This window comes from Ascaphus truei, chromosome 2 (assembly GCF_040206685.1).
Source record: "Ascaphus truei isolate aAscTru1 chromosome 2, aAscTru1.hap1, whole genome shotgun sequence".
Lineage (NCBI taxonomy): Eukaryota > Metazoa > Chordata > Amphibia > Anura > Ascaphidae > Ascaphus > Ascaphus truei.
Window position 1 is genome coordinate 220,654,876 of NC_134484.1, and position 144,179 is coordinate 220,799,054.

Genomic DNA, 144,179 nt, shown 5'->3' on the forward strand with positions numbered 1-144,179 from the left:
TTTTGTACGCTCTAGTAATAATTGTATTGTCATAACCCTTTTGTTGAAAACGTTCAAAGAGTATCTGAGATTCAAGAGTACCTTGAACGTTTCTAGATCGGCGCAATTACGCCTAATGCGCAGAAATTGAAACAAAAAATATGGAATATTATTAATGCATCTCCTTTCATGTCTACTTGTTGGATGTAGGAAGGAGTTTACATTCGTACTTTTGAAATGGGTTTTGGTATATAATTCATTGTTAGCAATGTATATTTCTAAATCCAAAAAAGTGATATTGGTTGGATTTAACTCACTGGTGAAAATAAGGTTAAACTGATTGTCATTTAACTCAGCAACAAAGCTATCAAATGAGATGCTGTCACCGTCCCAAATTACAATCATATCATCGATGTATCTCCGCCACATGATCAACTGTGGCAGGGATACATCGACACCCCATATGTGTGACGATTCCCACCATCCCATGTATAAATTTGCAAAAGTTTGTGCAAAACGTGTCCCCATAGCAGTGCCACACAGTTGTAAATAAAACTCGTGTTTGAAAAGAAAATAATTGTGTTTCAAAATAAATGTTATTGAATTGTGAATAAACCTACGTTGAAGAAGTGGTAAAGTACCGTGTAGTGCTAGAAAGTGATCAATAGCATCTAAACCCCCTTTGTGTGGAATAGAGGTATATAATGTTTGAATATCCAAAGTGGCTAAGTGGTAAGATGATTTCTAAGTGAAACCTGAAAGAATAGTGAGGAGGGATGTAGTGTCAAGTAAATGTGATGGTAACAGTGGTACTAGTGGTTTTAGAAAGAAATCTACATAAGAAGAAAGATTAGCAGTAAGTTAATTAATCCCTGAAATAATAGGTCGCCCGGAGGATTGGTGAGTGATTTGTGAATCTTAGACAAATGGTACATAATAGGGATGGTGGGAGCCGTACAACACAGATAGTCGAATGATGATCGGGACCTTTAAATGCAGAGGGATACCGGCACCCCATAAAGGGGCCTGTATCCTGTATCTCGGGAAGCAGGGGGTCCCCAGACCTAAAACCAAAGCGGTTCAGCTCCGGAGACCCCCTCCACATCTACACTATGAATAAAAATGTATTTTAAATGTATTTATTTATATTCATGTATTTATTTATTTATTTAGATTTATTTAATAATTGTGCTGCTGCTGTGTGTGATTTTTTTTTATTGTGGGTAGCGGGGGTGGGTGAAGGGGGTATTAGCCCCAACAATCCCTATATCCCCAACAATCCCCAACAACCCATATATATATATATATATATATATATATATATATATATATATATATATATATATATATATATATATATATATATATATATATATGTAGTTATAGGGGTATATATATATACAGTATATACACAAACATGATGAACCAATATACACATAAATGTAGAAGGGTTATCAAAATCATACGGTACTACAAATAACACTTCTCCATACAGGCACACTACATTAAAATGAATTTCCTTTAATAATCCTAACTGATCTTAAAATCTAAATCATCAAATGCCAATGAAAAACCTCACATTCCAATCAATACATTGCATTTACATTGTATTTATGATGCATCAAATCTATGCACCATATACATTCTGCAAATGAATGTGAACAATATCATTGCAAGCAAAATACAAATACTGTACCTCCAAACAAATAAACTATTTTAACCAATCAAGTAAACAAAAATCAATATATAAGTACCAACCAGAATACAAAATTTAAAAGCAAGACTAACCCTTACAATACCAAGGATTACATCTATCTAATTGTAAAAAACATGGCTGTTCCCATGTGCCCTCATGGTCTTTAAAAACGGAGTGGCACATATCCTCAAAAATATGGAAGACACTGAGGGATTCCTTAGGAGGGTCCTAGGATCAACTCAGAGTTCCCCTCGCCATGCGGCGGCTAAAGATGGCGCCCCGCGCAGCCATGAGCTAACCCACGACGGATACACTGAGCCCTGCATGAAAAACCCTCCACTAGCCACAACCGCCAGAATCTACGGTATGGACCAACCCCAACACTGCCCCTCATGCCCTCGGGACCGTTTGGGACCCCTTCCGCAGCCCTCACCAGTCCCTGGAGAGGGGAATCAGCGCCCTACAACGCAGCAGGTCCTACTCACATTTTTTGCCGGCAGCCATCTTCCCCTGCTTCTTCCCTTGCTCCTTCCCCGAGGCGCGCGGGAACTTCACTGATCTTCGCGGGCTTGTCCAGTGACGTCATCACCCCGCACCGTCTTCCCGCAAGAGCTGGATCCCGGGCGCCTGCGCAGTAGAGGGAGGAAGCGGAGGCACCTGCTGCCCCTACCAAGATGGCCGCCGAGGAGCGCTGCCACACGCGGGATCCCGGCGCCTGCGCGGAAGAGAGAGGAAGCGGAGGGGCTTGCTGCCCTCACCAAGATGGCCGTCAAGGAGCGCTGCCACACAGAATGAGGAGGCTGACGGGGACGCAGGCATAGAGGAGCTCTAGGCGCGCTGCAGGGAAGTGTGCATAGCAGCCTCCGCCTGTGCCCCAGAACTGTGGTCTCCCATATGCACATATCCATATACATGCATATAAAACATATTCAAACAATAAAAAGGATCTAAGGGAGGGAGGGGGGAGGGGGGGAAGGAAGAGAGGGGGGAGGGGGAAAAGGAGGAGAGGGGGGAGAGGAGAAGGGGGGATGGGGGAGGAAGGAGGAGAGGGGATGCAGATGTACACACAATAAAAAGGATCTAAGGGAAAGGGGGGTGGGGGAGGAAGGAGGAGAGGGGGATGGAGGAGGAGGAGAAGAAGGGGGGTGGGAGAGAGGAAGAGAGAGAGATGGGAGGAAGAGGTGGAGTGAGGGGGGAGGGAGAAGAGGTGGAAGAAAGAGGAGGAGAGGGGAGGAAGGAGAAGAAGAAGGGGGGGAGGAAGAAAAAGGGCGACTGGTTGGGTAAACAAAAAACAAGCCAATCCCACCACAGGGTTCATAATATAAGGTTTAAAAAAAAAAAAAAAAAAAAATTACTTAAATCCCTCAACCACGGTCTAGAGAGACTAAACCCTATCACTCCCTATAAAGCGCTATCTGGGAAGCTAGACTCCCGACCTGAGATACCTTGGTGATGAGTACAGGAGCCGCTAAGATGCTGAACAACGTAGCCTCTGGAGGTATATAGATAGCGCAGACATAAGTGGGCAGGGAGACAGGTTATTTCCGCTACGTCTGTGGCACATGCACAGAGGGATCTCTGCATAGGGCTACTAGAAGACATGCAACTCACAATCTAAGAGGGGATAGGCTCTTTGGAGGGTATAGACAGACTGACGAGGATTAATCACTTGATAGGTTAGGCTCGGACTCACAGAGGGCAGGGTACATCTGTTCATCAGTGTAGATATCCTCATACATGGTAGAGTTACCCAGAAGAAAAGGGCTGCTATGGACATGATCATCTCAGACTGGAGGTATATGAGTTAACATTCTCCAAGGAACTAAGTAGATGAGCTCCAAATTGGTAACGTGGTTCAGGGAGGGTGACAGAAGGTTAGACACAGGGCAAAGTTTTTCGTTATGTTTGGGAGGTGTTTATTGATATGCAGTTTCTGTTCCAGTTTCCATCGTTGAAGAGTTTAACGGAGTTACATATAGTAGCTGATTATGAAAAACACGCCGGCGGGATCCCCCGTATTGGCGTGCATGCATTTCCACTTTCGATCCCTGAGAAAGAGGGATCGCACACAAGTCCCAGGGAGGTCGGGTCCCAGCAAGACGGAGAGATCCCTCTATAAGACTGGACCAGGAGACCAACCCCATGGGCGCAAGAGACACACTCGGGGGCTCCCGAGGTGGATTCTTGTTTTTTTATTATTTGATGTCTCTGCCATATTGACGTTATAAAAGCATGTTATTTTCTGTTTCCTCCCTAATGTTTTTACCTGCATGTGGTCCCCCATCCCCCGCCTTCCCACCCTCCCTTCCCCCCCTCCCCCTCCCACCTCCCACCCTCCCACCTCTCCCTCCCTTCACCTCTCAGGGGAACATCGTCCACACCGTCAAAACACACAACAGATGGTACAGATGCGTCTCAGCACTACGGACCGGACATGCTCCAGGGATGGAATCTTGGGTGAGTCCAAAGATTTCACGAAGCTATCACACACACACTTTAATAAATGGCGTTGATACTTATTTCCCATAACGTACAGGGCTTTAACAACCCAACCAAACGGAAGTTGGCCTTTACAGACTATAAAAGGAAACATGCTGAAATCCTTTTTTTACAGGAGACACACTTTAGTAAATCAAGTGCCCCTAAATATCTTGACAAAGATTTCACCCAGGTTTTCACATCAGCAGCAGCAGTCAAAAAACGGGGGGTAGCTATACTATTCCGGAACAGCATTCCGTTCGAGGTGCAGTTAACTAAACGTGATACGGATGGTAGATACATCATTGTTGTAGGAACAATTAGGGGGCAGAGAATCACGTTGGCCTGCTTATACGCTCCCAGCGAGAAGAACACGATCTTTTTCGATAAGTTTTTCAGAACCCTGAACTCAGTAGCCCAAGGGAGCGTCGTGCTTGCGGGTGACTTTAACATAGTCATGCAACCGCACATGGATAGGCCAGGGGTCGTAGGTCAGTACAACAAAGGAGCGGGTGTATCTTTGCGCCGGGGCCTCAAGACCAACCAGTTGTCAGATATATGGAGGGAACTACATCCGGCAGACAGGGATTACACTTTCTTCTCTCACCCACACGGCTCGTACAGCAGAATTGATTACTTTTTTGTGTCCTGTCAACTGGTTCCTAAGGTTACCCGAGCAGGGATCCATGATATTTCATGGTCAGACCATGCACCAATAGAGCTAAGGTGCAATAATATCCGAACTGATAGACCTGGGACGAACTGGAAACTTAATGAATCAATCTTAAAAATACCGGAAATATGTGATGTTATTGGCAACGAGATTGACCAATTCTTCAATATCAATACGGGCTCTGTTGACTCACAGCTTGTCCTATGGGAAGCCCATAAAGCAACGTTACGCGGCACGTTAATAAATATCACAGCCAGACGAAAGAGAGAAAGAGAGTCCAAAATTATCAATCTCCAAAACAAATTACAGACTTTCTCCTCTAACCATAAAAAGAATTTAGACCCCAAAACCTTACAAGAGGTAAAAGATGTCAAAATTGAACTTAACATGCTACTAGCTTCCAGAGCTGACAATTCACTGAGTTGGTCAAAGAGAAAATTTTACGAGAAAGCGAACAGGCCGGATACAATGCTGGCCCGCATGCTAAAGGACAGGCAAGCTAAGTATTACATCCAAGCTATACGCTTAAAATCTGGTACCCCCACGTCTAATCCTCAGAAAATTGTAAACGAATTCGGCTCCTTCTATGAAACACTGTATAACGGTGAAAAAGTGGCACATAACTCTACAACGAGCGATGCCCTAAGAGATTTCTTAGCCAGCTCGGAACTAGGGAGATTGACGGACACTGATAGAGCAGTTCTGAATGCTGACTTCACTATGGAAGAACTATCTCAGGCCATTAAAGAACTGAAGCCATCAAAGGCCCCTGGGCCTGATGGATTCTCAGGGCTTTACTATAAGAAATTTATAAAGCTGCTCGCCCCAAGGTTGCTCCGCATGTTTAACGCTATTTTAGCGGGAGCCCCCATCCCCAAGGAGATGTTAAAGGCGTCAATATCACTAATTCATAAAACTGGGAAAGACCCGCTAGACTGCAAAAGTTACCGGCCTATATCATTAATTAACACTGATGTTAAATTATACGCTAAATTATTGGCCAATAGACTTAGTCTCATCCTACCCAGACTTATACACCCAGATCAAGTCGGATTTATCAAGGGCCGGCAAGCAGCGGATAATACACGACGATTTATTGATCTGTTGGATTTGGCAAATAGTAAGGCAACTCAAAGCATGTTGTTAAGTCTGGATGCAGAAAAAGCTTTCGATAGGATAGACTGGCCATATTTAAAAGAGACGCTTGCGACATTTGGCTTTGGAGATCGGGTGAGTGAGGCGATTCTATCGCTGTACTCTGGCCCCACCACCAGGGTCATACACCAAGGCTACCCCTCTCTGCCATTCCAAATAAAGAGTGGCACGAGACAGGGCTGCCCATTATCCCCGCTTTTATTTGCCCTATATATCGAACCACTGGCGGCACAAATCAGAGGAAACCCAGACATCTCAGGGTTAAACGCATACTCCCAGACCCATAAAGCGGCCCTGTATGCGGATGACATCCTCTTGATTATCACAAAACCCCTTACATCCCTACCAAACCTCTTCGACCTACTAGATCGATTTTCTAAGGTCTCCGGCTTCAAAATCAATCAATCCAAATCGGAAGCCCTCAACATCAACCTCCCTAGACACATGGAGAAATTACTAAAATTAAATTTCAAATTTAATTGGCAACAAAACCACATAAAATACCTGGGTGTCCACATCACCAAAACTGTAAAAGACGTGTACAATGCAAATTACCCCAACCTGATTCGGACCTTAAAATCTGATTTACGGAAGTGGACATCCAAAAGTATATCCTGGATTGGACGTATCCATAGTTTCAAAATGAATTTACTCCCCCGTTTATTATACCTCTTCCAAACTCTCCCAGTGCCACTCAGTTGGAGGGACTTGCACTCACTTCAATCTGAAATATCCAAATTCATCTGGGGAGGTAAAAAACCGAGAGTAAGTAAATTAAATATGAAAAGATCTGTGGCGGCGGGCGGCCTAGCTGTACCCTGCCTGGTATCATATTACAAGGCGGCACAATTAAGTCAGATTGTACAATGGCATTCTAACCCAAAATTAAAGAGATGGGTGGAATTAGAAAATGCTGCATGTGCACCTCTGGAACTGAGCAGCTTAATTTGGTTACCTAAAACGGCGCGAAAATTTACCGCCATGCCGCTCTCCTCGATGACCAACTCAGTGTCAATTTGGGAGTCTACGAAATTTCGGCATTCCCTTACGACAAAAAATTATATGGCAACACCCATTTGGAATAACCCTGATTTCGCTCCAGGTCTATCAGTCAGTAATATCTCAATCTGGAGACAGAGGGGCTACAATCGGATTAGAGATCTGGAGGGTCACGACAGAAAAATCAAAACATTCGACCATATCAGGGAAGAAAAAGAGATCCCTCACTCAGAATTCTTTAGATACCTCCAGATCAGGGCATTTTATAACAAACTTGCCCCATACCCCCTATTAACATCTTTCGAAAAGCTCTGTCTGGCTGAGACCGACACGAAGGGACTTACATCTCAGCTATACGGAGAAGTGATCAGTTCTGGTGAACATAAGCAGCAGATACCCTCATTCCGTTCTCAATGGGAAACAGATCTGGGAGAAAACTTAGAAGATGAAGAATGGAGCGCCATATATATGGCCACAGCGAAGAGCTCCATATGCACCACGCTCAAGGAGAACGCATATAAAGTCCTAATGCGATGGTACCTCACCCCACTGAAATTATCAAGGTTTGTGCCGGGTTCCTCTCCCCTGTGCCCCCGCCAGTGCGGAGGAACAGCCGACCTGTTACATATGCTGTGGTCTTGTCCACGGATCTCTCCACTGTGGGAGGCGATTAGACATTGGATACAGAGACTGTTCGATCTCACCATTCCCCCAGACCTGTGGTTGTTCCTACTGAACAGGCCATTGACGGGCCTTTCCAAAACAAATAACAAACTAATTGCCCATTTTGCAATTGCAACGCGGTGCGAGATCGCAGCATTATGGAAACAATCTGATATTCCAACCATCCCAAAGATTCGGAATCGAATTTGGTTCATTTGCCAGATGGAAAAATTAACGAGTTTAGTTAATGATACTGGTGACAATTTTCTAAAAGTCTGGACGCCTTGGCTGGCACAGACAGATATCCCGGGGATTGAGAGGTCCTCAATATGGCTCTAATAACAGTAGGTGCGTTCTCCTTGGGAGGGGCTTACAGGAAGTATTCTATTCACCCAGGACCCCTTATAGCAGCATTATAACATAAGTAATAAGAGAGACGACTCAGCTTGCAAACATATGTGATGGTAACAGTGGTACTAGTGGTTTTAGAAAGAAATCTACATAAGAAGAAAGATTAGCAGTAAGTTAATTAATCCCTGAAATAATAGGTCGCCCGGAGGATTGGTGAGTGATTTGTGAATCTTAGGCAAATGGTACATAATAGGGATGGTGGGAGCCGTACAACACAGATAGTCGAATGATGATCGGGACCTTTAAATGCAGAGGGATACCGGCACCCCATAAAGGGGCCTGTATCCTGTATCTCGGGAAGCAGGGGGTCCCCAGACCTAAAACCAAAGCGGTTCAGCTCCGGAGACCCCCTCCACATCTACACTATGAATAAAAATGTATTTTAAATGTATTTATTTATATTCATGTATTTATTTATTTATTTAGATTTATTTAATAATTGTGCTGCTGCTGTGTGTGATTTTTTTTTATTGTGGGTAGCGGGGGTGGGTGAAGGGGGTATTAGCCCCAACAATCCCTATATCCCCAACAATCCCCAACAACCTATATATATATATATATATATATATATATATATATATATATATATATATATATATATATATATATATATATATATATATATATATATATGTATATATAGGGGTATATATATATACAGTATATACACAAACATGATGAACCAATATACACATAAATGTAGAAGGGTTATCAAAATCATACGGTACTACAAATAACACTTCTCCATACAGGCACACTACATTAAAATGAATTTCCTTTAATAATCCTAACTGATCTTAAAATCTAAATCATCAAATGCCAATGAAAAACCTCACATTCCAATCAATACATTGCATTTACATTGTATTTATGATGCATCAAATCTATGCACCATATACATTCTGCAAATGAATGTGAACAATATCATTGCAAGCAAAATACAAATACTGTACCTCCAAACAAATAAACTATTTTAACCAATCAAGTAAACAAAAATCAATATATAAGTACCAACCAGAATACAAAATTTAAAAGCAAGACTAACCCTTACAATACCAAGGATTACATCTATCTAATTGTAAAAAACATGGCTGTTCCCATGTGCCCTCATGGTCTTTAAAAACGGAGTGGCACATATCCTCAAAAATATGGAAGACACTGAGGGATTCCTTAGGAGGGTCCTAGGATCAACTCAGAGTTCCCCTCGCCATGCGGCGGCTAAAGATGGCGCCCCGCGCAGCCATGAGCTAACCCACGACGGATACACTGAGCCCTGCATGAAAGACCCTCCACTAGCCACAACCGCCAGAATCTACGGTATGGACCAACCCCAACACTGCCCCTCATGCCCTCGGGACCGTTTGGGACCCCTTCCGCAGCCCTCACCAGTCCCTGGAGAGGGGAATCAGCGCCCTACAACGCAGCAGGTCCTACTCACATTTTTTGCCGGCAGCCATCTTCCCCTGCTTCTTCCCTTGCTCCTTCCCCGAGGCGCGCGGGAACTTCACTGATCTTCGCGGGCTTGTCCAGTGACGTCATCACCCCGCACCGTCTTCCCGCAAGAGCTGGATCCCGGGCGCCTGCGCAGTAGAGGGAGGAAGTGGAGGCACCTGCTGCCTTCTCCAAGATGGCCGCCGAGGAGTGCTGCCACGAACGGGACCTCCGGCGCCTGCGCAGAAGAGGGAGGAGGCAAGGGCGCTTACTGCCCCTACCAAGATGGCCGCCGAGGAGCGCTGCCACACGCGGGATCCCGGCGCCTGCGCGGAAGAGAGAGGAAGCGGAGGGGCTTGCTGCCCTCACCAAGATGGCCGTCAAGGAGCGCTGCCACACAGAATGAGGAGGCTGACGGGGACGCAGGCATAGAGGAGCTCTAGGCGCGCTGCAGGGAAGTGTGCAGTGCAGCCTCCGCCTGTGCCTGTGCCCCAGAACTGTGGTCTCCCATATGCACATATCCATATACATGCATATAAAACATATTCAAACAATAAAAAGGATCTAAGGGAGGGAGGGGGGAGGGGGGGAAGGAAGAGAGGGGGGGAGGGGGAAAAGGAGGAGAGGGGGGAGAGGAGAAGGGGGGATGGGGGAGGAAGGAGGAGAGGGGATGCAGATGTACACACAATAAAAAGGATCTAAGGGAAAGGGGGGTGGGGGAGGAAGGAGGAGAGGGGGATGGAGGAGGAGGAGAAGAAGGGGGGTGGGAGAGAGGAAGAGAGAGAGATGGGAGGAAGAGGTGGAGTGAGGGGGGAGGGAGAAGAGGTGGAAGAAAGAGGAGGAGAGGGGAGGAAGGAGAAGAAGAAGGGGGGGAGGAAGAAAAAGGGCGACTGGTTGGGTAAACAAAAAACAAGCCAATCCCACCACAGGGTTCATAATATAAGGTTTAAAAAAAAAAAAAAAAAAAAATTACTTAAATCCCTCAACCACGGTCTAGAGAGACTAAACCCTATCACTCCCTATAAAGCGCTATCTGGGAAGCTAGACTCCCGACCTGAGATACCTTGGTGATGAGTACAGGAGCCGCTAAGATGCTGAACAACGTAGCCTCTGGAGGTATATAGATAGCGCAGACATAAGTGGGCAGGGAGACAGGTTATTTCCGCTACGTCTGTGGCACATGCACAGAGGGATCTCTGCATAGGGCTACTAGAAGACATGCAACTCACAATCTAAGAGGGGATAGGCTCTTTGGAGGGTATAGACAGACTGACGAGGATTAATCACTTGATAGGTTAGGCTCAGACTCACGGAGGGCAGGGTACATCTGTTCATCAGTGTAGATATCCTCATACATGGTAGAGTTACCCAGAAGAAAAGGGCTGCTATGGACATGATCATCTCAGACTGGAGGTATATGAGTTAACATTCTCCAAGGAACTAAGTAGATGAGCTCCAAATTGGTAACGTGGTTCAGGGAGGGTGACAGAAGGTTAGACACAGGGCAAAGTTTTTCGTTATGTTTGGGAGGTGTTTATTGATATGCAGTTTCTGTTCCAGTTTCCATCGTTGAAGAGTTTAACGGAGTTACATATAGTAGCTGATTATGAAAAACACGCCGGCGGGATCCCCCGTATTGGCGTGCATGCATTTCCACTTTCGATCCCTGAGAAAGAGGGATCGCACACAAGTCCCAGGGAGGTCGGGTCCCAGCAAGACGGAGAGATCCCTCTATAAGACTGGACCAGGAGACCAACCCCATGGGCGCAAGAGACACACTCGGGGGCTCCCGAGGTGGATTCTTGTTTTTTTATTATTTGATGTCTCTGCCATATTGACGTTATAAAAGCATGTTATTTTCTGTTTCCTCCCTAATGTTTTTACCTGCATGTGGTCCCCCATCCCCCGCCTTCCCACCCTCCCTTCCCCCCCTCCCCCTCCCACCTCCCACCCTCCCACCTCTCCCTCCCTTCACCTCTCAGGGGAACATCGTCCACACCGTCAAAACACACAACAGATGGTACAGATGCGTCTCAGCACTACGGACCGGACATGCTCCAGGGATGGAATCTTGGGTGAGTCCAAAGATTTCACGAAGCTATCACACACACACTTTAATAAATGGCGTTGATACTTATTTCCCATAACGTACAGGGCTTTAACAACCCAACCAAACGGAAGTTGGCCTTTACAGACTATAAAAGGAAACATGCTGAAATCCTTTTTTTACAGGAGACACACTTTAGTAAATCAAGTGCCCCTAAATATCTTGACAAAGATTTCACCCAGGTTTTCACATCAGCAGCAGCAGTCAAAAAACGGGGGGTAGCTATACTATTCCGGAACAGCATTCCGTTCGAGGTGCAGTTAACTAAACGTGATACGGATGGTAGATACATCATTGTTGTAGGAACAATTAGGGGGCAGAGAATCACGTTGGCCTGCTTATACGCTCCCAGCGAGAAGAACACAATCTTTTTCGATAAGTTTTTCAGAACCCTGAACTCAGTAGCCCAATGGAGCGTCGTGCTCGCGGGTGACTTTAACATAGTCATGCAACCGCACATGGATAGGCCAGGGGTCGTAGGTCAGTACAACAAAGGAGCGGGAGTATCTTTGCGCCGGGGCCTCAAGACCAACCAGTTGTCAGATATATGGAGGGAACTACATCCGGCAGACAGGGATTACACTTTCTTCTCTCACCCACACGGCTCGTACAGCAGAATTGATTACTTTTTTGTGTCCTGTCAACTGGTTCCTAAGGTTACCCGAGCAGGGATCCATGATATTTCATGGTCAGACCATGCACCAATAGAGCTAAGGTGCAATAATATCCGAACTGATAGACCTGGGACGAACTGGAAACTTAATGAATCAATCTTAAAAATACCGGAAATATGTGATGTTATTGGCAACGAGATTGACCAATTCTTCAATATCAATACGGGCTCTGTTGACTCACAGCTTGTCCTATGGGAAGCCCATAAAGCAACGTTACGCGGCACGTTAATAAATATCACAGCCAGACGAAAGAGAGAAAGAGAGTCCAAAATTATCAATCTCCAAAACAAATTACAGACTTTCTCCTCTAACCATAAAAAGAATTTAGACCCCAAAACCTTACAAGAGGTAAAAGATGTCAAAATTGAACTTAACATGCTACTAGCTTCCAGAGCTGACAATTCACTGAGTTGGTCAAAGAGAAAATTTTACGAGAAAGCAAACAGGCAGGATACAATGCTGGCCCGCATGCTAAAGGACAGGCAAGCTAAGTATAACATCCAAGCTATACGCTTAAAATCTGGTACCCCCACGTCTAATCCTCAGAAAATTGTAAACGAATTCGGCTCCTTCTATGAAACACTGTATAACGGTGAAAAAGTGGCACATAACTCTACAACGAGCGATGCCCTAAGAGATTTCTTAGCCAGCTCGGAACTAGGGAGATTGACGGACACTGATAGAGCAGTTCTGAATGCTGACTTCACTATGGAAGAACTATCTCAGGCCATTAAAGAACTGAAGCCATCAAAGGCCCCTGGGCCTGATGGATTCTCAGGGCTTTACTATAAGAAATTTATAAAGCTGCTCGCCCCAAGGTTGCTCCGCATGTTTAACGCTATTTTAGCGGGAGCCCCCATCCCCAAGGAGATGTTAAAGGCGTCAATATCACTAATTCATAAAACTGGGAAAGACCCGCTAGACTGCAAAAGTTACCGGCCTATATCATTAATTAACACTGATGTTAAATTATACGCTAAATTATTGGCCAATAGACTTAGTCTCATCCTACCCAGACTTATACACCCAGATCAAGTCGGATTTATCAAGGGCCGGCAAGCAGCGGATAATACACGACGATTTATTGATCTGTTGGATTTGGCAAATAGTAAGGCAACTCAAAGCATGTTGTTAAGTCTGGATGCAGAAAAAGCTTTCGATAGGATAGACTGGCCATATTTAAAAGAGACGCTTGCGACATTTGGCTTTGGAGATCGGGTGAGTGAGGCGATTCTATCGCTGTACTCTGGCCCCCCCACCAGGGTCATACACCAAGGCTACCCCTCTCTGCCATTCCAAATAAAGAGTGGCACGAGACAGGGCTGCCCATTATCCCCGCTTTTATTTGCCCTATATATCGAACCACTGGCGGCACAAATCAGAGGAAACCCAGACATCTCAGGGTTAAACGCATACTCCCAGACCCATAAAGCGGCCCTGTATGCGGATGACATCCTCTTGATTATCACAAAACCCCTTACATCCCTACCAAACCTCTTCGACCTACTAGATCGATTTTCTAAGGTCTCCGGCTTCAAAATCAATCAATCCAAATCGGAAGCCCTCAACATCAACCTCCCTAGACACATGGAGAAATTACTAAAATTAAATTTCAAATTTAATTGGCAACAAAACCACATAAAATACCTGGGTGTCCACATCACCAAAACTGTAAAAGACGTGTACAATGCAAATTACCCCAACCTGATTCGGACCTTAAAATCTGATTTACGGAAGTGGACATCCAAAAGTATATCCTGGATTGGACGTATCCATAGTTTCAAAATGAATTTACTCCCCCGTTTATTATACCTCTTCCAAACTCTCCCAGTGCCACTCAGTTGGAGGGACTTGCACTCACTTCAATCTGAAATATCCAAATTCATCTGGGGAGGTAAAAAACCGAGAGTAAGTAAATTAAATATGAAAAGATCTGTGGCGGCGGGCGGCCTAGCTGTACCCTGCCTGGTATCATATTACAAGGCGGCACAATTAAGTCAGATTGTACAATGGCATTCTAACCCAAAATTAAAGAGATGGGTGGAATTAGAAAATGCTGCATGTGCACCTCTGGAACTGAGCAGCTTAATTTGGTTACCTAAAACGGCGCGAAAATTTACCGCCATGCCGCTCTCCTCGATGACCAACTCAGTGTCAATTTGGGAGTCTACGAAATTTCGGCATTCCCTTACGACAAAAAATTCTATGGCAACACCCATTTGGAATAACCCTGATTTCGCTCCAGGTCTATCAGTCAGTAATATCTCAATCTGGAGACAGAGGGGCTACAATCGGATTAGAGATCTGGAGGGTCACGACAGAAAAATCAAAACATTCGACCATATCAGGGAAGAAAAAGAGATCCCTCACTCAGAATTCTTTAGATACCTCCAGATCAGGGCATTTTATAACAAACTTGCCCCATACCCCCTATTAACATCTTTCGAAAAGCTCTGTCTGGCTGAGACCGACACGAAGGGACTTACATCTCAGCTATACGGAGAAGTGATCAGTTCTGGTGAACATGAGCAGCAGATACCCTCATTCCGTTCTCAATGGGAAACAGATCTGGGAGAAAACTTAGAAGATGAAGAATGGAGCGCCATATATATGGCCACAGCGAAGAGCTCCATATGCACCACGCTCAAGGAGAACGCATATAAAGTCCTAATGCGATGGTACCTCACCCCACTGAAATTATCAAGGTTTGTGCCGGGTTCCTCTCCCCTGTGCCCCCGCCAGTGCGGAGGAACAGCCGACCTGTTACATATGCTGTGGTCTTGTCCACGGATCTCTCCACTGTGGGAGGCGATTAGACATTGGATACAGAGACTGTTCGATCTCACCATTCCCCCAGACCTGTGGTTGTTCCTACTGAACAGGCCATTGACGGGCCTTTCCAAAACAAATAACAAACTAATTGCCCATTTTGCAATTGCAACGCGGTGCGAGATCGCAGCATTATGGAAACAATCTGATATTCCAACCATCCCAAAGATTCGGAATCGAATTTGGTTCATTTGCCAGATGGAAAAATTAACGAGTTTAGTTAATGATACTGGTGACAATTTTCTAAAAGTCTGGACGCCTTGGCTGGAACAGACAGATATCCCGGGGATTGAGAGGTCCTCAATATGGCTCTAATAACAGTAGGTGCGTTCTCCTTGGGAGGGGCTTACAGGAAGTATTCTATTCACCCAGGACCCCTTATAGCAGCATTATAACATAAGTAATAAGAGAGACGACTCAGCTTGCAAACATATGTGATGCTTAGCACGGAGCCACGTGTCGCACCTACTACCAACGCACTCCCCCTACCTCACCCCCAACCTACCCCTTTCCCCTCCCCATCCCGCCTCAACCTTCCTTTTTTTTTTTTTTCTGTGAGTATGTATTGTCTCCTCTTTTAAGTTGAGTTATATGTGTCTGTTTGTCCATTTAAGTAGAGTCGGCTTGGACTATATAGTCCACACCAAAGTACCCAGAAGACCGGGTCCCGAAGCACAGCAGGGCCTCGTTGTTACTTATATAATTGTTAAAATATTGTTTGCATACAAGACAAAAGTATTCTGTAATGTATTTTATGCTGTCTTGATTCAATAAAATTTAAGATATAAAAAAAAAAAAAAAAAGGAAATTAATTTTAATGTAGTGTGCCTGTATGGAGAAGTGTTATTTGTAGTACAGTATGATTTTGATAACCCTTCTACATTTATTTGTATATTGGTTCATCATGTGTGTGTTTATACTGTATGTATATATATATATATATATATATATATATATATATATATATATATATATATATATATATACATACATATATATATATTTATATTCATGTATTTATTTATTTAGATTTATTTATTAATTGTGAGGCTGCTGTGCGTGAATTTTTTTATTGTTGGTAGCGGGGGTGGGTTAAGGGGGTATTTGGCCCTTGGTGTGAGTTTAGGACTTGCGGGGGGTTTGCGGGTGCACTTAAACCATTCACGACCGTAGCAGTTAATACCGCTACGGTCGTGAAGGGGTTAAGTATGCCCACTACCCCCCCGCAAGCCCTAAACAACCACCGTTGGGGCTAATACCCCCTTCACCCACCCCCGCTACCCACAATAAAAAAAATTCACACACAGCAGCCGCACAATTAATAAATAAATCTAAATAAATAAATAAATACATGAATATAAATAAATACATTTAAAATAAATTTTTATTCATAGTGTAGATGTGCAGGGGGTCTCCGGAGATGAACCGCTTTGGTTTTAGGTCTGGGGACCCCCTGCTTCCCTAGATACAGGCCCCTTTAAGGGGTGCCGGTATCCCTCTGCTTTGTTTACACACCGCGGTCACGTGATCGGGACCTTTAAATGCAGAGGGATACTGGCACCCCCTAAAGGGGCCTGTATCTCGGGAAGCAGGGGGTCCCTGGACCTAAAACCACAGCGGTTCAGCTCCAGAGACCCCCTGCACATCTACACTATGAATAAAAATGTATTTTAAATTTATTTATTTATATTCATGTATTTATTTATTTATTTATTTAGATTTATTTATTTTTTGGGTGGGCTGCTTTGTGTGAATTTTTTTTATTGTGGGTAGCGGGGGTGTGTGAAGGGGGTATTAGCCCCAACGATGGTTTTTTAGGGCTTGCGGGGGGGTAGCGGGAGGGGTTAACCCCTTCATGACCGTAGCGGTATTAACTGCTACGGCCGTGAAGGGGTTAAGTGCACCCGCAACCCCCCCGCAAGTCCTAAACGCACACCAAGGGCCAAATACCCACTTCACCCACCCCCGCTACCCACAATAAAGCGGGCACGGTGGGTTAACCCCTTCATTGCCTTAGCGGCTATCAGCTATGGTAATGAAGCAGCATTTTCTGTATTTTAATAATATTGTATGAGCTTTGATTTGTGGCTCAGGGAACCCCCTGCTCACTGTACAATATTATTAAAAATACTGTCATGCTGCTTCGTTACCGTAGCACATAGCCGCAAAGGTAAGGAATGAGTGTTTATTTATATATGTGTTTTATTCATACTGTAGATGTGCAGAGGGTCTCCGGAGCTGAACCACTGTGGTTTTAGGTCCGGAGACCCCCTGCTTCCCGAGATACAGGCCCTTTTAGGGGGTGCCGGTATCCCTCTGCTTGGTTTACATGCCGCGGTCACGTGATCGGGACCTTTAAATGCAGAGGGATACCGGCACCTCATAAAGGGGCCTGTATCTCGGGGAGCAGGGGGTCCCCGGACCTGAAACCAATGCGGTTCAGCTCCGGAGGCCCCCTGCACATCTACACTATGAATAAAAATGTATTTTAAATAATTTTTAATGTGCCAATGTTTGCGCAGAGAGAGCAGCGGATCTCTCTCTGCTGCAAACACATCTCGCCCCCGCCGGCCTATAGTATCATTGATGTGTATATACTGTACTGTATGTGTACAGTACTGTATGTTAGGGGTTATAGGGGTTGTTGTTATATATATATATATACTGCATTACAATTCATGAATTTATGCCATCTGGCGGACACGCGAAGCATTGCAGCCTATTAAATCCTGAACCATTATCAATTAACACATCAACCGCGCGTCAGCCGCGCATGACCCCTGGCTGGGAACGCGGCATGCTCCGGGTGAACAGCGTCGCATTCCAGGAACAAGCCAGGGACAAACCGGTGATTTGTTAGAATAAAGTCTGCCGCAACAGTAGCCTCCAAGCAGTAATCTACTCTATCTTGGAGTATGATTCCCCCACCTTTGTCTGCTTCACGTACAACTATATTTGGATCTAATTGTAATGTATTAAGTGTATGTCTTTCCTGAGCAGTTAAATTTGTATCCTGATTCATTCGAGTTATCTGCGATTGTCCAAGATTCTGAAATTCCTTTTCAACTAGTTTATTAAAAATGTCAATATACTGTCCCCTAGAGTGATAGGGATGAAAGATGGAATTAGGTTTGAACAATGAATGTTGCATAGACATATCATCCTTGGTACTAGTGGAACCATCGTCCATCAAGGACATCATGTCCACTAGATGAATTTGTTCACTAGTAGACAGTGTATTGACAATAGGGTTAATAGTATTAGGCATTGGTAATTGACCACCCTGATCTGAAATGAAATGTCTAGTCAGAGTTAGCTTACGGTTGAATTTCTGAAGATCTATATAAAGATCAAATTGTTAACTCTGCGTGTGGGGGCAAATGAAAGTCCTTTGCCCAATACATTCATAAGGGTATGGTCTATACGGAAGTGGGATACATTAAAGATGCCCTTTGATTTTAATGTTGGGTCATCTGGATAGGTTTGGAAGGGGAGGGTTGTTTTCCTACTCCTTGTTCCACTTCCTCTATGTCCTCTCCTGAATCTTGTCTCTTCCTTGTGATTTTTTGGGAGTCTCCCAAAAGAGACGGATGATTTGAGTCCCAGGTGGATATTGATTGTCTCATTATCTCCAACCTGTTTAAAAAATCCTCATTTTCTATTTCCTCTTTTTTATCTTTGAATACCTCAAATTTATTATGGAGAGGAATAATAGGTGTTCTGTGTTCTATGTTCCTGTTCTCCACGGGTGTTGGTATGTTTCCTAAGGGCACTATTGTCTTTCCTATTATGTGGAGTTTGTTGTTTATTATGCTTCCTATTCTGTTTGGAATAGTGAGGATTCCATTGTTGTGTTTATGGACATTAGTACCCCATCCAGAGTGGTCTGTGGTATCATTCCTTTGGTATTTGGATGGGAGTCGAGGATGTTTCTCATGAGTGGTTCAGTTCAAGAGAGCCCCTGCTCCTGTACACTATTATCAAAATCATAAGAACAATATCAATTATTTATTAACTGTAATGGGTATCTGATATGGTAATGAAGCAGCTTTAATTACATTCTGAATTACAGTGTACAAGAGCAGGGGGTCTCCTGAGCTGAGCCGCATTGGTTTCTGCTTCAGGGACCCCTTACTTCCCAAGATACAGGCCGCGTTATGGGGTGCCAGTATCCCAGTGCAGGATTTAAATCCCCCGGTCACATTATGCGGGAGATTTAAAAGCACAGGGGCTACTGGCAACCCATAAGAGGGCCTTATCTCAGAAATTAGGGGGTTCCTGAGCCTGAACTCAATTCTGTTAAGCTCAAGACAGCCCTGCTCACATATACTATTGTAACCATGCTGTAAAATGGATTACAGTCATCTCTCCTGCTGACAGTAAGGCCTGGTAAGTTATGGGCATGCCAGCAGTAAATATGGAGGTTTGCCCTCACACCCTGGTGAGGTGCCCTATGTATGGATGGGAGTGGTCACATGCTCTGAATCCATAATTAGTGATGTCAGAGTGGTGCCTGCCCCCAGAGTATACATAAGGCACAGCACTGCCAAAATTTAGTAGTTCAGAGTGGTTCAGAGGTTATGAAAGGAGTTGGTTGTAGATGTTGGAGTAAGGAGCAAGTCTGAGTACAGACTTGGGAGGAGACAGCTCATGAGACTGTGACCAGGGACCTGGAACAGGGAATATATCCCTGAGGGAAGATAGGGAATCCACCAATTTGGGAAAGGACAACTTTCAAAGGGAAGTGCGGTGAACATGAGCGGCTGAGTACAACAGCTGTGAGGGGCAGCTGGCCAGCCGCCCAGCAATAAAGCTGATCTTGTTAAATCATACCCTCGTGTGTAAGTGTGGAGTGATTACACAGAGGAGTGCACCACAGAGGAGTTCCTCACCAGGACCATCCACAAGCGGACGCTGGGATCCTGATGAGGTGGAGGCGCTGCACGGGATCTAGGTAGGACTCATGCACACTACCTCAGCTGCCTGTCTGGGTTGGCAATCCCCACACAACATCATGCAGGAGACTCAGGAGTCATGTTGCCAACAGGTGCACCACCAGACACTACACTGTAATGGGGACTGGTTAGACCACAGGGGCCAATATGAGATTGGGTGGGTCAGGCCAGGTCAGAAAACCCGTTACACTATTATCAAAATCATAAGACAATATCAATTATTTATTAACTGTACTGGGTATCTGCTATGGTAATGTACTGTAGCAGCTTTAATTACATTCTGTATAATAGTGTACATGAGCCGGGTGTCTCCTGAGATGAACTGCATTGGTTTCAGCCTCGGGGACCCCTACTTCCCGAAATACAGGCCCTGTTATGGAGTGCCGGTATCCAAGTGCAGGATTTATATCCCCCGGTCACGTTATGCGGGAGATTTTAAAGCACAGGGGATACTGGCACTCCATAACAGGGCCTGTATCTCGGTAAGTAGGGGTCCCCGAGGCTGAAACCAATGCGGTTCATCTCAGGAGACACCCTGCTCATGTACACTATTATACAGAATATAATTAAAGCTGCTACATTACCATAGCGGATAGCCAGTACAGTTAATCAATAATTGATATTGTTCTTATGATTTTGATAATAGTATACATGAGCAGGGGCTCTCTTGAGCTGAAAAGAATTGAGTAATGTACACTATTATTAAAATCTCTACTTTTATTGTACGAGATGCAGTGTCTCCATGAAGATCTTACAGGCTGCTTTTTGTTCTATCATTTATTGCGCTATAGAATATAGAGCATGACAGCAGTGAAAAAAAAAAAAAACAGGTCGCACGATTATGGTTTTTTTGATCGGACAAAAAAATGCCCTTCACTTCTTAGTGAATCCTGCGTTTGCCTTCATTTCTTATAACATGCAAAACAAATTCTCATTCGGACGCAACTGCAATAATTTTATTACTGCTTTGTGAATCACCCCCTCAGTCTTGTTCAATCAGATGTATAGCAAAATACATTTGAATATATGTAATTACAGTAACACTCCTATGTTATTTAGAAAGTAAATATCATATTCTCTTAAACAAACGGTTGCACTACAGACAATATCAAACTATCCCCAATCAAAACAATTGCATGTCTTTTTACTCTTAACTTGAGTGCATTAAAAGTATGTCATGTTAGATCTGGTTAAAAGCACATTGTTTTTGATATATATTCATTATGTTACTATGTTTTTTCATAATTTTATTAAAACATATTCCATTATATGGTCAAAGGGCGGTGCAATTCATTACAGTGCAGTAATTAATAGGAGTTACAACATAAATAGCTACAAGTATTAACCCCTTTGGTGTCAAAAGGTACAGTTACAAATATGTTTGTTACTGTATATGTTCTTATTATTACTAAAGGGTGATAAGCCATAAGACAATATATGGTCCATTCTCTTGAATCAGTAAATGGTCCTCATGTATCCTATTTAACCGCTTTGGGCACTAAGGGCCTCATGCAGTAAGCACCGAAAAGCTGTTTTTCACCATTTTCTTGCCAATATTGCCTCTCCGATTCAGTAAGCGCTGATAAGCTCCAAAAATCGGCATTTTTTATAGCCGAAATTTTTTTTTCGGCAGCCGGGTGCCGATACGCCACTTTTCGCCACTTATCGGCACTTTTTGAAACGCGCTCAATTCTAGTAGCCCCAATCAGCTTTTCGCTGATGATCGGCACTCTAGAATTGAGAATTTTACGGCAATCCAGCCCGCCGGTTGCGGGTGGACTTAACCCCTTCATGACCTTAGCGGTTAATACCGCTTCGGTCATGAAGGGGTTAAGCCCTCCCGCAACCCACCCGCAAGCCCTAAACAACAACCATTGGGGCTAATACCCACTTCGCCCACCCCGCTACCCACAATAAAAACAATACACACACAACAGCCCCACAATAAATATATATATATATATATATATATATATATATATATATATATATATATATTTATATATATGAAAAAGAAGGAAAAAAACAGGCGCAAACCTAGTGCATTAACGTTATAATATATGTATTATAGGAACATAAAATCAACAAAATGCCCACTCACAAGAGTACTGAAAAATAAAGCATTTATGAGATAGGCTCTCATGTGCCAACAACGCGGTCTCCGGCTCGAGGCAGCAGCGTCCTCCCGTGACCCTCCTTCGTGTAACCGGATAGCTGGAAATGTCCTTCCTATGGATGTTTCAACGAAAGGAGTCCCTCCGGAAACCAGCAGCTAGAAAATCTTTGTTCCGGTAGCAGGATCACAGGAAACACAGGAGCCAAACGTCTCGCATACAAAAGTACCAGTGTTCATGGGCAAATGGCGGCCTCAGTCAAACCACGCCCTACGCGTTTCGTCATCGATGATGACTTCATCAGGGGTTACCCACTAAACACCCCTTCACGGTATTTATAGGGACAAATTTGCATAAACTGATTGATTAATTACACACATAAATCTCAATTAACAATTTTAATATATATCATACAGTGTTTATGAGGACCCAACTGAGTTACTAGAGAATAAGTCCAAAACTGGGACACAAAGGGAGAATGCAATTCGAGTGGAAATAATATGTCAATAGTATGCAATAAACCATCAATTAATTTGACAATTGATATTATGGGGCCTATGCAGAGAGCAGCGCTATTTCGAAATTCGCCATTTTTTGGAGAAAATCGCGCAGAAAGCAGCAGAAAATGGCGAGTTTCGAAAAACGCGCCAATTTTTCTTTTCTATTTGTAAAACTCGCCTCGCGGCTGGCGAGAACCTCATTCTCGCCAGTTTTAAAAATATCCTAATGCAGAGAGGCGTGAACGGCATCTAGCGGATTGTCTCCTTTTTTGCCAGAAAAAATTGGCAAGAAGCTGCCGCTCGCGGCCATTGCAAAGGGAAAAAAAAGGCGCGAATTTGTTTTTACACGTTTCTGAAGCGCGCATCTCGCCAATTTAAACTCGCCACACGCATCCATGTTAAACATAGCAGAATTCGCACTTTTCTGCATATGGAGAATAAAACTCTCCAAAAAAGCTACTTTTTAATAAATTCGCCAATTTTAAAATTCGCTGCTCCCTGCATAGGCCCCTATATGTATTAAATGAGATAATATACATTTTGAAAGGAAAAAGAGTAAACAATATGTATATAACAAGTATATTTGTAATAGTTGTAATAATTATCATGTTGGTAACTTATACCGAAAGTTCAATATATATTATAGACCCAAATTACTATACCAGAGACTAAATAACACCAGTTTATGTTTTAAACTGGTACTTAAACACTGAATTAATTAAATTTTCAGGATCTGGAGAAGATTAGTATTTATAGTTAAGCAGACATTGTACCAATATATTTCAATCAATAATATTTGCCACAGCCCCTACATTATCTGTCTATTAATAGAATCAAAAAATTGAAACCAAACATTAGTAACCTACACAGTACACATTTTCAACATACCAAATGTCACATATCAAAACATTAATTTGAGTACCAGGTTTAACGATTCCAATGAGGAGCCAGAGGAGCAGCAACTGATGGATTTAAAGCAAGAACAGAAAGAGAACATGGCTTGCTTGATTATTCGTATTGAAGTGCTAAAAATTTGAATGTATTATGTGTATGATCATTACATTATGTAAACCTAACTATATATTCTTATGATTAAAACTATATATGATAGTATGTGATTAATAAAAGTGCTAATGTGATTGTGATGTGACCTATATGTGTGTATAAAATGTATGTGACTCTTAAATTGAAAATACTTATTATTAACTAAAATTGTATGAATCTCACTATATGTAATAAAAATGTATCTAAATATAAGTAATATAAAATATTATATTAGTGTGTGCTACTTTTGTAATGTGTTAATTTGATGTGTATAATAAGTGAAGTTATTATATGACCATTTGTGAATAAAAACTGGATACAACAATACAGATATTGATATACATCCTATAAACTGACCAACAATACCAATTCAAAATTACAATACTCTAATTATTTTGAAAGTGCATAAACACATAGTGTATATATACAAAAAGTGACCCTCAATGACCAGGCATATGACCATAGTCCGGAGGGAAGGCATAAGCATTCAACCCAGACCTCCGGAAGAACACCCAATTATTGAGTGACCAAACTATGGTACTTATGTCAATATGGTCATTGTGTCCCTTTGGGTGTGTAGTATCCAAAATGTACATCCAAAACATTTCTCTTGTACACAATCTTTGGAAACGATCCCCTCCCATATAGGAAGGGGGAATGAATTCAATGCCCATAACAGATAGGGATTTTGGATCCTTGTGATGGTTAGTACAAAAATGGCGGGAGAGGCTGTGTGTTTGGCACCCATGAATAACATTTCTTTGGTGCTCCAAGAACCGTGTACTTAGAGCCCTTGATGTACGGCCTACATATTGTAGGCCGCATTCACACGAAATAAGATAAACAACATAATCACTTAGGCAGTTGATATAATCTGTTATTTCATATGAGGTGCCATTTGAGTATGATGAAAATTTATTTGTTTTTATTATATGTCTACAAGTAAGACAGCGGCCTCTCCCGCATCCAAAGTTCCCAACTTTTTTGGTTGAATCGGAATTAACTATTCTCTTTGTTTTTAATTTACTTGGGGCTATCAAAGTTTTGATGCTCCTTGCTTTTCTAAATACTACGGGGCATATTTAGGTAATAAATTACCAATTACGGGATCGTTGCATATAATATTCCAGTGGCAGTTTAGAATATTTCTAATTTGGTGGGCGGATTGATTAAATTGAGTAATACATTTCGGTGTAATTCCCCCTTTTTTATCCTTATTCCTGGTTTTACGCAACAACTCTGATTTAGCTTTAGATTGTTCTAATAGTGTATCCCGATTTAGAAGACTGGCCTCTAAAAATGCTTTTTTAACAATAGACATGTCATAGCCCTTTTCCTGAAATTTATTTGACAGATCTTTGCCCTGTAACAAAAAATCAGTATCCATTCAGCAATTGCGCCGAATCCTGTGAAATTGACTTTTTGGTACATTGTTTAGCCATTTTTTATAATGGTTACTGCCATATTGTAAGTAACTATTGGTCGAAACAGATTTAAAGTGCGTCTTCGTCTGGATTTGCTGTTCACCACTAATAAATAACTCCAGGTCCAAAAAAATTATGGTATCTGGATGTATAGTGTGAGTGAATTTCAGACCCATCTGGTTATCGTTGAAAGATGTTAGAATCTCCTCCATGATCTCCCTCTCACCATCCCAAGTAATAATAATATCATCTATGAAACGGCCATAGAACACCAGACCCGCCCCAGATTAGCATTTTCCCAAACATGGATACTCTACCACAGTCCCATGTAGAGATTAGCATAACTGGGGGCGAATCTGGTTCTTATAGCCGTTCCACAGATTTGTAAATAATAAGTATCTTCAAACAAAAAATAATTGTGATTTAAAATAAATTTAATACATGCAAGAAGAAATAACCTCTGTGAAGGGTGCAAATTTAAATCTAATTCAAGATAGTGATTGATAGCCTGGATACCTTTTGTGTGATCTATACATGTGTACAGTGAAGATACATCACATGTTGCCCAGTGAAAGGTATCTTTCCAAATAATACCGGAGGTGGAATCAATGACATGCTAAGTGTCCCGTATGTATGAATGTAAATTGGTGACATACGGTTGTAAGTAATAGTCAACATATTGGGACACACTCAATGTCATCGACCCCACACCTGATATTATAGGCCTCCCTGGTGGATTTACTGTGTCTTTGTGCAGTTTTGGAATATAGTAAAATATAGGTGTTCTAGGGTGTTTAATAAATAAAAACTTTTGCTCTAATTTAGTAATAATCCCTTTAGTGAATGCATCCTGGAGGAGATTCTGAAATTCCAACTGATAACTCACAACTGGGTCCTCTTTTAGAACATCATAAGATATGGCATCATGCAGAAGACGATAAGCTTCACATAAATAGTCTGCACGGTCCTGTAGGACAATTGCCCCACCTTTGTCTGCTTGTCGAACAATGAGCTCATAATTATTTTTTATATTTGTCAGAGCTAGATTTTCTTCTTTGGTCAGATTTTTTTGTTTTGATTCCACATTATTTTGGCAAAACCGTTCAAGGTCCCTGAGAACTACTGTATAAAATGTATCGATAAAGTTCCCCTTTGACTGATAGGGAAAATATACCGATTTTGGAACGAATGGAGATGATCTATACTTTAATGTACTTTCAGGGTCAGTTATATTCAAATCTAGGTTAGGATCTGTCAGTGTATTAAACTCTTCTTCATGAGTTGTAAATTCTATTAAGGAGTTTCCCCTTAGTTCATAACCTTCAAATGCTGTTCTTTTCTTAAGAGAATCCATCAGTGTATCTGTCATATCCGATTTTTGTGTACTATTGCAGATAATATCAGTATTATCCGATTCAACCAAAAAAGAGGTAAGGGCATTGATACATTCTATTTCTTGATTATTGAAATTTAGTTCCAGATTTTGTTCCCATTTTAGAGAATAATGCCGCATTAGGGTCAGCTTACGGACATACCGGTTTAAATCCACAAATAAATCAAACCTACTGGGTACACTGGCGACACACTTTATTCGAGCTTGGCTAGTCCCACGAATTCGGGTATACCCGGGTGTATTGAGGTTTGTGACTGTTTTCTGCCCGAGTGCATTGGGTTATTTTCAAGGCAGGGATTGAAGCATTTTATTCCCGCTGGCTGCAATACTGCACAGTATATATATATACTGCATTACAATTCATGAATTTATGCCATCTGGTAGAAACGCGAAGCATTGCAGCCTATTAAATCCTAATCATTATCATTTAACAGATCAGCCGCCCGTCAGCCAGGCATGAACCCAGGCTGGGAAGGCAAACGCAATGGGGCTTGTCAGAGGTGAGGAGCGGCGCATTCCAGGTATCTGCCAGGTACATACTGGGTATTTGCTCGAATAAAGTGTGTCGGTGCAGTATACTATTTGGAGAAAATGATAATCCTTTAGCTAAAAGTGATATGTGATATGGAGTGAGTGTGTGTGATGAAAGATTATAAATACCATAATTGGTTGGCTTAGCTTCCATCGTTCTCATTTTCTTCTGTCCTTGCTTTTTTGCTCCTCCTCTGACTCCCCTGAATCTCGTTTTCTTCGGGGTTGTTGTTGAGACTGTTTCTCCCAAAGTGGATATTTCTTCTCCTTTTCTCTTTGCTCTAAAAAAGAGGTGGATTTATTGGTTCTATTTGGTGAAACAGTGTTTGTTTGATTACTTCAGTAAACAAACTTCAGATTAATTCAGTAAGCGCCGATAAGCTCCAAAAATCGGCGTTTTTTATAGCCGAAAAAAACTTTTCGGCAGCCGGGTGCCGATAAGCCACTTTTCGCCACTTATCGGCACTTTTTGAAACGCGCTCAATTCTTGTAGCCCCAATCAGCTTTTCGCTGCTGATCGTCACTCTAGAATTGAGAATTTTACGGCAATCCGGCCCGCCAGTTGCGGGTGGACTTAACCCCTTCATGACCTTAGCGGTTAATACCGCTTCGGTCATGAAGCGGTTAAGCCCTCCCGCTACCCACCCGCAAGCCCTAAACAACCACCGTTGGGGCTAATACCCACTTCGCCCACACCGCTACTCACAATAAAAACAATAAAGACACAACAGCCCCACAATATATATGTGTGTATATATATATGTGTATATATATATATATGTGTATATATATATATATATATATATATATAAAAGAAAAAAGCTGCGCCTCTGATAGAAGTGAACCAGTGTAGATAAAATAGTTCTAATAAATCCCAATAATTATGTACTATTGTGGGAGTATCCCTAAATAACATATGCAATTTACTATAAACACCTACGATCATATAATGGGCACATACCAATTATAAAACAACATATGATTGAAAATAACATATAGGGAAAAAAGCAAACAGGAAAGAAAAACCAGTCCTCAAAATGTTCCAATAAATAAGATGGATGCTGGTATGCATGGTCTCCGGCAGCTCTCAATGTGGACAAACCCCGTCCACAGGGTATCTAGAAGGAAAAAAAGAGGAGAGAGCGCACGCCCATAGCGTAAAATTGTAAATTTAATGAGGGGAAGGGGGTGAGGAGGGGTAAAAAATGCACTTACAAAAGTACAATAAAATCAGGCATATGTGATAATAATCACCACCATCCGGTTCAAACTGCAAGCTCTTTGGGACAGTCCCAGGCTCCGTTGGTGAAGGATCAGCGTCCCCGCAGGTTTCCAGGGCTGGTGTGCTCAATATCTATCGGGTCCTTGCTCAGCATGGGAGGGCCAAGGGGCACTATAAAAACAACATAATTCAACACCACACATTCCTGCCTGCCCTGCAGAACAGCGTAACAGCTGCACATGATTCAAGGTTCTTCCTAACCGCTGTATTACCAAGGAAAACTACTGAACAACATCATGGCTCGCATGCTGAGCAAGGACTCATACTCTATATATACACACACACACACACACACAGTGGTCGACAAATCACCCAAAAATCTACTCGCTGAACAAAAAATCTACTCGCCACCTAGCCCCGCCCCATTGTCCCGCCCCCAGCCCCGCCCCCAGACCCGCTTTAAAAAAAATAAATGAATAAATTCCTAGTAAGAACAACATTCGTTTTTGACATCAATTTATGTATATAATGTATTACATTATACTACAATTAGTCCTTGTTACGTGTGTGTGTAAATGTTGGATTTAGAAGAAAAAGCCATATGTGAATGACTAGTTTCCTGAACCCCATAACTAGTGCCTGGACGCCCCCACGTCACAATATCTAAAGCAGCAATCCCGCCTGGGATCTTACGTGATCCGCAGTCCCTCAATGTCCAGGTACCCTCATTCCCAATGTTATGTTATACATTGGAGGGGAGGTGTTCCTTACCTGTCTTCTGATTTAGGGGGGATTCCGATGTCTTCCGTGTGAAGCTCGAGAGTTAGATATGGAAGAAAGCAGTTTATCAAGAGCTAGCGCTCGAAACGCGTTGGTGGGGGGGGCTCAGCACCCCACAATGTTGTTGTATTCTTTTTGCAGTATCCATTAAACCTTTGTATGGGAACTAGCTCTCTTTATTAACCTTTATTTGCTGATCCTGTGTGGCTGCCGGTGCCTGCTTTTTCCTATCTGCAAACTTTCCTGACAGAGAGAGAGACACACACAGAGAGAGAGAGCGAGAGAGAGAGAGACACAGAGAGAGAGACACAGAGAGAGAGAGAGAGAGAGAGAGACACAGAGAAAGAGAGACAGAGAAAAAGAAACAGAGAAAGAGAGAGAATGAGAGAGACAGAGAGAGAGAGAGATCACACACAGAGAGAGAATGAGAGACAAAGACAGAGAGAGAGTGACAGAAAGAGTGCGACAGAGAGAGAGTGCGGCAGAGAGAGAGCGACAGAGAGAGAGGGCGACAGAGAGTGGGAGAGGGCGACAGAGAGAGGGAGAGGGCGACAGAGAGAGGGAGACAGGGAAAGGGTGAGGGTGACAGGGAAAGGGTGAGGGCGACAGGGAGAGGGTGAGGGCGACAGGGAGAGGGTAAGGGTGACAGGGAAAGGGGGAGGGTGACAGGGAAAGGGTAAGGGTGACAGGGAAAGGGTGATGGCGACAGGCAAAGGGTGAGGGCGACAGGGATGGGTGAGGGTGACAGGGAAAGGGTGAGGGCGACACGGATGGGTGAGGGTGACAGGGAGAGGGTGAGGGTGACAGGGAGAGTGTGACAGGGAAAGGGTGAGGGTGACACAGGGAGAGGGTGACGGTGACACAGGGAGTGGGTGACACAGGGAGAGGGTGACACAGGGAGAGGGTGAAACAGGGAGAGGGGGACACAGGGAGAGGGTGACACAGGGAGAGAGTGACACAGGGAGAGGGTGACACAGGGAGAGGGTGAGGTCGACAGGGAGAGGGTGAGGGCAACAGGGAGAGGGTGAGGGTGACAGGGAAAGGGTGAGGGTGATGCAGGGAGAGGGTGAGGGTGACACAGAGAGAGGGTGACAGAGGGCGAGGGTGACACAAGGAGAGAGTGACACAGGGAGAGGGTGACACAGGGAGAGGGTGACACAGCGAGAGGGTGACACAGGGAGAGGGTGACACAGTGAGAGGGTGACATAGGGAGAGGGTGACAGGGAGAGGGTGATGGCGACAGGGAAAGGGTGAGGGCGACAGAGGGATAGGGCAACACAGGGAGAGGGAGACACAGGGAGAGGGCAACACAGGGAGAGGGTGACACAGGGAGAGGGTGACACAGGAAGAGGGTGAAACAGGGAAAGGGTGACACAGGGAGAGGGTGAGGTTGACACAGGGAGATGGTGACAGGGAGAGGGTGAGGGTGACAGGGAGAGGGTGAGGGTGACAGGGAGAGGGTGAGGGTGACAGGGAGAGGGTGAAGGTGACAGGGAGAGGTTGAGGGCGACAGGGAGAGGGTGAGGGCGACAGGGAGAGGGTGACACAGGGAGAGGGTGACACAGGGAGAGGGTGACACAGGGAGAGGGTAACACAGGGAGAGGGTGACACAGGGAGAGGGTGAAACAGGAAGAGGGTGACACAGGGAGAGGGTGACACAGGAAGAGGGTGACACAAGGAGAGAGTGACACAGGGAGAGGTTGAGGGTAACAGGGAAAGGGTGAGGGAGACGCAGGGAGAGGGTGAGGGTGACACAGAGAGAGGGTGACAGAGGGAGAGGCTGACACAAGGAGAGAGTGACACAGGGAGAGGGTGACACAGGGAGAGGGTGACACAGGGAGAGGGTGACACAGGGAGAGGGTGACACAGTGAGAGGTGACATAGGGAGAGGGTGACAGGGAGAGGGTGAGGGTGAAAGGGAGAGGGTGATGGCGACAGGGAAAGGGTGAGGGCGACACAGGGAGAGGGCAACACAAAGAGAGGGCGACACAGGGAGAGGGCAACACAGGGAGAGGGTGACACAGGGAGAGGGTGACACAGGAAGAGGGTGAAACAGGGAGAGGGTGACACAGGGAGAGGGTGAGGTTGACAAAGGGAGATGGTGACAGGGAGAAGGTGAGGGCGACATTGAGAGAGTGAGGGCAACAGGGAGAGGGTGAGGGCGACAGGGAGAGGGTGAGGGCGACAGGGAGAGGGTGAGGGCGACAGGGAGAGGGTGAGGGTGACAGGGAACGGGTGAGGGTGACACAGGGAAAGGGTGAGGGTGACACAGGGAGAGGGTGAGGGTGACACAGAGAGAGGGTGACAGAGGGAGAGGGTGACACAGAGAGGGTGAAACAGGGAGAGGGTGACACAGGGAGAGGGTGACACAGAGAGGGTGAAACAGGGAGAGGGTGACACAGGGAGAGGGTGACACAGAGAGGGTGAAACAGGGAGAGGGTGACACAGGGAGAGGGTGACACAGGGAGAGGGTGACATAGGGAGAGGGTGACAGGGAGAGGGTGAGGGTGACAGGGAGAGGGTGAGGGCGACAGGGAGAGGGTGAGGGTGACAGGGAGAGGGTGAGGGCGACAGGGAAAGGGTGAGGGTGACACAGGGAGAGGGCGACACAGGGAGAGGGCGACACAGGGAGAGGGTGACACACGGAGAGGGTGACACAGGGAGAGGGTGAAACAGGGAGAGGGTGACACAGGGAGAGGGTGAGGTGGACACAGGGAGATGGTGACAGGGAGAGGGTGAGGGTGACAAGGAGAGGGTGAGGGCGACAGGGAGAGGGTGAGGGCGACAGGGAAAGTGTGATGGTGACAGGGAAATGGTGAGGGCGACAGGGAAAGGGTGATGGCGACAGGGAGAGGGTGAGGGTGACAGGGAAAGTGTGAGAGCGACAGGGAAAGGGTGAGGGTGACAGGGAGAGGGTGAGGGTGACAGGGAGATGGTGAGGGTGACAGGGAGAGGTTGAGGGCGACAGGGAGAGGGTGAGGGCGACAGGGAGAGGGTGACACAGGGAGAGGGTGACACAGGGAGAGGGTGACACAGGGAGAGGGTGACACAGGGAGAGGGTGACACAGGGAGAGGGTGAAACAGGAAGAGGGTGACACATGGAGAGGGTGACACAGGAAGAGGGTGACACAGGGAGAGGGGGACACAGGGAGAGGGTGACACAGGGAGAGAGTGACACAGGGAGAGGGTGAGGGTGACAGGGAGAGGGTGAGGGCGACAGGGATGGGTGAGGGTGACAGGGAGAGGGTGAGGGCGACAGGGAGAGGGTGAGGGCAACAGGGAGAGGTTGAGGGTAACAGGGAAAGGGTGAGGGAGACGCAGGGAGAGGGTGAGGGTGACACAGAGAGAGGGTGACAGAGGGAGAGGCTGACACAAGGAGAGAGTGACACAGGGAGAGGGTGACACAGGGAGAGGGTGACACAGGGAGAGGGTGACACAGTGAGAGGTGACATAGGGAGAGGGTGACAGGGAGAGGGTGAGGGTGAAAGGGAGAGGGTGATGGCAACAGGGAAAGGGTGAGGGCGACACAGGGAGAGGGCAACACAAAGAGAGGGCGACACAGGGAGAGGGCAACACAGGGAGAGGGTGACACAGGGAGAGGGTGACACAGGAAGAGGGTGAAACAGGGAGAGGGTGACACAGGGAGAGGGTGAGGTTGACAAAGGGAGATGGTGACAGGGAGAAGGTGAGGGCGACAGGGAGAGAGTGAGGGCAACAGGGAGAGGGTGAGGGCGACAGGGAGAGGGTGAGGGCGACAGGGAGAGGGTGAGGGCGACAGGGAGAGGGTGAGGGTGACAGGGAACGGGTGAGGGTGACACAGGGAAAGGGTGAGGGTGACACAGGGAGAGGGTGAGGGTGACACAGAGAGAGGGTGACAGAGGGAGAGGGTGACACAAGGAGAGAGTGACACAGGGAGAGGGTGACACAGAGAGGGTGAAACAGGGAGAGGGTGACACAGGGAGAGGGTGACACAGGGAGAGGCTGACATAGGGAGAGGGTGACAGGGAGAGGGTGAGGGTGACAGGGAGAGGGTGAGGGCGACAGGGAGAGGGTGAGGGTGACAGGGAGAGGGTGAGGGCGACAGGGAAAGGGTGAGGGTGACACAGGGAGAGGGCGACACAGGGAGAGGGTGACACACGGAGAGGGTGACACAGGGAGAGGGTGAAACAGGGAGAGGGTGACACAGAGAGAGGGTGAGGTGGACACAGGGAGATGGTGACAGGGAGAGGGTGAGGGTGACAAGGAGAGGGTGAGGGCGACAGGGAGAGGGTGAGGGCGACAGGGAGAGGGTGAGGGCGACAGGGAAAGTGTGATGGTGACAGGGAAATTTTGAGGGCGACAGGGAAAGGGTGATGGCGACAGGGAGAGGGTGAGGGTGACAGGGAAAGTGTGAGAGCGACAGGGAAAGGGTGAGGGCGACACAGATGGGTAATGGTGACAGGGAGAGGGTGAGGGTGACAGGGAAAGTGTGAGAGCGACAGGGAAAGGGTGAGGGTGACAGGGAGAGGGTGAGGGTGACAGGGAGATGGTGAGGGTGACAGGGAGAGGTTGAGGGCGACAGGGAGAGGGTGAGGGCGACAGGGAGAGGGTGACACAGGGAGAGGGTGACACAGGGAGAGGGTGACACAGGGAGAGGGTGACACAGGGAGAGGGTGACACAGGGAGAGGGTGAAACAGGAAGAGGGTGACACATGGAGAGGGTGACACAGGAAGAGGGTGACACAGGGAGAGGGGGACACAGGGAGAGGGTGACACAGGGAGAGAGTGACACAGGGAGAGGGTGAGGGTGACAGGGAGAGGGTGAGGGCGACAGGGATGGGTGAGGGTGACAGGGAGAGGGTGAGGGCGACAGGGAGAGGGTGAGGGCAACAGGGAGAGGTTGAGGGTAACAGGGAAAGGGTGAGGGAGACGCAGGGAGAGGGTGAGGGTGACACAGAGAGAGGGTGACAGAGGGAGAGGCTGACACAAGGAGAGAGTGACACAGGGAGAGGGTGACACAGGGAGAGGGTGACACAGGGAGAGGGTGACACAGTGAGAGGTGACATAGGGAGAGGGTGACAGGGAGAGGGTGAGGGTGAAAGGGAGAGGGTGATGGCAACAGGGAAAGGGTGAGGGCGACACAGGGAGAGGGCAACACAAAGAGAGGGCGACACAGGGAGAGGGCAACACAGGGAGAGGGTGACACAGGGAGAGGGTGACACAGGAAGAGGGTGAAACAGGGAGAGGGTGACACAGGGAGAGGGTGAGGTTGACAAAGGGAGATGGTGACAGGGAGAAGGTGAGGGCGACAGGGAGAGAGTGAGGGCAACAGGGAGAGGGTGAGGGCGACAGGGAGAGGGTGAGGGCGACAGGGAGAGGGTGAGGGCGACAGGGAGAGGGTGAGGGTGACAGGGAACGGGTGAGGGTGACACAGGGAAAGGGTGAGGGTGACACAGGGAGAGGGTGAGGGTGACACAGAGAGAGGGTGACAGAGGGAGAGGGTGACACAAGGAGAGAGTGACACAGGGAGAGGGTGACACAGAGAGGGTGAAACAGGGAGAGGGTGACACAGGGAGAGGGTGACACAGGGAGAGGCTGACATAGGGAGAGGGTGACAGGGAGAGGGTGAGGGTGACAGGGAGAGGGTGAGGGCGACAGGGAGAGGGTGAGGGTGACAGGGAGAGGGTGAGGGCGACAGGGAAAGGGTGAGGGTGACACAGGGAGAGGGCGACACAGGGAGAGGGCGACACAGGGAGAGGGTGACACACGGAGAGGGTGACACAGGGAGAGGGTGAAACAGGGAGAGGGTGACACAGAGAGAGGGTGAGGTGGACACAGGGAGATGGTGACAGGGAGAGGGTGAGGGTGACAAGGAGAGGGTGAGGGCGACAGGGAGAGGGTGAGGGCGACAGGGAAAGTGTGATGGTGACAGGGAAATGGTGAGGGCGACAGGGAAAGGGTGATGGTGACAGGGAGAGGGTGAGGGTGACAGGGAAAGTGTGAGAGCGACAGGGAAAGGGTGAGGGCGACACAGATGGGTAATGGTGACAGGGAGAGGGTGAGGGTGACAGGGAGAGGGCGACAGAGAGAGGGTGAGGGCGACAGGGAGAGGATGAGGGCAACAGGGAAAGGGTGAGGGTGACACAGGGAGAGTGTGAGGGTGGCACAGGAAGAGGGTGACACAGGGAGAGGGTGACACAGGGAGAGGGTGACACAGGGAGAGGGTGACACAGGGAGATGGTGACAGTGAGAGGGTGACACAGGGAGAGGCTGACACAGGGATAGCGTGACACAGGGAGAGGGCGACAGGGAAAGGGTGAGGGCGACAGGGAGAGGGTGAGGGCGACAGGGAAAGGGTTAGGGTGACAGGGAAAGGGTGAGGGCGACACAGGGAGAGGGTGACACAGGGAGAGGTTGACACAGGGAGAGGGTGACACAGGGAGAGGGTGACACAAGGAGAGAGTGACACAGGGAGAGGGTGAGGTTGACACAGGGAGAGGGTGACAGGTAGAGGGTGAGGGCAACAGGGAGATGGTGAGGGCGACAGGGAGATGGTGAGGGCGACAGGGAGAGGGTGAGGGCGACAGGGAAAGTGTGAGGGCGACAGGGAAAGGGTGAGGGTGACACAGGGAGAGGGTGACACAGGGAGAGGGTGACACAGGGAGAGTGTGAGGTTGACACAGGGAGAGGGTTAGGTTGACACAATGAGAGGGTGACAGCGAGAGGGTGACACAGGGAGAGTGTGAGGTTGACACAGGGAGAGTGTGAGTTTGACACAGGGAGAGGGTGACAGGGAGAGTGTGACAGGGAGAGTGTGACAGGGAGATGGTGACAGGGAGAGGGTGACAGGGAGAGGGTGACAGGGAGAGGGATAGAGGGTGACACACTCACAGACACACACACTCACTCACAGACACACACTCACAGACACACACACACACTCACAGATACACACACACAGAAACACACACTCACACACACTCACAGACAGACAGACACACACACACACACACACACACACACACACACACACACACACACACACACACACACACACACACACACACACACACACACACACACACACACACACACACACACACACACTCACACTCACAGACACCCACACACACAGACACACACTCACAGACACACACACACACACACACACACACACACACAGTCACTGTCTCACACTGTAACACACTGACCCACTGTCAATCTCACACTTTCACTCACACACACACTCACCCGCAAGGCAGGGGGTCGCACATGGCAGCAGTGGGGCCTCCGCACGGCAGTGGGCCCTCCACACGACAGGAGGGCCTCTGCGAGGCAGGGGGGGCACCCCCCCTACAGAGGCGGACATCGCCGCAGCACCCCCCCCCCCCCAGAGAAGGATGCTGCCGCAGCACTCCTCCCACCCCGGAAGCGGACACCGCCGCAGCACCCCTCCCCCCCGCCCTGGAAGCGGACACCGCTGCAGCACCCCTCCCCCCCACCCGGAAGCGGAAGCGGACGTCGCTACAGCACCCCCCCCCCCAAAACGGATGCCGCATCCCCGGACACCGCCGCTTCATACCTCCTGCCCCGGGCAACAAGCAGGGACACCCTCAGCCTACCTCCCGCCTCGGGCAGCAAACGGGGATCGGGGGTAGGGGGGGTAAGAGATCAGGGGCAGGAGGGGTAGGAGATCAGGGGCAGGAGGGGGAGGAGATCAGGGGCAGGGGGGGTTGGAGATCGGGGGAAGGGGCTAACCCAGAGCTGCCTGCCGGCCCTCTTCCCCGCATCAACCCAATCAGGGAGGGGGATTATTTATTTATTTTAAAAAAATTGGCGCGAGCAGGGGAATTCATAGAGCCGCAGCACGGCTCGCCAGCAGCCTAAATCCACTCACCACGGACGTGTGGTTATGCCTATTTGTCGAAAACTGTATATATATATATATATATATATATATATATATATATATATATATATATATATATATATATAAAGCAGAAAATAGCCGTGTTAGTCCAGTTGCAGAATAAATTAGTTCGTCAGTATTCGGTGATACCTTTTTTATTGGACTATTGGACTAAAAACATTTCAACTCAGAATGATAAGACTCTTTGACACAAAAACCAAAGGACTTAATGCGGACATGGGTTTTCTCACACCCTATTAAAATTGCTTGTAATTATCCTGCTTGCCTCTATTCTTATCCACACTTTCTCTCCCCCCCAGTATCCCTCCCCCTCCCCACCTTTCTTTGACACTGTCCCCTGGCTGCAAAAACTTAACACCCTACCTTATCTACAGTAAATATCTGTTGTTTTTCCTCGCTCTTTCCTCTATGTTTTAGCCATAGATTCCTTTGTATATCAGTATTGCTGACCTGAAGAAGAGACGATAACTCGCGAAAGCTTGTCCTATGATATATATATATATATATATATATATATATATATATATATATATATATATATATATATATATATATATATATATATATATATATATATATATACAGTGGTTGACAAATCACCAAAAAATCTACTCACCACACAAAAAAATCTACTCGCCACCTTGTACCAAACGTGTGCTGCTTGGGCCAATATTTACTCGCCCGGGGGTTAAATCCACTCGCCCAATATGGCCCAATATGATAAAGGACATTAGAGCTTTCACCTCCTCTTGCCCAGTCTGTGCACAAAATAAATCTGTCCGTCAAAAGCCTTCCGGCCTTCTACAACCCCTCCTGGTACCGGACCGTCCTGGGAGTCACATTGCTATGGACTTCTTCGTGGATCTTCCCCCATCTAATGGTATGACTACTATTCTTGTAATTGTTGACAGATTCTCCAAGCAAGCTCATTTTGTTCCCCTCAAGGTTCTACCCAATTCCAGTACTTTGGCGGATATTTTTGTAAAATAAATTTTCCGTATTCATGGCGTCCTGTGGTCCATTTTCTCAGATCAATTTTCTCAGATCGTGGTACTCAATTTGTTTCTAAATTCTGGCGTGCATTTTCCCAGAGGTTGGGCATTACCTATCCAGCACAACATTCCACTCTGGGAGAAGGCCTTTCCGGTCGGATTGGAGGCTATCGATGGTCGACCCCTTCAGCCAGCCTTTATTTCCTTGGAGACACTTCCCATTGAACTTTCTATGAATGATGGACATTTAGAACTCATTTCTTTTGATGTCATCCATTCCCCTTCGGTTCAAATCATCCTGGGCTTACCATGGCTGCAACTACTGCTGCGGCCGAGTTTATTCGAGCATTTGCCCGTTCTCGGCCGCAGCAGTAACCTGGCGCGCGCCGGAGGGTGCCGGGCACGCGCCGAAGCAGCGGAGGAGCTCCCTCCGATCGGGGCTTTCTTCCTCCCGCTGCCGGGTCCGCCGGGTCCCCCGGAACCCCCTGCCGCCGTCCCCCACATAGCGGGACACCAGGGCTCCCTCGGGGAGCCCTGGACGCGCGTGCAGGGGGTGCAGGCTCACGGTGCCAGTTAATGGAAGCCTGTGCCCGCGTGCGCCCGTAAGGGTGACGCGCGTGACCTGGAATTGCGGGAGCAGCCGTGGTGGGGACCGCGAGGAGTGAGGCACGCTACCGAGGAGCCTGGGCGACACGGAGACAAGGTAAGGAGGCACTGGAAGCGGGTGTACCCGCAGTGCGGATCCTTACAGTTTGTATATTTTATTGTTAATATTGATTGGCAAAGTGTACATGTTGCACAGATTTTATGCATCATGTATACAATGTAAATTCAATGTTTTGATTGGAATTTGATGATATTAATTGGAAGAAGAGAATGATTTTATTAGGAAATAGGATTTTGTTTTACTGTGGCTATATAATATTGTAATTTTCATATGCAAGGTGATGTATTGATATGGTGAAGTGGTATTTTTATTTGTGCATGTTTTTGTTAACCCTTAAACATTTCTTTGTATGTTGGTTAATCATGTGTATATATATGTATATATGTGTATATACACACACACACACACACACACACACACACACACACACACACACACACACACACACACACAGACACACACACACACACACACACACACACACACACAGACACACACACACATATATATATACAGAGTTGCATGTTGAAGCCACTGTACAAATGAATGGGTGAAGGGTGGGTATTGGGCCAGCGTGGCTTAACCCTTAATTACCTGTGCGGTTATTATCCGTTAAGGTGATTAAGGGGTTAATTGATATCAGAATGTAATTGCAATGTATTGGCTATGTATTTTGTTGGCAACGGAGGACAGGGAATTTGCTGGCGAATGAGCTTCATATTGATGAGGTTAGTAGAACTTTATTTATTTTATTATGTTATTTATTGTGTTTAATAATGGTCAAATAATCTATTTTCTGAAATACTACCAGTGCCATGCGCTACCGCAGGGAGACAGTCAGATCAGGGAGGTTAATGCATGGAGGTTAATGCAAGAAAGTGGTGCAAGAAGGAGGGGTTTGGGTTTTTAGAGCACTGGGAATCCTTTTCTGAGAGGTGCCATCTATATTCTAGGGATGGATTGCACCTCAATGAAGAGGGATATTGTGTGCTAGGGGGGAGAATGCTAAAAAGGATGGAGGAGATTTTAAACTAGGTTGGAGGGGGAAGGGGACTGAAACAGATAATGAACTAATTGGAATAGATGAGGATACAAGGTGGTATGGAAGTAGAATGGGGGAAAGTGCAAGTTTGACAAGCAGTGAGCCACCCATAGTAAAAACAGATAGTACTAGAAAACTTCTAAAGACTAAACCAAGTGGGAGCAGAAAGGAAGGAGCAGTTAAGATAATAGTACAGGCTGAAAAAAAACTTAAATGCATGCTTGCTAATGCAAGAAGCTTGACAGATAAAATGGGGGAGCTTGAATTAATAGCTGCAAGGGAGCAGTATGATATCATAGGCATTACTGAAACATGGTGGGATGAAACTCATGACTGGACAGTTAATTTAGAGGGTTATTTTCTTTTTCGGAAGGATCGAACAAAGATAAGGGGAGGTGGAGTATGTTTATATGTTAAACCGGATTTAAAACCTATTATAAGGGATGATGTCTATGAAGGGAATTATGAAAATGTAGAGACTTTGTGGATAGAAATTAGCAGTGGAGGTAAAAGTATAAAGAAAATGTTTGTGGGAATATGCTATAAACCACCAAATATCTATGAGATTGAGGAAGCTAAAATACTTTTGCAAATGGAGAAGGCATCAAAACTGGGTCATGTTTGCATGATGGGGGATTTTAATTATCCAGACATAGATTGGGGCAATGAGATTAGCATTACAACAAAAAGAAACAGGTTTTTGGGGGTGCTTAAAGACAATTATATGACCCAAATTATTGAGGAACCAACCAGGAGAGGGGCAGTTCTGTATTTGGTCATATCAAACAATGTAGAAGTAATAACAAATATTCAAGTCCTGGAACATTTGGGTAACAGTGATCATAACATGGTCTCATTTGAAATAAATTATCAAAAAACAGATTACTTGGGTTCAACAAAGACCTTAAACTTTAGAAAGGCAGATTTTAATAAACTGAGGTCTAATCTAGTAGTAATACAATGGGATGATGTTTTTGCAGGGAAAAATGTAGAAGATAAATTGGCAGTCTTTAAAACATTGTTAGAAAAGCACACTTATCAGTATATACCTTTGGGTAATATGTATAAAAGAAATAAGTCAAAACCAATGTGGCTAAATAAACAGGTAGGAGAGGAAATGGACAAGAAGAGGAAGGCGTTTAGATTCTTTAAGTCAAAAGGGACAGAGACATCGTATCAGAATTATGAGGAATGTAACAAAAATTGGAAAAGGGCAATCAAATTAGCACAAATGGATAATGAAAAAAGGATTGCAATAGAAAGTAAGGTCAACCCTAAAAAGTTCTTTAAGTACCTTAATAACAAAAAAATGAGAAAAGAAAATATAGGACCCTTTCAGTGTTAGATGGGTAGGCAGATTATTGGAGATAAGGAAAAAGTTGAGGTATTAAACAAATTCTTTGTCTCTGTGTTTACCAGGGAAGAATCAAGTTCAATAGTAGTGTCGCAGGAGGAAGCCACAACCTCCATAATAATGAACAATTGGTTAACTGAGGAAGAAGTTCATAAGCGACTTAAATTAAAGTAAATAAGGCACCTGGCCCCGATGGCATATATTCAAGAGTTCTCAAGGAGTTAAGCTCAGTAATAGCAAAACCATTATATTTAATATTCAAGAACTCCATTTCCGCAGGCTCAGTACCACAAGATTGGCGTAAAGCAGATGTGGTGCCTATATTTAAAAAGGGAGCTAGATCACAACCGGGAAATTACAGATCTGTAAGCCTGACTTCAATAGTAGGGAAACTACTTGAAGGTTTAATACGGGATACTATTCAGGAATACCTAATGGAAAACAAAATTATTAGTAATAGTCAGCATGGATTTATGAAGAATAGATCTTGCCAAACTAACCTTATTTGTTTCTTTGAGGAGGTAAGTAGGAATTTAGACCAGGGTAATGCAGTTGATGTGGTCTACTTAGATTTTGCAAAGGCTTTTGATACGGTTTCACACAAGAGGTTGGTGTACAAAATAAAGAAAATTGGACTCAGTAATAATATATGCACATGGATTGAAAATTGGTTAAAGGACAGACAACAGAGGGTTGTCATAAATGGAACTTTTTTGGGTTGGGCTAAAGTCGTGAGTGGAGTACCTCAGAGATCGGTAGTGGGACCCCTGTTTTTTTTTGTTTCAGTTTTTTTATTGTTTTTTGAGAGAATGATATCAAAACACAGGTTTTAACATACATCGGTTACAACTTCACAGTGTATAAAAAGAAAAAATATTAAACATTATATTACAACATAAATAATTCTCTTGTTGTCTTCTTTTCTTATAAATTAACTTACATCCGTTGACATCTACAAAACATTTGTTTTATATATATATATATATATATATATATATATATATATATATATATATATATAAAATTTTAACAACCTATTGAGGAAGCAACCGCTTCCGGGCATCTCTCTCGGAGAAAATCAAGGATAGTGGAGAAAAAAGCAAGGGAGAAGAGGTAGGGCGGGGGGTGGGGGGTTGGGGCTGGAGAAATGAGAGGAGGGAGAGGAGGGCGGGTGGCCTATTAACTCCAGTCTTGTATGTCACTATGTTTTATTATTAATTGTCTGGCCATACTGACCAAACCTTATGGAATTTATCAACCTTTTGACTCAGCTGTGCCGAGAGGAGTTCCATTAGTCTTATTTCCCTGACACGTCTCAGTACTGTCTGCTTGGAGGGGGTGTTTATTTTTTTCCATTCTGCGGCTACCGAGCAGCGAGCTGCATTGAGGACGTGGCTTATCATTTTGTTCCCTTGGGGTTGTAGATCCTCTATTGGTTTAGCCAGCACCAGGACCAGTGGGTCCACCTCTATCTCTAGCCCCAGGAGCTCTCGTATCATTGTTTGTATCATGATCCAGAACCCCTGAATTTTTGGTCAATTCCACCAGATATGAGCCATGCCACATCCTCTCCAACACAAATCTGAGGACCCGGTGAAAATCTAGCTCAACCTATTTGGGGTTAGGTACCAATGAAACAGAATTTTGTATATGTTTTCTTTTGTAGTTGAGGAAAAAAGAGAGATCCAGCGCTCCACGGATTTCAAGATAAATGAATTTATTGTGCCCTTTTACATTGGTTCTTTTGTAGTTGTGCATATTGGTGTTTTAGAGGCCGCTTCCCAGATATCTTCCCAGTCATCTCTGTCTAATTCTAGGTTTAAGTCTTCTGCCCATTTTAGCATGTTGCTATGCTTAGATTGTGCCGCAGTTGGCGCCAGGCCCAGAAATCAGACCTTTGCAGTAATAGCCTCTTCTGCATAATCTCTCAAGTTTTGTCATAGCAGCAAACGCTGTGTCTTTTGAGACTGTTTGTAGGTAATGTCGAATTTGTAAATAACCAAACACGGGTGAATTTGTAATTTTATGCTTTTTCTCCAACTCTGGGAGTGCAAGAATCTTATTTTTGGATACATAGTCATCAGCCATTACCAACCGTAGCTCTTTATATTTACTAAGTCCCTTTGGGAGGCAGCCTGGGATAAACTCAGGGTTGCTAAATATTGGGGTCATTAGAGTGGGGGACGATGCCAAATAATATTTCTCCTTATTTCTTGACCATATCCTCCATGTACACCTCATTGCTCCCAGTTTTAATTTATCTGCTAGGCTCTCCCTTCCTCCCCCGGTCCAAAGGGTTGCCGGCAGAGTTGGGGGTCCTGCATAGGTAGACAATCCCCAGCCAGCAACTTGTAGTTGGGTCGTTGTTCCACATTATTACTTGTTTTAGTTGGGCCGCCAAATAGTATTTAGTGATATCCGGGACTCCCAGACCTCCGCAATCTTTTGGAGCTAGCAAAATTGTTCTAGCAACCCTTGGTATTTTGTTTTTCCAGATGAATTGAAAAATTCTATTCTGGATATTTTTAAGTTCTGTTAATGGAATGTCTATTGGAAGCGTCTTGTAATAATATAGGAGTCTTGGCAGGATATTAATTTTAACTGTGGCTATTCTTCCTAGCCAAGAGATCTGATATTCGTTCCAGCTCTGAAGATCTGTTCTAATCTTTTTAAAGAGAGGGGGATAATTGTGTGGTATAGGGTCTTAAAAGAGCTCGTTATCTGTATTCTCATATATTTCATTTTTATCGAGCTCCATTTATAATTAAAGTTTGCCTGTAACAACTTAACTTCTGATGCTGTTAATGAAAGGTTCAGTGCCTCCGACTTGTCCGTGTTAATTTTATATCCAGAGATTTTACTAAATTGGTCAGTGGATTGTACAGGTTAGGATAATGTCGTCGGCAATCAGGGATATTTTGTAAATTGTCTCTCCAATTTCGATACCTTTGATATTCTATTCGTCCCTAATTGTCGCTGCCAGGGGTTCTATGGAGAGGGCGAATAGAAGCGGAGATAAGGGGCATCCTTGTCGGGTACATTAGTGATTTTTATGGGGCTTGAGTCTCCTAATGGGAGTTTCACGACTGCTGTGGGAGTTTTGTATAGGGCTCTGATCCCCTCTAAGTATTGGCCCCTAAATCCGAATTTGATCAAAGTTTGATTTTAAAAACCCCACCGTATCCTGTCAAATGCTTTCTCTGCATCTAGACTCAACAGGATAGCTTTCGTATTTGAGAGGTGTCCATGGTCTATAAGGTTGATAATTTTCCTAGTATTATCAGAGGCCTGTTTTCCCGAGACAAACCCGACTTGATCTATATGAATTAGACTGGGCAATATTGGGGTGAGTCGGTTTGCCAAGATTTTGCTAAAGAGTTTTAGATCCGAATTAAGGAGGGCTATGGGGCGATAGTTACTGCATTGTAATGGGTCTCCCCCTTCCTTGTGTATGATTGCTAGATTTGCTTTAGACATTGTTGTCGGAATATCTGCTCCCCCTAGAAACGAATTAAACATATCCAGCATATATGGGGCTAGTACCTTCTTAAATTTTTTGTAGAACTGGTTTGAAAAGCCATCTGGGCCCGGAGTTTAAATAGCTATTATTTGAGCAATGGCTTCTAGAAGTTCTTCCCGTGTTATATCCTTATTTAGTTCTAAATTATTTTCTTCTGTAAGTTCTGGAAGTTTACACTTCCCCAAGTACTCAGAGATACCGTAGCCTCCGATCCAGATGATCTATTTTTTGGGAAGTTTAAATTGTATAATTTAAGATAGAATTCCGAGAATTCTTTTGCTATTTGCTTCTCGTTGTATGTTTTTGTTCCTAAACTAGTTTGAATAGCTGAGATTTGCGTTTTCTTTCTCAGTCCTCTAAGTTTGGATGCCAATAGTCGATCGGCTTTGTTACCTTTATCATAATATTTTTGCTTGGTCCACCTTAACGCCCTCTCCACTTCATCTACTGTAGTTGTGTCTGCTTCAATTCAGATCTAGTTTTATTTAGTACTTTGAATAATTTTTTTGAGGGTTATTTTTATGTTTCTGTTCCAAAAGCTGCACTTTTTCCGTTAATTCATTGCATAATTTCTGCTTAGCTTTTTTCTTATACGATGCTATGGAAATAATAGTCCCTCTTATTGAAGCCTTAAGGGCTTCCCATAGCATTGCTGGTGATTCTATGGAGCCCTTATTCAGCGTAAAATATTCTCTGAGTTTTTGTTTAATGTCTATTTCTACATCCATTTGGTTCAACAGTGAATCGTTTAGTTTCCAATTATATTGAGTGCTTTTACTGAAGGGGAGAGAGAGTACTAGTGAGACTGGAGCGTGGTCCGACCATGATATTGACCCTATGTCTGACTGGCAGGATGCCTGGAGAACATCTTTGGTTCCCAGAAAATAATCAATCCTTGAATAGGTCTGGTGTGGGGGTGAATAGAACGTGTAGTCCCTCTGGCCGTGGTGCTGTGCCCTCCAAATATCTATAAGCGAGTATTCTTTTAAGATGTTTCTAAAGTCTTTCGCATTTTTGAAGTGAAACTTCCTTAGTGGCACGTCATTCGAACTGGGGCAAAAATGAATTGTGGAGACAGAAATGAAACGGATGTGACGTCAGTGCTGGCAGTTGAGGCCGGGCTGTGTTCTGGCTCAGCCCGACCCCAACACTGACATCACACCCGCTCCACAAATCAGATGCGGCGGCGGCGGCGATAGCCGCCGGCGCCGCTCCTAATGGCCCCCGCTCCCCCCACATGGCTGATATCGCCGACGCCGCCGCTCCTAACGCCGCCATTCCCTCCGCACATCCGCTGCCAAGCCGCGCATGCTCAGTAATGATGGGGACTGGAGGAAAGCCACGCATGCGTAGAAGCGGTTGGCAGCGGCGCCGTTCCCCGTCCGCTGCCACGGCTGTTGACATGTGTCCCCGTCTGCTGCCCGGGACAGCAGAGACCGCCCGACCGGGACAGCCCCCCACCCACCCTTTCCTTACCCGAATGGGACCTCCCTCCCAGCCCACACATGGGCCCGCCTAACTTCCACTACCGCTGCCATGCCACGCATGTGCAGAAGCGGCTGGCAGCGGCGCCATTCAGCCCTCCAGTGACGCGGGCGTTTGCGGGCCCCCCAGGAAGCGGTGGTACAAAAACCTGTGCGCAACCCGTGCGGACCCCCCCCCGGACCCCCCACACACTGATGGACCCCCCCGGACCCCCCACACACTGACGGACCCCCCCACACACTGACTGACCCCCCCACACACTGACAGACCCCCCCCCGGACCCCCCCACACACTGACAGACCCCCCCAGACCCCCACACACACTGACTGACCCCCCAGAGACCCACACACACTGACTGACCCCCCCAGACCCCCACACACACTGACTGACCCCCCCAGACCCCCACACACACTGACTGACCCCCCCAGACCCCCAAACACACTGACTGACCACCCCAGACCCCCACACACACTGACTGACCCCCCAGAGACCCACACACACTGACTGACCCCCCCAGACCCCCACACACACTAACTGAACCCCCCAGACCCCCACACACACTGACTGACCACCCCAGACCCCCACACACACTGACTGAACCCCCCAGACCCCCACACACACTGACTGAACCCCCCAGAACCCCACACACACTGACTGAACCCCCCAGACCCCCACACACACTGACAGACCCCCACACACACTGCCTGACCCCCCAGACCCCACACACACTGCCTGACCCCCCCAGACCCCCACACACACTGCCTGACCCCCCCAGACCCCCACACACACTGACCGCCCAGAGCCCCACACACACTGACTGACCCCCCCAGACCCTCACACACTGACCCCCCCAGACCCCCACACACACTCACAGTCACACGCACACTCAGTCACACACACTCAGTCACACTCACACGCACACTCACAGTCACACGTACACTCAGTCACACTCAGTCACACGCACACTCAGTCACACTCAGTCACACGCACACTCAGTCACACTCAGTCAGACGCACACTCAGTCACACTCACAGTCAGATGCACACGCAGTCACACGCACACGCATAGTCACACGCACAGTCAAACGCACACGCTCAGTCACACGCACACGCTCAGTCACACGCACACTCAGTCACACGCACACTCAGTCACACGCACACTCAGTCACATGCACACTCAGTCACACGCACACTCAGTCACACGCACACTCTCAGTCACACGCACACTCTCAGTCACACGCACACTCTCAGTCACACGCACACTCTCAGTCACACGCACACTCTCAGTCACACGCACACTCAGTCCCGCGCACACTCAGTCACATGCACACTCAGTCACACGCACACTCAGTCACATGCACACTCTCAGTCACACGCACACTCTCAGTCACACGCACACTCTCAGTCACACGCACACTCTCAGTCACACGCACATGCGCAGAAGCGGTTGGCAGCGGCGCCGTTCCCCGCCCGCTGCCACGGCTGTTGACATGTGTCCCCGTCTGCTGCCCGGGACAGCAGAGACTGCCCGACCGGGACAGCCCCCCACCCACCCTTTCCTTACCCGAATGGGACCTCCCTCCCAGCCCACACATGGGCCCGCCTAACTTCCACTACCGCTGCCATGCCACGCATGCGCAGAAGCGGCTGGCAGCGGCGCCATTCAGCCCTCCAGTGACGCGGGCGTTTGCGGGCCCCCAGGAAGCGGTGGTACAAAAACCCGTGCACAACCCGTGCGGACCCCCCCCCCGGACCCCCCACACACTGATGGACCCCCCCGGACCCCCCACACACTGACGGACCCCCCCACACACTGACTGACCCCCCCACACACTGACTGACCCCCCCCGGACCACCCCACAAACTGACAGACCCCCCCAGACCCCCACACACACTGACTGACCCCCCCAGACCCCCACACACACTGACTGACCCCCCCAGACCCCCACACATACTGACTGACCACCCCAGACCCCCACACACACTGACTGACCCCCCAGAGACCCACACACACTGACTGACCCCCCCAGACCCCCACACACACTGACTGACCCCCCCAGACCCCCACACACACTGACTGACCCCCCCAGACCCCCAAACACACTGACTGACCACCCCAGACCCCCACACACACTGACTGAACCCCCCAGAGACCCACACACACTGACTGACCCCCCCAGACCCCCACACACACTGACTGACCCCCCCAGACCCCCACACACACTGACTGAACCCCCCAGACCCCCACACACACTGACTGAACCCCCCAGACCCCCACACACACTGACAGACCCCCACACACACTGCCTGACCCCCCCAGACCCCCACACACACTGCCTGACCCCCCCAGACCCCCACACACACTGCCTGACCCCCCCAGACCCCCACACACACTGACCGCCCAGAGCCCCACACACACTGACTGACCCCCCCAGACCCTCACACACTGACCCCCCCAGACCCCCACACACACTCACAGTCACACGCACACTCAGTCACACACACTCAGTCACACTCACACGCACACTCACAGTCACACGTACACTCAGTCACACTCAGTCACATGCACACTCAGTCACACTCAGTCACACGCACACTCAGTCACACTCAGTCAGACGCACACTCAGTCACACTCACAGTCAGACGCACACGCAGTCACACGCACACGCATAGTCACATGCACAGTCAAACGCACACGCTCAGTCACACGCACACGCTCAGTCACACGCACACTCAGTCACACGCACACTCAGTCACACGCACACTCAGTCACACACACACTCAGTCACACGCACACTCAGTCACATGCACACTCTCAGTCACACGCACACTCTCAGTCACACGCACACTCTCAGTCACACGCACACTCTCAGTCACGCGCACACTCTCAGTCACGTGCACACTCTCAGTCACACGCACACTCAGTCACACGCACACTCAGTCACACGCACACTCTCAGTCACACACACACTCTCAGTCACACGCACACTCTCAGTCACACGCACACTCTCAGTCACACGCACACTCTCAGTCACACGCACACTCTCAGTCACAAGCACACTATCAGTCACATGCACACTATCAGTCACACGCACACTCTCACGCACACTCTCAGTCACACGCACACTCTTAGTCAAACGCACACTCTCAGTCACACACACACTCTCAGTCACACGCACACTGTCACACGCGGAATTCACACTGCCTGACCCCCCCAGACCCCCACACACACTGACCCCCCCAGAGCCCCACACACTCTGACTGACCCCCCCAGACCCCCACACACTGACCCCCCCAGACCCCCACACACAGTCACACACACACTCAGTCACACACACTCAGTCACACTCACACGCACACTCAGTCACATGTACACTCAGTCACACTCAGTCACACGCACACTCAGTCACACTCACAGTCAGACACACACTCAGTCACACTCACAGTCAGACGCACACGCAGTCACACGCATAGTCACACGCACAGTCAAACGCACACGCTCAGTCACACGCACACGCTCAGTCACACGCACGCTCAGTCACACGCACGCTCAGTCACACGCACGCTCAGTCACACGCACACTCAGTCACACGCACACTCAGTCACACGCACACTCAGTCACACGCACACTCTCAGTCACACGCACACTCTCAGTCACACGCACACTCAGTCACACTCAGTCACACGCACACTCAGTCACACTCACAGTCAGACGCACACTCAGTCACACGCACACTCAGTCACACGCACACTCAGTCACACGCACACTCTCAGTCACACGCACACTCTCAGTCACACGCACACTCAGTCACACTCAGTCACACGCACACTCAGTCACACTCACAGTCAGACGCACACGCAGTCACACGCATAGTCACACGCACAGTCAAACGCACACTCAGTCACACTCACAGTCAGACGCACACTCAGTCACACTCACAGTCAGACGCACACGCAGTCACACGCAGTCACACGCATAGTCACACGCACAGTCAAACGCACACGCTCAGTCACACACACACGCTCATTCACACGCACGCTCAGTCACACGCACGCTCAGTCACACGCACGCTCAGTCACACGCACACTCAGTCACACGCACACTCAGTCACACGCACACTCAGTCACACGCACACTCTCAGTCACACGCACACTCTCAGTCACACGCACACTCTCAGTCACATGCACACTCAGTCACACGCACACTCTCAGTCACACGCACACTCTGTCACACGCACACTCTGTCACACGCACACTCTCAGTCACACGCACACTCTCAGTAACATGCACACTCTCAGTCACACGCACACTCTCAGTCACACGCACACTCTCAGTATCACGCACACTCTCAGTCACACGCACAATCTCAGTCACACGCACACTCTCAGTCACACGCACACTCTCAGTCACACGCACACTCTCAGTCACACGCACACTCTCAGTCACACGCACACTCTCAGTCACACGCACACTGTCACACGCGGAATTCACACTTAGTGCAAATAGCTAATACAGGGGATGTGTGCCGAGCACGCGCATTCTAAGTCAAATTTATTTGCGTTTTGTCATTGAGATTGTATTTTGATTTTTAATTAAAACATCACCAACACCAACACAAATACAATTTCTGTGACAAAAGTCAAAGAAGTTTCACTTACTATGCGCGTGCACAGCACACACAGCTTTTTTTTTTCAGTGATGCGTGGGTGAGACGTTCCTTGTGCACTTGTTCTGTCTAGTTCTGGGGTGACTATCATATTCATATCTCCTCCTATCAGTAGTGTGTTTCTTGGCTGGGGGGATATGTTATCACATAAGACCCTTAAAAATTTCGCTTGCTTGTCATTTGGGGAGTATAAGTTCACTAAGACTATTTCTACCCAAGTGAGTGAGCCATATAAAATTAAGTATCTGCCTTCTGGGTCTGATACCGCTTTTTTTAGGGTGAATGGTGTATTATGTTTGAATAATATAGCTACACCTCGTTTTTTTTCTGTACAAGACGCGTAATATGCTTGGGGGTAGTCTTTTTTGAAGGTGTTTGGGGGAGATGTAGTGTTAAAATGGGTTTCCTGAAGGAATAGTATATCTCTTTTTGTTTTTTTGAGTTCCTGGAGGGCAAGTCTTCTCTTAATTACTGAATTTAGCCCCTTTACGTTAAGGGACACTATCTTTAGGGGTGTTTTACTAACCATTTTTCCTTTTTTAGTTGGGTAGGGTCTTGAGATCCCTCCACTTTCCCAGGGTGGTGGGGTGTCCTACCTTCTTCCTTTGCGTGCATGTCTAGGTGAAGTCCGTGTGTCTTTTTGGCGTCAGTAGTTTTGAGTCTTTTAATATCTGTGTGTTCTGTGCTGGGGAGGGTTGGCTTGGAGACGGGCTGATTGGACACCTGGGGAGGGGGAGACAGAGGGGCAGGAGAGAGGAAAAAGAAAAGAGAAGTGGGCGATAACAACGCCCTAACATAGTAACCCCCACCACGCTAAGGATGAGGGGGGCGGGCATATTGCCCTCTGGAGACTTCTCGATGAGTCGGGTTCTGGAATCCAACAAGGAGGTCCCGGAGCCCCTCCGGGGTATTCAGAGATCAATCGAGACCATGCATGGCACTGTAAATCAACAATTTAACACTTTATATAACCACTTGTCACCTGTGGAGGATATTGAAGGTTTAACATTACTTAACCGACTGAACAGTTTCTAGTCTTTCCCATTACTCTAGATTTGACATAGCTATCCTAATCTTTTCCCCCAGGAATCTTTTCCAAATTCTCTCCCTAGATAGCTTTAATATTTTATGGGTAGCTTAAACCTGTGACCTAGAGTTATGAAACACACCAATACGATTGTAACAAGGGTTAACATATTTTGGTATACCCAAGAGTTTGAATGTTCCCGGTCTTTTGCGAGCTCCTAAACATTGTTTACTCTGTTTTGTAGATCTTACTCTAAAGAGTAGACTCTTTACGAACATTTCTAGGTTTCCCAAAAAGGTGGAGCCAGAGGATTAATTCTAGACAACATCAATACCTGAGTTTTAACATTGACAGTGATCACAGTCTGCAAACAGTATAACAGAACATCCTATAGAGGAGTTATCCCAATGGCAACGCTCTAGGGATGATATTGTTCACATCTTCAGTTTGAGTCCGGTCTTGATCAGGAAAAGACCTCTGCGGGCCCTCACCCCCCCCCCACCCAAAACCCAAAATCCACCCCCCACCCCCAAAAACAAGTCGCGTCTGGGGCTGAGACTCATTATTCAGGTAACTTGGGGGTACTCTACCCGCCCTTTTGGTTCTGCAACAGGTCCGTAGGTTATACCTTTGGGGGAGAAGGAAGGGGGGGAGAAGGCAGGGGAGGGCGGGGGAAGGGGGGAGGGGAAAAAAGGGGGGGAGGGGAGGAAAGGGGGAGGGAGGGGGGGAAAGGGGGGGATGGGAGGAGGGGGCAACAACGACCGTCTCTCTGCAATTTCATTTTGTATTACACCTCCTGCGTCGGCTTTTTTTCTTTACTCGTCACGCGTCGGGTTCTTTTGCGACGCCAGGCGTTGGGATGTCCTTGGTGTTTTCGCCGTTCCTTTTCTGTGCTGCTCTTCCTCTGCTCTCTCAGATGTCGCATCCTCATCTGTATGTTGGAGACCCAGGGCCCTAAGGAATCTGGGGTCATCTTCCATGTAGGACACCGTGTGCATCTTCCCTCCAGCCTGCTCCATCAATTTAAAGGGGAATCCCCATCTGTATCTTACTTTGTGATCCCTTAATTTTTGTGTAAGGGGCCGCATTTCTCTTCTCCTGTCTACTGTTTCTTTAGATAGGTCGCTGTAGATTTGCAGGTGGGTAATGCGGAATTGAACCTCACCCTTTTCCCTGCTGGCTGTGAGCACCTTTTCCTTAGTTATAGGAATGGAAGCGTATGATGACGTCTCTGGCTCTCTTAGGGTCTTGTGACTTCAGGCCCAATGTCCTGTGCGCTCTATCCAGCTCTATTTGTTCCTGCTGCAGCTCACAGACCAGGAATATAAACAGGTCTTTCAGGTACGGCTGAAAGTGGGTAGCCTCTATCTCCTCTGGTATGTATCGCATGCGGAGGTTCTGACGTCGGTCTCTATTTTCCTGTTCCTCTGATTTCTTTTAAGGAGCGAATTTCGTAATTTAATCTGTTTATTTCATCCTCTGCTTGGGAATAGGAATGTTCTGTATCTTCCACTTTTTTTTGTATAGTGTCAGTTCTCTCTGACAGGGAATTCATGTCAGTTCTGAGCGAGTAGACGGCTTTATTAAGATCATCTTGGAATCCCTGTCTCATTCTCAGGAATAAAGCCTCTAGGTAGTCCCTGGTTACCTCTATCTGTTCTCCTCTGCTCCCCTGCTTAGGCATGCTGTCAGGCATTTCTATGGGGGGGGTCCGGCCACCCCCTTGGGTCGGGCTGTCTCTAGCTGGGGGTTTGAGCGTCGGCATGAAAAAGATTTTTAGACTTGTTTGCGCGGTCCCTTCGGCCTTACGCTCATCCCCTGGGAGTTGCGCCGTGCTTTGGTTAGTTTTTATTGATTTTTCGCCCCGATTGGCACTATTTTTAGGCCGCTAGTTATTTATTTATTTCAGTCCAGAATACTGTGGGGGAGTAGGGATATGTGACCCTGGGGCTCTGGCAGTAGGGTTAGGGACTTTTAACAGGCAGGATGTCCGCTCCTTAATCACTTTTGTGGGGTGTTGGTGCCTCTGCTTACCCTCTCAAAATGGCTGCCTCCTCCCTGCTAGCCACGTGCCACGAGTCCCTATGCCTCCCTTAATTAGGGGATATCGTCCCGATTTTTTCCCCTCTCAACAGGGTCCCATCTAAGGGCAGTACCTTATTCTTGTGCTTTTGCTTCCAGGGGGAGTCTTCTACTTTCCATTTCCCAGCCGCCGGGCCGTGGGAGGCCACCGCTTGCGCCTCTGCAACACCAGGGGGGTTGGTGGGGTCCGTCCCCGCTCGCCTCCGGCCCCCCTTCTATCCGTGCTCCACGTAGCACACGTGACCTCGCCGCCTCTCTCCTCCGCTCCCACAGCTGAGGCCGAGTCGCGTGGCCGTCTGAGGGGAAAGATCTGCAGCAGGGGGTTGGCACCCGCAATAGGCCCACCCTGATCACCGGCAAGCGCTTACCGGAGCCTCGAGCGGGCACACCGGAGCTCCGTGAGTCGCGGGGCTCAGTCCGGGAGGTTTTTTTTATTTATTTCAGGCTTTTTTCCTTTTTTTATCCCTATATATTCACTATTTGTATCTATTCTAATGGAGGGCCTCGGAAGCTAGCTCCTCACGCTGCCATCCTCCTTGACGTCACCGGAAGTCTCCTCGGGACCCCTGCTTTTTAACTTGTTTATTAATGACCTTGAGGTTGGGATCGAGAGCAAAGTCTCCATCTTTGCTGATGATACTAAATTGTGTAAGGTAATAGAATCAGAACAGGATGTAATTTCTCTTCAGAAGGACTTGGAGAGACTGGAAACGTGGGCAGGTAAATGGCAGATGAGGTTTAGTACAGATAAATGTAAGGTTATGCATTTGGGATGCAAGAATAAAAAGGTGACTTACAAATAAAATGGAGATATATTGGGGGAATCCTTGATGGAGAAGGATTTAGGAGTGCTTGTAGACAGCAGGCTTAGCAATAGTGCCCAATGTCATGCAGTAGCTGCAAAGGCAAACAAGATCTTATCTTGCATCAAACGGGAAATGGATGGAAGGGAAGTAAACATAATTATACCCCTTTACAAAGCATTAGTAAGAACACACCTTGAATATGGAGTCCAATTTTGGGCACCAATCCTAAGAAAATACATTATAGAACTACAGAGAGTGCAGAGAAGAGCCACCAAATTAATAAAGGGGATGGACATTCTAACTTATGAGGAGATGCTAGCTAAATTAGATTTATTTACATTAGAAAAGAGGCATCTAAGAGGGGATATGACAACTATATACAAATATATTCAGGGACAATACAAGGAGCTTTCAAAAGAACTATTCATCCCACGGGCAGTACAAAGGACTCAGGGCCATCCCTTAAGGTTGGAGGAAAGGAAATTTCACCAGCAACAAGGGAAAGGGTTCTTTACAGTAAGGGCAGTTAAAATGTGAAATTCATTACCCATGGAGACTGTGATGGCAGATACAATAGATTTGTTCAAAAAAAGGTTGGACATCTTTTTAGATGGGAAAGGTATACAGGGATATACCAAATAAGTATTCATGGGAAGGATGTTGATCCAGGGATTAATCCGATTGCCAATTCTTGAAGTCAGGAAGGAATTAATGTTTCCCCTTAATGGGGTTTGTGTTTGCCTTCCTCTGGATCAATAAGTAAGTATAGATATTGGATAACGTATCTGTTGTCTAAATTTAGCATAGGTTGAACTTGATGGACCTACGTCTTTTTTCAACCTCATCTACTATGTAACTATGTAACTATTATCCACTGGATAATAGTTATTTTGCACATTATTGTACTGTATGTGTTGGGGGGGGGGGGATTGATATATTTAATGTATAGGACAGGTTTATTTTTTTTACATACAGGGTGTTTCCTTAGGTCTGCAGGGACGTCTGGAGACCACCTGAGGTCTCCTCGGACTTATCACAGGTAAACGGCTTCCGGGTCCATGGGGGACACGTGCGGGGAAGAACCGGTGGCCCCACATCTTTGGGGGCATCGCGGATCCGTAGGGACCACATGAGGGCTCCCAGATCCCCGTGGGAAACACCCTAGGCCCCTCAGACACCTGTGGGTATGACCCGGGGCCCCCCAGACTGTTGCAGGCATACTAGTGGAGACCCCATTGTGGCCCACGGTGACCCGCGGAAAGCACCTGGTGGACCACGGCTCCTAGCGGGGACCACTCGTTGGCCTCTAGGCCCTGTTTGAAACCTTGTGCTGGGCTGCTGTAAGGTCTACGGACACCCGTCTAGCCCACCGGGGACCCCCGTGGGCCTGGGGTATTTACCCTGTATGTAAAATAATAAATCATGTATTTATGGGGGGGCCCAGGGGGTGGGTTATGTATTTAATAAATATAATGATGTTTATTGTGGGGCTGTGTATTGTTTTTATTGTGGGTACTGGGGGTGAGGGAAGGGGGTATTGGCCCCAAGGGTATGTGGGTAAGCCTTCCACCAGGGTAGTGTGTGAGGGTGGTTAGGCCTCACGGGGGGGGGAGTAGTGGGGAGGGTATTTAGGCCTCCCGAGTGGTGGGTGAGGGTTGGTTAACCCCTTAATGACTATAGCGGTTAATAACCGCTATGGTGATTAAGGGGTAAGGGGACATTTCATTGGCTGTTTTTATTCTTGTTTATATTTTGCAGAATCGTAGGGGCATGGACGGTGATGAAGATGACAGGCAAATATATCAAAAAGTGGCGCTCCAAAATTATAAACACAGATGTGAAAAAATGTGATACTTATACAAACATGAATTAATGCTGCTTAACCCAGTGTGGGGTCGTTCTCTCGATCCCGTGGACAGTGAAGAGGTGAAGATCATCAGGAAGCGCAATGTCATGTAAAAAACAGAAGAAAATTCCCTGATGGTGCAGTATTGTGATTGATATGTGATAAATATCAAGGTGCAGTGTGCTGGATACTCACAAGTGTAGAGTGAGCAATGTTCCCATAAAGGTTTCTTTATGTGTGTCAGCCCGTTGGACCGTCAGACAGGTAAGTGGAATGGTAAGTGCTGGAGACCTTAAGTGAATAATAAAATGGACATAGTGCAGACTGTACAAAATATCTTTAAAAGTAAGTATATGTGCAATACACTCACATGGTTTTAAAAGGTAACAAGCGTTTAGATCACACAGGTTGGATCTCAGCAATGAATGAGCTGTTCTCTGTCCCCCCTCTGCCTCGGCAGGCGTGCGTGTCACCGGTGCGTCTCACCCTAACCGGAAACCGGAAGTGACGTCATCTGCTCTGGGGGACGCCGATCCTGTGGGAGTTTTTCTCATCAGCCTCACTCTACGCGTTTCTCCGTATTGCGGTTTCTTCAGGACACTCCTGAAGAAACCGCAATACGGAGAAACGCGTAGAGTGAGGCTGATGAGAAAAACTCCCACAGGATCGGCGTCCCCCAGAGCAGATGACGTCACTTCCGGTTTCCGGTTAGGGTGAGACGCACCGGTGACACGCACGCCTGCCGAGGCAGAGGGGGGACAGAGAACAGCTCATTCATTGCTGAGATCCAACCTGTGTGATCTAAACGCTTGTTACCTTTTAAAACCATGTGAGTGTATTGCACATATACTTACTTTTAAAGATATTTTGTACAGTCTGCACTATGTCCATTTTATTATTCACTTAAGGTCTCCAGCACTTACCATTCCACTTACCTGTCTGACGGTCCAACGGGCTGACACACATAAAGAAACCTTTATGGGAACATTGCTCACTCTACACTTGTGAGTATCCAGCACACTGCACCTTGATATTTATCACATATCAATCACAATACTGCACCATCAGGGAATTTTCTTCTGTTTTTTACATGACATTGCGCTTCCTGGTGATGAAGATGAGGATGGCCTTCATCGTGGCAGCCGGACAAGAGTGAGTGCAATATGTATTTAATGTATTTATTGTTCTTTATGTATTTTAAATGGGCAAATGCACTATTATCCATTTGAGGATAATAGTAATTGTGCCCATTACTATACTGTATGTGTTAGGGGGGGGGATGTATTTATTTATAAGTATGTATGTGTTTTTAAATTATTTTTGGGGGGCACAGAATTGGTACTGCAGGCCCGCGTGGACACCTGTGGGTAACACTCGAGGGCCACCGCCGGCCTATAGTATCATTGCTGTGCATATATGTACTGTATGTTAGGGGGGTATAGGGGTTGATGGTGTAATATATATTCACTCGCCACTCGGTGATGCGTGGCAAGCTGAGGGAGTGCGGCTAGCACGCCGGGTCATCCCCCGGCTTGCGGTGCTAGCCGTGCTTCAATAAAACGTGTCGCCAGTGTACACAAACCCATCATCAATTGGACTGCTGAGTTCCCCGTTCAATAGAGATCCTCCCAGGCAGAATCATCTTCCCCATCCGCTGCGGTATTGGCCGTCTTGGAAACCATTCCCCTGCAAGACGCCACCATACCGGACGTCTATTCGGAGTTCCTGGATGTTTTCAGTAAGACCAAATCCGAGGAGCTTCCCCCTCATCGCCCTTTCGACTGCCCGATTGACTTAATTCCGGGTGCTCCTTTTTCCAAAGCCAGGTCATATCCATTATCTTTGCCTGAGACGGAGGCCATGTCCGAGTATATCACAGAAAATCTTCAAAAAGGCTTTATCCGGAAATCCACTTCTCCCGCCGGAGCAGGATTCTTTTTTGTAAAAAAGAAAGATGGGACACTTCGCCCGTGCATCGATTTTCGTGGCCTAAACAAGATTACCATCAAGAATCGCTACCCTTTTCCTCTTATCCCGGAGGTCTTCGATAGGCTGCAAGGCGCGACGATTTTCTCTAAACTTGACCTGCGGGGGGCATATAACCTGATTCACATCTGCAGTGGAGACGAGTGGAAGACCGCGTTCAACACGCGCAGCGGTCACAATGAGTACCTGATGATGCCGTTTGGGTTGTGCAATGCCCCTGCTGTCTTCCAAGACTTTATGAATGAGGTTTTTCGTGATCTATTGAATTCTTTTGTTATTATCTACTTGGATGATATCCTTATTTTTTCTAAAACCCTCGAGGAACACATTCTCCATACCAAGATGGTGCTCTCTCGGTTACGGGCCAACAAGCTCTACGCCAAGATGGAGAAGTGTGTCTTTCACCAATCCTCAACTACCTTCCTGGGATACATTGTCTCGGATCAAAGGTTCACCATGGATCTGGAGAAGCTCAATTCTGTACTCGAATGGCCACAACCTAACTCTTTAAAGGCTATTCAGCGTTTCCTCGGTTTCGCAAATTATTATAGGAAATTTATTGCTAGTTTTTCTACCTTGGTAGCACCCATTACGGCCCTTACCAAAAAAGGGGCCGATCCTTCCTCTTGGCCATTCGAGGCCAGCCGGGCCTTTGAGTCTCTTAAAAGAGCCTTTGTCTTGGCTCTCATTCTGCAACATCCCGTCCCCACCCTCCCCTTTACCTAGGAAGTTGACGCCTCCGACGTGGGAGCCGGTGCGGTTCTCTCTTAAAGAACCACCCCCGAAGGTAAACTACACCCCTGTGGGTTTTTTTCTAAAAAAAATTCTTCAGCAGAAAGAAATTACGACGTGGGGAATAGGGAGTTGTTGGCATTACAAGAATGGAGACATCTTCTGGAAGGAACCAAGGAACCCATTCTGATCCTGACAGACCACAAAAATCTTTCTTACATTGAAGGTGCTCGTCGTCTTGGGCCCCGTCAAGCTCGTTGGGCGTTGTTCTCCTCAAGGTTTAACTTTATCATCTCTTATATCCCTGGGACAAAGAATATCAAAGCGGATGCATTGTCCCGTCAGTTTATCACTGAGGAGAAATCACAGGAAGTCCCGGAGAGTATTCTGTCCCCCCAATTGTTTATCTCTGCCACCTCCTTTGACATACTGGATAAGATTTTGGAGTCTCAAGCACAGGTCCCCGAAGGGCTAGAAGTTCCTGATGGTCGTCTTTACGCAGCCCCACGTTTTCATCTCAAAATTCTTGAAAAGGGTCACTCCTCCAGATCTGCCGGCCATCCTGGGTTTAAGAAGACTACTGATCTGATTCGGCGAGCCTTCTGGTGGCCCAATATGTTAAAGGACATTAGAGCTTTCACCTCCTCTTGCCCAGTCTGTGCACAAAATAAATCTGTCCGTCAAAAGCCTTCCGGCCTTCTACAACCCCTCCTGGTACCGGACCGTCCTGGGAGTCACATTGCTATGGACTTCTTCGTGGATCTTCCCCCATCTAATGGTATGACTACTATTCTTGTAATTGTTGACAGATTCTCCAAGCAATCTCATTTTGTTCCCCTCAAGGTTCTACCCAATTCCAGTACTTTGGCGGATATTTTTGTAAAATAAATTTTCCGTATTCATGGCGTCCTGTGGTCCATTTTCTCAGATCAATTTTCTCAGATCGTGGTACTCAATTTGTTTCTAAATTCTGGCGTGCATTTTCCCAGAGGTTGGGCATTACCCTTCTTTTTTCCTCAGGCTACCAACCCCAAACGAATGGGCAGACTGAACGCATGAACCAGTCCCTCGAACAGTATTTGTGTTGTTTTTCTTCTGATTCTCAGGATAATTGGGCTGAGTTTCTTCCTTGGGCAGAATTTGCGATTAACTCTCTCAAGAATGAGTCCACTCAAGAATCACCATTTTTTGTAAACTACGGATTTCATCCTACCCGTCTTCCCATGCATTCTCCCAGGTCCGGAGTTCCTGCAGCAGATGATAGCGTATGCACCTTACAGGGGTCATGGAGGAGGATTCAAACAGTTTTACAGGAGTCCGCGCTTAGACAGAAGAGACAAGAAGATAGGCTTCGTCGAGAGGCCCATAAGTTCGCACCTGGAGAGAAGATTTGGCTTTCTTCTAAAAATATCAAACTGAAGGCCCAACCCCTAAACTATCTCCCAGGTTTCTGGGTCCTTTCTCTATTCTGAGACAAATTAATCCTGTGGCCTATCAGCTTCGCTTGCCTCCCTCTATGAAAATTTCACCCGTCTACCATGTTTCACTCGTGAAACCGTTTATCCAAGGCAAACGATTCGCTCATCCTTTCTCTTCGGCCTCCTCCCCCCATTGTATCAGGACAACAGGCATTCGAAATCCAGTCCATCATTGACTCTCGCATCTCCAGGGGCAAGCTCCAATTTTTGGTCCACTGGAAGGGATACGGACCTCAGGATCGTTCTTGGGTCTAGCATGCGGATCTTCACGCCCCGTCTCTACTCAAACGATTCCACCAAAAATTACCCCTCAGACCGTGGATGGTTCATCCGGAGTCCGACCCTCGAGTGGGGGTACTGTAAGGATCCGTGCTGCGGGTACACCTGCTTCCAGCACCTCCATACCTTGACTGGGTAAATAAAAAGAAAGATGGCTGCCCTCACATGGTACGGTAGCCAATCAAGGCGTGGGAACGAAATCCCAACTCTGATTGGCTGAAGTACCATGTGACAGGCTTTGGATGACGTCACATCCGTTTTCCACAAAGCCTCTGTCACATGGTATATTAGAGCCAATCAGAGTTGGGATTTAGTTCCCACGCTCTGATTGGCTACCGTACCATGTGAGGGCGGCCATCTTTCTTTTGATGACGTCATCTTAAAGGCAAATGAAGCTCAGCCATTCTGATTGGCTGGCATCATTGCCTTTAAATGACGTCAGCAAAATTAATTTTTCCCCTCAAAATCACATGGTTTTCTTGGGCCGTGGGAACCATATGACGAAAATGTGACGTCATAGGCCTATAAAAGCCTATGTCGTCTCATTTTGAAGGCAGACGTCAAGGAGGACGGACCTCCGGAAGGAAGAAGAGAAGAGGGCGTGGCAGCAGAAAGTAAGAAGACCCCCAGAAGACCCCAGAAGAAGCCAGAAGACGGAAGAACACAGATGAAAACTGTGACGGAATGGATTACAAATAAAAGACAAGCTTTTTTTATTATTTTATGGTTTATTATTTTATGTTTTTTTTATTTTATGGGTTCCTGTGTGTGGATTGGTTCGAGAGTAAGCAGTTCAACGGGAGTCGGTGAGTGGGTCAAGTAATGGTAAGTCAACAAAAGAAATGTATTTTTTGTAACTTGTACATGTTTTTTTTTTTTTTAACATGTGATATTTTTTTTTTAAAGATCATTTCTTGCCACTGTATGTATGTATGTATGTATGTATGTATGTATGTATGTATGTATGTATGTATGTATGTATGTATGTATGTCTAGATCGATATATACATACAGGGTAAGAAATTATTTGCTTGGATAAGCTTGTTTTGCAGTATTTAAAATGTATTTAGCTATGCTGCTATGCTTTCCTGTGTGTGTAATGTAATTTTTATTTAGATAGATGTAATTTTTGGTGTTGTATGTGTGGCAAGACGGCCTCGCGGCGGGGTCAGTAAGACGTTTGACACGATGGGAAACTTTAAACACTAGTGGTTTATTAGCCACAACCAAAATAAGTACGGGTGCACTGTCCCTTTAAGAAACTACTTTCTTGCAAATTAAAGCCTAGTCCCGTTCGGGACACTAACTCACTTCTTGAGCCCTTACTAACAGGACAGCCAGCTAATCTGGACATGCCCAAAACATGCTACACAAACGATAACCAATAAGCATAATAAGAATAAAGTCTTATCTGGTTCAGCTCCAAACAGCAAACAGGAACACGGTTCCGGGGAGCAGGTTGTGTCCAGCCCCGCAGCAATGTTTATATTTATCCTGGGTTGGGGTCCCAGCTGGTCCCAGCAACAAAGCTCCTCGCAGGACTGGGGACCAGAGCAACAGCAACGGCTTCCCAGCCGGGAGAGTTCTCTCCACCTTCCTGTGGAAAAAAAAGCTCACCTTGTGTGAGCAACTTCCTGCTTTTAAAGCACTTGTTTCACTGATAGTTCAGCCCCTGTTTAATTAGGCTGCAGGTGTGCTTCTTTCTGTCTGAGGAGATTAACACTCTGGGAACTGGCTGCAGCGTCTCTCCATTCACTATTTCAGCCTACTGAGTTAGTGACTCTGTCACATATGCTGTACTTTAGGTCAGGATGAGGCCTGCTTTTTTATAGTGGATTATTTTTGGTACTTATATTTTTTCAGATGGTAACTTTTTTGGAGAATGGTTTTGTGTAACCATTACAATAGTTAATTGTGTAATTGATTTGGATGGTATTTTAATTGTTTTGGGATTTGTTTAATTAATGGTCATTTATTTCTGTTGCCTTGCTTGGTTTAAATAGTATACTTGTTTGGATTTCATTGTATTTTGTTTGGAATATTTTATTGTTAACATTGATTGGCAGAGGGTACATGGTGCACAGATTTTATGCATCATGTATACAATGTAAATTCAATGTTTTGATTGGCATTTGATGATATTGATTGGAAGATGAGAATGATTTTATTAGGACATAGGATTTTGTTTTACTGTGGCTATATAATATTGTCATATTCATATGCAAGGTGATGTATTGATATGGAGAAGTGGCATTTTTATTTGTGCATGTTTTTGTTAACCCTTAAACATTTCTTTGTATATTGGTTAATCATGTGTATATATATGTATATATATATGTATAAGGGAGGGTGAAGGGTGGGTATCGGGCCAGGGTGGCTTAACCTTTTAATTACCTTTGCGGTTATTATCCGATAAGGTGATTAAGGGGTTAATTGATATCAGAATGTAATTGCAATGTATTGGCTATGTATTTTGTTGGCAACGGAGGACAGGGAATTTGCTGGAGAATGGGCTTCATATTGATGAGGTTAGTAAAACTTTATTTATTTTGTTATGCTATTTAATGTGTTTAATAATGTGCAAATAATCTATTATCCATATCTGGATAATTGTTATTTTGCACATTATTGTACTGTATGTGTTTGGGTGGGGGGGGATTGATGTATTTAATGTAATGTATAGGACAGGTTTCTTTTTTTTACATACAGGGTTGTTTCCTTAGGTCTGCGGTGACCTCTGGAGACCACCTGAGGTCTCCTAGGACTTCTTATGGGTAAACGGCTGCCAGGACCATGGGGGACACCTGCGGGGAGGAACCGGTGGCCCCACATCTGTGGGGGAACCGCCGACCCATAAAGACCACCCGAGGGCCCCCAGAACCCTGTGGGAACCACCCGAGGCCCCTCAGACACCTGTGGGTCTGACCCGGGGCCCCCCAGACAACCGCGGGCCTACCCGTGGAGACCCCATTGTGGCCCACAGTGACCCACGGAGACCACCTGGTTGACCACGGCGCCTGGCGGGGACCACTCATAGGCCTCCAGACCCTGTTTGAAACCTGGTGCTAGGCTACTGTGAGGTCTACGGACACCTGTCAGGTCCACCGGGGACTCCCGTGGGCCTGGAGTATTTACCCTGTATGTAAAATAATAAATCATGTATTTATGGGTGGGCACAGGGGGTGGGTTATGTATTTAATAAATATAATGATGTTTATTGTGGGGGTGTGTCTTGTTTTTATTATGTGTACTGGGGGTGGGGGAAGGGGGTATTATCCCCAAGGGTATGTGGGTAGGCCTCCCGCCTGGGTAGTGGGTGAGGGTGGTTAGGCCTCATGGGGTGGGTAGTGGGGGAGGGTATTTAGGCCTCCTGAGTGGTGGGTGAGGGTGAGTTAACCCCATAATGTCTGTGGCAGTTAAAAACCGCTATGGTGATTAAGGGGTTAGGGGACATTACATTGGCTGTTTTTATTTTTGTTTATGTTTTGCAGCATCGGAGGAGGGCATGGACGGTGATGAAGATGAGGATGGCCTTCATCGGGCCAGCCGGACATGGTTGAGTGCAATATGTATTTAATGTATTTATTGTTCTTTATGTATTTTAAATGGGCAAATTCACTATTATCCATATGTGGATAATAGTAATTTTGCACATTACTATACTGTATCTGTTAGGGGGTTGTATTTATTGAAAAGTATTTATGTGTTGTTTAATTTTTTTGGGAGGGCACAGAATTGGTACTGCAGGGAACACCCGAGGGCCACCGCCGGCTTATAGTATTATTGCTGTGCAACCCAAAAATTTAATATATGTAATGTGGGTATAGGGGTTGTTGGGGGCACAGGGTGTGTATGCTGTTTATTGCAATGTTTATTGGTGGCAATTTCCCCAATAAACATGCTATTATGCTTAACCCCTTCATTGCCTTAGCGGCTAACCGCTATGGTAATGAAGCAGCATTAATGTATTTTAATAATATTGTGCGGGAGCAGGGGGTCCCCTGAGCTGAACCGCATTGATTTCTGGCTCAGGGACCCCCTGCTTCCTGAGTTACAGGCCACGGTATGGGGCATCGGTGCCAGTGTCGCCACCATCTTTATAGCGGGCACGTCGCGTATGGGATGCTATAAAGATGGCGGCGACACTGGCACCCGATGACTCATATCGGGTCCTGTAACTCAGGAAGCAGGGTGTCCCTGATCCACAAATCAATGCGGTTCAGCTCAGGGGACCACGTGCTCCCGTACATTATTATTAAAAATACATTAATGCTGCTTCATTACCAAAACTTCAGGCCCAAACGGCTTCTCCAATATATATTATAAAACATTTCTGATGACTCTCTCCCCATTTATTCTCTATATGTTCAACACTATTTTAGGGGGCGACCTAATTCCAACTACCATGTCTACCGCCAGTTTGGCCATTATACATAAAGGGGGCCGAGACCCACTTCACTGTGGGAGCTACCACCCAATTTTCCTACTCAATGCAATTTTGAAAGTTTATAGCAAGATACTGATGAACAGACTGAACCCGATTCTACCGAGGTTCATTCAAATCGATCATTTAGGATTTGTCTTGGGCAGAAAGGCCTCAGACAATACCCATAAGATTATAAATGTCATCGATCATGTGCGCCTCAGGGACACTAGGGCTGTTCTGTTGAGCTTGGATGCTGAGAAAGCATTTGACAGAATAGATTGGGGATTTTTAGATTGGGCTATGTTGAGGTTTGGATTTGCAGGTCCTTTTCTGGAGGGGATTAGAGCTCTTTATCAAAAGCCTACAGTGTATGTTAAACTCCCGGGAAATAATCCAGATCTGATTGAGATTAAAAATGGAACTAGACAGGGTTGCCCTTTATCTCCTCTTTGCCTTATCAATCGAGGCTCTTGCATCTTAAATTCGGGATGATGTAAATGTCCAGGGTGTCTTGATTGGTGGAATAAGCTATAAAATCTTTTTGTTTGCAGATGATATAATATTAACTTTAGCTAATCCCCAAACATCTACGCCCAACCTCCAATTCCTTTAAACTGAATTCGGCAAAATCTCAGCTATAAAATCAATAATGATAAATCGAAGACCCTAGCCCCAGATATTAAGCTCTTCTGATTGAATTTCAGCTATAAATTGAGTTCTTCCCATATTAAATATTTAGGAGTCAAAATTGCCAGCTCTTATGACATTCTGTATCAATGCATTCCCCCCCCCCCCCCTATTTCATAACATTAAAAAAGACCTGCAAACGTGGGACAAGTTGTATTGTATTGTAATGTATTGTAAGTCTTTATTTATATAGCGCCATAAATGTACATAGCGCTACACAGTAGTAATACATATCATATAAATAAATAATATAAATAACAGGTCATGGGAATAAGTGCTTCAGACATAAAAGTAACATTAAGGAAGAGGATTCCCTGCTCCGAGGAGCTTACAATCTAATTGGTAGGTAGGGAGAACGTACAAAGACAGTAGGAGGGAATTCTAGTAAGTGCAGCTGCAGGAGGCCAAGCTTTGTGTATCATGTGTCCAGGATTATCCAGTGTTATTCATATGCTTCTTTAAGCAGATGTGTCTTAAGGTGGGTCTTAAAGGTGGATAGAGAGGGTGCTAGTCGGGTATTGAGGGGAAGGACATTCCAGAGGTGCGGGGCAGAATGTGAGAAAGGTTTAAGACGGGAGAGAGCTTTAGATACAAAGGGGGTAGAAAGAAGACGTCCTTGAGAAGAACACAAGAATCGGGATGGTGCATAGCGAGAAATTAGGGCTGAGATGTAAGGAGGGGAAAAAGAATGTAAAGCTTTAAAAGTGAGGAGGAGAATTGAGTGGAAGATACGGGATTTGATTGGAAGCCAGGAGAAGGATTTCAGGAGGGGAGACGCAGAGGCAGATTTAGGAAAGAGTAGAGTGATTCTGGCAGCAGCGTTTAGGATAGATTGTATGGGAGACAGGTGAGAGGCAGGAAGGTCGGACAGCAGGAGGTTGCAGCAATCGAAATGTGAGAGAATGAGGGCCCAGGAGAGTTTTAGCAGTCGAGTATCAGAGGAAAGGGTGTATCTTTGTGATATTGCGGAGGAAAATCAACAAGTTTTAGAAACGTTTTGAATATGAGAGGTGAATGAGAGAGAGGAATCAAGTGTAAGCCCTAGGAAGCGTGCTTGGGCTACTGGGTGAATGATCGTATTTCCAATAGTAATGTGGAAGGAGGTAGTAGAGCCAGGTTTGGGAGGAAGTATAAGGAGCTCTGTTTTTGCCATGTTAAGTTTCAGTCGGCGGGTGGCCATCCAGGATGATATTCCAGAGAGGCATTCATAAACTTTGGTCTGTATAGCAGGTGTAAGGTCAGGGGTTGAAAGGTAAATTTGTGTGTCGTCAGCAGAGAGGTGATATTTAAACCCAAAAGATGTGATTAGGTCACCTAAAGAGAGTGTATAAAGAGAAAAGAGAAGGGGTCCCAGGACAGAGCCCTGAGGTACCCCCACAGAGATATCAATAGAGGAGGAGGAGGTGTTAGCAAAAGAGACACTGAAAGTACGATTGGAGAGGTTAGAGGAGATCCAGGATAGAGCTTTATTCCAAATACCAAGAGTATGGAGAATGTGAAGGAGAAGAGGGTGGTCCACGGTGTCAAATGCTGCAGAGAGGTCGAGTAATATGAGCAGAGTGTAATGACCTCTGTCTTTGGCAGCATGGAGGTCGTCAGTTATTTTAGTGAGGGCTGTTTCAGTAGAGTGAGCAGTGCAGAAGCCAGATTGTAGAGGGTCTAGAAGAGAATAGGTGTTGAGAAAGTGTAGCAATCGAGAGAATACAAAACGTTCAAGGAGTTTGGCGGCAAAAGGCAGGAGGGAGACAGGTCGATAGAAGGACAGGTAGGGTCAAGCTTGCTGTTTTTGAGTAATGGTATAATGGTTGCATGCTTGAAGGAGGATGGAAAGGTACCAGAGTAGAGGGAAGAGTTAAAGATCTGTGTGAGCATAGGGATTATAGAAGGAGCAAGAGGTTTTAAGAGATGGGAGGGAATGGGATCAAGAGGGCAAGTGGTAGAGGGAGAAGAGGAGATCAGCAGTGACACATCCTCCTCCGAGATAGCGGAAAAAGAGTCAAGAAAGGCAGGAGGAGAGTTGGGAAGCAGTGTGGGATGGGAGGAGGCAACAGATGGGAAGTTCTGACGTATGGATTCCACCTTTTCTTTAAAAAAGTCAGCAAAGTCCTGAGGTGAGATGGAGGAAGAGGAGGAGGCAGCCGAGGGTGGTCTGAGTAGAGAGTCAAAGACAGAAAAGAGTCGGTATGGGTTAAACTTGTGTGTATTGATTAGTGATGAAAAGTAGGTTTGTTTAGCCTGAGAGAGGGCAGAGTTGAAACAGGACAGCATATATTTGTAGTGAATGAAGTCTGCGAGCGTATGAGATTTCCTCCAGAGGCATTCAGAGGAACGAGTGGGGGAACGCAGCATGCGTGTGTGGGAGTTAAGCCAGGGTCTGGGGTTAGAAGGGTGAGGACGGCACAGAGAAAGCGGGGCATGAAGATCAAGAGATGAAGATAAGGCAGAGTTGTAGTTCCTGACCAGGTTGTCAGGGCCTGAAGCAGAACTGAGAGAGGAGAGGGAGGAGCGTAAAGTGGAATCAAGAGCTGGTAGGTTAATAGAGCGCAGGTTTCTGCAAAAACAAGGGCGAGACGGAGATGGAGAGAAGCGAGAGAGAGAAAATGAGATGAGGTGATGGTCAGAGAGAGGAAAAGGGGACATGGAGAAATCGGAGAGAGAAGTTTTTAGTGACCAGGTCTAGGTAGTTCCCATCCTTGTGGGTGCTAGCTGCAGTCCACTGTTGAAGGCCAAAAGAAGAGGTTAGAGAGAGAAAGCGGGAAGCCCAAGGGAGAGAGGGGTCATAAATGTGGCAGTTGAAGTCGCCAAGGAGAAGAACAGGGGAGACTGAGGAGAGAAAGAAAGAGAGCCAGGATTCAAAGTGAGAGAGAAAGGCAGAAGGGGGATGAGTAGAGTAAGGTGGGCGATAGATGACCGCCATGTGGACTGGGAGAGACGAGAAGATCTGGACTGTGTGAAACTCAAAGGAGGGAAAAGCAAGAGAGGGGGGGGAATAGGAAGGGTTCAGTAATGGCAGAGAGAGGAGAGCAGGAGCCCCACTTCTCCACCCTTGCCATCAGGGCGCGGAGTGTGGGAGAAGGAAAGGCCACCATAAGAGAGGGCAGCTTCAAGAGCAGAGTCAGTCTGAGTGAGCCAGGTCTCAGTTATAGCAAATAGGAGCAGAGAGTGAGAGAGAAAGAAGTCATGCACAGAGAGGAACTTGTTGGAGAGGGAGTGAGCATTCCAAAGGGCACAGGAGAATGGGAGAGAGGAGGGAGGGTGGCAGGGGATGGGTATGAGGTTGGAGGGGTTTACATCAGAAGGAGTAGAAGTTGCCTGTGGAAGGCGAGAACGAGAGCATGTAGAAATAAGGCAGGGACCAGGATTGGGAGAGATATCCCCAGAAGCGAGGAGGAGCAGCATGGATAGAAAGAGAATGTGTGAGGATGATTTGTAGGGGTGTGTTTTAGTGAAGGGGGTATAGCTGTGGCTAGTCAGAGGGCGCAGGTAAGAAAGGAGTTCATGTGAACTGAGAAGTGGTGAAGTAAGGAGAGATGAAGATATATGAATAGAGTTAGAGACATGATGAGGCTGGTGGAAGGAAGTGCATAATTTGAAAAGAAGTGAGGTCACAGCAAATATAAAAAATAAAGGTGGCATCAAAGCAATCGTTAAGTGCTGAGATGTGCAGTCTGGGATAGATGATATCCTCCTTTCCAGTGTAGTTCAAATGCAGGAATCAGAAGCAGAAGGTGTTGTCCACTTTTCCACTTCTTTTTGAACTTCCTTTTTTAACTTCCTCGCTACTTTAAACATTTCTACTTAAAAGCATTTCTGCTTGGGAGCATTGGCTCCATTGGTTCCAGATATCGTGGATAGGGAGGATTGGTTAGTTAAGATGAATGTACTCCCTAGACTTCTTTATTATTTCCAAACTCTCTCGGTCTGTATACCTGCTTCTGAGCGAAAAATTTTACAAAGTAAGATTTTCCAGTTTATTTGATGAGGCAGGGGACCAAGAGGAGGTTTGGGGGTTCCCAATGCCCTAAAATATTACCAAGAATCTCAGCTGAAATAGGTGGTAATCTGGAATATTTATATTTTTATTTATAAAATATTTTACCAGGAAGTAATACATTGAGAGTTACCTCTCGTTTTCAAGTATGTCCAGCACGTTGCTGTTGGCTTGCTATTGAATCTCATTACTCTAAGCCCTTATCTCTAGCAATGCCCTTATGAATCCCAGCGATTAAGGAGCCTATTCCCAGAAGGTTCAGCCTGGGGTTGATGAGGTGCACATGGAACATTTGGATCAGGACCAAGATGAAACATAGTCTTGCATCTGCCCCTTCTCAACGAATCCCCTTTTTCAATAACCCCAGTTTTCACCCAGGTTGTACCCAAGACAATTCAGCAAATTTAAAAATGTAGATATTAAGATAATTGCAGACCTGGTCGAAAAGGGAAAATTCTTTCCCATAAAGAACTCAAAAGTAACTACGAAGTCCCTGACCTTCATTTGTTAAAATTTCTTCAAATAAGACATTTTCTCTCTAAAGTTTCCAAGAACCTTGCTTTTCCCAATCTTTCAAATTATGAGATATATTGTAGGAGAGGCATCTACTAGAAGGGTTTGATATCAAGAATATATCTGGGAATGGAGTTGTCAGTAAATACTCCTGAGCACAACTATATGTTTAAATGGGCATTGTATCTGAACGTGAGATCGCCAGAGATGATTGGGAGGATATCTTGGAATTTGCAGCAAAGACCTCTATCTGTACAATGATCAATGAACATATCTACAAAATCTTATTCCAATGGTACCTGACCCCAAGCAGATTGAGTGAGATTTATCCAGAAACCCCTGATCTATGTTAGAGAGGTTGTGGTCAAAGAGGAGATATGACCCATATCTGGTGGACATATCCAGCTGTACAAAAGTTTTGGTCTATGATCCAAAATATCATCTTTAATACTACTGAGTTAAAAATCCCTCTGGACCCGCTGGTCTTTCTTCTGGCCAAACCACCTGAAGATATCTTCCCTCCTTTGAGAGGGCTCATTTCTTTTATATTAACTGCAGCCAGATGTTCCATCGCTGCAGCATGGAAGAAAATTGCCCCCCCCCTTCAGAAAGATAGTAGAGAAAAGGATAAATGAAGTAATGTTTATGGAAAAATTTACGGCCCATCGGAAACAGTCCACTGATGAGTTTTATATAACATGGGAACCATGGCTTCAGAGTTAAATTTAAAAAAATCTACAAATATATTAAGATAACTCTGATCAGGAGCCGACTTTCGGATTTCTGTATAATATTTTTCTCGGGTGTTGGTTGATGGGGAAAAAAGTGGATACCGACACTCTTCCTCCCCTCCTCCCTACCAAACCTATCCCTCTCTCCTACTCTTATCTCCTCCTCTGCCCTTCTCTCTTTCATTCTTGTTCTCTTTTCTCTTTTTTTTCTTGGCTAGTTGTTTTTTCCTACAAAAGTATATACCCACAGATATTTACCAAGTCAGCAGTTGATTGGGCGGTCCTAGTGTCCGTCTAGCCTGCTCAGGTTCATATACACGGGCATGCCCTAACCAACAATGTTTGCATTTATATGAATACATTATTTCCCCGTTATTCATGTATGTACCTCTCTTACCCTCCCTTATGGGTAGTATGGTATTTTATCTTGTACCTTGGTATTTTGGTATTATGTGATATTCTGTTTTGAAAATTCAATAAAGAAATTGAAGCACAAACTAGTAGAATTGTTTTATGAACTTTTTGCTCTGTTGCCTGTTCTGACAACACATTGATTTCCTCACTATGGACCTTATTTTGTAAGCTGCAATAACTATGATACAGTATGGCACTATTGTACAGAAAGCTCTATTGAAATCAAACCATATATCATACCAAAATCACTAATGGTTTGAGTTAATTAATCAAAATGTGAAATCTAAAAAGCACCACAAAGGGTGGTGTACTGTAGCATGACCCATTAACCTTGACCACTCATAGTGTTTCCCATAATTTCCTCACAGATCATAGCCAAAATCCAACTGGCCTGGTGTGTCAGGCATCAGAGACTGCCTTGTCCAATTGGAGAGGGGGTGATAGACTCAATCAGATAAGTAGGCGAGAGGCCTACTGGATCTAGAAGTTAAAAAACCTCTCTCCTAATGGTTTAATTATAGATTTTGAGTTGGGAGTATTCTTAAAAAATTGATTTACCACCTCAGGAGCGTTTTTTGTCCTCCTAGACAGGTGCTGTAATAATCTCCACAGGAATGTTAAAGTAATATTTACATTTATATGTATGATCCATCATTCCATTTGCTGTATATGTTTGGTTCTGGTATATACTGTAGTTTTTTCTAGCACTGTGAGCATCACCTATGAGTAATAATGTTCATGGGATTTTATTCCTGTCCATCCCGTTTTTTGGTTTAGGACAGCGGTATGTCTATATTGATTGTAAGTCTTAGTTATGGTTGTTATTCTGTGTACTGCTGTATTTAATTGGCCATTGTGTATGTTTTAGGGTTATTGTATTATAGGCTGTTTGCATGTATTTGCACTGATTGGCCAGTTCTTTGGACCAATCACAGCGTTCGCAGTAGTGGTGATTGACCAATTTTTGGACCGATCACAGTGATCGCGTGGGTATAATAAGCATGTTGCTTCTAACACTGCCATAATCCAGAGGAAATGACGCGCCAGCGCACGAAACACATAGGGTCAAAGTTCACAACTAATTGAAGGAAGAAGCGAGGGCAGCGTGTCAAGCTTGGTACTTTACTACAACAAGAAGCAAGAGGCTTCTCTCCCTGATGTCTGTAACCTGTACCAGAGCACCGGCTCCAGGAGTGTGTGGACAGCATTGGAGTGCATCTGCAGATGTCCCCTGCAAATGGAGATGAAAGCCATCATCTTGCTGATTCAGTTCTATTTGCCTGATTACTCTGTATTTCTTGTGAGTAGGATTCTGTTTTTTCCAACCACACCAGCTGCATCACGCTATTTCCAATTGTAGCATTATTATTGTCTTTTAATTTTTTTAATAAAGTAGCTTAATTGTTCCAGCCTTGTATGTTTTTGTTATTTTTTGTTTTTTGTTTACATGTTCATTTGTAGTGTCTTGTTAGGTGTGTTGTTTTGTGTTTTTGTCTTGTATGTGGTGCATTTGCATATTAAGTCTATTTTGTCAGCAGTATACACTATTTTTTCTTTTGTGCCTAAATCCCACATATCACGGGACGCATCTCCACGGATTCATTGATTCGGTTTGGAGGTGCAGGATTGAACTTCCTATTCCAGTTTCTTCCTCCATTTGGAAGCCCGTTGGACATTTCTATGGACTTACCTTAAGGCGCCAGTTTGTATTTGTTATTTCAATCTTAGCTCAAAGAACTGCAATGTAATACCGGAGCAGAAAAAGTCCTGTAGTGTGGTATAGATATATGTGTGTAACGGATCGGGGGACTCGCAGTTCCCAGCGTGCCCCCGTCACCCCTGCTTCCACAGTGCCTAGTTCCTCTGCTCCCTTACATCCCCAAACTCTACCTTCCTCCCTCAGCCGTTCCTCCACGGCTCGACCCTCACGCCCAGGCTCACACTCTGCGCACGCGCACTGTTCCCTCACAAAGTGCACGAGTTCATGATCGCGGGTTCCCTGTCGTGGCTCACACGCTCCTCGGCATTCCTCTGTCACCCCTGTCCGTTCCGTACCTGGTTCCTCCATTCCTCCTTCCGCTCTGTCTTCTCTCCCGTGCACCTCCTCCGCTGGTCTTCCCCCATGCTCTGGTGCACGCACGGTGCGTGCGCATAGCAGGGTTACAGAGGGCGCACGCACCCGCTCTAGTTACTTACCGCCCCCACGCTCTAGCTTTGCCCCCGTCGGTTGCAGGCTATAACCCTTGATTACCTCCCTGTTTCCTCCCCTGCTCTCACTGACCTATCTCTGCAAGTACCCACTCTAACCTCTGCTCCTCCCTGCATCCCTATTGGCCCTCCTTGCCATATAACCCAACTCTGTCCTCTCAGTCCTTGCTCTGGCTCCCTTGTCTGTTTCAGCCCTGGTTCCTGTCTCTGCCCCTGTTTGGATTCCCTTGGCTTGAACTTGAACTCTGCTTTGGACTTTGACTATGCTACTCTCTCCTGCCCTTGAACCCTGGCTTTCGGACATCACTACGCTGCTCTCTCCAACCCCTGAACTCTGGCACTTGGACAATACCCTCCGACCTCTGGCACCCCGGACTCAGCAAGTATTACGTTAACCCTTACTCACCAGGCCCGGCAACGCTACTACTACACTCCGGGCACGCCCTCACTGCTGTGGGTGCGTATTATACCCTTACCCACCTCAGTACTGGGGCCTGGCCAAGTCTGCGGGCATAATTTGTCCCTCCGGGAAGCTCCTGTGGCACCATCCATCCCAGTCCCAGTGCCTATAAGTAATCCGGGGCCACATATTCCACCCCCCAACCGGTACGACGGGGATCCCCTCACTTGCCGAGGGTTCCTGAATCAGTGTGACATTCAATTCGAGATGTCCCCATCCCACTTCCCTACTGGGCGTACTAAAGTGGCCTACATTTATGCCCTATTCACTGGCGACGCTCTCGCTTGGGCTTCTCCCCTCTGGGAACACAGACCAGATTTAACCTAAGATTACTCCAAATTCTGGCATGATTTCCAACAGGTTTTTGACACACCAGCGCGTAGAGAGACTGCCGCTTTTTCCTTGTTTCATCTATCTCAGGCTCGTAGGTCAGCTGCAAGATACGCGGTGGAGTTCCGCACCATCGCTGCAGAAACCCAGTGGAACGATGAAGCGCTCGCTGCGGTATACTGGCATGGTTTGTCCGAATCTCTCAAAGATGACCTTGCAGCTCACACCCGGCCTTCATCCCTCGAGAAACTCATCGCCCTCAGTATCTGGATGGATCAGTATACTCAGGAACGACGCCACGAGCATCACCGTTCTCATTCTCTCTCGTCCTTGCCTGTTTCTCCTAGGTCTCCTCCATTGGCCCTCCCTGCGTTGGACGCCCCGGAACCGATGCAAATCGGTAGTCAACAGCTTTGGGCCGCTGAGAAAGCGCAACGCCATGAGGTGGGTCTCTGCTTCTATTGCGGTTCCCCAGAACACCAACTTCGTCACTGCCGCTTGAAGCCGGGAAACGGGAATGCCCAGTAAAGGTAGGAACGCCCAGTAAAGGTAGAGGGGCTTCTACTGGGTACTATTTCTCTCTGCCCCTCTCTCCCTAAGGAACTACCGAAGAAAATATTCCTCCCCATAACTCTCGTGGGTCTGGATCTTCAAGTACCGGTTGAAGCCTTCATCGATTCCGGGTCTGGTGGCAACTTTCTTGATCACACCTTCGCTTGCAGCAAACAAATACTGTTGGTCAAGAAAAAGTCGCCCATCGGCCTGGAGGCTATTGACGGTTGACCGCTTCAACCAGCCTTCATCATTTGGGAGTCTATTCCACTTACCCTGACCACCGCGGATGGTCATACCGAGTGACCATAATAGTCTTTGATGTTTTCCACTCCCCTACTGTCCAGGTTATTCTTGGATTGCCGTGGCTTCTGCTGCACAACCCGCGTATTGATTGGACCAATGTTTTGCTGATCAAATGTGCTGATACCGCAGAGAAGACGGTTTCTCCTTCGATTGCCATGCTCGCTGGCCTCAACACCACCTCATCTTCCTACTCTGCTTTAACGAAGGTATACCATAAATACTTGGTTGTCCTCAATAAAATCCAGGCTGAGGTGTTACCCCCTCATCGCCCTTATGACTGTCCCATTGATTTGATTTCTGGAACCATACTCCCTAAATCCAAGTTTTACCCCCTATCTGTGCCCGAGACGGAAGCGATGATGTCATACATCCAGGAGAATCTTAAGAAGGGGTTCATCTGAAATTCTACCTCCCCTGCCAGGGTAGGCTTCTTCTTCGTGAAAAAGAAGGATGGCTCCTTAAGACCCTGTATCGACTTTCGTGGGCTTAACAAGATTACGGTAAAAAAACATTACCCCCTTCCTTTGATTTCATAACTCTCCGACGTCTACAAGGTGCCTGTTCACAAATGTGCCTCTAATCCAGCAGTGTGGTGGTTAACTGCTGGTAGCAAATTAACTAACACCACCTGCCTGATTACAGGTGGTAGAAAAAGCCTGCGTTTGAGACAGGAAGTGACTCTTTAGCTCTGACTGAGGGCTGAACTTGAGAGAGACAGAGCAGTGTTTTTGAGTCTCACAGGAGAGACTGACTAAAAGAACACCCATCTCTGGAGCTGACCGGTCTTGAGCTCTGCCCAGCATAGCTGATTGCAAGACCCCAAATAAGACTTCTAGACCTGGATGCTGATTTTCTGTGCACGCACGGGTGCGGTATCAGGAGAGCAGAGAAGCTTACTCTACAGCTGATAAACAGATAAGACTTTCATTATTAAGAGACTGCTTATATCTGCTTATTTTCATGCTATATGTTTTGGGGCTGAGAGAAATGCTTGACTAGGGAGATGTGAATTAAGTGCATGGGATTTCACTAGAAATACTCCCAAGTGGATAGAAGCATTGCCCCCCACCCTGTGTTTGGATAATTTCCTGATGAGAAGAAAAAGGCACAATAAAGCCTATTATAATTTCACCTTATAAAGCCTCCCAATTGTGTACCTCTGTGAACGTCCGTCTAGAGTGGCTCTATATTCTCAAACTTGATTTAAGAGGAGCCTACAACCTTATTCGTATAAGGCACGGGGACAAATGGAAAACCGCGTTTAACACGCGTTCGGGACATTATGAGTATTTAGATATGCCGTTCGGCCTATGCAATGCCCCTTCTGTTTTCCAAGAGTTCATGAACGATATCTTCCGGGACATTTTGGGGACATTCATCATCGTATATTTGGATGACATCCTCATTTTCTCCAAAAGCTTGGAGGAGCACATTCGCCACACCAAACTGGTACTATCTCGGCTTCGTGCTAATCGCCTCTACGCGAAAATGTAGAAATGTCTGTTCCATCAATCTTCCACAGCTTTCTTAGGCTATATAATCTCCGACAAAGACTTCACAATGGACCCTGAGAAATTGAAGTCAGTACTCGACTGGTCGTTGCCAAACTCCCTCAAAGCCGTGCAGCGCTTCCTTGGCTTCGCTAATTACTACTGGAAATGTATCCGCAATTTCTCCACTATTGCTCTACCCATCACTGCCTTGACCAAGAAAGGTGCTGATCCGACTGTTTGGTCCCCCGAGGCTATTGAAGCCTTCGACTTCCTCAAGAGAGCCTTTGTGTCTGCCCCCATCCTTCGGCATCCGGATACTTCCCTTCCTTTTACTCTAGAAGTAGACGCCTCAGATGTGGGAGCCGGCGGAGTGCTGTCTCAGAGATTTTCCTCACAGGAAAAACTTTATCCTTGTGGCTTATTTTCCAGGAAGTTCTCTTCGGCCGAGAGAAATTATGATGTCGGGAATCGTGAGCTTCTGGCCATCAAGTTGGCCCTCCAAGAGTGGAGACATCTCCTCGAGGGTACCAAGGAGCCAGTAGCCATCCTCACTGACCACAAAAACTTATTGTACATTGAGGGAGCTCGTCAGTTGGGATCTCGTCAAGCTTGTTGGGCTTTGCTCTTTTCACAGTTCAATTACACAATTTTTTATATTCCTGGCACCAAAAATATCAAGACTGACGCACTGTCTCGTCAGTTCTCCACGGAGAACGAATCTAATGAATGTTCGGAGACAATTCTTCCCGATAAGTGTATTATATCCGCCAACAACTTTGATGTCTTGGATGAAATCAATAAAGCCCAGGCTCATATTCCTAGGAGATTTAAGGTGCCAGAAGGACGGTTGTACGCTGCCCCCCATTTTCGCCACAAGATACGTCTGTGGGGACACTCGTCTAGATCTGCTGGCCATCCAGGCTTCAAGAGGACAGTAGATCTTATCAAATGGACCTTTTGGTGGCCTAAGTTGAACAGGTGAATGAAGGAACAAAGGGCACTGCGGATTTGAGCAAAATAAACTCATTTATTGAGCCAACACGACGTTTCGACCTAAGTGGTCTTTTTCAAGTGACAATGCCATTGTCACTTGAAAAAGACCACTTAGGTCGAAACGTCGTGTTGGCTCAATAAATGAGTTTATTTTGCTCAAATCCGCAGTGCCCTTTGTTCCTTCATTCATCTGTCTTGGACTGATTGCAGGCTTTCGTGCAAACACTGGAGCACCGGTAATTGTATGTTTTTTCTATTTTTGAGGTGTGCAGCATCACTTTATTTGTTCTGGACTAAGTTGAACAGGGACATTTTTTACTTCACCAGAGCTTATCCAGTCTGTGCAAAGAGCAAATCCACCTGACACAAACCTTCTGGTCTCCTCATGCCTCTTCCTATTCCGGAACAACCTTGGAAACACATCTCCATGGACTTTATTGTGGAACTTCCCAAATCTAAAGGGATGAATACGATCCTTGTTGTAGTAGTTTTCCAAGCATACACACTTTATCCCCTCAAGGGTCTCCCCAATTCAGCCACCTTGGCCGACATTTTTTTTAAGGAAATTTTCAGATTACACGGTGTTCCTATCTCGATTGTTTCGGACAGAGGTTCTCAATTCATTTCTAAGTTTTGGCGAGCTTTTTCCCTTCTATTTTCCTTTTGGTTATCACCCACAAACCAACGGGAAGACGGAGAGAATGAATCAGACGCTGGAACAGTATCTCAGATGCTTCATGTCTGAATCGCAGGACAATTGGGTGGACCTGTTACCCTGGGCTGAGTTTGCCATTAACTCATTAAGAAACGAATCCACGCAAGAATCGCCTTTTTTCATTAACTATGGATTCCATCCCAGCAGTCTTCACCTCTCCTCCCTCCCCTCTGATGTTCCCGCAGCGGATACTCACATTTATTGTCTTCAAAATTCTTGGAAAAAGATCTTAAAGGCTTTGCAAGGTTCCGTTCAAAGACAGATAACACAAGCTGATCGGCGACATCAAGTGGGCCCAGTATTCAAACCTGGAGACAGAGTTTTGCCTTTGTCCAAGAATATCAACCTCAAGACTCCTTCCCAGAAACTGGCTCCGAGATTCTTGGGTCCTTTCAAGGTCCTTGAAAGGATCAACCCGGTCGCATACCGACTTGCACTTCCCCCTACTATGAAAATCCCTTCGGTTTTCCACTTGTCGCTTCTCAAACCCCTCATTCCCGGACCCGATGGGGGTCGTGTGGGGGGGCTCCTAGGGGCTAGGGGCAAAAATAATTTTATTCCCAGGTGCCCTAGAACCTAAGATTCCCACGCCACTTGTCGTTGAACTTGAACTAACAGTGATCAAAGCTCTCTTTTAGAAAATGTGTCCGCTCTTGCGGTCTGCAGTTTGGATGGCTTCCAACCTGTTCCTGGAGGCCGGCATTGAGGAATCCCAATTGAAGTCAATGGCCCATTGACTTACAATGGGAAACCGCCGCTCCTCCTCTCGGACGCCACCTGCTCTTCGTCGCTGGAAAACAGGTCCAAAACCGCTACTTCAGCCATTGGAATGCATGGAGCCTCAATGGCGACCTATGGAAGGCTGCCAGAATGGCGGCTTCTCTTCCGCCGCCGCCGCCGCCGCCGGTTCTCCGCCGGGATCCGATGGATAGCCGCCACTCTCCGCCGCTGTTGCCAATGCAGCCTGGCCAGGTTCTCCAGTGGACGTCCCGCAAAGGGTTGTCGCCCGGCTGGGTGGTAGCCATCAGAGGATGCCGCTAACTGGGTCATCTTTCCGCAGCTCGTGAGCGCTGGCCCTGAGGGGCTTCTTCGCCCGACTGCACACCGGGCACTATTGTGGCCCGCTGATTGGCAGTGATAGCACCACAGCGCCTGCCAGAGCTTCTCCGCCGCCAGTGGACTACCCCCCGCCAGAGGCTGCTGAGTTCAGAGCAGAGGTGCTCGATCACCGGGCTCATTCCAGAGCTTCTCCTCTGCCGGTGGACTACCCCCTGCAAGAGGCTGCTGAGTCCAGAGCGGAGTTGCTCGAGCGCCGGGCTCATGCCGGAGGTTCTCTGCCGCCGGTGGACTACCCCCCACAAGAGGCTGCTGAGTCCAGAGCGGAGTTGCTCGAGCGCCGGGCTCATGACGGAGCTTCTCTGCCACCGGTGGACTACCTCCCGCAAGAGGCTGCTGAGTCCAGAGCGGAATTGCTCGAGTGCCGGGATCTGGGAGGGGGTAAGCGGGTCGGTGCGGCACCAACGCCATGAACTGGGTCAACTTTGCCAGGAACCACGTCTCGCCCAACGCACACACCAGTGCTAGCTCTTTTATGGAAAATGGATGGGCCGCTGCAATGGCCATTACCTCTCCTGTTGCAAACTTCCGTGGTCTCTAAGATCACCCGCTCCCTCCCCAAGTCTCTTCCATCCCGGAGCTGGGTCCATTCCCTGCTCTCCGGGCAGTTTGATGGTTACGGCGGTTGCAGCGGTGGTTCTTTGTTCAGCCGGCCGGGTTTCATGCTCACCGATCGCCGCCTCTCTCTCAGCCTTGCCGGCTGTAGGTTCCCGCACCGACTTGATGCACTCCTCCGGTCTCGGTGCCCAGCTCCAGTCACACGGATGGCCGGCACTTTGGTTCTGGAGGCAATGCTTCTCACAAGTAGGGGAACAGTGAGGTGGTGCCATATCTTGTGTTATATGTTGTACACTGTGTGTCCAATATCTTTAGTCTTAGGAACTCGCAATTCACCTCGAGTTCCAACTGTATTACAGTGTCCCACAGTAAACTGTAATACAGGTTCAGTTCAGTCCCGCCGCTGCCACCAGTTTATTATAAGCTTGTCACGGTAACTTTATGACAAGCTATAATATACACCAAAAATACCTGGGTTGAACTGAACACGACTAAGATATAAATAAATATAGTTTATTCCTTGAAAAAGTGAACACACAAGATATACAAATAACAGACAAAATAGGCACTTACTTAGAATTGGAATGATGAAATAATCAGGAATCTTGATTAGCAGTTCATACAGCAATCTCAGAATGACACAAAGACAATGGGCATAGGCTGAGCCTTGTTTATATACAATCTCAGTCCTATTCTTTAACCTTGGGGCGCCTGGCTGGCTAGCAAATTCATTTGAAGTAGAATCTCCCTTATCTGCAAGTGTGAATTATGACACTTACAGACCACTCAGGCCCTTTGTTCTTACGCCCTATTGTATACAATCAGAGCGGTCAACCTTTGATCAGAGGGCTTATGCTAGACAACTTGTCTGCCCTCCTGACCTATTAACATAGCAGATGGGCTCTGCGTTCTCATACCAGATCCAAAATACCATTCACAGTTTAATATCTTCACATATTAATATAATCGGTTCCGTTGGCCCCAGTGGGCTAATACTTGCCAGATTTTCTTACCGGAAGTGTGTCTTCATTGTGGCCAAGTTTCAGCCCTCTGCGACCCCCAGAACCGGAGATACACAAATGCAGGTTAAAGCACTTTTAAAATACAGGATTCTTCCCTTTAAAAATGAATCTCTGCCTTTCACTCTTTCCTCATTGAAATCAACGGGTTCCACCATCATAGGCTTTAAATGGCGCGGCTTCTGCCGTTGAAGTCAATGGGGTTCCCCGCCCTAGACTTTCAATGGGGGGACGCTGCCATTGAAGTCTATGGAAAAACCGAAAATCTTTACATTTGCCCACACTCCGTCTGGTTGTTCGGAGAGGGCTGGGAATGGCCATGCATTCATGCTGGAACCTTGGCTACATGCCACCGAAATCCCAGCCCTCTGGTCCTTCCAGAACCGGAGATATGGACTTACCCTTTTCACAATTTCGGACTTAGCCGTTTTCACGCCACACGGCTTTTCCCCATTGGAATCAATGGCCGGCGCTGCCATAGACATTGCATGGGCGAGCGCTGCCATTGGATTCAATGAGACCTCCGCTCCACCATTAAAGTCAATGGCGCAACCCTCTTTCTCCGCTCGACCCTTTACGGGGGTCCCTCATTCCTGGACCCGATGGGGGTCGTGTGGGGGGGGCTCCTAGGGGCTAGGGGCAAAAATAATTTTATTCCCAGGTGCCCTAAAACCTAAGATTCCCACGCCACTTGTCGTTGAACTTGAACTAACAGTGATCAAAGCTCTCTTTTAGAAAATGTTTCCGCTCTTGCGGTCTGCGGTTTGGATGGCTGCCAACCTGTTCATGAAGGCCAGCGTCGAGGAATCCCCATTGAAGTCAATGGCCTCATTGACTTACAATGGAAAACCACCGCTCCTCCTCTCGGACGCCACCTGCTGGTCGTCGCTGGAAAACAGGTCCAAAACCGCTACTTCTGCCATTGAAATGCATGGAGCCTCAATGGCGACCTAAGGAAGGCTGCAAACTGGAGCCTGAAAAGGTGGGAAAAGGGAACTGTTACGCTGTGCTCACCACGGACAAGGAGGGACCCCGAAACTGAGGTAAGATGGGTAACAACTGCACCCACATCTACAGGGAAACGCCTGTAAAGTGGAAAATAGGCGTCTGGAACCGTGTGGGAGTATAAGATAGAGTAAGATACTTGCCAGGCGAGAAGGGAGGTTCCAGAAGAGAGTTGGTACCGAGAGCCTGGGGGTCAGAGCCAGGAGGTAGGTCGGAATCTGCAAGCCGAGGTAAAGGGGTTCGGGGAGTCCAGGAGGTCAAGGTGCATGCCAAGGGTCTAAGTCCAGAGCGGGTCCACAGCCAAGCCGGTACAGTACACAAGGGATCACTAGAGAAGACAAAGAGACAGGAACTGAGGCAGGCACGACCGTGGGTAACACAGGTCTTATAAAGCTATGCTCAGCCAAAGAATGAATGGCTGAGCAAGGTATAAATAGGAGGAGGGACCAATAGGAAGAGGGGGAGTGATGAGGGAGCGGCCCCAGGGAAGATAGGGATTGGTGGGAAGGATATTGCCACAGCTGCGCTAGATGTGAAGCTTGTGGGCAGTGCACACGCATCAGGCGTGTGCGCCGCGCGGGAGAGACGCGCGCGGCCTTAGCTGGGGGAGGGAACTGCTCCTGAGGGAGAACGTAAAGGTCCTCGGCCGTGCGCGCGCATGTGCGTGTTCAGTAGCCGCCGTGGGAAGCGGAGGAGAAGGAAGATCCCGCCCGCGGTGGTGAGGAGGCAGAGCCAGAGCGGAGGCAGGTAAAGTCACGGGAGGAACCCCCTTAGAGAGAGGTGTTCCCCCAGACCTTACAGGAACAAAGGGCTAAAATCACTGAATTAACATTAACCACTTCCCTCCCGTATCAAGGAAAAAGGGGGGGGGAGGGATCCTCCGGCGCGTCGTTCCACTCGTGATTCCAGGACACATGCAACGTAAAGAAGAAATGGGGGACCACAATCAGGTGTAATTCAATACATAGGAGCACCTTATAGCATTTAAAAAGGTGAAACACACTTACTGCTGCGACACACTTTATTCGAGCAAATACTCAGTATGTACCTGGCAGATACCTGGAATGCGCCGCTCCTCACCTCTGACAAGCCCCGTTGCGTTTGCCTTCCCAGCCATGGTTCATGCCTGGCTGATGGGCGGCTGATCTGTTAAATGATAATGATTAGTATTTAATAGGCTGCAATGCTTCGCGTGTCTACCAGATGGCATAAATTCATGAATTGTAATGCAGTATATATATATATATACACTACCGACACACTTTATTAAAGTGTGGCCGGTACCGCAAGCCGGGAGATTTCCCGGCTTGCTAGTGGCCGCCCCTCGGCGTGCCGCGCGTCATAGACGCACAGTCACGCGTCTTCGGGAGCCTGCGCCCCCTGCACGCGCGTCCAGGGCTCCCCGAGGGAGCCCTGGTGTCCCGCGATCGAGGGACGGCGGCAGGGGGTTCTGGGGGACCCGGCGGACCCGGCAGCGGTAGGGAGAGCGCCCCGATCGGAGGGCGCTCTTCCGCTGCTTCGGCGCGCGCCCGTCACCCTCGGGCGCGCGCCAGGCTACTGCTGCGGCCAAGAACGGGCAAATGCTCGAATAAACTTGGCCGCAGCAGTACTGTGCAGTATTGCAGCCAGCGGGAATAAAATGCTTCAATCCGTGCCTGGAAAATAACGCAATGCACTCGGGCAGAAAACAGTCACAAACCTCAATACACCCGAGTATACCCGATTTCGAGGACTAGCCGAGCTCGAATAAAGTGTGTCGCCAGTGTACATCAAATAATTGTTCCTCTGGTACAGATGGGGGGGAAGAGGGGGGGACCTCTTGATGATTCCTCAAAATAGGGAAGAGAAGGGAAATATAGTGTAACAATAGATAAAAAAGAGATTAAAAACTCACAAGCGGCCAATTACTATTGGCATAGAGAGGAGATATCTCCAGACTCCACAGAGCGTCCTTCCAAAGAATGGGTGGTCTCTCGTGGCCTCCGTTCCAGGTGGTAAGTTGTTAGGATGGTGCGCAGGGTCCAGTAAACAGCAGGGAGGATCTCCAGGAACTCGTATCTGGAATAGTGCTTTCTCTTCTCTGTATGGTGGCCTGTGATGCCCAAAAACCATCAGACGCGTTTCGCATTAGACTTATGTCACTGAGGATGCTAATGCGAAATGCTAATGCGAAACGCGTCTGACGGTTTTTGGGCATCACAGGCCACCATACAGAGAAGAGAAAGCACTATTCCAGTTTGGCCAACATTTTGTCCGGAGCGCATGCTGTAGAAGGAGTGTGTGAGGAAGAAAACAAACGGAAGGAGACCCGGTTCGTGCACGAGTTCCTGGAGATCCTCCCTTCTGTTTACTGGACCCTGCGCACCATCCTAACAACTCCCCACTACGCACAATAAAGCGGGCACGGTGGGTTAACCCCTTCATTGCCTTAGCGGCTATCCGCTATGGTAATGAAGCAGCATTTCTGTATTTTTAATAATATTGAGCAGGAGTAGGGGGGGTCCCTGAGCATTAATTTCTGGCTCAGGGAACCCCCTGCTCACTGTACAATATTATTAAAATACAGAAATGCTGCTTCTTTACCATAGCGCATAGCCGCTAAGGTAAAGAACGAGTGTTTATTTATACTGTATACTGTATGTGTTTTATTGATACTGTACATGTGCAGAGGGTCTCCAGAGCAGAACCGCACTGGTTTCAGGTCTGGGGACCCCCTGCTCACCGAGATACAGGCCCCTTTAGGGGGTGCCGGTATCCCTCTGCTCTGCTTGGTTTACAGGCCGCGATCACGTGGTCGGGCCCTTTAAACCAAGCAGAGGGATACCGGCACCCCCTAAAGGGGGCTGTATCTCAGGGAGCAGGGGGTCCCCAGACCTGAAACCAACGCGGTTCAGCTCCGGAGACCCCCTGCACATGTACACTATCAATAAAAATGTATTTCAAATGTATTTATTGTCATTTATTTATTTATTTATTTAAATTTATTTATTTATTTTTTGGCGGCTGCTGTGTGTGTGTATTTTTTTTATTGTGGGTAGCGCGGGTGGGTGAATGGGGTATTAGCCCCAACGGTGCTTGTTTAGGGCTTGCGGGGGGGTAGCGGGAGGGCTTAACCCGCAGTCATGACCGTAGCGGTATTAACTGCTATGGTCGTGAAGGGGTTAAGTGCACCCGCAACCCCCCCGCAAGTCCTAAACTCACACCAAGGGCCAAATACCCCCCTCACCCATCCCCACTACGCACAATAAAGTGGGCACGGTGGGTTAACCCCTTCATTGCCTTAGCGGCTATCCGCTATGGTAATGAAGCAGCATTTCTGTATTTTTAATAATATTGAGCAGGAGCAGGGGGGGTCCCTGAGCATTAATTTCTGGCTCAGGGAACCCCCTGCTCACTGTACAATATTATTAAAATACAGAAATGCTGCTTCTTTACCATAGCGCATAGCCGCTAATGTAAAGAACGAGTGTTTATTTATACTGTATACTGTATGTGTTTTATTGATACTGTACATGTGCAGAGGGTCTCCAGAGCAGAACCGCACTGGTTTCAGGTCTGGGGACCCCCTGCTCCCCGAGATACAGGCCCCTTTAGGGGGTGCCGGTATCCCTCTGCTCTGCTTGGTTTACAGGCCGCGATCACGTGGTCGGGCCCTTTAAACCAAGCAGAGGGATACCGGCACCCCCTAAAGGGGCTGTATCTCCTGGAGCAGGGGATCCCCAGACCTGAAACCAACGCGGTTCAGCTCCGGAGACCCCCTGCACATCTACACTATCAATAAAAATGTATTTCAAATGTATTTATTGTCATTAATTTATTTAGATTTATTTATTTATTTTTTGGCGGCTGCTGTGTGTGTGTATTTTTTTTACTGTGGGTAGCGGGGGTGGGTGAATGGGGTATTAGCCCCAACGGTGCTTGTTTAGGGCTTGCGGGGGGGTAGCGGGAGGACTTAACCCCTTCATGACCGTAGCGGTATTAACTGCTACGGTCATGAAGGGGTTAAGTGCACCCGCAACCTTCCGCAAGTCCTAAACTCACACCAAGGGCCAAATACCCCCCTCACCCATCCCCACTACCCACAATAAAGCGGGCACGGTGGGTTAACCCCTTCATTGCCTTAGCGGCTATCCGCTATGGTAATGAAGCAGCATTTCTGTATTTTTAATAATATTGAGCAGGAGCAGGGGGGGGTCCCTGAGCATTAATTTCTGGCTCAGGGAACCCCCTGCTCACTGTACAATATTATTAAAATACAGAAATGCTGCTTCTTTACCATAGCGCATAGCCGCTAAGGTAAAGAACGAGTGTTTATTTATACTGTATACTGTATGTGTTTTATTGATACTGTACATGTGCAGAGGGTCTCCAGAGCAGAACCGCACTGGTTTCAGGTCTGGGGACCCCCTGCTCCCCGAGATACAGGCCCCTTTAGGGGGTGCCGGTATCCCTCTGCTCTGCTTGGTTTACAGGCCGCGATCACGTGGTCGGGCCCTTTAAACCAAGCAGAGGGATACCGGCACCTCATAAAGGGGGCTGTATCTCGGGGAGCAGGGGGTCCCCAGACCTGAAACCAACGCGGTTCAGCTCCGGAGACCCCCTGCACATCTACACTATCAATAAAAATGTATTTAAAATAATTTTTAATGTGCGGATGTTTGCGCAGAGAGAGAGCAGCGGATCTCTCTCTGCTGCAAACACATCTCGCCCCCGCCGCCCATACAGTAGTATATTTATGTATGTGCATATACAGTACTGTATGTGTACAGTACTGTATGTTAGGGCTTATAGGGGTTGTTGTTATACAGTATATATATATACAGTATATATACTGCATTACAATTCATTATAGGGGACGGCTTCAAAGAGAACAGCTCGCAAGCGCCTCCATGTGTATTTACACGGCATTGCAGTATTGCAACCAGCCGGAATAAAATGCTTAAATCCCTGTCTGGAAAATAACGCAATACACTCCGGCAGAAAACGATCAGAGACCTGAATACACCCGGGTATACCCGAATTCGCGGGACTAGCCGAGCGAGAATAAAGTGTGTCGGTACTGTATATACGTCCATTTCTCATGCTGAAGAATCACAGCAGTTAAGTATACTCTAAACCAAGAGAGTGTATTCACACCGATGGAAAGGATGCTAATTGTTGATCTATTAGAGATTATTTAACATGAACATTTCTTTCTGTTCGAGAATACCTTCTATGTGCAAACACCGGGTACGGCAATGGGTTCCAATGTTGCACCCACATATGCCAACATCTACATGGTAAAGTTTGAAAACGTAATTGAAAAATAGGAAGATGGGATGCCGCTCAAACCATAATATCAAATAATATAAAGTAAGCCTGGTGCACGGGGAAAAAACTATGAATATAACAGAAGAAAGTGACAGAGGTCACAACAGTCCCCTATTAGTTGCACTCAAGGCAAAGTCAAGGTAAATACCATAAAGATTTAATATCCACAGTATGGACTAAAAGTCCCAGATGAAATAGAATAAATGCTTAGGGATACAATATCCACTGAAAGACTGATATGTCTGACATAAAAACATATAATCCAATTAAAAAAACCATATATGTCCACAGAGAATGTCTCATAGCCTAAAGTATAACAGTGACATCCACTGATAAAACCCCCAAAAATAAAAAAAAACTTTAATGAACCATAATAACGCCGAAAAACAAGTGACATAAAAATAAAACAGGGGCATTTTAACATTATACACATTGTTTTATTTTGATGTTACTTGCTTTTCGGCGTTATTATGGTTCATTAAAGTTTTTTTTATTTTTTTTATTTTCCTGGTTCCTCACCTGTTGAGCATTGCGCTAAATTATTTTCTGTTCCTTTTGTCTCCACCTGTAGTACAAATAGTGGATGCATCAAGAATATTATCATGCACCATTGGCCTTTATTACAGAGTGATCCCCTACTGGTCCCCATCTTCTCTGAGAAACCCTTCTTTTCTTATAAAAGAGGTAGAAACTTACGTGATCCTCTAGTTAAAGCAGACATAGGTGAGTCGCGTCCCAAACAGATCTTTTTTGGGGACACCAAGAGTAGGGTGTTCAAGGTATTTTGGCTGTAGTCAGTGTGGTAGCATCCAGGAAGGCTCTACTTTCCATCATCCATTTACGGGTCAATTATTTCAGATTAGGGATTTTTACACATTTTTGTCTAGACATGTTATCTATCTTATCTAATGCCCATGTGATCTGAAATATGTGGGAGAGACAACACAGTTAGTGAAGGATATGATTAGAGAACACAAGGCTGCCATCCGGAGATGTGATCCAGAAGCACCTGTGGCCCATCGGCGAGTCGCCAGGGCGGAGATACACAGAGGCTGTTACTATAGAAGGAATCAAGATGGATCAGGCTTTTGGGACCTTGGCCCAGAGAGGCATGAACAAGGAATTGGATCTCAGCTGCAACTTTTAATGCGCTATCTTTTAATCAGTTGCCTATTATTTAACCTGTTCCTGTTTTATGAGTTATGTACACCAGACCAGCCTCCTCTGTGATTTGCCTCATTTACCTGGAACTATGATGATTTTGTTGCCCTATATTTTGAGGGGTGTGGCTGGGCCTATTCTGGTCACTAGTGTCAGTCGTGCTGTAGTGTTCCTTCCTTCATATATGTTGTCTCTATCCACCTCTATCCCAAGACATTCCTACACTCATCAGGTTTTGGGATGTACACATATGTCAGTTGGTGCTCTCTTGACAATTTTCCTATAACTACATTAGTCTATGATTGGACCATGTTTCACACAATAGATTGGTTTTAACAATTTGTATTTATTGTATGCACTTATTTCATTCTAAGTAGTTCATCTGGACTACCTGCTTAACTGTGCAGTCCTATCCCCATGGTTGCATTGTTCTGTGTGGGGCTGGCATCATGACAACAGGAGGGTGACTCTGCATGTTGTCTGAAACCTACGGACATATCCAGTTGTGGTTTTGCTGGGGCCCACCCACTAAAGAGCTAGACTCAGCCCGTGTTACCCTGGACGACCAAGATCTGCACTGCGCAGGGGCGCACTATTGTCAGGAGCTCCCTCTCCCTTAGGAGTCCATACTGGGACATGTGCAGTAGGTAGAACGCTACGTGATACAATCAGCTGCTTTACATTCTTAAGATGACGGCTCCATCAGCTGGTGGTGATGAATTCTCCTAACGCCCTCTGATGATGTCACACTGTCAGCCCTTATCTACTCTGGATCACACAGACCTATTCATCAGCCCTATTCAGCAGGAGAAGAGAGTGACAGGCATTACAGTTGTTGCCAGAAGCTTTGTGGTTTGATTTTGAACTATATTGCTCATTAGCTGATGTTCTTCTGCTATTGCTGGATCATATTTCTTTAGCATTTACTGCTCATATGGACAACAGTTTGTTTTTGTTCTAGGGGCTCTGCTCACTATATTTGGGGGTACAGGGTTAAGGGAAGTAACTTATGTTCCTCTGGGACATGAGGGAACGGGCACGAGGAAGGGTTTTTCTCCCTGATACGTTGGCCTCCCCTTTTTTACCCTTTTCACCCCATTCCCCTTTCCCCCACCTACCCTAATTTTCCAACTCCCTTTCCCTGTGTCATGTCCCTGTGCTACCTATGATTTTAGGTCTTTGAGCTACATTTTCTTGCTTGTGTTGTATTTCTCCATGTGTATGTTTACCTTGTGCTTGCATTAAATATTTTTTCATTCTGCATTTATCCCGCTTTGAGATTTGTCTTTTAAGATAGTGAGTGCTGGAACAATTATTAATATTATGTTAATTGTTTAGGAGAAAATTGGGTCCCTCTTTTGTTCCTTGATTGCACCCGGCACACAGTTATTAGTTTTCTGATATTTAGAGTGCGGTCTATCATTGTTTTTTTTTAAACTTATAACTGTGCACCAAGTTATTAGTGATAACATAGATTTGCTGTTGGCTGGTATTACCAGACTCTGAAACAAGGTCTCACTGCTTCAGTGAGAACCTGAATAACAAACAACTGCAAGTAACAGCATGATTTCACAATAAGTACAAATGAGCACAAAGGGTTATATTGCCAACTATAGGACATATTCCAGAATTTAAATACAATAAGGAAGACTTTGAATCATACAGCACTTAGGTATATTTGAGAGATGTCATTCAGAAAATGTCATGAAGAAATGTGGGCAGATATTTTTCTGGCTACCTTGCAGGGAAAAACATACAAATGTAACAGACTTAATTGTTCCTTCTTATAACATAACATAACATATCATGTTATATCACCAAATATCCCATAGCATCTCAATTTGGGCTACCATAAGGTTAGTGAACAGTATCCAAGATTTAACATAGAAAAAGCCAATATATGAACATACTGTATGCTTGTAGAATGCTCCTCCCTTGCAGAGTTTTAGACTCCTCTTACAAAAGAACTAGGGCATATATTAAGCTGCAAAAGAGAACTATTTTAATAGAGTCACAGGTTCTATATATTTCTACTTAAACCTCCCTCCAAATAACATAAAGGGAGACACTGGTTATCAAAATGGAGCACAGCTGAGAGAATGACATATGAAAAATATATTTTCTGGTACAGTGGTGGTACCTGTCAGCTGGTTTAGCGCACACTGCTTGAACTTAAGAACAGAATAGCAAAGGTTGTGGGTTCTAATACTGTTGGGCCTAACACCAGTTGGGCCTAACACCATTCCTCACACGGAGCCTTAGACTTGTCAACTTAATGTACAGTAGTTATTATGAAAATCATTTTATGAAGTGTGGTATTAGACATTTAAATATTCTTTGCATATCTAATTTTCCTGGTATTTCAGATGTGCTCCTTTTTTAGCACGTGTCTCTCCCTACTGTATTTTTTTGGAGGGAGATTTGAGACTGATCCGTGGAAATTTGAAAGGAACTTGCCCATGCATTTTAGATTTTCATGACTATTTTTTGCCTATATCTACAGTAGATATAATTGCTTTTTTTTGCCCAAGAATCCTTTACAGTATTCTGAAATGAAAGATACCTCCAGCGTGTTCAGCTACTGTATATTTAAACAGCAATGTTTTGCAATTGCTATTTTAATAGCACATAGAGCTATTCTTAAGAGTTGAAAAGATATTTCTCCACATAGACAATTTATGTGGAGTAGGATCATCTTAAAGAGCATTTAAAGAACTGTCATATTCCTATAATGTTGAATACTCTTGGAAATGATGAAGTGGTGGTAAATATTTAAAAACAGCAGCACACCGTATTGATTTTCAATATAGCATATTAATATATTGACATAATTCTGACATGTATTGCAAAAAGTACTTAAGAGTCAGTATCTTCCAGCATTTCGGTCCCACCAAGACATTCCTTAGAGAGCCGACAGCCATATTAAATCCACCTTAAAAGCTCTCCAACATAGTGAGAAAAAAAGGAAACATTTATAATGAGAAATGTATCACTCATGCCCCTTATAAAAACAGGCTGCACATGCAAGTTAACTGCTAATACCAACAATGCGCTATGAAAATAGTAGATATAGTTGTAATTATAAGTCACACACATATGTGCTAGTTCATTATGAACAATTATGCAAAATAGTACAAATAGTAGTGCACAGCATCCATTTTTTATAGCACAGAGTTTAATTGAAGGAACAACATTTATCAGCAACGCACAAGCTGAGAAAGCTGCATCCATCAGAATGAAGTTCCGATAAATTGGATTTTTTTAAATGTCTCTGAATTGTTCAATGAGCTGTGTTACTGCACCAGAACCGCAGAAACAAGTGGCATTTGGATGGACATCCTCACTGCCATTAATTCTATGGACCACAGAGATTCTTAAGAAGAGATGGTCTGGAAATGAAAAGAAGCTATCAGATCATGCTATGGCAGCAACGTTTTACTATGTAAATATTATTAACAATTAAAAATCAGCCTAGGAGTGCACCAATAAAATGTACTTTCTTTTAGATGATTCACTGACCGTGTGTTCGTCATTCATCTATTTGGTATCTGTATCTTCAGTACGTTGGTCACACCTATTACCATCTCTCGGCAATTAGGCATCACCTACTAATTTAGGAATTATTTTCAATTGGAGTCTAGTGAGCAGTGTGATCTTTGTTGTGTTATATTGTTTAAATAATTTGGAAGATCTTCAAGGTTGAGTTTGGGAGGCCCCACCCTATATAAAAATCAGAAACTTTGTGAGTTTGGTCTTCAACATACATGTGTGTGGAAACATTTCATTCCACAATCAAAAGAAATCTCTGAGGACCTCAGAAAAGCAGTTATTGATGCTCATCAGTCTAGAAAGGGTTACAAAACCATTTCTAATGATTTGGGGTTCCACCAATCCACTGTCAGACAGTCTACAAATGGAGAAAGTTTAAGACCACAGTCCTTATACCCAGGTGCGGTCGTCATACCAAAATCTCTCCAAAAGCAAACTGGAAAATGATCCAGGAAGTAACAAAGAACCCCAGAGTAACATCCAAAAATCTGCATGCAACTCCCGCCTTGGCAATTGTATGTATTCAATACTCAACTATGAGAAAAAGACTGAACAAGAATTGTGTTTATGGAAGGATAGCCAAGAAGCAACCACTGCTCTCTTAAAGAATATTGCTGCCCATCTGAAGTTCACCAAAGTGTACATACTGTAGATGATCCACAAGACTTCTGGAACAATGTTCTCAGGACATACAAGTCAATGGTAGAACTTTTTGGACTCAATGAGAAACATTATATTTGGGCGAAAACCACACACTGCGTTCGAGCAAAATAACCCCCCTCCCAACTCTTAAGCATGGTGGTGGGAGTGTGATGGTTTTGGACTGCTTTTCTGCCTCAAGACCTGTATGACTTGCCATCATTTACACAACCATGAAATCTGCATTGTAAAAGAAGATTCTAGAGGAGAATATCAGGCCATCCGTCCGTGAGCTTAAGCTGAACAAAAAGTGGGTAACGCAGCAAGACAATGATCCTAAACATATAAGCGGATCTACAAAATAATGGCTGCAGAAGAAGAAATTCTGCATTTTAGAATGGCCTATTCAAAGTCCAGAACTAAACCCCATTGAAATGTTGTGGCAGGATCTGAAGCGAGCTGTCCATGTAATGAAGCAATCAAATGTCACTGAGTTGAAGCAGTTCTGTAAGGAGGAATGGACCAACATTTCTCAAAACCGATGTGAGAGATTGACCATTGACAGGAAGACATTGCTTCTCAAGGGGGTGAAAACAGAAAAGACTTGCGCTCATAAGTGGTCTGTGATATAAATAGTGACTTAGAAATAAGTTATACAATACAACCTGATAGGTGGGGTTTTGTGCTGCTGATCAGTGGGAATGGTTCAAACACCAAGCTACATAGAAACAAAAAGAGAACAGCGCAAAAAACCCATTGTGTAGTATATTAAATTAATTATTTATAATGTGAGGGTGAGTATTGCACGTACATCAAAAAAAAAGGGTTAATAGCAAGACATGTTAGGGACATGTTACCACTCGGCAGGCACAGCAGGATGCAGACACCAATTATTAGACGTCCTCCCTCAAGATGCTGGTATCCGGATTCAGAATATGCAGCTCAGCGTTGGGGAACCTTCCCGCGCCTTTACGGAGCTCTCAGCAGTTGTTCTCAGGGGTTGATCGCCACGTTTCTTCCTGGTTAGTCCACGTTGGCATGTGACGTCATCCGGCAGCGTCTCTCGGCCGGTCGCGTCTTTGATGCGTCACTCCTTAGCGATAAGCAATCGAGCGGTATAGCAAGTCCCGGACAAGTCCCACAATGAAACAAATGTTCAAGTATAAAGCCGCAATGGGGATATGAGTAAAAAATGAAGGAACGCGCCCTCTCCTACACGTTTCGTACTTCCGTACTTCGTCTGGGAATTGGTGTCTGCATCCTGCTGTGCCTGCCGAGTGGTAACATGTCCCTAACATGTCTTGCTATTAACCCTTTTTTTGATGTACGTGCAATACTCACCCTCACATTATAAATAATTATTTTAATATACTACACAATGGTTTTTTTGCGCTGTTCTCTTTTTGCTTCTCAAGGGGGTGCCAGAACGCTACTGAATCAAAAATGTCACCTACTTTTCACAAATGGATATTGAATGTTGAATCATTTGTGGATAAATACATGTTGAAAAAGTATCATGATTTTTTGTCATTTATTTCATCAAGTTATTTTTTATCTAATATTAGAGCTTACATTAAGATCTAATAACATTTTAGGTTTCAAATGTGTGAACATCCTAAAGGGTTCACAAACTGTTTGTCGGTACTGTACTATACAGGTGCGCCGACGAGTATTCTAAAACTTGCCTTAAACTTGCCTTGGAAAATCTGGGGCTATCACCAACAAGACCCAGGTACATGCTCGGTTCATGCTGGGTACATGCTGCAACATTTCATTGACATTTCTACGGAGACTAATGGCCCATCGGATTAACACAGTAGGGGTCCCTGCAGTCCCACTCAGTTTGAATGGGACTGCCAGGGACCACCACTGTTAATCCGATGGGCCATTAGTCTGTCTGCAGAAATGTTACTGAAATGTTGCAGCATGTACCCAGCATGTACCCAGCATGTACCCAGCATGTACCTGGGTCTTGTTGGTGATTGCCCCAGATTTGTTTTAGTACTCGTCGGCACTACAGTATATAGTAATAATTCCCATTCCGTTACAATTTGAAACTTATACTTTCTAATAATATTTCTGCTGTGAGGGCTATTTAACATATTAATAACAATAAAATGAAATGCCACTAAAGACCTGTAACATCTTCAATACATTTTTAATGCACAAACTTTTCAGTGTTTACAGTGTATGTACATTGAAAAAATATTTTTCACATGGATTGTATGGCTACATAACAGAATGAATTGTAATTATTAGAGATGGACAATGTGTCAAAATTTGGATCATGTTTCTTTTCCAATTTAAAAAAGTGAATATTTTATCATCCCACCCCCAATATCCCAATATTCTCTAATTTCTAAACATTGTTTTTATCATTTTTAATATTACATTTTTTTAAATGGCTAATTTTGCATTTTCTCGCATTATTTATGTATTTTTCTCCTTTGGTTTCATATTTTTAAATATCACCAATTTTCCTTTAGATCTTAGGGGGCAATGCACTAAGCTCAATGCTTTTGTGTCTGGATAAAATAAAAAACCACGTCCCATAAAAAGTGAGGCCGGAGACGTGATTCACTAAGGCCATGAGCCCATTTTCTAACATACGTGCTCAAAACAGCCACAGCGTACGTGTTGCTTTTTCCCCCCTGCTAGCGTTCTTAAACTTCACGTAAGCTAGCTGATAGAAAAAATAAGCCGCCTGTAACATTTTCATGGAGATTTGGCATCTCCATGCAAGGCTATTACATGCGCACGTACTCGAAATAAATACATTTTAATAATAGTGTACATGAGCAGGGGGTCTCTGTTGCTGAACCGCATTGGTTTCAGGTCCGGGGACCCCCTACTTCAAGAGATACAGGCCCCGTTATGGGGTGCCGGTATCCCCTGCACTTTGAAAACTTCCGCGTCACGTGACCGGGACATTTAAATTCTGCAGGGGATACCGGCACCCCATAACTGGGCCGGTATCTCCTGAAGTCGGGTTCAATGCGGTTCAGCTCTGGAGACCCCCTACACATCTACACTACTGTCAAAACACACATACACTGGCGGCCGCCTTTAGCCTCGTGTGGCCGTAGCGGCGCAACTCTGATAACCGCGGACAGATGCATTTTGGGGTTTTTTTTGGTCCGGAGAGTATTGCGTTATTTTAGCGCTCGTAATATTAGTATTTTATTAGCGCTGTCTACAATACTGCAATACCATCTAAAAACTCAGGGGGGCATTCGCGAGCTATTGTCTTCGAAGTCTAATACTTCAGCAGTTCAACCATACGTCAGTACACAGTCTGCGTGTGCGCGCGCAGTAATTGTAAATTTGCATATTTATACATGCATTTGCAGTGCTGTATGTCTCATTTGAAAATTGTTGAAACGCATAGGCGTGTACAGTACTGTAACAGTCTCATATTTCGGCATATACAGCGCTCTCCCCTCGCTCGCCCCCGCACACACACACAGGATAATTTACTGCTCTGCAGTATTTCAACTTCTTATCTTCTCTACAGTGCAGTACACCTCTCCCACACCATTCCTTTGAATGTGTGTCTTTCTGGTTTCAATCACATAACTGCTTGATAGCTGATGATTACTGCGCATGCGTCTGTAAGTTCACCACTGCTTGCTTGAGAAGTTCAAGAGTGAGTGACCAAAAAAAAAAATATATTTTTTTTTTCCTCATTTTTTATTTTTATTTTCTACACAAGCCTGCCTAAACCATCTTGATATTATGATATTCAATCTGTGCTGTAGCTTTTGACTGCGACACTGTGCGTTTGACTGCACATGGTTGATTTGTGTGCTTTTTGTGTATTTGGGGGTGTAGGGATTAAATTATTATGATGACCTGCCTTTTGAAAATATGCCATTTCTTTGAACTGCAGTACAGCTAATCCTTCATGCAGCTGTACCCTGTACCCCCCTCCCCCATGCACACACACAAGACTCGCTCAAGGATTTGAACCTCTTATCCACAGACACCTCTCCAGAGCCATTCCGTTTCTATAGCTTGCCATTGTGTTTTTAATCCGTCCCTAGCCGAGCATCACCTCTCTGCGCCTGCGTGCCTAGTTTTCTTATTGTTGGTTTAGAGTCACCTCTCTGTAATCCTCTTTGGAAAGGGAGCTAGCTGATGATTACTGCGCATGACTCACCCATCCACCCCCCCAACACTTTGAGGCTTTGTTTACGGTAACACTTTTGATAATCCCTTCTTGAATTTGATATGTAAATCTGATTTGCACAGCACTGTGAAATTGAGAGTTAAAGAAACCATTATCTGATTTATGTTGTTGATGCAGTAAATTACCACTTTTTGTAATTCTTTCTTTTTCATTGGTGTAGGTGTGGGGGGGGTTGTCAATGATTATGATTATCATGAATGTAAAGAAATATTTATTTTATTTTATCAGGAACAAAAAAAAACAAATATAAAAATAATCATGAATAATACAAAAGGCAGTCTTTATTCAGTTCTTCTGTCAGATGGAAATTGAGGTCCGGTGGATAATCATGAATAATGCACATTGATAATAATATTAATTAATAATATATAATATATAATAATATATATATAATAATATAATTTTTTCTGTCTTTATCTTCTTCCTCATTCTGTGTACAGTAGTTCATTGAGAGAGGGGAGGTTTTGTGTAAATCATGACTGCAGTTTAGATACTGTACACTTAACTGTACAAACAGTTCACAAACTTTACACGATACCCACCCTCTCCCCCAGTCCATCCTTTTTTTTCTTAAAAGACAAGAAAACAAAAAATTAGTGCAGTTATGTGCATACTGTATTATGGCATTGTGTGCTGTATAGTACTGTCAAACTAGTCTGTACTGGAACTACTGTATACTGTGACTACTGTTAAATACTTTGTAACCAGATGGCTGGTGCTGCTGTCTCTGGAAAGAAAAGAATTGAGCAGTTAGGTGCATACTGTATTATGGCATTGTGTACTGTATAGCTACTCCATATTGGACAACAGTATGCAGTTAGTACTGTCAAACTAGTCTATACTGGAACTACTGTATACTGTGACTAATAGGAAAGAAAAAATCTGTGCATACTTACCTGTATCATACTGTACTTACAATACTACAGTATAGTACTATACCATACTACCTTCCTGATGCTTGCCCATTACGCGCGATCACAATGGGCAACACTGTGGCAATATGGTAAATATATTTATTGCATCATTCCACGGTGAGTACATCATTCCAAAAACTCAGTATGACTTGCGCCAACTCATCCTTTTTGGAGGGTTTCACGATTTTTCGGATATGGTCTTTCAGCTGACGCCAGACCATTTCGATAGGATTGAAGTCTGGCGATCTGTCATTGGAGGGGGAAAAAAAGGACAATTAGTTAAAGAGATACAGTACACAGTAAAAACAGTGGGAAAAAATGAGACACGGTTACCGCACTTACTCCGCTGGCATCTTCACCCAGTTGATACCGCGCTCAAGGATATGCGCTGTTGACGCGGTGTGCTTCGGATCGTTGTCCTGGTAGAAACGGTGACCATTCGGGAACTCACGTGTGATGTATTGAAACTGCACACTAGTACATTACAGTACATAAGGCAAAAGCGTGTGACATACATTTTACTGTACCTTCAAAGATGACGATGCATCCTGGTCCACACCTAGACATGGCACCCCACACATGCATCTTCACTGGGTGTTTTGGACGCGGCTTCGTAGATATGCGACCTTTTTTGTGGAATGCAAAGGTGGCAAATCTCTCCAGCGAAACAGTAGACTCGTCTGTGAAGATGCAATCCTGGAAAGTTTCACCACTGTCGATCCATGCCTGGGCCTGGACCACGCTCTTGATTTTGTTAACGTCCCTTATCATAGGGTATGCTCTGTAATGACAAGTAATACATAATTTTAGAGGTACAGTACAGTTTCTTAAACAACACTTTACCTCCAGTACTGTCCAGTACTAAACTCACACGTCCATATTTCCATCCAATTCTGTGTCTCATCTTCTTTATGCTGGTCTCGGATACAGTGAGATTGTGATTTTGCAGCAGAGTGTATTTGACTCTTAATGCACTCTTCTCATTCTTCTCTTCACTTATTTTGTCGACCAGAAGAGTTGTCTCCCTACAATGTACAGAAAAACAACAATCCGGTAAGTTACAGTGCAGTAGGCCACAAGCACAGCACATCATTTGCAGTAAAAATAGTATACAATGAGATAGATCTACACAATGTATAGTTCTATTAAAATGCAGCAATATAAACAATGGATATACTGTAGTTATATAAATATACCGAAATAACTATAAAATTAGACAGATCTACTGTACTGTTGCGGCAGCTTTTATTCTAACAAAACACCGGTTTGTCCCTGGCTGGTTCCTGGAATGCCACGCTGTTCACCCGGAGCATGCTGCGTTCCCAGCCAGGGGTCATGCCCGGCTGATGTGCGGTTGATGTGTTAATTGATAATGGTTCAGGATATACTAGGCTGCAATGCTTCGCATGTCCGCCATATGGCATAAATTCATGAATTGTAATGCAGTATATATATATATATATATATATATATATATATATATGTATATATATATATATATATATATATATATATATATATACTGTATAACAACAACCCCTTTAACCCCTAACATACAGTACTGTACACATACAGTACTGTATACTGTATGCACATCAATGATACTATAGGCCGGCGGGGGCGAGATGTGTTTGCAGCAGAGAGAGAACCGCTGCTCTCTCTGCGTAAACATCGGCACATTAAAAATTATTTCAAATACATTTTTATTCATAGTGTAGATGTGCAGGGGGTCTCCGGAGCTGAACCGCTTTGGTTTCAGGTCCGGGGACCCCCTGCTTCCCGAGATACAGCCCCCTTTATGAGGTGCCGGTATCCCTCTGCATTTAAAAGTCCCGATCACGTGACCGCGGCACATAAACAAAGCAGAGGGATACCGGTACCCCCTAAAGGGGCCCGTATCTCGGGAAGCAGGGGGTCCCCAGACCTAAAACCACAGCGGTTCAGCTCCAGAGACCCTCTGCACATCTACAGTATGAATAAAACACATATATAAATAAACACTCATTTCTTACCTTTGCGGCTATGTGCTATGGTAACGAAGCAGCATGACTGTATTTGTAATAATATTGTACAATGAGCAAGGGGTTCCATGAGCCACAAATCAAAACTCAGGGGACCCCCTGCTCCTGCACAATATTATTAAAAATACAGAAATGCTTCTTCATTACCATAGCTGATAGCCGCTAAGGCAATGAAGGGGTTAACACACCGTGCCCGCTTTATTGTGGGTAGCGGGGGTGGATGAAGGGGGTATTTGGCCCTTGGTGGGAGTTTAGGACTGCAGGGGGGTTGCGGGTGCACTTAACCCCTTCACGGCCGTAGCAGTTAATACCGCTACGGTCATGAAGGGGTTAACCCCTCCCGCTACCCCCCTGCAAGCCCTAAACAACCATCGTTGGGGCTAATACCCCCTTCACCCACCCCAGCTACCCACAATAAAGAAAATTCACACACAGCAGCAGCACAAAAAATAAATAAATAAATCTAAATAAATAAATAAATACATGAATATAAATAAATACATTTAAAATACATTTTTATTCATATTGTAGATGTGCAGGGGGTCTCCGGAGCTGAACCGCGTTGGTTTCAGGTCCAGGGACCCCCTGCTCCCACGAGATACAAGCCCCTTTATGAGGTGCCGGTATCGCTCTGCATTTTAAGGTCCCGATCACGTGACCGCGGCATGTAAACCAAGCAGAGGGATACCGGTACCCCCTAAAGGGGCCTGTATCTTGGGAAGCAGGGGGTTCCCGGACCTAAAACCAAAGCGGTTCAGCTCCGGAGACCCCCTGCACATCTACATTATGAATAAAAATGTATTTTAAATGTATTTATTTATATTCATGTATTTATTTATTTATTTAGATTTATTTATTAATTGTGCTGCTGCTGTGTGTGATTTTTTTTTACTGTGGGTAGCGGGGGTGGGTGAAGGGGGTATTAGCCCCAACGGTGGTTGTTTAGGGCTTGCGGGGGGGTAATGGGTGCACTTAACCCCTTCACAACCGTAGCGGTATTAACTGCTACAGTCGTGAAGGGGTTAAGTGCACCCGCAACCCCCCCGCAAGTCCTAAACTCACACCAAGGGCCAAATACCCCCTTCACCCACCCCCGCTACCCACAATAAAAAAAATTCACGCACAGCAGCCCCACAATTAATAAATAAATCTAAATAAATAAATAAATACATGAATATAATTATATATATATATATATATATATATATATATATATATATATATATATATATATATATATATATATATTATTTACACACATGATGAACCAATATACAAATAAATGTAGAAGGGTTATCAAAACCATACTGTACTACAAATAACACTTCTCCATACAGACACACTACATTACAATGAATTTCCTTTAATAATCCTAACTGATCTTACAATCTAAATCATAAAATGCCAATGAAAAACCTCACATTCCAATCAATACATTGCATTTACATTGTATAAAGGATGCATAAAATCTATGCACCATATACATTCTGCAAATGAATGTTAACAATATCATTGCAAGCTAAATACAAATACAGTACAGTACCTCCAAACAAGTCAACTATTTTAACCAATCAAGTAAACAAAAATCAATTAGCAATCATTATTTACATCCCTAAACAATTGACAGTCCATCCCGAACAATGAAACAATTAACTAATTCACGCCTCGAGCAGAACAATTCACATGTGAAAAAATGTAAGTACCAACCAGAATACAAACTTTAAAACCAAGGCTAACCCTGAACACAAGCATACAATATCAACAATTACATCTTTCTAATTTTAAAATACTTTAAACTCAGAATAAATCATAGCAGCATAGACAAATTATTTTAAAACACATGAAAGAAAGCTTTTAAAACAACATCATTTCTTACCCTGTATGTGTATATCTCTCTAGACATATATACATACATACAGTGGCAAGAAATGATATACCACAACAACAAAAAAATACACATGTTAAAAAAGCTTTTAAAAAAATTAACAAGTTAAATAAAATACATTTCTTTAGTTCACTTACCATTACTTGGCCCCACCGACTCCCGTTGCGCAGCTTACTCACTAACCAATCCACCAGGCACAGGAACCCATAAAATAATAAACCATACAAAAAAAATAAACATTAAACTAAAAATCCAAATCAATCCACGGGTCTTCTAATTGTAATCCATCTTCATCTTCATCTGTATTCTTCTTTCTTCTATATTCTTCCGGGCGGGGTCTTCTTTCCATCTTCGGCCACGCCCTGGTCTTCTTTCTTCTCCAGAGGTCCTTCCTCCTCGGCGTCTGGCTTCAAAATGAGACGACATAGGCTTTTAAAGGCCTATGACATCACATTTTCGTCATATGGTTCCCACGGCCCTGATTGGCCATGATAGCACACGGTGGTTGATGGCACAACGAGGCCAGAAGCAGCTAACCAGCGTTGGATATCTGCAATTTGTTGTCCGCTCGTGTTCATCTCCTTAATTCTCATGCTGAGATCCTTTGAAATCTTTTTAACAGGCATTGCTGCGAGTAGAAAGAAATACAAACACAAGAATGTATATTCGATGTTTAGTCGATGTGTATTCAATGTGCAGTGAATCCACAAAATGGATGGTGTATTTATACGTTAATGACACACATTAGAGTACGCCCACTTTCAACACCTGTACCTCGTCGCCATGCATAAAAGGTTACACACCTTGCATAGCCCACCACTCGATGATCTTTATCTGAACTTGCCCTTGTCCAGATACTGCATTGTGCTATCTGCTTCCATGGATCAACCCCGATTCTACGGATGCAGGAAGCCACTCGCCTCTGCCGTGCCTGTCACACAGAAAAGCAAAGGGCGGCAGCCATTTCCAAGCCAAGGCCAAAGCGACAGGCTAAGGCTAATAAAGAAAACCTTCTGCTGACCCCAAAGGCTAAGGGTTTTAATACACGTAAGCCTTATAATGTCAAGAAGAAATACGGTGATGTACACTCAACGCAAAACAAATGGCAGCCAACCCATCGAACCCGAAGACCACTTCCTCCAATACGCTTTGACGACTCTGCCGCCGCTCTCCCGGAAATGTATAGCCCATCTTCGCCACTGCTCTTTCTCCATTACTCTTAGACGACTCTGCCGCTTCTCGCCCGGAAATCCACAGGTCACTTTCTCCATCCATCTTCGACGACGCTGTCGTTACTCTCCATGGAACCCCCTTACTCATCCTCCGTAGCACCCATCCACCCAGATGTCCATAGCACGCCATGCAGAAGAACCAGCTCGTTAGACCATGCTGAATGGGCTAAGTGTGGATATCCCCGGGAACTCTACTGTGCTGGTAAAGATAGATCTGCTTTTGGAGACCATGCTAAATATGGATCAACGGATGGAGAAGATGGATCGACGGATGGACGAGATAGAGACTGACATAGTGGGGATACATAATTTGCTCGGTGTTCATGCCCCTGTATCCCCGACGCCAGACTCAGGAGGGTGGCATGGATGTAATGAATGGGACCTTTGACCGCCTTCCAACACCAAGCGCACACCCTCCACCAAAAGAATTTGTGTACATGTATGCCGTTGAGGAGGAGGAACATGACAACCCCATCAAAACCACGCCAGGAGACAACACGGCGACCAAGACAGGAGGAAAGCTTCCTCCCAGACAACCTACCCTCATCCGCCACCACAAGCACACCCACTCACAGAAGAACACCCGCTCCCAGAACCCAACCTACATACGCTTGCATCGATATGGTGCCTGACATCATCCTGCGCGAGCTGCAACCGGCACTCAGGGAGTATAGGGTGATGAGTGCTGGTTTTCCCCAGAAGTATGCCATGTTAATTTTTAAGCACCACGTGTCCTTCTTGGTGTACTGCGTGTGGGTCTACAAAGTGAACTACGAAGGAAATCGCGAAAAAAGGGCGCTTCCTTAAAATTTAAGAAGGACTATTGTGGAGTAATTGCGGCGCTATTTTTCAATAACAGATCCTTTAATGAAAATCGTTCGAGACTTTAATAATGGCATTTTGTGCCATACAAGGCATCAGCCCTGGAAGGACAATCTGGTGGGGATCGCATTTGTGTGACTGTTCAACTGGTGTTTAATTTTTGTAAATGTTTTTGTAAATGTTTTGACTCTCTGTACTTTAATAAAGGAGAGGTTGCATTTTTTAAATTTTATGAATAAAGATTTTTTTTTAATAACACCATACTGTTGTGCTGTACATGTTTTGACTTTCTGTACTTTAATAAAGGAGATGTTGCGTGTTTTAACTTGTATTAATAAAGAATTATTTTTACTTACTGTACACAAGACCTCCACAATTCCAGTCCCCGACGGCCGCAAACAGGCTCGGTTTTCAAGGTTATCCTGAAAACTGGGCCTGTTTGCGACCCTCAAGGATTGGAGTTGTGCAGGCCTGACTGACTGTTGTGTAAACCATCCTACCGTAAATGTTTTGACTTTCTGTACTTTAATAAACGAGATGTTGCGTTTTTAAATTTTATGAATAAAGAATTTTTTTAATAATGTAACACCATTGCTGTACATGTGCTGTACTTTACTCTGTACTTTAATAAAGGAGATGTGTCGTTTTTTAAATTTTATGAATAAAGAATTTTTTTAAATAACAACATACTGTTGTGCTGACTGTAAACCATACTAACATAATACATGTAGAATAAATGCATACTTTTTATTTTTTCGGGTTTATTATACAGTATATATAAAAAAAGTATTGTATATGGTCTGAAAACATCAGCATACTGTTTCAGGTATTCTATCCTAATCAACAACGGCCACTAAACTGTAGACTCCGGTACGTGTTTTTTTTACTCGATTCAGCAATGTGCAGGCATTGTAACACAAAGCGATATGATCCATCGAAATCCCTCCAATTGCCGTTTTCTTTTCTGAGGGACAAAAAAAAAGTAAAAGATTTACTTTAATGGTCAGTCAGTCAGTCCCCTAAAGAAGTTCCCACAGTCAGTCCCACCAATAATTTTCTCGGGGGGCGTCTCCTGTTCCCATGCGCATGCGCCCACCGTCGATGTGATGAGACGCATATGCGTTTAAAGAAGGTTCCAATGCGCATGCGCCTAGCTTTTCACCAATTGTGCAGTATCTACTGTAGAAGCCGTTCAGCCAATGATATTGCTTACAGGAGAATCGCTTGACTTTTGAATCGCACTGATATTGATATTATCAAAATAAAAAAAATAGAATAAAAAACGGCAACATTACTCACCATAGACTTTCCCAATCAGCTGGCGCCGAGCCACTGCCAGTCACGTATTCTTAATCATACATGTCGTTGACAGGTGACAGCGGGAGTACTACACGTGTAGTCAGCTGATGAGGCTGGAAATCGCTTAGGTACATGCAAGCTTGCTCGAAACTGTACGTGAAATCCGGCTCAGGCTGCAGGTATCCGGGCGGGGACAGACAGCAAGGGTTGCCGGTCACCAGGTTTTCACTGACGGTCGGACCGTTATTGGAAGCTGTCACTGTCGCATTGCTTGCCAGCGACTGACGTTTCTTAGTTGGTTTTAACACAACCTTTCGCCTTTTGCCATCTCCATGATCATAGATACGGGAAAAACCCGGTGATACACCCAAATACCCTCCAATAACATCGGGATAAATACGAAAAACATGGATCGCTACATAACTTTTTCCTTATTGCACGCTTCCACACATGAGCATTTGGCGAAAATTTGTAAAAGTCATAGTTTTCGATAAAATACTGATAAATTTGAACAGCTGTTGCCATCTTATCATCTGTTGCATTAATCGCGGCCCATATTAAATAAGCGTACGTTCTGTCAGGTTTTTGGAACACGGACTGCAGTTGTGCACTCATGGCGGGACTCTCAGGATAATAACACCAGACCAGAAAGTGTGCTTGTCTTTTTTTAATATGAAAAGCCTAAATTGATACATTATTGTAACTTCTTCCTCCAGTCCCAAGGTCAATTTACAATGGACCACGGTGGTATTTTTTTAAACACCTGCAAGTCGACACATTACTGAAGCGCATGCGCATTACAATTCATGAATATCTGCCATCTGGCGGATATGCGAAGAATTGCAACCAATTAAATCCGAACCATTATCAATAAACACATCAACCGCGCATCAACCGCGGGTGTGAATGCAACATGAATGCGGTATAAATGCGGTCAGAATGCGGCATGAACCTAGTGAAGTGTGGTGAAGTGCGTGGCATTCGGACAAAAATCCCGGAAAAATTCGGAGATGTTGGAGAATAAAAGGGGCCGCGGCTGTATCAATAAACAATAATTCCTTACCTTAGCGGCTATCTGCAATGGTAATGAAGCTGCATTAATGTACATTTTAATAATAGTGTGCCGGAGCAGGGGGTCCCCTGAGCTGAACCGCATTGATTTCTGCCTCAGAGACCCCCTGCTTCCAGAGTTACAGGGCAAGGTATGGGGCATCGGTGCAAGTGTCGCCGCCATCTTTATAGCGTCCAAGACGAGACGGGGACATTATAAAGATGGTGGAAAAACTGGCACCGATGCCCCATACCTTGCCCTGTAACTCGGGAAGCAGGGGGTTTCTGAGGCAGAAATCAATGCGGTTCAGCTCAGGGGACCCCCTGCTCCCGCACACTATTAATAAAAATACATTAAAGCACCTTCATTCCGTAGCAGCTAACCGCTAAGGCAATGAAGGGGTTAAGGCACAATAGCATGTTTATTGGGGACAATTGCCCCCAATAAACATAGCGATATACAACACACATCCCCCCACCCCCAAACACATACAATACAGTAATGGGCAAAATAACTATTATCCACATATGGATAATAGATTATTTGCCCATTATTAAACACATAAATCAGCATAAATAAATTGTGTTCTACTTACCCCCTGCCAATGATGGGCATCCGGTCACCCACCCTGCCCCCATTCATTTGTACAGCGGGATATATACATATAACACCAATATACAAATAAATGGTTCAGGATTATATAAACATGTATACATAAAAACATCAAATCTGAATCTCAAAATTATCACGAAATAAAATTAATCCAGCAGCACTTTTAAAAATACATGATATGTCCTCTCCCAACAAACCAGCAGCTAGACAAATGTATATCAAATGTCACACAATTGCATTGAGTGTGTACATGATGCAATTAATCTGTGCATCATGTAACACTATGCAAAATCAATTTCAAAATAAAATACACTATGAACAATGTCCCCTAACCACCAATGCCATCCACAAAATCAAATAGAAACTAAGCAACATAAATACATTTACCATCAATCAATTAATCAATTTCCTAAACCAATTACAATACAATCCAAATCAATTATACAAATCACTATTCAATTCCTAAAGCCAAACCATTGCCAAATAAATTCTAAGTCAAAGTAACCACCATCATTCCAATCTAACTACCAGAAATCAACCATTAAAAATGACATGTTACTAAATACAAATTACATTACACACACCAATGTATAAACAAAGCTGCTAAATACATATGTAATACATGAAAAGAACATAAACATTAGCAAAACAATCAATTATTATCCCTGTATGTATATCCATATAGATAGATATACATAACATACAGGGGCAATAATAGAGCATAAAAAACAATGCATTTACATCCAAAAATCACATAGAATACACCCATTCTGTGTCCCTGAATGTATGTATATCCATAGGGACATAGATCAATTATGGGGCATTAAATGGAAAATAAAAAATAAAACACATGAATAAAAAATCAAAAAAACCTGTAAAAGTTAAAATAATAAACTTTTCTTTTGTTTACTTACCATTAGATGCCCACTCACCGAATTCCAGGGGACCCGGAAGCACTGGAACCAAATGTATCAACCCTTACTGCCTCTGTGGGCTCGTGCAACACCAGAACGTGGCAGGGCCAGCGTCGATCGTGGCCAAGAAAGCAATAGTCTGGGATGATTAACACAGCTTTAATAATCCTGGGCCACAAAATGTTCAGCTTTCAGGTGTTGCAGATATGTTGCAGATTTTAGCCTGTGGATCTGTTGCAATGGAGGCAGTAAATCTTACTACATCTGTATATCAAACCCTTTTTATCATTTATTAACCAGCTAGGCAGCTAGCCATCAATTTTCTATGGATAGATGGTAACTTGTGTGACTAAAGGGTTAATGTAACGATTTAAATAAGTATTGTGAAGCCTCATCAGCCACACCAGATTTTAAAAGCTAACACCCATCAATCAAATCATCTTTAATCGGGATTTTCACTGGTGCAATGATTATTGAAGTCGACACCCATCATTGTATCCATTTGCTATTTAAATAAATTCTCCTGTGCAGTGGTCGGTGAGGATAATATTCTCCTATGATCAAGTGTATGAGATTTCCATCAATCCTGATGTTAGAGAGGCAAGGGTTGAGAGAATGGATAACCACTGTGTTTTTGTGTTTTGAACTTTAGGGATGCCTCTTAAAAATAACTTTTAACATCATGGTTCATGTAATATTAAGCAATTATAGGTTTGTCTGGGTGAAACGTCAATTTAAGCATGACCTGACTTTGCACCAGGGGCAGTAAGTTACTGTATATCTATAAACTTTAGCTTTAAAAAAACATAAAAAATGAATTTCATGAAATATAATTGACAAAGGAGGCCATTTATTAAACTGTGAGTTTTGACCTTTAATATTTCCTATAGACAGAATGCAACTTTGTGGTACAAAAGTTTTCACATTATCATTTTTTAAATTGTATTAACAATTTTCAATAATGATAAACGTGTGTTATTACAATTGGAACTGTGCAAAATATTAGCATTTTGACTTTTGCAGCTGGTGAAAATAGATTTTAAAGCACATACAGTACAACAGTGTTTTCCCCTAGAAAAGTAATGTTCGGTTAATAATAACAAATATTTGCTTGATAATACTGTATTTGTAATTTTACAATGTGATCAGGTAAAAATCATTTTATTGTGTGGGGTTACAGTGGCCAGAAATTCCGTATTGTATATTTAAATGTCAATGAAACCTTATATTTTGTGTGATTAAGTACAGTATGCACCAGCATACATGTTTCTCAGTGTATTTCCAAAGTAGTTTAATTATTTCTTGACCTGAACCTCAATATACTGTATTGCAGTCATTTCAATTTCCAGACAGCACCTTAAAAATATACCATAAAATGAATTCACAAACACCCTTGAAGCCATACAATTATTTTGAACTACTTTGTTCTTGGCTATTCTATGGCTTTCATTCTGCAAAAGCAAGGCTATTCCTTTAGGGTGCTTATTATTCCACTTTGTCACTTACAGTTTTAGTCTGAATATTGTAAAACTGTTATATGAAAGCTCATTTACAGTCTTTTAGCCATAGATAATCAGAGCACTATATAATTAAATGCAAAGTCATGCTATAAGGCAGTAGACTAGAACATTTCATTAAGATTCATGATTAGAACAAGAGCATTTACAGAGCTGTAAAGGTTACATAAATTTAACCCAAGCTTAAGATAAATGTTATGGAAACAATGTCATTCAGAATTAAAGAAAACACTGATTCTTCCCAATTATACCACCATTTACTTCACATTTTTCATTATCCTAGTTGTTCATGGGAAACTGTGCCTCTTATGCAGTATTTTAAAATGTTTCTTCATGCTGCTTTAACACAGCTTTCCTCAGCTTGTACAAGGAAGTAAAAGACATCTCTATCATATTACTGCTTAGTTACGTCAGACTTACAGTATTTATTAGCAAGTGTTTCCCTGAACATATGTCAGAAACTATTTGGCGTTTGTCATATATTTTTTATTCTTTTTTTTTTTAAGCAACCACTTGGGAAAACAAGTCAAACTACATAAATAAAATCAGTTAAAGCACACTGAGAACACCATTAGGTGCCCCATAAACTCATGTTAAACTTTTATTTTTTTATTGTTCAGACATAAATTACCATCTCTGTGTATGTTCAATATTTTTATATTGATCTTCCAATGCTGTGAAATAGCCTTAGAAAATCAATGCATCCTCTTCAAAATCTTTGTATACACTACTTCAGTCTTTGTAATGTATGTTACAGAGGAGAGGTTTATGGAATTCCTAATAGTTTTTATGCAATTAATTTTCATTGCATATTTCATGCTTTTTGAATGTAAAACGTGTTTAAATTGTGACTAACTGAAGTGCACATTATTTGTTGTTGATATTAAATTATGTGACGGCCATGGTGGTATAATTATTATTATTGAAAACCAATATGGGTAATACATTTACTATGGTACATGGCATACTTCTTCCAATTACGTTTTCATTTTTTTTTTCATCAAGGTTTAGGTATATAAAAATGTGATTGCTTTAATTAATCAATATTTCCTGCTTTCCACGTACTGCAACTCCTTTAAAATGTATTAACGTCATATTGTACAATTTTTTCACTGAAACATGACTCTAATTTCATATATTTAAACATTTTATATTGGATATATCAAAAGTCTTAATGTTTGGGAATATGAATATATATAGTAGACCATGTGACAGAGGCTTGGGGAATAACGGAAATGACGTCATTGAAAGCCTGTCACATGGTACTAGAACCAATCAGAGTAGGGATAGACTTCCCACGCTCTGATTGGCTATCGTACCATGTGAGGCCGGCCATGTTTCTTTTAATGACGTCATCTTAAAGGCAATTGAAGCAAAGCCATTCTGATTGGCTGTGCTTTCATTGCCTTTAAGTGACGTCATCATTTTTTTTTTATCAGCCAAAACACATGGTTTTCATGGCCCAATCAGGGCCGTGAAAACCATGACACAAATGTGACGTCATAGGCCTTTAAAAGCCTATGTCGTCTCATTTTGAAGCCAGATGCCGAGGAGGAAGGACCTCCGGCGAAGAAAGAAGACCAGGGCGTGGCAGCAGACGGGAAGAAGACCCCGGAAGAAGATAGAAGAAACAAGAATACAGATGAAGATGGATTAGAAGTAGAAGACCCCTGGATTATCGTGTTTTATTATTTTAATGTTTATTATTTTCTGGTTTATTATTTTATGGGTTCCTGTTCGTGGATTGGTTCATGAGTAAGCTGTTCAACGGGAGTCGATGAGTGGGTCAAGTAATGGTAAGTGAACTAAAGAAATGTATTTAATGTAACTGTGTTTTTTGTTGCTTTTTACATGTGTTGTTTTTTTTTATTGTACATAATTTCTTGCCACTGTATGTATGTATGTATGTCTAGAGAGATACAGGGTAAGAAATGATAGTGTTTTAAAAGCTTGCTTTGCACTATTTTAAATGATTGTGGCTATGCTGCTATGCATAGATGTGTGTTCAATGTATTTTATAATTAGATAGATGTAATTTTTGGGCTTCTATGCTGTACTTTAGGTCATGGTTTGGCTTGCTTTTGTATATTGTAATTTTTGGTGTCCTATTTTGTATGATGGTAACTTGTTCTCTTTAACGGTTGCTATAGTTAATTGTGTAATTGGTATGGATGCTATTTTAATTGTTTATGGGTTGTAATTAATGTATGCTAATTGATTGATGGTGACTTTATTGGATTACATTGTATAGTTCTTTTGATGTAATGCTATTTTATTTGGAATATTGTATTGTTAACATTGATTTGCAGCGTCTACATGTAGCTTACATTTTATGCAGCATGTATACAATGTAAATGCAATGTTTTAAGTGGCATTTGAGGCTTTGGATTGGCATTTGATGCTTTAGAATGGATGATTACATTTGATTTGTTTAGGAAATTGCATTGTATTTCATTGAGGATGTTATGGATAAGTGGTATTTTTATTGGAGCATGTTTTTGTGAACCCTGACACATGTATTTGTATATTGGTTCATCATGTGTGTATATATATATGTATAGCATTTTGCTAGCCACAGAACGGTATCATCTATTTATTTTTTGACTATATATATATATATATATATATATATATATATATATATAAAATCAAAAAATAAATAGATGATACCGTTCTGTGGCTAGCAAAATGCTTTAATTTGTGCGAGCTTTCGAGATACACTGATCTCTTCTTCTGGCGATGTTACAATGAATGAAGCAAGCAAAAGGTATACTTAAAAACAGTGTCTCTTGGAATGTTATCTGTGTGTTATCTGTGCTAGTCCTTCCCCCGGTGTGGATGTGTTTTATGGCTAGAGGTGTCAAAAGGCTCCTGAAAGCAAGTGATGTAAGAGTGTGTGTGTGTATCTGTGTGAATATAAATGAATGGAGAGCCCACAGTATATACAGTGCTTTACAAAAGGTGTGTGGGAAGTGGGAGTGGATATAAATGGTGTGGGTAGGTGTGGAAATGTGGGAGATTGTAGCACAACAAAAAGTATGTGTGGATACTATGTGGTCCCTATAGGTGTATAGGGATGGAAAACAAGGAGTATTAGTATGTGTAAGAGACAGCTGTCTGTGCATACATATAGCACAGTATGTACAGACATGGCCTATAGCGCTCATGGGAAGAAAGTTCACTTGTGTCAGTAATGACTCATAAAATTTCGATCTCTGTTTAGGCCACCGCTAAGTGTCCCGAACAGTTGCATAAATTTGTATTCATGCAACCATCTCTCTTTCGGTGTTTTAAGATTACCTTTGAGTATGGCAACCCTCAGATCGTTCATCTTATGGCCAGAGTCAGAGAAATGTTCGCCGACAGGACTGTCTCTTGTTCCGCGAATGATGCTGTGGCGATGCAGGTTCATTCTCTTGTTTAGCCCCTGCCCTGTCTCACCTATGTAGTAGCAGCCCCCTGGGCATTTCATGCACATGATGAGGTACACGACATTGCTGGAGGAACAGGTGAACCTTCCTCTGATTTTGTATTCCCGATTCCTGTGTGGTATTTGTATTGTGTCCGCTGTGTAGAGCATTACGCAGGTTTTGCATCTTGGGTCCTGGCATGGTTTCGTCCCGCATTCAGTTGTACTGCTGAATACTTTACTCCTCACCATAATATTCTTGAGATTATGGGGTTGTCTGAATGATAATAAGGGTGCTTCAGGGAAGACCTGTTGCAGTCTTGTATCTTCCTGGAGGATGGGTTGTAGTTTCCTGGCGATCTTGCGTAGGGCTCCTAGGTGTGGGTTATATGTGACCACCAAAGGTACCCTGTCGCTTGTCTCCTTCTGTTTGTATTCAAGGAGATCACATCTTGGTATTCTGGTGGCTTTGTGAATTTGCAGGTCTACAATTCTGTGGTTATATCCATGATTTATAAAATCTGATCTCAAGGCTTTAATCCGCTGGTCTTATGCTCCGACACAACAGACAGAGACCAGCGGATTAAAGCCTTGAGATCAGATTTTATAAACCATGGTGGGAAGGAACAACTAACTTTAGGGTGGTCCTGCCCTTTAGTACACCCAGAAGATGGGCACCCCGTTGTCCCAGCTACAACAGGATGTACCACCCATGCTGTCATTCAAGTGCAACACCAAAGGTAAGGGGGAAAACCCCATACCAATTACTGGCAACCTGATTGTACCAGGGTGTACTGCCAGCCCACTGGGTAGAATAGTATCAAAGGGGTACCCTGCTACTCTCTCCCTCTGGTGGATTCCCAACGACCACGCTTGGGTCCTAAATTTTTGGGTACCATCGTCTGATGAAACCTGAACAAAACAATATAACATTTCACATGATCATCACACTAATATGCATGATATACATTTCAATGAATACAGTTTTCTGCGAAATACAAGATTGAGAAAGAGACCACTGAGTCTCCACTAGTGCTCAAACCACAGCACCCAAATAAAGTCAATGCAATTCACATAATCTTGAAAGAGAAAAAGAGCTATGTGATCACAATCAGTAAGTGAGGATATACTGGTCATTCAATAAACTTGATGGTGGTAGCAGTATCTTCTGTACCCCTATTGTACAAGTGGACAACTAATTGCTGTCAGTAATCATAGAATCATTTCATGCAAGGACAAACCACAGTAATGAATAAATCTTGATAATGAAGGTTGTACTCATAGTATGTAACCATCTGCCAGCTCTTTGTAACGTGCATCTCCTGTGGCAGTAAGTCTAGATAAAGAGTTTCATGTTGATCCAGATGGACGCAGGGAACCAGGAAAGCACAGGAACAAAAAGCGGGGACCAAACGATAATATGCCGTAGACAAGATTTTTAATCCATGAATGTTGCACACATGACCATAAAGATGAGGACAAAGTGTCTCTGTGAAATACAGCACATCAGGTATTTGCATAAACACATACAAAATGGCTGTAATATTAACATAGGTTCCTCCAACATGGAGAACCTTCTCATAGTACTATGAGTAATAGTGCTTAGATCAGGCTTTTGCACTAACGCGCCTGACTCATCAGTTACTGTAATGGAGAACACCGTTTTAGGATTCCGTTCTGAAATGTACTGCACCCTGTCCATATACACTGATCGCCCTACCTTCCAAACTTGCACTAAATACACTATCCTCTCATGTATGTTGTGAAAGGTACTTCGGTTAGGCTGTAGTAGGTAAGCTTTTACAGCTTCCACTAACCATTGTTCCTGGGTGGCGTCAATTTCCCATATTAACGGCTCAGGGACATATGGATACTCGAACCCATGAGAGCTCCGGTACTTTTGTACTATATGCCACTCAGCGCAGCTAATCTTAGTGAGCCGGCGACCTTCAGCCTTACCTGTCTGAACACAGTACAATGGTTCTTGAACCAGAGGTACATAATTTTCAGAAACATTACCTGTAGGCTGCTTCTTGTTAGGAACCGCGAGCCACGCAGACTCACGCGCACTCCGTGCGCCCATCGTCGGCTTCCCGCAGGTCCGCATTCCCTCGCGCGCCTCCTCTCGCATGCGTGGGGCTCCCCCCACTGGAGCAGCATCCTCCACTTACCCGACGCGCATGCGCATACCCCTCATCGCAAGATTGGATGTTGGATGGCGTTTCGCATCATCAGTGCGTGGCGTGCATGCAAGACGCACCTGAGCTGCGTGTCACACAGGAGACATCAACTTTCATCTGTTTCACCTGCCAGGTATCTTGCAGCCTATCAAGCTTCCACGGAGGTCGCACCCCAACTCCAGCCCCCACGGGGATTGGCTAATCTGGCCTATATATGCTCAGCTGTGCCACTGGCACTTTGGCTTAGCATAGATTCACGTTACTCTGTATTTGCCTCTGCTACCCTGCCTTGTTCCTGTCCTGTTGCTTTATTCCTAGTTCTGATCTCCTTTGTACCAACCCGGCTTGCCTTTGGACCTCCCGCATCTCTGGAATACTGACCTCGGCTCCCTCTGACTCTCCGCTCTTCTCCAATACTGACCACGGCTTTGAACTTTGACTTTTCTCCTCTCTCCAACCCTGACCTTGGCAATGGAACCTTCTACACTCTGGACCTCTCCTACACTGAACCCAGCAAGTATAATTACTACCCTGACATCTCCACCCCAGACCCAGCTATCAAGACTAACCTACACTCCAGACGTGGCCCCCGTGTCTGTGGCTGGTATTACCTATTCCCATCTCAGTACCAGGGTCTCGTCCAGTTTGTGGTGAGCACAGCTTTACAGTATGCTCATCCCCACAAACATAGACCCCGCTGAGGTGGGAGATATGGTGGCATCTCATGCCACTATGTTCTACAAACTTGAGAAATACTTAGAACAGCCTCATGGGATGGGGAACGGGGAGTTGGGCACAGCATGGGGAAGTGCGGGAATGCTGCGGGGACTGCTGCAGGGGGAGTACGTGACTGCTGGGGGATCGCTGGGGCTAGTACGGTGGCTGCTGGGGATCGTGTAGGGCTGCCGGCCCCTCACACCACCTCCTCCCTCCTCCCGATCGGGTGCGCGGCGGCCATTTTTTAAAAATTAGAGCGACCCCGGTTATAGCAGTTGCCTTAGCAGGGCCAGACCAAATGATTTCGAGGGCCTTATACGTCCCTCGGGCCTGACGTTCCCCACCCCTGCCTTAGAGTGTCGTCAGTTTCTCAACCAGTGCTTTATCCAGTTTGAGATGACTCCCTGTCGGTTCCTTACACCAAGATCCAAAGTAGCCTATATTGTGTTGTTGCTCACAGGTGATGCCTTAGCCTGGGCCTCTCCCATCTGGGAGCAGCAAATGGAGCTCACGCAGGATATTGGGCGATTCACTAAGGAGTTCAGACATGTCTTTGACACCCTGGGTCATAAAATGACTGCTGCTTCCTCTCTTTTTAACACCACACAGGGAAATTGTCCAGTCGCCAGGTATGCCTTGCAATTCCGGACAGTCGCTTCGGAGACAGGATGGAACGACGAGGCTCTCTATTCAGCTTTTTGGAAGGGACTCTCTGAACAACTGAAAGATGAGCTCACCATGTATGAGCGTCTAGCTGACCTAGAAGAGCTTATTGTGATCTCCAGAGGAGTGGACCAACGCCTACAGGAGAGGAGATCCGAGCGTTCGCGCCTCCGTCAGGTAACCACCTTGTCTCCACTTCTTCATTCCTCCTTTCCAAAGGTTCCCGTTGGTGATGTCCCAGAACCCATGCAACTAGGGGGCAACAAGCTGTCACCTTCTGAGAAACAGCATCGTCGAGCCTCCAGTCTCTGCCTCTACTGCGGAAATGCAGGCCATCTGGCCCTGCGCTGCCCTCTCAAGTCGGGAAACTCCGACTCCCACTGAGGTCCAGAGGAGTCTCCTTGGGAACGCTCTCTAACTCCTCTATTTCCATGGAACCTTTACCTAGCAGAATCTTGATTCCAGTGTCACTTTTGGCCCCAGACCTCTCGGTCGCTGCCTCAGCGTTCATCAACTCCGGTTCCGGAAGGAATTTCATAGACCAAGAATTTGCTAGAAGGAATAACATCCCAATGGAGAGGAAGAAAACCCCAGAGGGATTAGAGGCCATTGACCGACGCCCACTACAACCGGCCTTCATCATTCTTCAAACCACCAAATTGTTCCTTCGGTTCGAGCAGACTCACGAGGAGAAGATCTCGCATGTTAGGAAGTATTACAGAACTTAAGTTATGAGTCCATTTAGATATGAAAAGCCGTTTTTAAATGTCCTTTGGGGGAGGAGTTTTACTCTGGGGTAAGACTTTCAATCTCACCACTGATTTACGACAAGGAGGCATTATGTCTCCAGGGAAGTAGGCTTGGCTAGATATGCTAAGTGGCTGAAATGCAAAGTTGGCACATGCTTTGTCACTTTTCTGAAGCCAGGTTCCCAGGAGTTAGCCACCTGGCAAAACGTGTGCGTGGCCAGGGATAAAATTCCCATGCAGTGATTCGCTGCAGACCGACGGATGGACTTTTGGGAGTTTTTAAAAGGTCATGCAGTCCGTCAGATTCATCTCAGCTTTACCAAGATACGTCCAAGCTACAGCATCAGCGGGTCAGGAGTGTGAGTGATCAGTGATTCTGGAGTGGGGGCACTCATCCAAGAGTGCGGGTCATCCGGGCAAAAAAAAGAACTACAGATCGTATTACACGGACCTTCTGGTGGCCCAACATGAGAGGACACATCAACGAATTCGTCAAAGCTTGCAATACATGTGCCCATAACAAGATCACTCGTAGCAAGCCCCAGGGACTCCTCCTTCCCCTTCCCATCCCTGATCGTCCCTGACACCATGGACTTCATGGTGTTCATGCCCATTTCCAAGGGCATGAACACCATCCTGGTGATCATTGATCGCTTCTCCAAACAGGCACATTTCGTTCCACTCAAAGGCCTACCGAATTCTCCGACTTTGGCGGACAACTTTGCTAAAGATGTCTTCCGCTTCCAAGGAATTCCCTTGACCATCGTCTCTGACCGGGGATCCCAGTTCGTCTTCAATGTTGGATGTCCTCCTGCATAGCTTAAACTGTGGAGGAGGTACATTGATGATATTATTATTGTATGGGAGGGAAGTGAAGAGTCCTATCTTAATGTTGTCTCTGTCCTGAATCTTAATGAATTTAATCTTAAATTCAGTGGTGAGAATAGTACCATTAGGATTCATTTTCTTGACTTAGAGATATTAATAGAATCAAATACTATTCAGACCAAAACCCATTTCAAAGCCACAAATGTAAACTCCTATTTAGACCCTTTTACTTGCCATGATCAAAGATGGGTCCAAAATATCCCGTACAACCAATTTTTAAGAATAAAAATGAATAACTCACAAACACAAGATTTTAACAAACAATCTTTATTACTTAAAAAGAGATTTCTTGGTAACAGATATGATGAGGGTCTAATTGATTCCTCATTAGAAAAGACCAAAAAATCAAGCATGAGTCCTTGCTTAAATATCATAAAAAGTGGGATAGTAAGAAAGAGGACAACATACCCCCCTTCATTACACAATTCAGTGGGGACCATGGTTTCATTAGGAATGTGTTACGTAAACACTGGAGTGTATTGAAAATGGATCCCATATTGGGACCAAAATTAAAATCCCAACCAGGTATCGTGTTCAAACGAGCACCAAATTTGAAAAGAATATTGGCTCCGAGCCAAGTTGTTAAAAAGAATAATAACTCTGGTGATATCAAAACACGTTTAGGAGTTGTAGGAACATATAAATGTGGTAAATGCAAAGCATGTAATCATGTCACCACAGATAAATTCATCACGTCTTTTGCAACTAATCAAACCTATAAGATCAAGAGTATTATTAATTGTTTAACCACACATGTTGTTTACGTCTTGCAGTGTAGCTGCAATATGCAGTATATTGGCACGACAAAGAGACCTTTTAAAACACTGATGCTAGAACATTTGAGAAATGTTAAAAACATACCCAAAATTCTAGCGAAAGGCATGCCTTTAACACCTTTACTTAAGCACTTTAAAGACATTCACAACAGTGATCCTAGCTGTATAAGATTTAAGGGATTAGAATGTGTTCCTTATAACATTAGACAAGGTAACAGAGATCTCAATCTGTAAAAAAAAGAACAATATTGGAGCTTCACATTCCAATCAAGGTATCTGACTGGTTTCAATGAATTAATAGAACTTACCCCATTTTTAAGATAAAATATGTATATACATAATGGTTCTGCTTTTGAGGTATCAAGCTTTTTTATTAATGTCCATTGTTTATGCTTATATACGTGTTTCACGATGTCTGTATACTTATACAATGCATAGTTTGAATTTAATAGGCCCCAATTCACAGCCTTTTATGTAAATACGTGTGAGTGACTCTGTGCGTAAACTCCTGACGAAGCACGTAGTGCGAAATGCGTAGAGGTTGCGACAGCTCACTCTGCGCGTATGCTGTGAGGCTGAGGCAGCACTTCCAGGAAGTCCGTGCGGTGGTAACATCTCTGCGGTGGCGTGGTCCGGACCCCCTTATGCTTACCAGCTGACCCGTTCGGCACTTCAGTGTAAGTTTCCGCCTCCCCCTTTCAGACCCAGACCATTGTTCAGCCTTGCTACTAGCATCATCCTGTTACTATTAACCATGATTTTTGAGGATTTAGGTCTTTTTATTTATCTGTAAATGTAGTGTTTAGATCTAGTCTTTTAGATAGATCTACTTATGTTTTTATGTGGTCATTCTACATTATTCAATTGATTAAGTGTGTGTTTGTATACTGAGGTGGGGTTGGATCCCCTCAGTTGATGCTCCTTTTTCATGAATTCTGTTTTTAATAAATATATATATATTCACTATTTCTAATCCCTGGTGCGCATTGTGTGCATTCTTTTTACCATCCCTGATCGTCCCTGGAACCATTGACTTCATTGTGGAGCTGCCCGTTTCCAAGGGCATGAACACCATCCTAGTGATCATTGATCGCTTCTCCAAATAGGCACATTTCGTTCCACTCAAAGGCCTACCGAATTCTCCCACTTTGGTGGGCAACTTTGCTAAAGATGTCTTCCGCCTCCAAGGAATTCCCTTGACCATCGTCTCTGACCGGGAATCCCAGTTCGTCTCCAAATTCTGGCGGGCATTCTCTAAGAGGTTGGGTATTTCTCTACATTTTTCCTCTGGGTACCACCTTCAATCCAACGGCCAAACAGAGAGGACCAACCAGTCTTTAGAGCAGTATCTCCGCTGCTTTATCACCGACACCAAAGACAATTGGAAAGAGCTCCTTCCCTGGGCTGAGTTTGCTCATAACTCCTCACAAAATGAATCTACCCAAGAGTCCCCCTTCTTCGTGAACTACGGATTCCACACGGCATGTTTACTCATCACTTCCTCTTCTTCGGGAGTCCCGGCAGCGGACAACCAGATTCAAGCCATACAGTCCTCATGGACAAAGATTCAGGAAAACCTTGGGATGTCTATAACAAAAATAGGTTTTATAAGCGCATTAATAAGGCAGAATGCTCGGCTGGTTAACCCTATTTCGTATTGGGGATGAAGAGGTTAATTTTATATGCACTACGCATGTACTATTTTCCCCTCTGTACCTTATTGTCCCCGTTTTGCAGGATTGTATAGGCTTGCGGTAATGTATTGCATTGTATACCTGCATTTCTGGTTTTTGGACACAAGATGCCGCTGCGCGAAAGTGCCTTTCTGGTTGCAGTTTTAAAAGTACAGGCAGGATACATTTTTTCTACTTGCCTTTGTAATACATCCAGGGACCCAGGGGGATATGCACTAAGCTGTGATAAGTCATTTTAAGAACGCAAATTGCTCTTAGAACGTGATGTTCCGCTGAGTGCGATTCACAGAGCAGTGCTAACAGACACTTTGCGCTCTAAAACTTACTTTTTTGAAGAAATTTTTCAAAGTCCAACTTTGCTCGTACGATCAGCTGTTTGCGCTGAATTCTGCCCTTCTGCGGGATTCACTAAACTACGCAAACTTATCGTAACTTGAAATTTGCGCTGACCAAAGCTCACCAGCTAAAGGCAGGTGATATAAAAGCAGGACTTAGAAAAATTTCTTTGTTTACATTTTGCAGGCGCAACACCCATACAACAGGCCGGCGGGTGTCCCAGGCTGACCCCACGGGGGTCCCCGGTTGACCATGTGGGATCCCTGAGGGAGGTCGGGGGTCCTGCAGGTGTCCCCGGCTGACCAAGTGGAGGTCCCTGCGGGAGTCCCGGGGTCCCCGCGGGCCTACGGTACCAATGTTGTGCCTCCAAAAAAATAAACAATATTTCTAACTAAATACACCCTCCTCCCCCCAACCCCTAACACATACAATACAGTAATGGGCAAACATACTATTATCCACATATGGATAATAATGCTTTTGCCCATTTTAAATACATGAATCACAATAAATACATATTACACTTACCTTTTCAAGGCATCCACAATGAAGGCCATCCTCATCTTCATCCTGCCAATGTCCCTCCGGTGCTGCAAAACATACAGAAGAATAAAAATAGCCAATGTAATGTCCCCTAACCCCTTAATCACCTTAGCGGTCATTAACCACTATAGTCATTAAGGGGTTAACCCACCCTCACCCACCACTCGGGAGGCCTATTCCCTCTACCCCACTACCCACCCCGTGAGTCCTAACTACCCACTACCCACAGGGATGCCTACCAAGCCTGGCTTGGGGACAATACCCACTTCCCCCACCCCCGTTAACCACAATAAACAGCACTATATTTAATAAATCATACATAACCCACGGGAGTTCCCGGTGGTGCTGACGGGTGTCCATAAGCCTCACAGTGGCCCAGCAAAAGGTTTCAAACAGGGTCTGGAGGCCTACAGGTGGTCCCCACCAGGCGCCGTGGTCCATCGGGTGGTCTCCGCGGGTCACTGTGGGCCCCAAATGGGGACTCCATGGGTAGGCCCGTGGGGTGTCTGGGGGGCCCCGGGTCAGACCCACAGGTGTCTGAGGTCCTTGTGTGGTTCCCATGGGGGTCTGGGGGCCCTCGGGTGTTCCCTATGGGTTAACGGTGGCCCCATATCTGTGGAAGGAGTGAAAGGAAGTGGAAGGAAGGAGTGGCCCCACATATGGAAGGAGTACCTTCCATGTGAATTGTGGAATCAACCATAAGATCAATGAGTGCATTTATACAGAGTGCCTCTTGACTACTGAGTTCGGGGATCGCCTCAGAGATTTTTTCAGATTGTATAAGAGAAAAAGCGCTTCAAAGTTAATTTACGTATAAAACTATTCAAATCAACAAAGAGATCAAACGCTCTGGGCTTAGACTTAGGGGCAAAATGCAACCCCTTGCTCAATAGTAACAATTGACACTGCGTCAAAATATGTGTAGAGAGATTATAAATGCTACTAGGTTCCGGAATATCCTTTATGGATCTGATCTTTTTTTGCTGTATATATCTCCCTCCTCGAGATCCTCTGATCCTCTTTTTAACCCCCTTGAAGGATGGGGTGTGGAATTATATTTTTGTTCCCAAAGTGGATACATTTTCTCCGCTCTTTGTGCTTGATATAAACGGCTCTGCTCTAAAAAAGAAGGAGAGGAGGATGACAGAATTGCATGATCTTTAATCTGGCCAGGGCGAACAACCTTAGCAATGGCTCAAAATGGACAAAATGGGTATTATTGGAAAACTTCTGAATCTAGCAATGGGGTTAAGTTTATTACTAAATTCAATGGTTATTCTGGTCGTATAACAAAGATTATCAACAACCACTGGAAAATACTTATGTGTGATCCTTATCTTAATAGATGTCTCATTACCAGAGCACAAGTTGTGTTTCGTAAAGCCATAGTGTTAAACAACAAGTAGCACCTAGTAAGCTTAGAGAGAGCTCTATGGTGGTTCATCCTCACATTCCTCTGTCTGTAGGTAATGTTAAATGTGGTAGATCAAGATGCACCATGTGTAAACATTTAACTATTTGCAGTTCCATTAAATCTTCTATGAATGGATCTGTACATCATCCCAAGAGTCAGATCAGTTGTCTAGCTACACATGTAGTGTATGTACTGTCATGCACCTGTAATCTACAATAAATTGGACGTACCAAAAGTCCTCTGTGTGTTAGATTTCTGGAACATCGTAGAGCTATTATTAAGGTGTTCACAATCACAGTGTTCCCAGACATTTAGCTGTGGTACATTCTAAGGATCCCACGAGCTTGAGAATAGATGGCATAGAACACATTACTGACTCAAAACTGGCTGGTGACAGGTTTAAGACACTCTGCATTTGTAAATCTTTTTGGATCTATTCTTTGAGAACTTTAGTCCCTAAAGATCTAAACGAATGCATAGATACTAGTATTCTAGTTTAAATGACACTGTGCTTTCTTTTTTTCTCCACAGCACCTCTTTATATTCCCCCTTTCCCCCCCCCCCTTCTTTTTATATTTTTAATTCAATTTTTGAATCTCAATCCGCTCTTTTTGTTTAGAATGTTTATTTGTAATATATCTGCACATGTGTGTCTATATATTCATTTCCCTATAGTATGTGCACTCACCTGCACTAGTGTATCACTTACACATTAGCAGAGTGGTTGTTACACACACTTATCACTATATAGTATATATAGTAGCTGTTATTTTCTAAAAACTTTTTGTATTAACTATTTAATTCAAGTCTGCCCTCATCATATCCCCTGCCTTCTATATTAGAGTGAGTAATTTTTATGCTCACGCCTTCCCTCAAACCTGTCTTTTTTTATTCAGTACTTTCTAATTTCTCACTGAAAAGGACCTTTTATAATTAGGATTTTATTTATATGGTTTGTCGGCATTGTGCAGGGTATTGATGTGTTTTTATGTTGTTATATTTATATATTTTTATTTATCATATTCATCCTAGTTTCAAGTTTCACTCCATGTCTTTATTCATTTACATGTCACGACTTAGATTGTTTACAGCTGTTCTTGCTATAAGTGGCAATCACAGTGGCTATATTAACCCAGTTCAGCAACCACAATCTCATCTTTGAGAAAATCACCTAGAGTGACGAAATGCGTTGGACGTCATTACGTAGCAGCGCTGCAACGCAGTGACGCAGTGACGTGGGCACGTTTTGTGCGAAGCAACCAGTAAACAACCAGGATCACTTGTTCCTTTACATCTGGGGATAGAGGCACCCGTCTTCATATATACATATACATGCTTGCTCCACATCCCCTTCCATATGTCACTTGTTACAGTAATTGCTGCTATCTGCTTGTACTAGACATATTATTGCTTTTTAATCACACCAGTTTACTACTAGTCCTTTTGACTACTCTGGTCATTTAGTAAAATTTACACATATTTATTTTTCAACCTTACGGAACTGACACTTCTTTTTCTCCTGTTTTCTCTCTCTCTATATATATATATATATATATATATATATGTACACACACACACACACACACATGATTAACCAATATACAAAAACATCTCTAATTCAATAAATCACATTGCATTTCAAAATTTAAATATTAGATAGCCACATTAAAAAAAAAAATTCAAAATAAAATAATTCTCATCTACCAATCAATATCTAACAAATGGCAATCTCCCAATCAACAATCAAAACATTGAATTTTACAGTGTGTACATGATGCATATAATCTGTGCATCATGTACACTATGCAAATCAATGTTAACAATAAAATATTCCAAACAAGATACAATTCAATCCAAACTATTTAAACCAAGCAAGTAAACAGAAATATATTACCATTAATTAATCAAATCCGAAATCAATTACAATGTTATCCAAATCAATTACACAATAACCTATTTCAATCGCGAAACCAAACCATTCATAAAAAAAGTTACCATCAGCCAAAATATAACTACCAAAAATAATCCACTATTAAAAAGCAAGCCACACTCTGAAATCAAGTACTGCAAAAAGCACCAAAAATTACACCTATCTACATTAAAAATTACATACCTGTACACTCATTTGTAAGCATTGCAGCAAAATACATTTTAAAAACAGCAAAACAAGCATTTCCAAATCAATCATTTCTTACCCTCTATGTATATATCGATCTAGACATACATACATACATACATACAGTGGCAAGAAATTATAATCAAAATAAAAAACTGTCACATGTAAAAAACAAAAAAAAAACCTGTAAAAGTTAAAAATAAAAATAAATTTCTTTTGTTTACTTACCATTACTTGACCCACTCACAGACTCCAGTCGAACAGCTTACTCTTGAACCAATCCACGCACAGGAACCCATAGAATAAAAAAACATTCAATCCACGTGTGTCTTCTTTCTTCAATTTGTAATCCTTTCCGTCAGTCTTGGGGTCTTCTTTTCTTCTTTACCTTCTTCGGGGTCTTCTCCATCTTCTTCTGTCTTCTTCCATCTTCTTACAGCATGCCCTTCTTCTCTTCTTAGGAGGAGAGTTCTTCCCTCCTCGCTGCCTGGCTTCAAAATGAGACGACATAGGCTTTTATAGGCCTATGACGTCACATTTTTGTCATATGGTTCCCACGGCCCTGATTGGGCCGTTAAACCATGTGATTTTGCCTCCCCAAAAAAATGGCTGAGCTTAATTTGCCTTTAAGATGACGTCATCAAAACAAAGATGGCCCGCGACACATGGTACGGTAGCCAATCAGAGCATGGGAATGAAATCCCAACACTGATTGACTCTAGTGGACCATGTGACAGAGTCTTTGCTTCAGCCAATCAGCGACATTGGCATCCGATGCCCCATACCGTGGCCTGTAACTCGGGAAGCAGAGGGTCCCTAAGCCAGAAATCAATGCGGTTCCGCTCAGGAAACCCCATGCTCTCGCACACTATTATTAAAATTTACATTAATGCAGCTTCATTACCATTCCGGATAGCCGCTACGGTAATGAATTATTGGTTATTGTTGTATGTGTTTTGACAGTAGTGTTGATGTGTAGGGGGTCTCCAGAGCTGAACCGCATTGGTTTCAGCCTTGGGACACCCTACTTCAGTAGATACAGGCCGCATTATGGGGTGCCGGTATCCCCTGCAGAATTTAAATGTCCCGGTCACGTGATGCGGAACCCCATAACGGGGCCTGTAACTCCTGAAGAAGGGGGTCCCCGAGGCTGAAACCAATGCGTTTCAGCTTCGGAGACACCATGCTCATGTACACTATTATTAAAATGTATTTATTTTGTGTACGATCGCCTGTAAAAGCCTTGCATGGAGATGCAGAATCTCCATGTAAATGTTACAGGCGGCTTTTTTTTTCTCTCAGCTATCGTACGTAAAGTTTCAGTGCGCTAGCAGAGGGAAAAAAACATTGCACGAACGATAAGCCAGTTTTTGGCACGTCCGATAGAAAATGGGCACCATAATACTGAGTTAAGTTATGGTGAGTATGATGAGCATACAGTTGTATTTGCATACACTGGCGACACACTTTATTCGAGCTCGGCTAGTCCCACGAATTCGGGTATACCCGGGTGTATTGAGGTTTGTGACTGTTTTCTGCCCGAGTGCATTGAGTTATTTTCCGGCAGGGATTGAAGCATTTTATTCCCATTGGCTGCAATACTGCACACTACATATATATATACTGCATTACAATTCATGAATTTATGCCATCTGGTAGACACGCGAAGCATTGCAGCCTATTAAATCCTAATCATTATCATTTAACAGATCAGCCGCCCATCAGCCAGGCATGAACCCAGGCTGGGAAGGCAAATGCAACGGGGCTTGTCAGAGGTGAGGAGCGGCGCATTCCAGGTATCTGCCAGGTACATACCGGGTATTTGCTCGAATAAAGTGTGTCGGTGCAGTATTTACTTTCCTGTGGAGGGTTTTTGTCACTTTTTTTACTCACCATAACTTATCTCAGTATTATGGTATAGCCTATCCCATAGCCTCTCTTGCATTCCCAGTAAAATCAACCCCACACTGATGAGACCCATCAAGGTCGAAACAGCTGTCTGTGGGTGGTTTTCTGGGTATGCACCTTAACCCTGGCTGTGCTCAAAGCTGTGACCATGCAGCAAGCTTAAGCCTATAGGGAACCATGTTAAAAATGGTTTTTGAGGCAAAAAGTGACACTGTGTGCTCATTTGCATGTAATTTCCCAGAATCCCTTGCTGCAGTGGAAGTGCTGTATGCTGGGTGATAATGGGGAAAGGCGGGGTTGCAGACCTGCCTAAGACATGCAGATGAGCATACAGTTGTATTTGCATATTTGCTTTCCTGTGGAGGGTTTTTGTCACTTTTTTTACTCATCATATCTTAACTCAGTATTATGGTATAGCCTATCCCATAGCCTCTTTGCATACCCAGTTAAAATCAACCCCACACTGATGAGACCCATCATTTTCGAAACAGCTGTCTGTGGGTGGTTTTCTGGGTATGCACCTTAACCCTGGCTGTGCTCAAAGCTGTGACCATGCAGCAAGCTTAAGCCTATAGGGAACCATGTTAAAAATGGTTTTTGAGGCAAAAAGTGACACTGTGTGCTCATTTGCATGTCATTTCCCAGAATCCCTTGCTGCAGTGGAAGTGCTGTATGCTGGGTGATAATGGGGAAAGGCGGGGTTGCAGACCTGCCTAAGACATGCAGATGAGCATACAGTTGTATTTGCATATTTGCTTTCCTGTGGAGGGTTTTTGTCACTTTTTTTACTCACCATAACTTAACTCAGTATTATGGTATATATATATATGTATATATATGAGCTTGCGTTTCCTGATCTGGTGGTTGGTTGATTTCAAGTGCTGGTTGTATTAAGTGTGCAGTTAGAATCAGAAGGAAAGTGCTGAGTATACTAGTGTAAAGTGTATAATAGCAGGGGTGGCTGAATTTGGGGAGTGTGCAGTGGGTGTGGTTGGCTGATTGCTAACCTAGCACACCTGATGGGTGTCCCTATTAAAACAGAGGCTGCTCATGAACCCTGAGCTCGCGTGTCCTGATCTGGTGCCAGGTTAATTTCAAATGCTGGTTGTATTAAGTGTGCAGTTAGAATCAGAAGCAATTTGAACAAGGAAGGGGTTACAAAAGGTATATTATATTGAAGTACAGTTTATTATTAGTACTTAAAAACTTCATAGTTGCTACAATGAGTAGGATTGAAAATGCCACTCAATGCACATGTATGTGCACATGGAGCAGCCGTTCCAAGGAGCATACCGCTGAGTGGGTGGTCTCTTTAGAGTCAGATATTGGTGATCTGAAGAGAAAACTTGCAATATTGAGGGACATTGAAAATCTTGAAAGGGGTTTAGTGCTCACTGAGCAGGCCCTTGCTTCGAATAGTGGTGCAGATGGCAGCGCTGTTAGTGAGGAGCAGGTAGGTACCTGGTAATAGTTAGAAGGGGAAGCAGGGGAAATAGGGAGAGGCAGGCCAGTTCTGAGCTGACCCATCCCAATAGATTTGCCATGTTGAGTGAAGATATTGGGAGTGTCAGGGCAGAAATGGGAAGACTGGGGGAGACTTTTTTCTAGCAGCCAGGGGAGAAGTTCCTCCAGCACAGTGGGGAATCAGGATGCTCAGATACAAAGAAAGATTATGGTGGTAGGGACTCCATTATTAGGAAGGTAGATAGGGCAATCTGTTGCCATGACCGCATGAACCGAACAGTTTGTTGCCTCCCGGGTGCTCGTTTTCGGCACATTGTGGATCAGGTTTTTCTTAACCCTTTAACATTTCTTTGTATATTGGTTAATAATGTGTGTATATATATATATATATATATATATATATATGGAAAAAAGAACAAAAAAGAAACAGGCGCACACCTAGTGCATTACCACAATAAAAATGTATTGGATGAACATAAAATCTAACAAATGGCCACTCACAAGGATACAGCAAATAAAAGCATGTATGAGATAGGCTCTCATGTGCAGCTCAGTCACCAGCGTCCGTCCGCAATCAGTGGCGTCGTCACGTGGATCAGCCTCGCGAACCGGAACCGGAAGAGGGGTCTTTCACCTTCAGTGCTCCACCAAATCGGTCCCTCCGGGAAACAGGCACCCCAGATGTATAATAGTACAAGGTGTTTGTGAAGAAGTCAGTGTTTGTGAAGAAGTCGCCATTTGATGACGAAACGCGTAGGGCGTGGCTAGAGTCCGGCCGCCATTTGCCCACAAACACTGATGCAGGTTGACTGAGAACTCTTGGCTCCCGTGTGCTGCTCTCCCGGCTTGCTACCTTGTACTATTATACATCTGGGGTGCCTGTTTCCCGGAGGGACCGATTTGGTGGAGCACTGAAGGTGAAAGACCCCTCTTCCGGTTCCGGTTCGCGAGGCTGATCCACGTGACGACGCCACTGATTGCGGACGGACGCTGGTGACTGAGCTGCAAGGCACATGAGAGCCTATCTCATACATGCTTTTATTTGCTGTATCCTTGTGAGTGGCCATTTGTTAGATTTTATGTTCATCCAATACATTTTTATTGTGGTAATGCACTAGGTGTGCGCCTGTTTCTTTTTTGTTCTTTTTTCCGGATATCACTAGGGACTGGTGATCCCTTTGAAACGGGCTGCAAGAAACCAAGGACATTTCCACTGGAACAGGACATTATGTATTGAAGGTTTTTTATTATATTTTTATCTTTTGACAATTTTTTCTATATATGTTTTATTAATAAATACATTTTTTATATTTTTTATATTTTTTCCTTTAGGGTTTTTTGTCAGGAGATTGCATTGCCATTTGTTTATTTTAAAAGTTTTATCATAGTGTACTAGCCCTATCTAGCTGCCCCTTCAAGCCTATCCAATTAGCTATTGTCTCTCCCACTAGTAATTTATAATTAATATTTATAATTAACTGGTTATTTAGCGGCGCTACTTCATATTGTTTTTTTGATATATATATATATATATATATATATATATATATATATATATATATATATATATAAATAAAAAGCAGTTGGCACACTGAAAACAGGTTATCCACTGATGCGTATCCCATATATGCACATACACAGAAATATTTTACCAGATAGAGATCCAGGAAAAACGAGGCAGCACACAGTCAGGGAAATCCAAAGCTGATGTATTCAGGATAAATACATAGGCACTGCATCCAACGTTTCGGTCATCAGAATGTGACCTTCCTCAGGGTCGTGCAGTGTGTGAATGCTAGTGCATACCCTTATATACCCACATCTATCAAACCTAAATGATATTAAATAAAAATATCATCATTAGAGCTGCCAACAAGGGCGGAGGGGTTGTTATATTGGACTATCCTTATTATAAGAACGAGGTCTTGCGCCAATTGGCAGATGCAGAAACATACATGCGTCTGTCAAAAAATCCTACCTTGACTTATAAAGCTGAGGTTGATTCAATTATTCGACTGGGAGTGGTGAATGGGTGGATTTCAGAGGATACTGGCAAATTTCTCACACAGCAGCATCCTAAAATGCCAGTTTTATACATCATCCCAAAAATACATAAGTCGGTCACCAACCCACCGGGCAGACCAATAATCTCTGCTAGATCTTCATTATGCCATCCACTATCCCAATATGTGGATTTCCACCTGCAGCCGTTGGTTGCATGTATGCCCACATACATCAAGGACACAACAGACTTCATGGCACGTATCAATACATTGGCGTTTGATCCATCAAACAGCATATTGGTCACGCTTGATATAATGAGGCTATACACAAACATCCCACATTGTGAGGGTTTGGATGCCATTCGGAGTAAATTGACGAATAAGAGTACAGCAAGTGGGCCACCATCCGAGTTCCTTCTACTTCTTGTAGAAATCATTCTAAATAAAAAAAAATTCAGATTTGAGAGCACATACTACCTGCAACTGAGTGGGACAGCCATGGGCTCACACATGGCACCTTCATATGCCAATCAATATATGGACACTTATGAGCAAACCCATATTTTACATGATGCCCCATATGCACAGCACATACAAATGTATTTACGTTACATCGATGACATTTTTATCTTATGGAGTGGGAATCATACTGAATTAAACATCTTTTTGGAACATCTGAATCATATACCATCGAAAATAAGATTTACTATGTGCTACAGTGATCTGGAAATATCATTCCTAGACACATTGGTGTACAAGAGTGGCAACAGATTGGCTACGGGTTTATACCAGAAGGTAACGGATAAGAACACCTTACTCCACGCAACAAGTCACCATCCGGTTCCTCTTAAAAAAGGTTTACCATATTCCCAACTGTTGAGGGTGAAACGTATTACAAGTGATCCAAGTCTAATGGAGGGAGCTCTGATGTCCATGGCAAATCGTTTTCTAGAGAGGGTTTACAGCCCTGCAGATGTCAAGTATGCACTGGACAGAGTCAACACACTGGATACGAAATCCCTGGGGAGCAGTCATCAAAAGGTGGAACAACAGGCCAGATTCAATGTGATCAGTACATTTAGTACGGCTTCCACACAAATCCAACGCAGTGTGAAGCGGAACTGGCACGTCCTTGCACAAGATGAAAAGATAGGACATTACTTTGCAGAACCACCTCTTTTTTGCTTCAGGCGGGGACCTTCTATTGGAGATATGATTACTCAATCCGATCCAGTTGAAAAATATGCCAGAAACAACACATGGCTAACACTCAAACCAGGCTCTTACAAATGTAAGGGTTGTACCAACTGTCAATACATGCAGGTTGGATCAACATATTGCCATCCACATAGTGGGGTGAAGATTAAAATACATCAATTCCTTAACTGTGAATCCAAGTTTGTAATATACTTGATCAAATGCCCTTGCGGGTTGATCTACTTAAGTGAATCCATAGATATATTTTGACTAATTGATGCCCAACGTTACATTATATGGTGTTTTTATGCATACTTCTGTTGTGTGACTTGTGGCCCCTTAGTTCCACTTAGATGCTTTTTGCATAAATATGTTTGTAAACAGCAAAAGGTGTAATACACAGTGAGCCAGTCTTGGACTTCATCCACAGGTTTTCACACAGCGCTGTGCACATGTGCAGTACATATTGGGCAGCAGTGTATCTCATTTGTGAGTGCACTGGCCCTTTAAGGCGCATACAAGCAGTTATAGTTGAATTGGTGTGTTAGGACTACTGTGCAAACCCCATGGCTGTTTGCTTAAATATTGCAACATGTTTTGGTTTTTTTTTAATTGCTTTGTACCTTATATCCACTAATATAGAGGCAATTCTACTGTATTACATAGTGCTTGTGTTGCACATGCGCAGTAGACCCTGGTTGGATTGAATGAGCCTTGTGGGCACCCGTAGTACACCAGGACTGTTTTTTACTTTCTAAACAAGATGGTGGTGCGTTCCAGCATAGGGCTGCGGTCCACAACAGCTAGTTATGCAAGGTTTTTTCGTTTTTACACAGGTGAGCATGATTTATTATCACTTAGGTTTGATAGATATAAGGGTATGCACTAGCATTCACACACTGCACGACCCTGAGGAAGGTCACATTCTGGTGACCGAAATGTTGAATGCAGTGCCTATGTATTTATCCTGAATATATATTCAGGATAAATACATAGGCACTACATCCAACGTTTCGGTCATCAGAATATGACCTTCCTCAGGGACGTGCAGTCTGTGAGTGACAGACTGTGTGTGTGTGTGTGTGTGTGTCTGAGTGAGAGCGAGTGTCTGTGTGTCTGTGCGTGTCACCTTCTCTCCCTCTCCCTGTGTCTCCCTCTCCCTGTCACCCTCTCCCTCTCCCTGTGTTACCCTCTCCCTGTGTCACCCTCTCCCTCTCCCTGTGTTACCCTCTCCCTGTGTCACCCTCTCCCTCTCCCTGTGTCACCCTCCCTCTCCCTGTGTCACCCTCCCTCTCCTGTAATACAGTGTTCGACAATTATATACATTTACACGCCCGGGGCGTGTGGATTTAACCCCTGGGTGAGTAAATATTGGCTCAAGAAACACACTTGTGTTTTTAAAATTTCCCTGCTCGCGCTGCTGTTTTTCCCGCGCTCGCGCTGGAGAAAATAAAAAAAAAAGCCGGAGGCGGGTTCATGTTGTTGGGGGAGATTACCCCGCCTCTGGCTCTCTGAGCACTGCCTTCGCTCCTCGCCCGCCTCTCAGCAATACTTTCCCTCCTCAGCGCTTCCACTCCTCCCCCTTCCGGCATCCAGCCCCTTGCAGGGCCATCTCTCACCCCCCTCCCTCCCATCGGGCCATCCACCCCTCCCACCCATCGGGCCATCCGCCCCCCCTTGCATTGGGCCATCCGCCCCCCCTCGCATCGGGCCATCTGCCACCCCCTCCCATCGGGCCATCCACCACCCCCCCCCCCTCACCCCAATCTCTCCCGGCCTCCCTGACCCCCCCCCCCTCACCCCAATCTCTCCCGGCCTCCGTGACCCCCCCCTCCTCACCGCATGCGGCGTCGGTGTGCTGCCTCTGTGGACAGTCTGCGGATCTGTCACACAAGCACTCAGCTGTTAATGAAAACCCCGAGCCCTGCTCTTCTCCTGCTCTGATGGCCAGCACAGCTGTTAGCAGGGGAAATACCCTAACCGGTGCGACTCCCTGCTCTAAGCAGGGGAAATCCCCTAACCGGTGCGACTCCGTGCTCTAAGCAGGGGAAATCCCCTAACCGGTGCGACTCCCTGCTCTAAGCAGGGGAAATCCCCTAACCTGTGCGACTCCGTGCTCTAAGCAGGGGAAATCCCCTAACCGGTGCGACTCCCTGGTCTAAGCAGGGGAAATCCCTTACCGGCCCTTCTCCATTCTATTAGCGTTGGTGTCCGCCTCTGGAGGGGGCGCGGCCTCTTGCAGAGACCCTCCTGCCGTGCGGAGGCCCCCGCTGCCATGTGCACCCCCCCTGCCATGCGGAGGCCCCACTGCTGCCATGTGCGACCCCCTGCCTTGCGGGTGAGTGTTTGTGTGCGTGAGTGACATACTGTGTGTTTGTGTGTGTGTGTCTGAGTGAGAGTGAGTGTCTGTGTGTCTGTGCGTGTGTCACCTTCTCTCCCTCTCCCTGAGTCTCCCTCTACCTGTCACCCTCTCCCTCTCCCTGTGTTACCCTCTCCCTGTGTCACCCTCTCCCTCTCCCTGTGTTACCCTCTCCCTGTGTCACCCTCTCCCTCTCCCTGTGTCACCCTCCCTCTCCCTGTGTCACCCTCCCTCTCCCTGTGTCACCCTCACTCTCCCTGTGTCACCCTCCCTCTCCCTGTGTCACCCTCCCTCTCCCTGTGTCACCCTCCCTCTCCTTGTGTCACCCTCCCTCTCCCTGTGTCACCCTCACCCTGTGTCACCCTCTCCTCTCCATGTGTCACCCTCTCCTCTCCCTGTGTCACCCTTTCCTCTCCCTGTGTCACCCTCTCCTTCTCCCTGTGTCACCCTCCCTCTCCCTGTGTCACCCTCCCTCTCCCTGTGTCACCCTCTCCCTCTCTCACCCTCTCCCTGTGTCACCCTCTCGATCTCCCTGTGTCACCCTGTCCCGCTCCCTGTGTCACCCTGTCCCTCTCCCTGTGTCACCCTCCCTCGCCCTCTCCGTGTCACCCTCTCCCTGTGTCACCCACCCTCTAATTCTCCCTTTGTCACCCTCTCCCTGTGTCACCCTTTCCCTGTGTCACCCTCTCCCTGTGTCACCCTCTCCCTGTGTCACCCTCTCTCTGTCGCCCTCTCCCTCTCTCTCGCCCTCTCCCTCTCTCTGTCACCCTTTCCCTCTCTCTGTCACCCTCTCCCTCTCTCTCTCACCCTCTCCCTCTCTGTCACACTCTCTTCTTCGCTCTCTATGTCGCACTCTCTTCTTCGCTCTCTCTGTTGCACTCTCTTCTTCACGCTCTCTGTCGCACTCTCTCTTTGTCTCTCATTCTCTCAGTGTGTGTGTCTCTCATTCTCTCTCTCTGTGTGTCTCTCTTTCTCTCTCTTTCTCTGTGTGTCTCTCTTTCTCTCTCTTTCTTTGTGTGTCTCTTTTTCTCTCTCTGTGTGTGTGTGTCGGTGTGCCGCCCTGTGTGTATGTGTGTGTGTGTGTGTGTGTGTGTGTGTCTGTCTGTCTCTCTGTCTGTCTCTCTCTGTGAAGCGCCGACGTCCATAAACTGGTTAAGGGGTTCAGGAAACTAGTCATTCACATCTGGATTTTATTTCTAGATCCGACATTGACACACACACACACACACACACAAACACACACACACACACACACACACACACACACACACACGCACGCACGCACGCACGCACGCACGCACACACACACACACACACACACACACCTAATTGTAGTATAATGTAATACAATAAATACATTTATCTCAAAAACGAATGTTATTCTGACTAGGAATTTATTAAATGTATTTTATTTATATATTTTATTTTAAAGCGGGTTGGGGGCGGGACTAGGGCGGAGTTGGGGGCGGGACTAGGTGGCGAGTAGATTTTTTGGTTGGGCGAGTAGATTTTTGGGTGATTTGTTGAACACTGTGTATATATATATATATATATATATATATATATATATATATATATATATATATATATATATATATATATATATATATATATATATATATATATATATATACACATATCCAGGACCACTGGGTAGGGCTTCCAACACACATAGGGCTGACATTGTTCTAGAATCAAAATGGTGTCCAGGCACTCTTGCAGAGCCTGTAACACTGCCTTGCACTTGTGGGACAAGGCTGCCAGTACCTGAAGCCACCTCTTGGTTACCTCAGTCAGGGGTCTGTCTGGGACACTACACTGGCTCTCCCCCTTTTACAGTAGCCCTGCATCTCCTCTATCTGCCTCTCTATACTCCGTTCCCCCTCAGCAGAGACCCTGTATGCGGTCCTGTGGAAGGGTCTATGATCCCCGGTGTCGACTGGTCGATCAGTTGGATGAGTATTGCCCATAACCAGGACCCGCTCTCTCTCCACTACCTCTCTTCTTTGCTCTCATTGGGGAGCTGTGAGCTGGGGACTTATCTCCCCTTGCTCCATGGATCCTCCTTCCCTGGATACTACCAGGGCATCGGGCAGAGCCTGGCTCTCCCAATCTCCCCGTGGCAGGTTGTATACTACCAACACCACCATCCCACTTCCAGCCTTACACTGGAAATGCACACTTAGGGGGCTATGCACTAAGCAGTGATAAGTCATTTTAAGAGTGCAAAGTGCTCTTGGAACGTGAAGTTCCGCCGAGCGCTATGCACTAAGCCGTGCTAACAGGCACTTTGCGCTCTAAAACGGGCTTTTCATTGAAAGTCCAACTTTTATCGTACGATCAGCTGTTTGCACTGAATCCTGCCCTTCTGCGGGATTCACTAAGCAACGCAAACTGATCGTAAGTTAAAGTTGCGCTGAATAAAGCTCACCAGCTAAAGGCAGGTGATAAAAGAAGCTGGACTTAGAAAAAATTCTTTGTTTACCTTTTTGCAGGCGCAAAACCAATACAACAGGCCAGTGGGTGTCCCCGGCTTACCCCGCAGTGGTCCCCGAGGGAGGCCGGGGGTCGCGCGGGTGTCCCCGGCTGACCCCGCGGCCGTCCCGGGTTCCCGCGGGAGTCCTGGGGTACCCGAGGGCCTGCGGTACCAATGTTGCGCCAACAAAAATACTAAAAATTATTTCTAACTAAATACACAACCCTAACACATAAAGTACAATAATGTGCAAAATTACTATTATCCAAATATGGATAATAATGCTTTTGTCCATTAAATATACATTAATACAATAAATACATTACATACATATTGTACTCACCCTTGTTCGGCACCCACGATGAAGGCCAGCCGCATCTTCCTCCTCATCCATACACTGGGGTGCTGAAAAATATACAAAATAAGAACAAGTGCCAAACTAATGTCCCCTAACCCCTTAATGACATTAGCGGTTATTAACCGCTACAGTCATTAAGGGGTTAAGCCACCCTGACCCGATACCCACCCTTCACCCATTTATTTGTTCAGTGGCTTCATCATGTGTATGTATATATATATATATATATATATATATATATATATAATATATATACTGTATATGCATGATTAACCAATATACAAATAAATACTGTACATGGCCAAATACAAATCTCTCCCAATATCTAACATCACCAAGCTCAATCAATATCTAATAAATCAAAATACAAACACTCAATTTGACAATGTGTACACGATACAAATAATCTTTGCATGATATATACTATGTCAAACAATGCTCCAAATCAAAGACACTAATCCAAACAAGATACAGATACAATCATGAAAGAAAAACAAAGCATCAACACAATTAATTTACCATCCATTAATCCAATCACCAATCAATTACAATCCAATTCAATTACACACTTCAAATTCTACAATCAAACCATTGTGTAAATTAATCTATGACAAAGTAACCATCAAACAACATCTATATGACAAAAATAAGTCAATAAAATAATCTATAGAAACCAGCCTTTAACTAAACATTTGCAAACATTAAATGTACATTAGAAACACATTTTTACACAAAGCAGCAAATTACCATGCAAAAAAACATCCAAACAAGGCAAGCCAACACGTTTTAATTATACCTGTATGTATGTCCATCTATAGTTTACAGACATAAATACAGGTGCAATAAAAGAGCATTAAAAACAATTTAATCACATTAAAAAGGAACATACAATACAACCACTGATTTTTCCTGTACATATGTATACCCATAGTGACATACATACATTCAGGACAAATAAATGGACATAAAAAAAAATGGACGTCAGGGAAAAAAAGTCCAAAAATCCTGTAAAATAAAATGAAAATACATTTTCTTTTTTTACTAACAATTAGATGAACCAGTCACAGCAATCAAGGGGAACCAGAACCACTGGAGCAGCTAATCCAAGAACAGGAACCAGGTAACCATAAAATAGAAAATCCATTACAATCCACAATTGTCTTTATCTTCTTTTTTCTATTTGTAATCCATCGTGGGGTCTTCTCCGTCTTCTTCTGTCTTCTTCTGGGGTCTTCTTTCTTCTTCCGGGGTCTTCTTTCTTCTTCCGGGGTCTTCTTATCTTCATTATAATATATATATATATATATACTGTACCATACCGTACCATGTGAGGCCGGCCATCTTTCAGTTCATGACGTCATCTTAAAGGCAATTGAAGCACAGCATTGGCTGTGCTTTCATTGCCTTTAAATGACGTCATCATTTTTTTTTTGTCGGCCAAAACACATGGTTTTCACGGCCCAATTAGGACCGTGAGAACCATATGACGAAAATGTGACGTCATAGGCCTTTAAAAGCCTATGTCGTCTCATTTTCAGGCTTGACGCCGAGGAGGAAGGACCTCCTATGAAGAAAGAAGACCAGGGCGTGGCGGATGAAGATAAGAAGACCCCGGAAGAAGAAAGAAGACCCCAGAAGAAGACAGAAGAAGACGGAGAAGACCCCACGATGGATTACAAATAGAAAAAAGAAGATAAAGACACTTGTGGATTGTAATGGATTTTCTATTTTATGGTTACCTGGTTCCTGTTCTTGGATTAGCTGCTCCAGTGGTTCTGGTTCCCCTTGATTGCTGTGACTGGTTCATCTAATTGTAAGTAAAAAAAGAAAATGTATTTTAATTTTATTTTACAGGATTTTTGGACTTTTTTCCCTGACGTCCATTTTTTTTTATGTCCATTTATTTGTCCTGAATGTATGTATGTCACTATGGGTATACATACGTACAGGACAAATCAGTGGTTGTATTGTATGTTCCTTTTTAATGTGATTAAATTGTTTTTAATGCTCTTTTATTGCACCTGTATTTATGTCTATGTATATATATACATGATGAAGCCACTGTACAAATAAGTGGGTATCGGGTGAGGGTGGCTTAACCCCTTAGTGACTGTAGCGGTTAATAACCGCTAAGGTCATTAAGGGGTTAGGGGACATTAGTTTGGCACTTGTTCTTATTTTGTATATTTTTCAGCACACCACTGTATGGACGGGATGCTATTATGCATTAATCCCTTCATTGCCTTAGCGGATAGCCGCTAAGGTAATGAAGCTGCTTTAATGTATTTTTATTAATATTGTGTGGTAGCAGGGGACCCCCTGCTCCCGCACACTATTATTAAAATGTACATTAATGCAGCTTCATTACCATAGCGGATAGCCGTTATGGTAATGAATTATTATTTATTGTTAACAGTTTTTTAATACTAGTGTAGATGTGCAGGGGGTCTCCTGAGCTGTACCTCATTGGTTTCAGGTCCGCGGACCCCCTACTTCAGGAGTTACAGGCCCCGTTATGGGGTGCCGGTATCCCCTGCACTTTAAAGCTCCCGCGTCACGTGACCGGGACATTGAAATTCTGCAGGGGATACCGGCACCCCATAACGGGGCCTATATCTCCTGAAGTAGGGGGTTCTCTGACCTGAAACCAATGCGGTTCAGCTCGGGAGACCCCCTGCTCATGTACACTAGTATTAAAATGTATTTATTTATTGTACGATCGCCTGTAACAGCCTTGCATGGAGATAGCAAATCTCCATGCAAATGTTACAAGCGGCTTTTTTTTTAATCAGCTAGCGTACGGGAACTTTAAGAACGCTAGCAGGGGGAAATACATTGCACGCACGATAAGCCAGTTTTGGGCACGTCCGATAAAAAAAGGGCTGCGGGCCTTAGTGAATCGCGCCGCCAGCTTCATTTTTTATCGGACGTGCTAATTTTTTTCAGGCCAGCGTGAAAGCTCGGAGCTTAGTGCATAGCCCCCTTAATCCCGGTGGCATTCTCCAGAGCATCCTCTCCGAGTAACTTCACCAGCATCCCTGTCCGTAGGAGCCTATGCTCTGGGCAGACCATTTCAGGCTGCCCCGAGGTATTGTAGCCCTGGTCCCCCTGGCCAACCACCTGCCGATTGCCTGGGACCCCTGTATGCAAAAATCTTATGTGGACGCCTGGTCCTGCAGCCCAATGGCTGTATGCTGCTGCCCATTGAGCTCCACAGCTGTGCTGCTGGTAGCTGCTTTTGGGACCATTGTTTGAGTCCTCTTCTGCTCCAGCTGCACAGCTGCTGTCTGTTCATCTGATGGGGCAAGCCTCTTGCAGGCGGACAACCCTGTATCTGGGTAATGTTGCCCTGGATTGGGGATACTTGATTGGGGAGTGTTGGGGCAGTCCCCAGGAGCACCGGTCATCGTGGGCATCTTCTGCATCTTTGCTGCCTCTTCTCTGGCAATCTACTGACTCCGCAATGGCTCAGTGACTTTGGGAGAGTCAGCATTTGGGGAGGCTCTGCTAGCTGGCATAGTAATGTTGGTTAAGACCCTTTTTTCTGTCTGTGCCTTCGGACACACAAAGCCCTCCATCATCTTGGTGGATGCGAGGCAGGGCGCCCGCAAAATAATGTACCATTCCTTCCCTCACCACCACCAGTCGAAACACTAATGCCCAACGGTAGTGGATCTTCTTGTTCCTCAGAGCTGAAGCGATGTGTTGCAAGCACCTGCATCTAGCAAGGGTGATGGGAGAAAGGTCCAGGAAAACCTGTAGTGCAATGTTATCAAATGAGAGGTTGTTTGTACCCCTGATTGCAGCAAAGAATGCCTCTTCATTTTAAAGTAGTGAAATCTGGCAATCACGTCTCTTGGAGGATCCTCAGGATGGGGTTTAGGCCTGTGGGCTCTGTGACATCTGTCCAGCTAGAAAGACACCACTTGGTCGGAGAGTGTGGCAGTCAGACATTTTAAGATGAAGGCTTCTGACTCCAGGATTGACTCAGGAATTCCTCTAAACCGTAAGTTGTTCCTATTCTCCCTGATTTCAAAATCCTCCTTGCGATCCTCAATATCAGCCTCCCTAGACTGTAGATGTTCTGTGCCTCTGGCTAGAAACTGCTGGTTGAGAATAGTCTCATTCACTTTTGTCTCTAGGGTGCCGTCCTTTCTCCAAGGGAAGAAATCTCTTTTGACCTCTCTGATTTCCTCTTGGAACAGTGCCTTGAGGCTCCCATAAAGATCTATTATACCTTGGTGAATAGATTGCCAACCCATGCCCTCCTCCGCCGAGTCCTGTCTTGACTTTGACTCCACTTGTTAACAAGAGGGTTGAGGCCCAGGTGGCTCCCTGTCTTTTGAAAAGTATGAGACAAGGTCACTTGATTTGATTTTTTGGGGGCCTTGCTTAGGTGTTCCCATAGGATTATGAGTGAAAATGTGTGAATCTTGTAGGGTTTTAGCTGTAAATAGTGTTGTTAATTGTCCCTAACATGATGGCGCTAAGTTCTTACCCATCTATCCACCCTGGCTCCTGCGCATGCCCCCCATTGTGTTGTCATGATTGTGCTCACCACAAACAGGGACCGGGACGCGGGCTGAGGTGGGGATATGAAAACACCGACCTTAGACCACGAAGCCGGTTCAGGGTTGCGCAGTCAATAGTCAAACATAGCCAGGTCAGGTTTGGAGAATGCAGGATAATCAGGAGACAGCATACTGTAGGAGCAATGGTTCGGTCACGAACGGAGATCATTATTAGGCAATCTTGGGTGAAGCTGCTTCAGCGTCGAAGTCAAGAACTTGGAGTGAAGCCACTTCAGCGGACACGCTTTAGCGAAGGTGCTGCAGCGCGACAGGGAAAAGACAGGAGTCACAACAAATGATCAAGAGTGACCACACAAAGAATTCCCACTAATTTGCACACTAGCCCAATCATCTAAACATTATTTAATGGAATGTGTCCAAAAGTCCATATAGGAAACCGGGAAGGGATAAAACACAAAAACAAAAAATTATTTAATATTCTCTACTAACTCTTCTAAGTGTAACAAAAATCTTTTTTATAACATTTTATATATACAATAAAATCATTTAAAAGAGAAAGTGCTGGAGTATGCTATTATATTATATGCTCTTTAGTGAATGCAGATGCATGCATATAATTGGATAGTATATATGAAGTGAGTATATTTGTACCCACTTCACATTGATGCAGGACTGGTAGTAAGTAGCTAAACACAGTCTATAGTAAATAACTTCACACCATAATCAGGTAAGTGGTAGTTGAATATGCCTAGTGTCTTCTAGGCAGGATTATATACCCCTGGATCATGGCTACTAATAGACAGAAAATGGCAATGTGTAACTGACAGACACCAATGAATTGGTTAATACCGCCCACCAAAAAAGTGAAAGAATATAAAATAGATGACTCCATCAATTGTACCAGCAGAGGGATTATCTATACCATCACATGTGCATGTGATAAAATATATATGGGAAAAACTTACCGTCAGTTAAAGGTGTGTATCCTTGAACATCTTGGATCCATACGTAATAGCCACGATACATCGGTGGCAAGACATGTTAATGGTATCCATCATGGTGACAGTAAAAACCTACGCTTTGTAGGTATTGAACAAATACCTCTAGGTCCCCGTAAAGGGGATTGGAATAAGTTACTATTACAAAGAGAATGTAAATGGATTTATACTCTGAAGACCCTGAGCCCTTTAGGGTTAAATGAAGGATTCATATACTCACCTTTTATTTGATATCATATTATACTCCTGTTTACTTTGCATCCAGCTAGAGAGAATATGGTAAATGATTAGATGGACTGTATTGACCTTAGGGGCAGTCTACCTAGTGAGATTGCATTCCTACACCATTACATAGAACTTTGCACAGCATTTTATATAAACAGTATGTATTATTCGCCTACCCTGCTGATACAATTGACATCATGTTAGACCTACGTGGTTATCCACTATGAGAGGTTCCGGTTGTTTTGAATTCACATAGTGGTATTCTGGAGTTTGCACTATTCTTTTAGACATACATTATTCTATATATAAATTTATAATTACATTGATTGCTATCCATATTGATTTGGAGATCAGTATGCGGAAGCTATACCAATAGGGATACTTTTGCATCATGTACACGCCCCTAATTCCGCCCCTGGGAGGGTATAAATACCTTACGTGTTGGTAGTGAATGTACACTCCTCCCCCCTTGAAGAAGCGCCGAGATACGGCGCGAAACAATCGTCGGGTTTCAGGTGACGCGCAGATTGATGTCGTCAGCCGCTTTCGGTTTCAGGAGTAGAGATGGAGTATGCAGGGCAAGACTGGTCTGCAAACTGACGCACTAGCTGAACGGTTGTATTAACTCTATGGCAATCCCCATATACTTTATACACCTGGTATATAGAGTCTAAACAATAAGTCATAGGGTGTTTTAACCCTTGGTGGGCGGTATTAACCAATTCATTGGTGTCTGTCAGTTACACATTGCCGTTTTCTGTCTATTAGTAGCCACAATCCAGGGGTATATAATCCTGCCTAGAAGACACTAGGCATATTCAACTACCACTTACCTGATTATGGTGTGAAGTTATTTACTATAGACTGTGTTTAGCTACTTACTACAAGTCCTGCATCGATGTGAAGTGGGTACAAATATACTCACTTCATATATACTATCCAATTATATGCATGCATCTGCATTCACTAAAGAGCATATAATATAATAGCATACTCCAGCACTTTCTCTTTTAAATGATTTTATTGTATATATAAAATGTTATAAAAAAAGATTTTTGTTACACTTAGAAGAGTTAGTAGAGAATATTAAATAATTTTTTGTTTTTGTGTTTTATCCCTTCCCGGTTTCCTATATGGACTTTTGGACACATTCCATTAAATAATGTTTAGATGATTGGGCTAGTGTGCAAATTAGTGGGAATTCTTTGTGTGGTCACTCTTGATCATTTGTTGTGAATATGGTTTGTTCCCCATGCACCGCCGTGTTTAATGTTACTAATGAATATTAAGGTCGAGCAGTGATAATCACCCCCTATGCTAAAAGACAGGAGTCACAGGAACAAGAAGCTTCAGTACAGGGACTTCAGCACAGCAACAATATCCACTTGGAGGAAGCAGGTACCAGAAGCCACAGTGCTGGGAACCAAACGCTTCAGCACGTGAAGGCAGGAAATGTTCAGTGAAGCCGCTTCAGTGTGGCAGGGTTTCTGGAAGGAGGGAAAATGAACAGAGAAGGGTGAAGGCCACAGGAACCAGGGGTGCAAACATGCCACAGGAAACAATCGGGACATCAGCAACCGCTTCAGCGCAGCAAAGACGAGACAGCCAGGATTA